The sequence below is a fragment of the Engystomops pustulosus genome, chromosome 6 (assembly GCF_040894005.1).
Source record: "Engystomops pustulosus chromosome 6, aEngPut4.maternal, whole genome shotgun sequence".
NCBI lineage: Eukaryota > Metazoa > Chordata > Amphibia > Anura > Leptodactylidae > Engystomops > Engystomops pustulosus.
In genome coordinates this window covers 136,907,984-137,052,162 of record NC_092416.1, presented here as the reverse complement: position 1 = coordinate 137,052,162, position 144,179 = coordinate 136,907,984, and the positions used below count along the sequence as shown (strand labels likewise).

Here is a 144,179-nt window from a genome sequence, read left to right as displayed (position 1 = left end):
AATCCACATGTGAAATGAAAAAAACTTAAATAGTTATCCAAAAGTATGCATTAATGTACATTGTAATGGAAGTCTGTATGAATAGCATATTCTGATATTAGAAGCGGACGGAAATACACAGGGGGCAGCATCATAAAATCACTTCCATAGATGTCTATGAGGAAGTATATCCGGCCACATGTTTCCAGCCTTATATACGTCTCCACAACGTCCATGTTAAAGGAGCCTTAGAGAGAGTTGCAAATTATATTTTCACATTAGGCCTCAGTCATCAAGTAATGATGCACAGAAAGTAGTCAAATTATTTCTCTCCTACATGGAAGTCCTCAAGAATAGGCATTTTTTTCTAGTCTCAGATGCCCCAGAGATGTCTTCTGTGGATTAATTTTTTTAACTTTAGGGTTTTTAGATTAGGAACCTGACAAAATTGGTTATTCTGAACACCCGTTGGGACCCCAGACCTGTCCTTGACTTTGCTTCTTCGCTGCCAGCCCTGACCTCCTGCTCCGTCCCTGACCTTGAATCTCTGCCACCTGCCTTGACCACTTGCCTGTCCCCGACTACGAGATTGCCTGCAGATTCTGTATCTCGACCTTGGCTACCACCGCAGACAAGTCGCGCCTGTGGAACGGCCTGGTGGCACCACGCCGCAGAAAGACCATCCTGCCTTGCGGCGGGATCTGGTGAAATCTTAGACTCCGGTCCCAGGTGTCGGCTTGTGTCATCGTCCAAGGTGGTCCAGGGGGTTCACTTCCTCAGAAGCCTGACAATTTCCACACACATACAGTATATACAAATCATTTACACACATAGTATAGACACATCAAATTTGCACACATACTGCATAGTACATACACTTTATATACATACATATAGTGTATATAAACATCATATACTTAGATATACAGCATATCGTCACCATATATACACATACATAAGGTATAAACACACCATATACACACATAGAGCATATACACACATACGTACAGTATATACAGCATATGCACACACATACAGCAAATACACATATACAAAGAGTATATACAACATATACACTCACATACAGCATACAGTACAGACTAAAAGTTTAGACACACCTTCTCATTCAAAGAGTTTTTTGTATTTTCATGACTATAAACATTGTAGATTCACACCAAGGGCATCAAAACTATGAATTAATACATGTGGAATTATAAATGTAACAAGTGTGAAACAACTGAAAATATGTCTTACATCCTAGGTTCTTCAAAGTAGCCACCTTTGCTTTGATTACTGCTTTGCACACTCCTGTGTGTCCTGTCAGGTTTAATAAGTGGGATTTCTTGCCTTAGGACCATAAGTTGTGCAGAAGTCAGATGGATACACAGCGTATAGTCCTACTGAATAGACTGTTAGAACTTGTATTATGGATAGAAAATAGCAGCTAAGTATAGATAAACGAGTGTCCATCGTTAATTTAAGAAATGAAGGTCAGTTAGTCAGAAAAATTGGGAAAACTTTGAAAGTGTCCCCAAGTGCAGTTTCAAAAACCATCAAGCACTACATAGAAACTGGCTCCCATGAGGACCCCCCAGGAAATTGCAGCTCAGATTAGAGACCAGGTCACTGCCACACAGAGGTCTAGCAGCATCTGTACAACAACTGATAAGAGGAGACTGTGTGCAGCAGCCTTCATGGTAAAATAGCTGCTAGGTAACCACTGCTAAGGACAGGCAACAAGCACAAGAAAACACAAGGAATGGACATTAGACCAGTGGAAATATGGTCTGAATCCAAATTTGAGATTTGGCCAGCACGGTCGCTCAGTGGTTAGCACTACATCCATGCAACACTGGGGTCCTGGGTTCAAGTCCCATCCAGTTCAACATCTGCAAAGAGTTTATATGTTTTCTCTGTGTTTGCATGGGCTTCCTGCGGGTCCTCCATTTTCCTCCCATAATCCAAAACATACTGGTAGGTTGATTAGATTGTAAGACCCAGGGGGACAGGCACTGATTTGGCAAGCTCTGTGCAGCTGTATGTAATCCATGAGTGCTATATAAAATGAATTATTATCTTTGGTTCCAACCACCGTGTCTTTGTGAGATGCAGAAAAGGTTGAACAAATGGACCCTACATGCCACTGTGAAGCATGGAGGAGGAGGTGTGTAGTGTGGGGGTGCTTTGCTGGTGACACTGCTGGGGATTTATTCAAAATTGACAGCTGACAGCCTGGTCAGCACAGCAGGGACAGAGGGACAGCAAGGTGGCCCAATGGTTCCGCTGTCCACCCAGGCCTGTCTTCTCCCACTACTACTTCTATTCCCCCAAAAAGAAACCACTAAATGCCGAAGAATCCATACAAATTCAAGCCATGTCACCAAGTGACTGCATGGAGCACCGCATCAACTTGCTGTGCTTCTACTGTGCTAAATACAATCATCTGATTGAGTCCTGTCTAACAAGACTAGCACCAGACAACTACAAGCTACAACAAAATAATTTTGTTATGGTTCTGGGTTCAGATTTAGTTAAACTGGATGCTCCATTTCTGGTAACTGGTGTCGACTCTTCTTCTTTAAAGGACATGTTCATCAGTGATGGTATTTGGGACCTAGCAAGAAGTTCCTGAGGAACATCGATTTCATTTATTATAACTCTATATCTCGCGAAAATATATGCACCCAAATGACCCACCCAAGCTCTTGTGGGAGCCTAGTATATTAATGTATGCACACCCCCGTAACACCAGCGGCCGTGGCTGGTTCCAAACACACACACCCCTGCTAGCTCTATGGGGGTGTGCATACATAAAAATACTAGGCTCTCTAAGGTGCTCGGGTGATATAGCCTGAGCACCCTAAGATAATTTGCATAACTTTTATAACTCTATATTTCCGCAGGATATAGAGTTATAATAAAAGAAGTCCTCAGAAACGTATTACTAGGACACATTTACCATCACTAAACTGATTGTAGATGACCTATAAAGAGGACCTGTCACCAGTTTTGGGACCCTAAACCAAATACAGGTCCATGTGGACCTGTGGTTTGGGGGTCCCAAAAAGGCCTTTATGAGCTCTTAAAGGCATATCGGACTCACATCTGAAGTTCTTGCCTACCCGCTCCTCCTCTTGTGATGCAGGATGAAGCCAGGACATGACCCCAACTTGATTGCGCATGCACTTTACCCAGGACACATGTGCAGTGAAACCGGGGTGTACAACTCTGGCTTCAATTCCGCACTGCACAGGCGCAAAGAGCTCTGGAGCAGGTAAGTATTAATGTTTTTTTTTTTACTGCCCCCACGTTGGAACTCATAAAGGGCGATTGGGGACATTAAACCACAGTCCATAAGGGCCTGTAGGTGGTTTAGTGTCCCCAATCCCACAGACAGGTTTCCTGTAAGGGACAGCAACGTTTGTTGCATCTTTCTCTATTCCAAAAGTTTGGAGATGTCCTGCTGTGCCTACAAGGATCCATGCTACAGGCTTTTTGTTGTTGTTTTTTTTCTTATTTTTTTTGGAATGATAAGTGTAAATCTGTGCTGCTTATGTACATTTCTGCGATTTACCAAGACTCTCTGCATATATTTGCACAATTTACCATTCAGGGCTCCTGGGAAGCTGGGTGACAAATCTAAAGGGCTGCAATGCTGTCCATAATTGCTATTCCTATTCAAAACTTCTAAATGTTTTTTCTATCCTGAAATGTTTTCCGCGTGATATTCTTCATTAACATTGCAGTAAAATGTCACTTGTTACACCACTGTGCGCTGCCTCCGCCCCCTGTCACCATGTGCCAAGGACAGTACGGAAACGTCTTCCTCAGCGCGAGGGATTATGGGTGTTGTAGTCTATCCGTACTATTAACCTTAGCCGGAAAGATCCCCTAGCACTACAAATCCCAAGATGCAGCGCGCAGGGTACCGGCGAATAACGTTCGAGTTTTACTGAAGGACAAAGGTTACGCATGCGTAGAAGGTTGCGTGTCTCATGTGGAGGTCAGAGCAGTGAAGAGGTGAGTGCTGAAGCCGGGGAGGCCGAGAGTATCGTGTACAAGAGAGAGGACGTGCAAGTGCGCAGGGAGCGGAGTGTGAGTGTGCAGTAAGATGGAGGGGTGTAGAAGGAATGGCGGGAAGCCTGGGAATGGGGCACATGATGTGGGGATGTCATGGTAGAGAGCAGTGTCTATGTATATATACTGGTATAGGACGTATATATATTAGTGTAGGGGCTGCATACTCTGCTATGTGTGCTCAGCACTAGTACACAGCCTATAATGCCTGCACTAATGCATAGCCGCATGTGTCTACCATGTCTGCCCATACTGGGAGAGAGAAGCTGTTACCAGCATAACATCACCTTCAGTCAGGGTGTGAAATATCTGATCATATGCAGACAGTCTCCTTGTGTCTCAGATCAGTCATGCATAGAGGCTGGAGTGGGGCCTGTGACCTCAGTGCTATGCTTCTGGTGCCATTTTAAAGGTGAGAATTTCCGCTCAACCTGCAGTTAGTCATGGGGTTTAGATCTCCACCCAAGGGTTTGTATGTCCAACTATCCCTGTATCTAATATTTTATGTTGCATAGAATTGCAGTTTTAAAGGCCCCCGGAGCTTACAAACAGTACCACCTTCTGTAATACGTACATATTTTTACAATATTTCTAGGCTGCAGTATGATTGAAAAATAATCTTTTATTCTGTTGTAAGATGCAGTCAGGTAACCCCGCCTCCTGAAGTCAGTTTGCCCCGCCCAACCCATGCATCTGGCATCATAGCGCTGCATCTTAGATTTCCAGATAGCCAGAGAATGACATCACCATTGGGTGGCAGGGTTGGGACACCAGAAGCATGGAGTGAGCAGAGCAGGTTGACTGCTGACATCTTACAAAATAATAAAAGACCATTTTTCATTCAGGCTGCAACCTACAAGTATGCTAAAAAGTCAACTTAGGGACGGGCATGTTACAGAAGAAGGTACTGTTTGTGGGGGAGAGGGGTATAGTCTGGTGACAGATTCCCTAGAAAGTTAAAATTATATTAATATATAACTAATATGGCACCGGAATAAGGTCCTTGTTTGTATAGAGCACCTTATGAAGGAGTATTGAAATTCAAAAAAATATTTCAAAAATACAGGTGAAAGATTTCCTTGAATGAAAACTTCCCATCAGGAATACACTTGGGTATTCCTGATGGTAGATCATTTCTACCTACTAAGCCCTTCATTGTCTTTACCTAAATGTTTATCCATACCTAACTAAAAATTTGATCTATCCTTTTATGTAGGTTAACTTGAGGCTACTGGTGTGCGGAGACGCCTGGCCGACTGCCGAGGGCTAAGATTACACAAAGTCACTGTAGCCACGGAAATCTTACCCCCGTGTGCGGCACGTCTATGCTCTTCGGCTAATCTGCTATGCCCACTCATGCGCAGTACCGCGGAAAGAGGAAGAAGTTACTGCGCATGTGTGAGCATGACAGGAAAAGGCGAAGAGTGTTGCAGCCCACACACGGAGGTAAGACTTCAGGGGCTACAGGACCTTAGCCCCCGGCACTTAGCCAGGCTACTCCACGCCGCAGTAGCCTCTGAATTTAATCTGGATAAAGTTTTTGGTAAGGAATGGATTAAAGTTAAATGCAATGTAAGGATCTACCATCAGGAATACCTCTGTGTATTCCGGACTAGAGGTTTCCTTTACATCTAAACCCCATTGGAAGATAGGGAATGGGATAGCTTGCTCTTGAGTAGTGGTCTGACCACTGGGCCACTATGGCTCATGAGAACAGAGGGTCCCACCTCCACGTATAAATTAAGCTTTGCATGTTCCGTCATACTTTATGGAACTGTCCCAGATAAAGTACAGAACTTGGTAACTTTGGTGAGGCCACTTTCAGTTGCGTTTTTAATGCATCAAGTGTTTTGTATTATTCCTGGAGCTCATTCCAGAATGCTTGTGTTTCGATTGAAGCACCTATGCATTCCAGCCAAGCCCATTCCCATCAAGTTTGAATTGCATCTAAAGGACATCTACCACCACTATGAAGGATTGTAACCATTTTGGCTTCTTATGTCCTTGTTTCTACAAAAAAAGTTTTTTAAAATGATGCAATTATTGGGTGTTAATGCTAATTTTTTTTCTTAAAAACAAGGGCATAAGAAGTTTATAGGACATCTACTGTCATTGTTGTTAGGGATGACCTTGCTTTTTATCAATCCTGGAATGGCTTGAAAATCAGGAAATAGACTTAAAAAAATTCAAATGAGCTGTAGGTGTTGCGGGCTACATCACCTGGGCTACGTCACCCAAGCACCTCTTGGCTCCACCACCAGCTAATATATGCAATCCCCCTCTGTGTTCATGGCAGCCTGACCCTACATGCCGATCGTGATATATATAAGCTGGCGGTGGAGCAGAGAGGCGCTCGAGTGATGTAGCCTGCAGCGCCTCCGGCTCGTTTAAATTTTTAGATTAAGTCTTTTATGGTTTTCCAGCCATCCCAGGACTTACAAAAGTAAGGTCATCCCCTAGCTAAACAACAAGCAATTAAGTTCTGGACATCTGTCAGTAAATCTGATGGTAATGTCCTTTGAAGAAGAGCAGATCCCACCATAGGGGGCACACACCACGATATCAGTGTGCATGGTCTACAATCCTTCATCCTGGTTGTGGATATCCTTTAAAAAACGCAACGTGTGAACGTGTCTTCAACTTTGAGCTTGGTTGACCTGTCGCTCCATTCATAGATTGGGGACCCTTGTTAACATCGTGTTATCTAATTTAATTGCGGCAGTAATTTTGCTTTGTAGATTTTCAGGTATGTAGCATGTGGGTGAGATTCACAACAATAAGTCGCTGCACATTATCCAGTTGCAATTAAGTAGTGACAAACCTGTGCTTGTTGATCTCAGCCAACAGACTGAATGCTGCATAGTAATTGTGTCTGATGTCTTTGTCACTGCAGGCCCATATTCAAGAAAATGGCAGCAAAGTTGTTTGAATCGATTGGAAAGCTTGGCCTGGGATTAGCCATTGCTGGGGGCGTTGTAAACTCTGCCTTATATAATGGTAAGTTCTTCTGGCAGCTATACGGGGATGCCAGGGCCTTTCGTTTTAAAGTTCGTGACCATAGCTTGAGGAACTATGGTCTATAGCAGTGATGGCGAACCTTTTATAGACCGAGTGCCCAAACTACAACCAAAATCCACTTATTTACCCTGATGTGCCAATGTGCCATTTTAAGCAGTAACTTATTGCTACCTGTTCTTCCACTTCTTTAATGTATCGGCCGCCTGAGGCCACCAATACAGTTGAAACAAGGTGTGCAAATTCAGACTTAATGTAGCTTCTCTTCAGGGTCTCTCTGTTTAGGAAGAACGGTGGGTCCAACATGAGGAACTCCAAAGATAATGCACTTCTTTCAACACCTTCTCACTTTTCAAGCAGTTCCAAACAGTCAATGAAGTGTTGCTGTAAAATAGTGCTGAGAGCAGCATCTCATAAGTTGCCTAGGACTGCCGGAAGATTTAATGGATTTGTTCCTGTTTCATGAACTCTGTCCTGGGCTGATAGGGTTGGTGCCTCTTTAAAGGGAGCCTTGTTACCTAAGTTTGAAGCAGTTAATACCTGCGGATTCATGAAATCCTAGATTCATATGAAAGAGATTTGCATGTAACATGAAAAACACACACACATTCCTGAATAGTTTTTATTTCACACCATCCCTCCATTATTTATACATACTCTGGTGACTGTGATAATCTTCTTATTTGCCATTCATGGCCTCCTTTCTTCTAAAATAAACTTATAAAGTTATGCTAACGGATTATTCATCAATCTTTTTCCAGTCAGTCATTTATTTTATGTGTTGGTAAATCAGTTTTCTTCCATAATGGTTTGAGGACACTTTAAAAGGTCCATGTCTTGACCCAGTTTTGAACCTGCACTATGCTATAACTCTTATTCATTCCTCTAGTGGACGCAGGTCATCATGCTGTCATCTTTGACCGATTTAGAGGCGTTCAAGATTTAGTAGTAGATGAAGGAACGCATTTCCTTATTCCATGGGTCCAGAAACCAATAATATTTGACTGCCGCTCACGTCCCCGTAATGTTCCAGTAATAACAGGAAGCAAAGGTGAGAATAAAACCTTAGTACCATATAATGCTAACAAGAATGTGATGTACAGGCAGAGGTTAATAATAAGAGTTATCCTTCCACAGATCTGCAGAACGTAAACATCACCCTGCGTATCCTTTTCCGGCCCATCTCAAGTCAGTTACCGCGTATATACACGAGCATCGGTGAGGACTATGATGAGAGAGTTTTACCATCCATTACTACTGAGATCTTGAAGTCAGTGGTGGTGAGTACATAGTCATGTATTGTATACTATGCCTGAAAGGGCAATGTACTACTACATGGTGGCCATTTAAAGTACATGGTTTGTTTGGGGGTTTTTTTTTTTTTGCAAAACCGCTTCTCTTAGCATTTGATGTGTCAGGGCGCTTTGGGACAATAGACCACCCACAGGTCCTTATGGATATTTGGTTTAGGATCCCAAATCACCCTATATCATCACCAGGGTCACAATTAAAAAAAATTAAAAACATGTTTGCTTACCTTGGTTCACAGCTCTTGGCACATGGCAGTCACTTCAGTAAGACGGTCAGAGCATGTGCCTAAGGTTGGTCACATTCACTGTAAAGCCAGGATGTAGTTCTGTGGCTTAATTAAAACAACATGTAGACGCCAGGAGCACCAGCGTTGGGTCTGATGTGGTTCATTGGGCTCTCCGTGTTTGGGTAATTCCCCCCTCACCGTGTAGCAGAAGCAAATGTCATTAATCGTCACACTCATGTGGTTTCACGGGGGTATAATAAATATGGTGAAGGAACTTTTATTGAATCGGGAAATCGCTAGCACTCTCCAGAGAATCAAAGAAAGTAATTTCAGCTTCTGTCTAATCCTCATCGGATAGATCACGGATATCATCTTTCCAATGCAGGATGGCCTTGTCAAAGGGCCAAAGTGCCAGGGGTTGTAAGCGGGCATGGGACTGGGTGAGAGCCTTATGGACATCCAAAGTAACACTTCCAGTGTAGTATATGCCACTGCCAGGCTGAAGGAGCCGAACTTGCCCCAAAACATGTGATGCAGTTCAATATAGTGGAAAGAAGCAATTACAGGTAGATTAAATTTCCCATTCAGAGCTTCTTAGAATCTGCAGAAATTGACCATGATATTTCACCCCTGTAATCCCCCACATGGTCCACCCAGGGAGAGAAATAAAATGGGAAAGCCAAGGATGTAACCATAAGGGGCTTTCTTGGTGAAGGAGGAGCAGTAGTAGTGTTCTGGTCCGAGGGTTATGGTTGAGGGGGATTTGTAGAGATGGTTAGAAAAGACTTAATAAGACCCCATCGAGGCACCATTAACTTTTTCTGCATCGCCTCCGCTGTTATTTTACAGTTTTCTCTAAATTCAATGCAGCTCAGGAGAAAAGCAATGCTTGTGGGTTGTTTTTTTTTTTTTTTTGCTGTGGAATTTTTGGTATGAAAGCTTTGTGGGATATCCATGAGCCTTTGAAGCACTATAATGTAATTGTACACCTTGGTGTCCTTCCAGGTTTAATTATCATACAAGTTTTTTTTTTTTTTTTTTAAATTATCATTGGAATAAAGTAGCCAATAAGTTCAATGTAACACTATTCTCAGAATGAATGGCGATGCTAACAAGGAAGAGCTATATTAAAAGCAATAGGTGTCTCGTACATCTCTTCGTTATTGCAAATATCATTTTGTTGTTTCTTAACCCTTGAATAACCACCCATAGGGGTTACTCCGTCGGCCTAGCCTAAGTTCTGCACGGGCTCCCTGTGCAGGGAAGAGCCGGGTCCCTGCACCAACAGTCCAGGTCGAAATGAGTACTGATCTGGCCTGTGTAATCCGTTAGATCTACGTGCCTTCAGGGGCAGGGGGCTTCTCTGTCGGACAGCCAGGGACCTAAGGTCCTTGGGTCTGTTCCAGGCAGAGCCTGCTCAGTCCAGCTGTACAGAGCAGGCTGACACTTCCAATGCACCGCAGTGCATGCTTATTGCTGTGCATGCTTATTGCTGTGCATGCTTATTGCTGTGCTTGCTTATTGCTGTGCTTGCTTATTGCTGTGCTTGCTTATTGCTGTGCTTGCTTATTGCTGTGCTTGCTTATTGCTGTGCTTGCTTATTGCTGTGCTTGCTTATTGCTGTGCTTGCTTATTGCTGTGCTTGCTTATTGCAGTACATTAGTATGAACTTGAATCGCCACTTTTTTTGCGTTTCGCAAAATTTAATAAAAAGGGATCTAAAGGTTGCACCGTCCAAAAAATGGTAGCAATGAAAATTTATTTTTTTGTTTTCTTTTTGGTACCAAAGGTTTTAAAGGATTTTTAAAAATGTAACACCTAATAAAACCTATATACATTTGTTATCCCTGTGAACATAGCGAACCAAAGAATATATTAGAGATGCTGTTTGGAGCGTACAGTGACAGGTCTAAAACGGGGCCCAAAAGAAAATGGCATAAATGTGGTTTCCTGTCAATATTACTGCATTATGAATTGTATTTCCACTTCCCAGTACACAGCATGGAATATAAAATACTGTCGCTATGAAGAACAATTTGTTACACAGAAAATAATCCCTCATACAGCTCTGTACACGGAAAAATAAAGATATTGTTTTTTAAAAGTGTGGAGTGATAAAGTAAAATGGAAAAGGCGGTAAGGGGTTAATATGCCCCCCTATACTACATGACAAAAAGATACAAATTCTCTGGGATCAGGGTTTGTGTTTCCAACACGTTAACTAAACAAAAAGGCAATGCAGTCTTACGGCACCATGCAATCACTGGTGGAGCCTTTGGATTGCGTTTCAAAGTACAACCATCATGGCACCTGAAAACTATCCCATCAAAATAGTGGTGCTCTTTCCCTTCCCTCCCTCACCTGCACGTTACATCCACATGTAGAGGGTGTCCTCTTACTCGGAAGAAACTGAATATATATATTTCTATCCTAGGTGAATTTTCTACTTTTATACAGTTTGGGTAAATTTTAAGGTTAAAGCTATGTATTAATGATGAGCATTAGTGAATTCCAAATCAAACCTTCATTTTGTTTGAAGTTCTGTAAAAAGGGTTAACAAGCTTCCTACCTGCTGTTTTGAATAGTTTGAGGGTGAAATTAATAATGGATTCTAAAATTTTCCTGAAAATTTGAGAATTTTTTTTTTTTTTAGATTTGTGATCTTTCTAGCGTCATAATACAACAAAAGGACACTTTATAAAATGACACAACGCTGAGTTACTATCAGTTTGAAAAAAAGAACATTTTGAATTTTGACAATAGCTAATTTTTTCAAAATGTTTACCAAATTCACCTTTTTTATTCATAAATAAATGCTGATGATATCAACCAAAATTTCCCACTAACTTGATGTACAGCATGTCACAAAAAAACAAAAAAAAAATCTCAAAGCCACCTGGGTAAATTACATCATTCTAAAGTTATTACTGGATTAAGTGACAGACGCACGTTTTGAAAAAATAAGCCTTGGTCATCAAGGCGCAAATGAGCTTGGTCACTAAGGGGGTTAAAAGACTTGACTAGGATCCGAATTTCTTTTGTGTGTCAAATTGCTAAAGAAAACAATTCTCTAAAATTTAGTTCTATGTAAAAATAAATGGTATCCCAATAGAACAATGCCATCACAACCTAAACTATTAATTTAGTAATAAACACGCCCTTTTACGGCTCCTTGGCCAGGAAGAAATGATTGGGTCATTAAGAGATTGTGCTCTAAAAGGTGCTTGCCCCCTAATCACTGGCTGTGGCACGGGGAAAGATGGGACATGTCCCATCTTTTTCCTGTGTACGGAGTGGTAATGTATTTTTCCGTGCAGCCATTGCGGTCTATGGGGGGCGTATTAACACACAAAATTGAAACAAACCAAAGTAGGGAGGAAAATATGGTGTGTGGTAATACGTTGGGACCTGTCCTTCTCCCTACATGGTGTGGTACCATATGGCTAGTTGGAGAAACTAATATATGACCTATTGTTCTTCCTCTTGAAAAAGTGGAAGGAAAGATCCAACACAATTAGAAACAAAAAAAACAGTAATAGTAAGAAATACTTTATTTAAATCAAAAAACAAATGACAAACACTGGTTAAAATGATTCTACCCCAAGGGGGACACAAGATGAGGTTGCACTCCAAACAACAAGATCATCGAGAAAATTAGATATAAGTTAGAGGCACCAATGGCCTTAATTAAGTATAAATGGGAAGTATAGGACAATAGTCAGTTTAGTGGAACCTAATGGTAAACAAAATGCATGAACATGCGTGATACATAAGTGCAGTATACCTTACCCATATTGAAGATGATCGTTGCCCGGAATGACAACGCCCCGACGCGCGTTTCGGCTGGCTTGCACATGCGTCCTTATCATAAGTATATATCGTAAATAGATTGTAGATTTGGGTCTGCATTACCCATACATCTTCTGCAGGCGAGAATGGCCCTCAAAAAAGACCTTTGACCCTTAAACATTGTATATATTGTATGCATTGTAATCTAGCGGAAATGTCTTTTGCTTTGTGTCTATGCCAGGCCCGCTTTGATGCAGGCGAGCTGATTACCCAGAGAGAGCTGGTATCGCGGCAGGTCAGTGAGGATCTGACGGAGAGAGCAGCCACATTTGGTCTCATCCTGGATGACGTGTCCCTGGTAAGTTCATGGAGAGGGCAGATTATGGAGTCAATGTTCCTAAACCTCAATTTGTTGACACTTTGTTCCCGTAACCAGGGAAATGGTGTTTAGCGTATTAGCACTTATTTAGAATGAGTTGCTAAACTAATGGGGAAGAGGAATATTTACTATCTCTTGTCTTTCACCTAAAATAGCAGATTTACTGCCTTCCTCATGGAGAGAACTTTTCTAGACAAGTGATGGGTATGTGACCTGAGAGACAAATTAGGGCCATTTGTAATCAAAAATTCAATGTCATAAAACCAGTGTCCTCTGGGGAAAGGTCAAGGGAAATTAGAACTATTTGGCAACGCTTAATAAACTTTAAAGGAACGGTGTCACCATATTTTACCCCATTTAAAATACTAGCTCCCTCAGGAAGAGTATGAAATGTCCTTTCTATAATTCTTTATGTTAAATCTTGCCTCTTTAACTCCTCCAAAGTCATGTGAAAACAAGCAGAGAAGAGTCATATTTTGCCAGAGATAAGTTAAGAATATTGAGGAATTTAAACAAAGTATGCTTGAAAGTGTTGAACTTTACATTATACAAACATTGGCTACTGTACCTAAACAAGGCAGTTTACAAACTGGATCTAAAAAGAGACAAATTCATTAGACTTAAAGTAAGATAAGAAAAAAAATCAGAGAATAGGAGTTAGTGCTGCCGGGTGCACTGATTTTGTAATCCAGAATGATCAGGATTTCAGCTTCTCAGTAGATTTGTGCTCAACAAGCAGACATAATGTCTCAATATCTAGGCACATAGCACTAAATTCCTAGAAATGTAGATATTCTGAGAGGACGCTGTATTCTCCTGTTCCTCCTGAGAGTTTTACTTCTCCTTTTAAGTGTGACAGATCAGTAAAGGTGAAGTTTTGGTGATTTGGATGTACTAAGGAGTCTTTGATAATTCCTTAGACATGTGGTTATTTATGAAGTTATGTCTCACAGCATGGATTTCTTGTAACCATCATGCCACAGTAAAATGCAAGTCACCGTGCCACCCTATTTACTTTCCCAATGTTTTGTTGGCCCACTTAAATGGGACTTGCCCAAAGTCGCTGTGTAACCCTAGCCTTCTAATGAGTGTTGTGACTTGAGGTAAATACTTTGTGTAAGGTATGTTCCCTCTCCTTGTAGACCCACCTTACGTTTGGGAAGGAGTTCACAGAAGCAGTTGAAGCCAAACAAGTGGCCCAGCAGGAAGCAGAGAGAGCCCGTTTTATTGTGGAGAAGGTAAGTATTTTTCAAGAGAATTTTGGGTAAAAACTTGTTTCCAGGTTTAGAAAAACATGATTTGTTCCAAATGCAGCACATTTGTACATAGTGGCTATTGGAGCTCATCCCAAAGTAAATGGGACTGAGTTGCAATATCGCCTCTGATTTGTATACAGGTGTAGTGCACCAATGTGTTTGAAATAATGAATATCCACTTTGAATGAGTTTCTGGTTCCATCACTCAGTCAAGGGAGCGAGAAACGTCCTATCCCTCGTATAACGACTCCCTTTACCAGGGAGCAAAGTCCTCCCCGGTCATATACTATAGGAGGAAGAGTGGGGACAGAAAACAATTTGCACTAAAATTGTATTTTTGTTGTTGCAAGCAACTAATATAAACTTTATTTGTTGTAGCAGATATTTAATCTATTTTTACTTGTTGCAACCCCTACAGTATTTGCATCTGTAATTCTGATATCTAAATGGTTTGAGGGAGTGGGGCAGACACTTGTAGTCAAAGGTAATAAGAAACGGTCAATGGCAATATTATAGGAAGTCTAGAACCCGGTAATGACCCAGGCTAAACAGTGACAGAAAGGTCAGTTCACATCTCCATTGGGTCATCAGTTATTTCCTTCAGTTACTTGGAGCCAAAACTAGCGACTATACAAAGAACACATATAATGGAAAGATGTTCACCTGTTTGGATATATCATTCAGTTACTCTAAGCCAAAACCAGTAGAGGTCCAACACACCAAAGACCTGATGGAGATGTGAACTGTGCCTTATTCTGCCATATAAAATATGATCGGACGGTTTCATTTTCCCTGAAATTACAGCAATAGAAATGTCTATGTCTTTTGCCACTGTAAGTAATGTAAAAGTTGCAACCAGACACGTTTAGTGTGAATTGTAAGATTGCAGTAACTTAATTTCTCTTTTCTTAACCTATAGGCAGAGCAACAGAAAAAGGCGGCCATCATATCTGCCGAAGGAGACTCTAAGGCAGCTGAGCTCATTGCAGTCTCCTTAGCCGAAGCTGGCGATGGTTTGATTGAGCTGCGCAAACTGGAAGCCGCTGAAGACATTGCCTACCAATTATCCCGATCCCGTAATGTAACATACCTGCCCCCAGGCCAGTCCACACTACTACAGCTCCCACAATAGGCTGAGGAAGAATCACCTCCATCCCAATTACCTGCATTTCAGTTTTCCCAGTAAGAACTTTACTCATTTCAGTACTAAAGTTCCAGTTGAGGAAGCAGGACTGTGCTAGAGTCAGCCCTATAGATCAGACAAGTGACCTTCTAGTCACATGAAGTGTTGTAATAATGTTTAGGGGAAGCACATACTGAGTCATCTGTAATGCATCTGCTATCAGGTCACCTGACTCTGATATGAAGTTGACTGAAGTATAGCCAACCTGTGCCTCTTCTAATGATAAACCACACTTCTGAGATGTTATCTGGCCATTAATTCCCTGCCATTCCTCGTGTATAGGGGAGTGTTCACCTTTGGCTTTGATTTTCAATGAATATGTCTTTTTGTTAATAATAATAAAAAAACAAAAAATTGCCCATTATTCATGTAGTGTGTGGTTTTTTTTTTGTTTTTTTTAATAGCACATGACCGTACATTGTGCATATAAACTTGCCATGAGTTGGCTGCAAATTGGTTTAATCAAGGCCCTCTGGTCTCCAGCATCAAGGCGCTCAGCACTTCTAACCCACCCGCCGCCTCCTCTCCTCCTGCTGTCTGTTCTAAGAAGCAGCTGCTGGAGGGGGCCTGGCCATGACCTGCCATGTGAACAGGCAGGTGCCCCGGTGATATTTCCTGAAGCATCCTGATTTCTGGCTATTCCGGTAGCCTTTAACAGAACACTGCCCATCCGCACAATGGGAAAAGGGGAAGCAGCCCGAACACAAGGCAAGAGCAAGAAGAGGAACTAACACGTTACTGCGAGGTTAGAAAATGATGCCTGCACCACACATAGTAGTGCCGCCAGTAATGCCCTCCACAAGTGACGGCCCTACAGTCAGTGCCAATGCTGCTGATCTGGAGCTGTCATGTCACAACAGGGACTCGTATCCTATAACAGCACAGGGGCAATCATCACAACAAGGGGCTACTTATAACAGTAACTTCTAGCCAGACACTCCTGTACAGGAGCGGGAACAGCCAGCACCTGAGCCCACATTACTGGATGTCCAGGCCGCAGTGGCTCTTTGTAACCTTATAACACTCACCATGTATGGAGAGGGCTCAGCCCTTGAGCCCCCTCCGAACACCTGCAGCCAAAGTGAGACGTGCAAACATGTCACACTTCGGTAAGGGGTTAAAGAACTGAGGGAACACCTAAATGATATCAGATTGGAAAATGGTGTATACAAAGAGGAAAGCCATGAAGAAAACGTTGTGAAGAAATGGTGCCCATAGATGGCTACATCGGCTCTGCTCGCCAGGGTTCTATAGAGTTCCTCTATACTCTTGTGTTAGCCTTGATGTATACTTCATTGTCCGTGTGAGTGCTGGATGCTTAAAGAGATATTCCAGGAATTTGCATAATTCATATACAAATGGGTCCTTAAAATCATCACTGGGAGCAGAGCATAAGACTGAGGAGTTACTGAGAACTAAAGGAATCACAAGCTCCTAGTTCTTGCTAGACATGTGCAAAATTTTGCTATGTGACACTTCTGGGGGAACAGAAACTAAGATGAATACAAAATTGAAAAATAGTGATTGAAACTATGTTGAAATGGACAACATCCAATTGAAATAGCATTACACTTATTACACCCAACTATAAGTCTAATGATTTCTGCAGGCTACAAATGTCTGCATACATTGTGTCCGGAAATTGTTTTCCAAAAAAGTTGGGTAGAGAACTGATGCTGTAAACGTTAGTAGAGTGGGAAGAGCTATTTTCTATGCCATTTTTGGTGCAGTAAGGGTGTGGCCGTGCCTGTAGTGCACCTGTTTCTTCCTTACTACACCGCCCAGAAATAGCCCATCTATACATTCATCTACTTCCCCTATAGAAAATAGTGTAGTGACACCAAGAAGTACGCTTGCATAACAATCAAAGCAGAATTTCCTCTAATAAGACATTTAGTTGGGAAACAGGAATGATATTTCTAGAAAACTGCAGATTCTGACTTCAAGGTACCGTATATACTCGAGTATAAGCCGACCCGAGTATAAGCCGAGACCCCTAATTTTACCACCAAAAACTAGGAAAACCTATTGACTCGAGTATAAGCCGAGGGTGGGAAATGGATTGGTCACAGACCCCCCCCCCCAGTATATAGCCAGCTTGCGCCCAGTAGTATACAGCCACCCCAGCTTGCCCCCAGTTGTATACAGCACAGCCCAGCCTGCCCCCAGTAGTATACAGCACAGCCCAGCCTGCCCCCAGTAGTATACAACCTGCCCCCAGTAGTATACAGCATTGCCCAGCCTGCCCCCAGTAGTATACAGCACTGCCCAGCCTGCCCCCAGTAGTATACAGCACTGCCCAGCCTGCCCCCAGTAGTATACAGCACTGCCCAGCCTGCCCCCAGTAGAATACCGCCCAGCCCAGCATTAATAAAAAAAAATAATAAACTTATATACTCACCCTCCGGTGGCCCCGATCTGCAGCGCTGCTCCCCCGATGTCCGCGCGGGTCCTCTTCTGGCTTCCGCGCCCGTCCTATGTACATTGAGCCCAGGAGACAGCAATGGTGGCGCCCAGCGCGATGTACAGAAGGCAGAAGAGGCGCCGGGAAGCCAGAAGAGGACATCGGGGGAGCAGCGCTGCAGATCAGGGCCACAGAAGGGTGAGTATATAAGTTTATTATTTTTTAAGTATTTTTTAACTCGTTGTGACTCATGTATAAGCCGATGGGACGTTTTCAGCACATTTTTTGTGCTGAAAAACTCGGCTTATACACGAGTATATACGGTAATTTGTTCACATATCAGTAAGGTACAGTTCACACCATAGGTGCTTTCAAAAAGTTTTAGTTTTTTTTACTTAAGGGGTTGGCCAATCTTTTACATAACTTGTCCATGTGCTTTTACTGTCTTAATAATCCCTGAATTCTCATTGATTCATTATCCCTGATGCTTCCTTTATCGCTGTGTGCAGACTCTCTGTGCACTCTGTTTGATGTTTACATGCCTGAACACTGATAAATAGGAGGGACCTGCAGCAGGAGACTATGATTCATTCTGTTGCTCCCCTTCCACCTCTGTGTATGTTAGTGAGACGAACGGAGAGAAAAAAAAAACACTGGAGGCTGCCATGACAGACAGACTGAATAAATGAGAAACATGAAGTTGTGTGGAGATGCAGAGTGCAGCATGTGGATAACAGGGAATGGCTGAAGCTCTCATAGGAGGCAAAGACACAGATACATATACATTTAGACACCTGTCCAATGGAACAGATTTATTGAAAAGTGGCCAACCCCTTTAAACTTGGACATTTTACATCCATTTGGTACCCTTAGCAAAAACCATAAGTCATCACATTACAGCAGAGTTAGTTCAACAGACCTAGTGTGCAAGTCCCCTCTCCTGCATGGTGCAGTGAGGCATGAGGGGAAAAAAAATCACTGATGTGGAAAAAAAAAAGCCATGGTGAACCTGTCCTTAGATGGGTGTGCAGTGTAGTCTGACATAAGAATATCTATATTTACATAAATTTTCTCAGCTTTTTGAGCATAATGTGTAACATCTGTGTTTTATGCAATTTTTGAAAAATTGTGCACAAATTTCCTGATGGCTGCATGATGTTCATTTAGGCTGACTCTCAGGATGTTTCCCTGATATATATCTTACCACATGGACATTTTCAACAGGTATATAAAGTTCTTAGAATTGCAAGAACAGAAACTACCAAATGGGTGCTCTGCTCTCATCATCAGTTGGGGTCCCACAGGATAGGGCAGTGATGGCAAACCTTTTAGACGCCGAGTGCCCAAACTACATCCCAAACCCACATATTTTTTTCGCAAAGTGCCGATGCAACAATATAAACAGTAACTTATTACTCCCTACTCTGTCACATGTTTAAATTGTATAGGCACCTGAGGACACCAATACACTAGAAAGAAGGAGAAAAAGCTTAGGTTATCATTGTAGCTTCTTTCTAGGGTCCTGGGCTGTCTGGGACTGCAAGAGGCCTTGAGTCCTGTCTGGCGGAGTCTGCGGTGGGGTCTGAGGGCCACCTCTGGCACGAGTGCCATAGGTTCGCCACCACTGGGATAGGGCATACTGTACCTGTAATACTCTTTGTAGTCTATGCTTTTAGACTTGAACTCAGACTTTATCTCATCTAGATGGACTGTAACAAGTCACTAGAACCTTGTGCCACTGAGTTGAAATTTACATGTGATTCAGTTTTTTTCACTTTTTTCTTTAACCAAAACATAGGTATGAGACACGGCATGTCTGTGGTTGTCATAACACTTTCAACACTTGGGGATCCCTGCGTTTATGGTGCCATTAGATAATAATCAGCCAAACCATTTGATTTTGACCTACTTTATGCTGAATAATAATGTTGACATAATAAAGACTGCACGCGTTTGAAGACAAAGGTGGTTCTGCTTAAAAAAAAAGTTAAAGTAGTGAATGTATATGGAGAGGTTGTGGATGAATAACTAAGCTAAATCAGTGTTCAGCCAGCAAGCATTAAAGTGTATACGCACCTTAAATCTGAAACCTTCATTTTTATGTATAAATTAGAGTTACAGAGAAAGAAAGGGGGCATCTGAGTTAGAATACATACACAAAACCATGTGCCCACCCGTGCCAGATTCCGGGCGAGCATGCAGCCAGGTGCAGAAGAGGGGAGAGGTGGGAGCATTCCTTACCCCTCCCCTCTGTATAGAAAGTCGAACGGCCGTGGATGCAGTGCAGCAAAAGATAGGACCTATCCCAACACTTGCGGTGCTGCCGCCCGGCCAGGTCATGGTGCAGTATGCTCACCACTCCGTGACTCTGTGTCGAAGACATCTATTGTGGCCCTGGTCTGGTGTCGCCAGGTCACGGCCACAATTACATTGTGTGCATGTAGCCTTATACCTAATGGTGATACAGCACTAAATTAGAATTACATGGTCTCATTTTCATGATACACATTTATAATCTTGGAGTATAATGACATAGCTTTTAGCTATCACTTGGAGAATAAGAAAGGCATGAAATTAACTTGGGAATTCCTGTTACCTGTTGTGTTGCTTTTTTTTTTACAACATGTTTTGGTTGCAATTCTGCATTTCTCATTTCCACTGTATCCATTATAACGGCAACACTGTAACATTCATAGTACCATACTGGAAATATTAGAAAACTGTAGAAGGGATGTAAAGTTTCTCCAATGAGAACTAGAACTGTGCTGTATATAAATGAATTAGTGCTGTATATATCGTAACCAAATTAGGTCTTCTGTATATAAATAAGGGGAGTAGCGTCTAAAAATTAACTGCCCCCAATTCAGCAGGACAATCACAGTTTATGGCTGCTGTCCCACCATCCTGGGCGGTTGGGAAAATGTCCCTCACTGTCCCTACCCTCGACACACAGAGTTGAGCGCTCTGTTTAACCTTTTAGCACTCCTTGATATACTATTACTGTATGGAGCGCTCCATACAATAATAGTTGGTCATGGACACTGTATTCATATATATCATCACCATGTCGCCTGACATGCTGACAGGGGGCTGGAATTTGGGTGACGGAGGCAGAAAAACCTTCCACCTACATCACCTGACCAATTGTTTCCCTCACATCCCCATAAAGTCAGAATAATAAACTTGCCTGGTATCTAGGGATCAATAGAGCGATTAGTGGGGTGTGGCCTAATGTCATGTGACCAGGGTGACATCATCACAGGTCCTTTAGCCTCTTAACATTAGCAAACTGTACCCCATGCACATATCTGACCACATAAAAAAATCACAGCATGCCTGCATGGACTTCTACTCCTCTCCATGCAGGCTTCTATGATTTCATGTGATATAATATGCTGTAATTTCATGAGATATATGCTTGGTGTACAATTTGCTAATGTTAGATGGCTAAAGGACATGCAATGATGTCCCCCTGGTCACATGACACCATGCTGCATGCAGAGGGGGATAAGCTGCTGGATTCAGCCACGCCCAACTCAACACGTTATAGACATCATTAATGTATGGGAATCTGAGGGGAACAATTTTTTACTGTGAAAAATGTGGTGACAGGTTCCCTTTAAGTATGGCCCATAAAACCTATATGGTATTAGAGACATATAATTTTCTGTCCTCAGATACGGAGACAGCGAGAATGATGGGCCGTCTTTTTCCTCGTCTTCTTGTGATGTGGAGGAACCCCTAGGAAGACACCCTTGGACTTGCCTAGGTCTTCTGCTGAAGTGCCATGGATGACCCCCAATAGTTTTGCCATTTAGGCCCCAGAGTTTTCGGGCTATCCTGGGATACATCTAGACATGGCAGGGCTAAGTCCAGTGGACCTTTTCCAATTTTTTTTTGACAATTGATTAGAATTGCCGAGAACCCTACTTCTTTCCTTGCACAACCCTACAGGTGGACCCCTGTTACTGCAGCAGAGAAATATTGGGGCATAGTACTGCTTATCCAGCTGGTAAAGAAGCCAACAATCAGGGACTATAGGAGCACAAATGGAAGCCTTCCATAATTTTTTACATTATGTGGATAACACACAGTCTAAACCCAAAGATGATCCCAGATATGATTATTTATTTAAGATAAGGCCCACCATTTTAGTGCCAGGTTTGTGCAGGCATGTACCCCTGAAACGCTCCTATCTATTGATGAGTACAAGGGGGACCTCAATTCCGTCAGTACCTACCATATCAGAGGGCAAGGTATGGTGTGAAGATGTATGAGAGTGCATCAGGGTACACATATAAATTCAGAGTGTATTAAGGGACGGATTCCAGTAAAGTGCCCCCTTCCTGGGAATTGCTGGAAAGATAGTGTGGGATTTGGTGCACCCACTACTGGACAACAGCTTCCTCCTCTACCTAGACATTTTTTATACCAGCACTACACTATTCAAGTGCCTCGTTTCTAGGAACTCTGCGACATGAGCCACTGTTCGCAGAAATCAGAGAGGTCCCCTGAAGTTTTGAGAAAAGGCACAAGAGCACTATGCAGCGACTTAGTATTGTGTTTTAAGTACAAGGAATAGAGAGAGGTTCTTGTATTAACAACAATACATGGGCACAGAAACCCCCAAACCTGACTGCATACTGGATTATAAGTACATGGGAGGGATTGATTTGTCGCACCAGGTGCTTAAGCCACATAACGCCATGTGGAAGTCGAGGGTGCGGTACAAGAAGCTGGCTGTGCACATCACTCGTATAGCACTATATAATGCTTACGTACTACATCGATGTGCAGGCCAGAGGGGAACTTTTATGGATACCGCGAGGTGGTAATAAAACGTTTGACTTTTGGAAACCAGGAAGGGGGGGCAACATCTTGGGTTGGGAAGGTTGAAATGTTCATTACAGCCCTAGATAAATTCTTTGGGGGGTGTAGTTTGCAAGATGGTGTCACTGTCAGGGGGTTCTATGGTATTGGTAGCTCAGGGGCTCTGCTAACACAACATGGCACCCAAAAAGCAATCTAGTGAAAACAGAGCTCCAAAAGCTACATTTGGGTCTTTCTCTTCTTAGCACAGTCTGTAGATTATTGGCACAAAATGGGTATTGCCGTACATGGGAGAACCCGCATGATGATTGGGCAAAATATATTTGGCACTAAAATGGCATTTTTCTATAAAATTGTGGCCAGCCTGTTGGGGGTTAAAATGCTCACTACGGCAATAGATTAATTCTTTGAGGGGTGCCTTTTCCAAAATGGTGTCACTTCTTGGGGGACATATTTTTAATTACATTTCGGCCAGCACCTCGGGGGTTAGAATGCCTACTGCAACCCTAGATAAATTCATTGAGGGGTGTAGTTTCCCAAATGATGTCATCTTTGGGGGTTTTCTATTGTACTGGTACTTTAGGTGCCCTGCAAGTACGTTGAGCACCTGAAAACATATGTAACCAAATCGGCCCAACGAAAACCCAATAGATTTTTAGCCTTAGCCTTAACATACAAACTTGCTGTGTCCTAAAGGGGTTAAGCAAAGAAAACTTAGCTCTCCATCATCCCCATAGTCCTGCTTCCTCCTCTTCCTGGGGCTCTGAGATGACATGGATGGGGTGGTAGCGGGGCCAACTGAGGGAAGGAGCTACCCCCACACATCTCTGTATAGAGACTTGTGGAGGTAGATCCTCCTCTTGGCTGGCCGTCACCTCACAGCCTCAGGGGGAGGAGAAAGCAGGACTGTGAGAGAACAATAAGAGAAGGATAAGTAAACATTTTTAATTTTTTTAATTTTAATATCTAGGAGGGGAGAGGCCAGGGACCACAATATGCAGAGGAGCGAGGCCACAGTATGATGGAGGCCACAATATGCAGGTGATGGAGTGGGAAGGCCACGATATATAATGGAGGAGGGAGGCTACAATACGAAGGTGGATAGAGGAAGGAGGCCCCCAAATTAGGAGGAGGTATGAATCCACAATATGAGGGAAGGTGGTGGAAGGAGGCCTCACTATGATGGAGGAGGGCACAATATGATGATGGAGGCCATAATGTGATGGAGGAAAGAGACCACAAAATGAGGGAGGTTAGGAGGCCATAATATGAAGAGGAGGGAGGCCACAATATGAGGGAAGGTGGAGGCCACAATGTGATTTAGGAAGGAGGCCACAATATGACGGAAGAAAGAGGAGGGAGACCTTAATGTGATGGAGGAGGGAGGCTACAATATGAAGAGGAGGTTGGCCACAATATGAGGGAGGGCAGGAGGGCACAATATGATGGAGGAGAGAGGCCACAATTTTAGGTAGGACAGGGGGCATAATATTATGGAAGCTGGAGGACAGGGGCTACAACATGAGGGAGGATGGAGGACAGGAGGCCACAATATGAAAAGGATGAAGGACAGAGGCCTCAATATGGGGGAGTATAGAGGACAGGAGGCGACAATATGAAGGAAATGGAGGCACTGGGCCACCATTGGAAGGGAAGGAAGAGAGGGGCGACAATATGAGGAGAGGGTAGAAGTACAGAAAATATTATATGTATAAGTGAAGGGGAGATAAATAAAAGTGGGGGAATAAATGTAAAGGAAGGGGGCACTATTATTCGGAGACATTAGACGTGCTTCTATTTTTAAGCCTTATTTTCCTGGGAAAAAGTCATAAAAGTCATCCTATATCTATCCCATTGTCTACTTTATGAAACAAATATCATTAAGTGTATTGTCATTGAGCCAAGTCTGCTATCCAACTGTGACCTGTCAGTGTTGTTAATGTTGTCAGTTAATGTTTTTTTTATTAGGGGATGGGTATTTTTTTGTAAGATTTACACGGCGGGGGGGGGGGGGGGGGCTGTCAAGAATCTCATGATAACCTTAAACAGTCAGTGGGTGTGGCCTACACTATTATTCTATAAGCCATCTGGGATTTACAACAAATATGTGGCTTAAAGGACATCCACCATCAGTATAGCTGACCTCCCTGACCCATACTGAGGGGCAGTAATCTTCTTTTAGTATGTCTAAGAAGTGCACTGTTTTAATGAAATAAGACTTTTAAAAATATGTAAATGTGCCGAGCACCACTTGGCTTCTCCATTTAGTAATTATTCATGACTCCCAACCCATCTGGCTTCGCCCACATAGCAGTCAGAGAGTCGGTGGGACATCACCGGCTCTCCCTATACCATTCTCGTGCTATGCAGGATCACAGCAGAGTGTATAGATGCAATACTAAGATCATGCACAGCACGAAAACTGCAAAGGACCTCTGTGTGGGTGGAGCCAGCCAGGTCGCGAACTATGAATAATTACTAATCAGAGGAGCCAATTTACATATTTTTAAAAGTATTATTTCTCTGGAATGTGCACTGCTTAGACATACTGAAAGAATATAACTGCACATCGGGGAGGTGAGTATAAACATCTACCATCAGCTTTTTTGATGGTTAGATGTCCTTTAAGCCACACCTTAGAGTAAAAAATTGCTATATTCAAAATGATGTGAATTCATTAATACTTCTGAATGTGAACATGCTCCCTGCCATATAATGTGCCAGGTCTCAGTTCAAAAAGCCCCCTTTCCTGCAGCCCCTCCTGATAGTGTTCCTTTTTCTGTTTTTTGTCTAAAAAGAACGGTCTACAGAAAAGGGGACAATATAATACCCCTATTTCTATAGCCCTACATACAGTATCTATAATGTCCTGGTCTTTGGCCTTTTAACTATGAGGAAACAACTCAACATACTGTATATACCCACTACTATGCACACTGTATGTACCTTCTACTATATATACTGTATATATACATACTACTATACATACTGCATATACCAACTACTATACATACTGGGGGTCATTTACTAAGGGCCCGATTTACGTTTTCCCTGTATTGCCCCAGGATTTTGGCGCACGCGATCGGATTTTGGAGCATCGGCGCTGGCATGCACGCAATGGAAATCGGGGGGCGTGGCCGAACAAAAACCCGTCGGATAAAGAAAAACCGCCACATTTTTTAAAAAAAATGTGTTGCGAAGCTTGCACTTACCTTCACTTGGAATAGGCCAGTGTACTTGAGTGCGTTCCGTTGCTCTTCAGCACAGCAGCGCCACCTGGTGGTCGTCGGAGGAACTACCTTAATGAATCCCGGCCGGACCCGAATCCACCGCAGAGAACGCGCCGCTGGATTGCGAATGGACCGGGTAAGTAAATCTGCCCCACTGTATTCACCTACTATTATGCATAATGTATATACCTACTACAATACATACTGTATATACCTCTTACTATGCATACTGTATATATCTACTCCTATACATACTGTATATATCTACTACTATACTTACTGCATATATACATACTACTATACATACTGTATATACCTACTACTATACATACTGGATATGCATACGACTATACATACTGTATATATACATACTACTATACATACTGTATATACCTACTACTATACATACTTTATTTACCTACTACTATGCATAATGTTTATACCTACTACAATACATACTGTATATACCTACTACAATACATACTGTATATACCTACTACTATACATACTGTATATACCTACTACTATGCATACTGTATATACCCATTACTATGCATACTGTATATATCTACTCCAATACATACTGTATATATGTACTACTATGCATACTGTATATATACAAACTACTACACATACTACTATACATACTGTATGTGTGCCTACTACTATACATACTGTATATACCTACTACTATGCATACTGTCTATACATACTACTATACAGGGGTGAACCAAGCTTTTCTGCTTCCCGAGGCGAGCCATGGAGAGACACCCTCCCCCCGTATATGTAATGTATCAGGAAGTGTCAGGACCAGATCCATCATATTGGTTTGGAGCAAAAATAAAGCAATGCAAAATGCATGCAGCGTGCAGCCATGTAGTATAAAATGCATACAGCGTACAGCCATGTTGTATAAAATGTATACAGAGTACCGCCATGTAGTATAAAATAGATACAGAGTACTGCCATGTAGTCTAAAATGCATACAGCATACAGCCATGTAGTTTAAAATGCATACAGCATACTGACATGTAGTATAAAATACATACAGCGTTCCGCCATGTAGTATAAAATGCATACAGAGTACTGCCGTGTGGTATAAAATAGATACAGAGTACTGCCATGTTGTCTAAAATGCATACAGCATACAGCCATGTAGTTTAAAATACATACAGCATACCACCATGTAGTATAAAATGCATACAGAGTACCGCCATGTAGTATAAAATGCATACAGAGTACCGCCATGTAGTATAAAATAGATACAGCCTATGGCCATGTAGTATAAAATGCATACAGCATACAGCCATGTAGTCTAAAATGCATACAGCATACCGCCATGTAGCATACAAATGCATGGTAAGCATACAAAAATGCGTGCGTTTTCAGTCCGTTTAAAAACAGTCCAAGAACGGCCCATGTGGCAGCACAATAAAAAGGGAACATTATACAGTTATGGGAGTATTGTCTTTGTATATGTCCTCCATGATTTATAAAGCACTACAGGATATGATGGCACTGTATAAATAATGATTATTATTATGATGTACAATTTCTATAGCCTACTATGCATAATGCACACCACAACGTTCTTCCTTCCTTTCACTGACTGAATGCTGTGATGAGTATCCTGCAACCCCTTCTAAACTGTTTTCCTATGCCAGTTTTTGAGTGGAGTTTGTTTGTGACTTTTTTTTTGCAATTGTGCAAGCATCTTGCAGCTTTTTAAAACATCGACATAAGACACAAAAAATTCTGTCATGGCTTAGGGAAAAACTAAGATAAATGCAGTAAAAAATTGCACAACTGCATTTTTTTTTTCAATTCCACCACATTTGGAATTTTTTTCAGCTCAGGCAAAGTTCACACTACCATCAGCATTTCTGTTCATTTACCTCCATTTCAGAAAGATAACGGATGGTAAATAAACAGTAACAAAACTAACAATAACGGATGACATTATCTATCTCACTTCTCTATCTACCTACCTATCTATCTCTCATTTCTACCTACCTATTGCTTGTTCAATTCTATCTGTCTACCTTTCATTAAAAACTGACACTATCCGTCCCTATTGACTTCAGTGTAAAAATAACTTTGGGCTACAATAAGAGGAGTATTGTGGGAACAGCCGGTGGAGGTTAGGACAAATATTTTTTATTGTCTTTCTATAAGTCCTCCATGATTTATAAAGCGCTACAGAATATGATGGCATTATATATCCATTATGGTCAGTTTGACATCATCCGTTATGTATCACTATTTTTTTTTTTTTAAGAAAAAAAGCAATGCAAGCTCCGTCATTTTTTTTCCGTGAAAAAACTAAAGAATGACGGATCACTGTACAACTCATGACAATGGATGACATAAAAATTTACATTGATTTCAATGGGATTTTAAGCGGATCTGTTCAGTTTCCGTTTTTTACTATTTAAAGCTGAAACTAAAAACTCAAATCCCAACGGTAGTGTGAACTGAGCCTTACAAGTACATGACTCAGAATATGAATGGTTGCAATGGGTTATACAATGTGCTTCCCAGATACATCCAGCTCTGTAATGGAAAAATGAAAAATATATGGAAAACAGAAGTTGAAGGGTTAAAGGCCAGAATAGGTTAATGTAAAAAAAGCCCTATAGTGATGGACTATCCATAGGATCATCTTCCTATCAGGTTCCAGTGAATCAGGAAAGTAATTTGAAGTTATTTGTAATAAAAACTTTGCATGGACTTTATTACACAATAGATGCAGTAATCAGTGATGTGTTTTATATTCTCCCATGACAGCTCCCATCATGCCCCGGGACCCGCAGGCTACAGAATACAGAAGCAAATCCCATCAAACTTCCCAGAAGTCACATGCACGGTCATGTGACGCCTGAAGCTTGTGACTGCTAAACAAACAACGGGAGCGTAAGCCAATGAGAGCAGAGAGGGGGCGGGCTCTCTCGTATAAGAACAGAACTGCTGGCTGAGGTGCAGGCTGTGCTCCTGCAGACAGGTGAGGAGCGGGGGCGGCGTCGTGTCTTGTACCCGCTATTGTCTTGTGCGGTCTCCTGGTTGTGTCCTGGCAGCCTCCATCTTCTCCGCAGCGCCCGGGCTTCCTATTGGCTTCCTATTTCTGTCAGTCACAGGTGCAGCAGCGCTGAGTTTGTCACCTGGCCCATCTCCGTGTGTTACATGTGATATAGCTCTATGCTATACGTGAGGCCTCCTGTGTGTATGGCGCTTATTACTGACTATAGGTTCCTCCGTGTTCCAGCCGGGCACAGCCCTGTATTGTCCTCAGTAGCAGGAACTTCCTGACAGGTGATTCATTGCGGAAACCGCAGACTCCATCCCTCCAGTGTCTGTGCCGGGTTGTCATTATTGTGGGATGAGCTGAAGTTTTTAGTAACTTCTTGGGAGCTGTAGCTTTACGCTTCTTGATATTATTATTATTATTATTATTATTATTAGTGGCATAATGAAAAGGTGTACATTTTGGATTTGCATAATTTGTTTGGATACAGCATTCATTGTATGGGATTGTTTTGAGATATATATATTATTATTATTATTATTTATACTGTTTACTTCCTTTTCATGCCCCCTTAGGGTGTTTGATTTCCCAGGAGATTTGATCAATGATGGTGTGATAAGGGAGCTGCCTTACAAGGTAGCTAAGAGGCAGTTGTTTCTTTAGCCCCTCATGTAATTTGTATAATACCTAGAAAGTGGAGCATAGATGGCTGTAAGTCACTAAATGCCTTAATGAGTCTTTTTACTCCCCACCCCAACATTGTTCATGGTAAATAACAGCAGGTATAAAACAGCAGACACCTGCCCTGTATGCAGAGTCTCTACCTAGTTGCACTCAATAGAGGTTTAATAGAAAAATATAGTTTTGACTTGGTGGGTTAAGGGGATTAATGCAGACCTGTCACCTCTCCCGATGTTTGTTTTTCTAATTCTTGTGATTTCACATGTAATACCCCTTCTGGTACATCTCTTCCTACTCTGTATAGTTTCTCATCGGTTATTCCTACCAGCAGCTGAGTAAACTAAATGGGAAGGTTCAGATAAAGCTATCAGTTTGACACTGCTAATAATGGGGTAGTGCTAGGAGCTGCTTACTAATATTTTTTTGGGGTGACAGATCCTCTTTGAGGAGCAGACTGGTACTTTTTGGTTCTTTTTGGCAGCTCCCCTAGAAATCAGTGATTGACAACATGAACAGGGCTGCATTAACTTTGATGGATCTTCTAGAATGGTTTATTCCTGAAGACCCAGTCTGTATAGAGCAGCTCAGGGGGACATGCATCATGTCAAGACCAGGTAATCCCAGTGGTCCGTGCCCCCATGATTATTTACCTATTCAAAGCTAAAAGACAAACTGAAACTAGACGACTACTGGATCTACACATTGACCATTCACCCTTATAGAGGTTAGAATTACTGTAGTAGCGTCTGTGGGCGAGGTTTTGCTTCTCGAAGGGAAGGTGCAATGTCATTCCCCTTTCCTGATATCTCACTTCCTTATTTAGACTCTCAGGCCAACTTGAGCGTTACTTGCAGCTTGGATCTTGGTGGGTTGTGTGGAGTTTGCTCTCTGCTGCCTCTTTAACATCCTGATTTCATAAGATAAAAAGTTATTAGCGCTTAGCATAAAAACCTGTCATGTGTCCAAGATGAAAGAACAGTCATAAGTAATACATTGATGGGCTCTTAAAGGCTCCTGATGTTTAGTGATTCATTAAATGTTGTGGAGGGTAAAGGGCAGGTGCTCTCGCCAAGTGGAGTGTGGCACAGATTATGGGTATTACAATTTAAGGCACCGTTAAGGTGGGGGTGGGGGGTGCATGTACTGTTGCAAGCTTGCGCCATACATGCGACTCCCATAGACAGAAATGGCCACATGGAGCAATACGATTGCTCTGTACACATGGAAAAGATGGGACATGTCTTATCTTTCCCTGTGTTATGGTGCTGTGTATCTCTATGGAGGGGGCAGAGGGTCACACGTTTGTATGCATGTAGCCTAAGACTGGTGTAGAAGTGGAAACGATGTCACAATCCTCTATTCTGAACGGCAGAATAGTCACATCTCCAGTTGTCCTAATAAAACCTTATGGACACATGTCGCCTTACTCTGGTATCGGATTCGAGCCCTTCAAGTAGGATCTTCCTGTAAGACTAGGAAACCTTCCATGCACATGTTGAGCTACTGAGACCTTTTGTTGAGATCTGTGGGTGGGGCAAAAGTCCCTTAAAGTGGTATTCCCACGAAGACAAGATTCTTTAAGGAAACCTACCATGAGGAATTTACCATCAGAAGTAGATCTGATGTAGTTTCCTCATGTCTTCTCTGCTCTAGTCTGTAATTTAATAATCCCAGATATTAACTTGTAAAACTTAATTTACATATTGCTATAATAAACTGCAGAGGCTATTGGGACGTGCACTAGCACTGGGAGTTGAGGCTACTCTATGCCCCAGTAGCCTCTGCAGTTATTGATTTCTGATGGTAGATTTCCTTGAATTATACTCAGGTTAACAAAATAACATGCTCTAATTCACTGTTAACAAAAAGACAGCATTTCAGATATTCCAGCCTGGTGTTTACTTTTTGGTTGCCCCAAGATCTGACCGTAAACATTCTGACTGAGTTGGGCATGGCAGATTCTTTGTGTGAATATCTTCTCCTGTCTGCTCGATGCATCCCAAGACCAGCTTGGACACTTCCTGCTGGCAAGCGGCATTGTGAGGAGACTAAATCTTCAAGCTACAGAGTTTGTAGTAGAGCTGACTGTCATTGTGTTGTATCCATCTTATGGGTCTCATAATTTCATCTTTTTCTGTCAGATGCAAAATAAGTGTGTATAAACCTGTACCCTGATAATCTAAGCTTATTGTCAACACGCAGCACTAGAGGGATCATAATGTGTCTGCTTGGAGTCCCTGCCTACACCCTGAAATTTTACTGACCATCACTGAGTGATGGGAGCTAAAACTGCAATAAAACCAAATAAAATTTGAGATCTTTCATAGGAAAGCCCCTTAAACACTGTGTGAACCTGGGTCTTAAAGTTTTTAAATTTGTTTCAAAATGCAATGCTGAGGGCAGGAGCTTGGCTGCCTTGAATTGCGTTTACATAAATGTAATGTTGGCGCTTTAACACTAGCAAGCGGGAAAAGTCACTCCCCTGAGACTTGTATAGGTCAGGTCCAATACCCCTGTGTTCGCCTTTAGATTTGGTTCCAATAGGTTTTTGCTGAATTGGACCCATATGACTAGAGGTGACTGCAGTGGGGGGCTGATTTATCGCAGAAAAATGACTGGGTACAACCCTGATATTGGGAAGAAACCCTTTTTTGTGTTTGGTCCTGGCATGAATTTGAGAAATGAGACTTTGGAGGGATGTGGGTGATTCAGGATGTGTTTACATGTACCCAATAGCATTGCATTTTAGTCATAAAAGGTTCTAAAAGGGCATTTACTGCTCAATACACAATCTTTCGATTGGTCCCTAAGTTTCTTTCAAGTTTCTCACCTGGCTCCCTTCCAGTGTTTAGTCCCATTTTAGGGGAGGGAGGCATTTCAAGACTTACCAATTGTCTGCTAAATCGTGTTCCTCTTCTCTAAACCACCCCCTTCCTCATCCTCTCGTGCTTCTGTGGTGAGCTCTTTCCTGAACATGTGCACTGAGAGAAGAATGGTTGCCCTGTCTTCATTTTCAGTCTCGTGAGTTGCTCAACCTGGTTTCTCTTTTTCTTTGTGTACCTCGAAACTGTTCCAAACAAGGCAATGCATGGGCACTGAGAATCGAAACTGGGCAATTTTAAATGCCTCAAAGTCTCAGTCTACATGTGCCCACACCCTAATGAGCACCCAGCAGAATAGTGATTGCATAAAGTGCAATTCTCCTACATTGCCCAAAACCAATCAATGTTTGTCATGAGGTTTACATGGGCCCATAAAATTTTTAAATGAAGCTTATCGCTTTAAATACAGAGGACCCGTCACATGATTTTGCCCCCTCCCCAACTAACAGTCTGCTGAAGGTGTTAAGTCCTCCCTAGATCACCTAAAATCATCTGCCAGTGGGGCATTGTACCTTAATTACAGCCACTTTTCCGATCTGCAAATTGGCTTTTCTGACTCATCTCTGGCACCCTAAGTGGGAAGAGTCAGAGATAAGTGAACCACGCCCCCTTATTCTGACTGACAACTCTATTCATATCCCTGCTCTACCCCCTTGTACTTGGGGACTGTCTGCTACAGCCATATAACACTCTGACACAATGTACATAATCTTTTTACATGGTGCCTTGTGTTACTCATGACATCACCGGTCCTTCAGACTTCTAAGAATAGCAAACTGTATACCGTGTGTGATTACATGAAATCTCAGCAGCCTCCATGGAGGATGAGGTGTAGAAGTCCATGGAGACTGCTGTGACTTCATGTGGTCATATACATGCATGGGGTACATTTTTGCTATTATTAAGAAGCTAAAGAACCTGAGATGATGTAACTCTGTTCATATGACATAAACTGTGACCAGTAAGGAGGCATGGTTTGATGCCACGGAATATAAAAAAATTATTTATGGGGATGTAAACAAAACAATTTTTGGCTAAAAGAAAGGTGTCAGTCAGTTAATAGGGCTGAATATTTAACATGGCTTCTGACAACATATTATAGAGCAAGAGGTGCTGAGCAGATTATAAATATTTTTAAGTAGAATATGTATTGTAGTCATTCTCTCCTTTCTATTCCTGACTCTAGCACTATATCTGCCAAAATACTTGGTAGGACAAATCACCAAATGGTGAATTTGACTCCTAAACACTAATATGTGAATTGTAATTTCTACTAAATCTGGTTATCTATTCCTGCTCCATAATATGCTGCCTGCTGGTGGAACTAAAATGACAGCCTGGCAGTACAAGCCCTTACATAATAACAATTATGTAAAAAATGCAGTTGGTTTAGTCAGAGCTGTATCTGATATGGAAGAGGCAGCGCTGGGTATATTCCAGTCCTGACTGCACATACTGGCCTGAAAATCACAGCCGATCTATGATGAGGGTATCATGAGATGACTGCTACTGATAGCGGTGGCTGCGGTTTTTACAGGGGAAATGAGAAGTCAAAGTGTTAGAAGTGAAAATAAGAGTAAGGAGATAAAGCGGATGATGTGAGGTATCAGATGTGGCCCTCGCTGTTGTGTGTTATCACTATCCCTTTATACAGTGAGGTCAGTCACAGCATTCAGAGCCATCCAGAAGCAGATGGGTGGAAGGCTATACCAGGTCTCCATCTAAAGGGAAACTTATCTGCCTGTTGGTGTCATTACTGACTACAGAAAATGGTTGTGTTAATAAGACCCTGTTATTCTGCAGAATGGTTCCTCCTTGGTCTCTCCTGCTGTTGGTGGCCTCTGCAGCCGCGGTCCTCTGCCCTGATGGGAGAACATGTGGTGACCACACACTGTGCTGCGAGCTGCCTGACGGGAAGGGCTATGGATGCTGCCCAGAGACTGAGGTAAAAGGATTTTGACTCTGATGTTCTCACTTACTGTAAAGTAAATTTTCCAGGTGCCATATACATTTACGCACCTGTTTTTCCGTGTCCATGTACAGTACTGTTATCAGTTAGGCGTCAAGATGCTCATCTGAATGCTTCAGTCTTGTCAATGAGCTGGGTATTGGGCCCCTACATGTATCATATTTACCAATTTGTAATAACTTTTTTATTTTTCTCGGTGCCCAGGTTGTGACTCGTTCCCTCCCAATGATCACATCTGAGGTTTCCTGCTCAGATGAGGGTTGTCCTGAGGAATATTCCTGTATCGGCACTCCGCAGGGAGGATCTGCATGCTGCCCATTTGCCCAGGTGAAAATAAACCTGTAGGAGTTAAAGGGAACCATGCAATTTCTGGTACTTTATATCTGACCGGAGCCTTATCATACCACTATCACATCTGAATGTCCTTGTGTTTCTTTGTATGACCAGGGGACATCCTGTCTAGATGGACATCACTGCTGTCCCTCAGGAAGCCATTGCTCTGAAGATGGCCATTATTGTGTCCCAGGTAAAATCTATAGAGGAGCATGCTCATGTTGTAACACATGTTCACCTTGAATTCTGGAAAGCTCCCAATATACACACTGAATTTATGCAAGATTATCATTTTGCCTTCTGCTTGGTCACTATAAGTTGCCATTCTGCTGGAAGCACTAGACAGAAGATGGCTCTTTCTTCATGCTGTAAGAAAAGGTATGGTGGCCTATGACATTGATGCCACTATATGCCATCCATCCCAAGGCTCAGTGATGTAGCCTTCCATATATAACTATTTGTCACAATCGAGACCCCTTAAAATAAGCGGCAACAAATCACTACCTTTACTCCTCCTCCCACTTTGGGGGTTCTCTGCAGCAGTCTGTTGTAAACTTGTCGTTGAAATGGGGGGCTAGGTCTGATGCCTACAGCTGTGCTGAGTCCTGCTTCACATGACCTTGTGCTGCCTTATGTTCTAAAACTAAAAAAAATAATTAAATTTAGGACTTTGGGAAAGACAGTTTTCCATGTATAAACCGCTGCCTGAACTGTCTAGACGGGACTAATCAATCTGAGCTGGGGCGATTTACTTCTGCCTGTCGGGGACAACAAAGTGATGACATATCCACAGTTTGTGCTGTGCAGGACAAGGCTGAAGCAGTGCATAATTGGGGTGAGAAGCACCAAGGCAGCTATAGGAGTCTCATTATCACTCTTTTCCAGCAAAACCACTTGGCTCAGGGATTAAACAAGATATGTTTCTGCATGTTCTGTGTAGCTACAGCCTTCTCAAGAAATAATTGGTTAATGCATAAAAACAAATGGTAGATTTCCTTTTTAAAGTTCTTTTGTAACTTTGGCCAGATTTGTGCCTTGTCAGTTGTTTGAGCTCCTTGGGCAGTTCCTTAGACCTTAAGATTCTCATGTGCTCTGACACTCACTATTGGGTCTTGTATAAATGGGTGTGGCTTTCCTAATAAAGTCTAATCTGTTAACACCTGGACTCAATAGGAGTAGAACCATCTAAAGGAGGATCAGAAGGAAATGCACAGCATGTGAGCTACATGTGTCATAGCAAAGGGTTTTAATACTTGTGACCATGTGATATTTTTTTTTCTTGTAGATATTTTTGCTAACTTAACACTTTCTATGGCTTTGAAACGCTCAGTATGAGCCAAAATGTCACTACTGCTTCCCATGAAATAAAGGATACCACAACCTTGTACACAATCTTTGGAGTGCTGCTTGTTTTTCCCATTTTTACCTATGGAGGTTTTTGGACTAATCCTACTCGGCTAGCACCCTTAACTTCTGCATTTGCGTGTAACCTTGCTTGTGCAAAACACTTCTATGCATTTTGCTCATTTTTAAATGTCCTGCAGCTTCAAACCTATCGGCCATCATCTGTCCTGATGGAACTTCTGAGTGTCCCAATGATGCAACCTGCTGTCAGATGTCCGACCAAACCTGGGGGTGCTGCCCCATCCCACAGGTAAGGGGATTTGGCACATGGGCTTGCATGTTTTTAGTTCCACACTATACTACTGTCACCAGTTTATGTAATGATTGTGACTGGGTTCAGGAGTGCAGAGCCTGTGTGGCTGTATACCAGTGTAGCCCTGGAATGAAATCTTCACTATGTAGTGTAAGGGTGCGTTCACACGTTGCAGTTAAAACTGCATTGCAATTAGTTTTCAGGTGGTTTTAGGTGAAGTTTTGTCATTTTCACAGGTGAAAGACATGAACTGAACGAGTGAACTTGATTTTGAAGGAGAAAGCTGTTCCACAAATTTCATTCACCTGTTGATTTGATGTCTTTCACTTGTTAAAATAAGTAATTCCACCTAAAACCAACCCAAAACTAATTGCGATGCAGTTTTAACTGCAACGTGTGAACGCACCCTAAAATAAGAAACTTGTACAGAAGACATGCATAAAAAATATTTTTGATGGTGAATTGCCTTAATACAAATTTCAAATGAGCAATCTAGGGCATGATGGTAATGGAAGAGCTCTTGGTCTGTGGGGTGAAGTTTTACCTGTCTCAAAAAAAATCTCACTGTCTAGTATTGATTCTAACCATATATCTATAGGCAACTTGCTGTACTGATCACCTGCATTGCTGCCCACATGCCTCAGTGTGCGACTTGGAGCATGGCAAATGTGTCTCTGAGAATGGGGAAGTTCCTCTGTCCAAGAAGGTTCCAGCCAGGGTGAAGCTGACCAGTGCCAGTGAGTGTGGGTTTTAATTTAGTTTTTTTTTTTTTTTTTTTCCCCATACTGCAAACCAGTCAAATTTAAAGGTGATGTTAACCAATACATTGACATTCTGGTGTGTGCCCCTTTCTCGCTGGATCTGCTCTTCTTTAAACTACTTGTGCCCTTGTTAAGAAAAATGGGCTTTAAAAATAGTGCAAGTGAGCCTGGGGGGCTCAATAACTCCTATGGAGCCCCTCAGGCTCATTTGTATTAATAAAAGGCTTTTAAATGTAACCTGGGCATAAGAAGCTAAAAGCAGATCCTGCCAGAGTGGGCACAGACCAGTGTCTGTGTTGGTTTACATTCCTTCTTCCTAGTGGTAGATGTCCATTAACGCATCCAGTCAGGCCAATGAGAAGTTTTAACATTCTGTTGGACTGTACTATCAATACACCAATTTCTGGCATAGTTTATTCCAAAAAGGCCCTGGTTCCTTGTCAGATGATGTTTGTATTAGTAAGTTAGGTGTAACTCCTTCTCTTATCATTGGGGTACTGTGTGTTTGGATCCCTGCTGTTCTGATATTGATGGGGTAACAGTATGGGAAATTATTAGTCCTAGAATATCACTTGCATATAGGGTGAGGTTTATCCACAAATCTGCCCAATAACATCCGTGCTGCAGCATTTCATTATAAACTTGCATTGTTAATAAAAGCTCTTCTGACTTTGCTACTTCTTGACTTGGTAGAAAATGTCCAGCGAGTAACTTGTGGGGATGGCTCCTTCTGTCCTGATGGGACAACCTGTTGTATGACTGAAGACAAACACTATGGATGTTGCCCTTTCTTGTCTGTAAGTGCCTTTGGGACTATAAAGATTAATACAGCTTCTAATAATGGTATACCTCAGTCATGGGTCACTGACTGTATTTCAGGCGGTGTGCTGTGAGGACTTTGTCCACTGCTGTCCTTCTGGGACCACCTGTGATGTTTCGCATAAGAAGTGTGTGAATGCAAACTTTGAGATTCCTATGTACAACAAGATCCCTGTTCTACATGAAGAAGGTAATATACAGACCTAATTGGTGTGACTTCAGCTTTCACTAGGCCAAGCAATAGATGGTGTAACCTTTTATACCGGTGGCCTAGGCTTTCTAACTTCTCAATGGTCTTGTCTCTGCAGCCACTGTTAAATGTGATGATGCCACCTCCTGCCCTGGCACTACCACCTGCTGCCGTCTGCCCTCAGGAGAGTGGGGATGCTGTCCATTTGAAAAGGTTGGTTATATAGCTGAGTGTTGGTTATGAAGGCACTGAGTTGGTTATGAAGTACTGAGTATTTGGCTGTCTTTCTAGGCGGTGTGTTGTGGTGATCACCTACACTGCTGTCCTGCAGGATACACATGTCTTAAAGATACTTGTAACAAAGAGGGAGACTCCATCCCCTGGGCAAAGAAGTTTTCAGCTATGAAGCTGGAGAGTAAGTTTATCCCAATTAAGTATTAAGGATGAAGTATGATTAGGATTAAGGTTGTTGGAGGCCCCCACATTCTGCTCACTATCCACTTTTACACCACTCCCCCGCCCAGTAACATCTATATACAGCACTAATAAAAAAAAAATAACATTGTACTCTCCCTCTGGCATTCCCCCACCAACTATCGGTCTCTTCCCAAAGCGCACTGACAGCAGCTGGGTAAAGAATGGGCAATTCAGATTGCGTGCACAAACAGCCCTGTTTCAGGAGCAAAATTATTAGAAGTGGATATCCATAAATGACTCATAGTAACTTGTAGGTTTTGGAAATTGAGGTACTTTCATGTGTTCTGCCCTTCTAGGTTCTGATGTCCAATGTGATCAGACAACCTCTTGCCCTGATAAGACAACATGCTGTCGACTTCCATCTGGGGAATGGGGTTGTTGCCCTTATGAGCAGGTATCCTGTCATGTTCTGTTTTATAACCTGCCCCAAACGCTTACTAACAAACTTCTCTGCTTCCTTCTCTGCTACCTTCTCTGTAGTTTACCAGTGTGTTTTCCCTGAATAGGCCACCTGTTGCCCCAGTGGGCTGACATGTGATGAACAGGCTACCTGTGTGTTAGGTCAGTTTTCAACCCCAAGGTACAGCAAGAATAATGCACGCGCCCCTGAGGTCAAGTGTGACAAGTCTCACAGCTGTGCCCAGGGTACTACATGCTGTCATACAGAGGGTGGAGGCTGGGCATGCTGCCCCCTGGAGGAGGTGAGCTACTATTCCAGACAGGTGTATTATTCCGTTTTTTACATTACAAACCTAGTCAATGCCTGCAGTCAGATCCCCCTGATTACCTGTTACCTATCCTGTGGATAACTTTAAATACCTTTTTGAATAGTCCACAAAGTGTAACTGGCAAGTGCATTCTTTCCCAGCAGTCCCATAGCTTTGAGAACAGTTCAGTGGAATAGGGAACTTAAGACCTATCATGATTTGGAGGGCTCTCAGCCATGATCACTGCTATGGATAATATCAATCACTTGATTTTTTTTTTTTTTATCACTTTTGAGGAATCCTCCTTTATGCCTGTTGGGGCAGGTTCTCTTTACTTGTCTTCCTTCTGACTCTAAAACTAACAATCCTCCTACAAACTGAAAATGCTAGTGCCAGCTGTTGTAAGTCCAGCAATCCTACAAGTCAATGTCCTGCCAATAAAACCATCCGATGGATGTGACTATGGTGAAAACAAGACATTCTAGGTATATTCCAATGTCTAAAAGGTCAAATATTTGGCTCTTGGGATTTGTGCCTTCAACAGGTGATTCTAGAGCCACAATAAATGCTACTTTCTTAGACTCTTTAAGCCTTCATTGTTCTCCACCTGAGGAGAAATGGCAGCACCATTTAACCTCTGGGGTAATGAGAATGAAGCCCCTCAGTAATCTCTGCATGGAAGTGAAGCTGGTGGGCTGCGTTCTGTCTAGGTCATTGCCCTGCCATTGTTGAACTTGTCTTTTATCTCTGTAAGGCTGTGTGCTGTACCGACCACCTCCACTGTTGTCCTTCTGGCTACACCTGTGATGTGGCTTCAGGCACTTGCAATAAACCATCTGGCGACTTGGAAAAGGCTACTCCCATCCAACCATTGGGCTATGTGTGGTGTGATGGCACTTATGCTTGCAGTGACGGTCAGACTTGCTGTGTAGGCATTGGTGGAATGTGGACTTGCTGTCCTTATTCTCAGGTGAGTATCTTGTGTGTGAGGGGGATTGGTCAGTTTTGTCTGTTCACAGAACTTGCTTGGATTGTGTTCAGAAATGTTTCAAGCATATAACAAGTTGCTCCTCCCAAAAGCAGATTTTTAGACCTAAATGCTTGCATTCTGAGGTCTGTGTGTGTGGGGTTGCTGAGAGGTCTGTGTGTGTGGGGTTGCTGAGAGGTCTGTGTGTGTGGGGTTGCTGAGAGGTCTGTGTGTGTGTGGGGTTGCTGAGAGGTCTGTGTGTGTGTGGGGTTGCTGAGAGGTCTGTGTGTGTGTGGGGTTGCTGAGAGGTCTGTGTGTGTGTGGGGTTGCTGAGAGGTCTGTGTGTGTGTGGGGTTGCTGAGAGGTCTGTGTGTGTGTGTGGGGTTGCTGAGAGGTCTGTGTGTGTGTGGGGTTGCTGAGAGGTCTGTGTGTGTGTGGGGTTGCTGAGAGGTCTGTGTGTGTGGGGTTGCTGAGAGGTCTGTGTCTGTGTGTGTGTGGGGTTGCTGAGAGGTCTGTGTCTGTGTGTGTGTGGGGTTGCTGAGAGGTCTGTGTCTGTGTGTGTGTGTGGGGTTGCTGAGAGGTCTGTGTCTGTGTGTGTGTGTGGGGTTGCTGAGAGGTCTGTGTCTGTGTCTGTGTGTGGGGTTGCTGAGAGGTCTGTGTCTGTGTCTGTGTGTGGGGTTGCTGAGAGGTCTGTGTCTGTGTCTGTGTGTGGGGTTGCTGAGAGGTCTGTGTCTGTGTCTGTGTGTGGGGTTGCTGAGAGGTCTGTGTCTGTGTGTGGGGTTGCTGAGAGGTCTGTGTCTGTGTGTGGGGTTGCTGAGAGGTCTGTGTCTGTGTGTGGGGTTGCTGAGAGGTCTGTGTCTGTGTGTGGGGTTGCTGAGAGGTCTGTGTCTGTGTGTGGGGTTGCTGAGAGGTCTGTGTCTGTGTGTGGGGTTGCTGAGAGGTCTGTGTCTGTGTGTGGGGTTGCTGAGAGGTCTGTGTCTGTGTGTGGGGTTGCTGAGAGGTCTGTGTCTGTGTGTGGGGTTGCTGAGAGGTCTGTGTCTGTGTGTGGGGTTGCTGAGAGGTCTGTGTCTGTGTGTGGGGTTGCTGAGAGGTCTGTGTCTGTGTGTGGGGTTGCTGAGAGGTCTGTGTCTGTGTGTGGGGTTGCTGAGAGGTCTGTGTCTGTGTGTGGGGTTGCTGAGAGGTCTGTGTCTGTGTGTGGGGTTGCTGAGAGGTCTGTGTCTGTGTGTGGGGTTGCTGAGAGGTCTGTGTCTGTGTGTGGGGTTGCTGAGAGGTCTGTGTCTGTGTGTGGGTGTGTCTGGTTGCTGAGAGGTCTGTTCAGAAGAGCTACTCTTCAAATGGTTGAAATACAATTCAAGCACCTTAAAGGGGTATTCCGGGAATATGAACGTCTGACACAAAAACCCATGATATAGATAAATGAATACAACAATACTCAATGTCATTAGTCATAAGACGGAGCTTAAATAGTTTAATTTTATGATTTACAAAATTTATGGCCTCTAAAGTAGGTGGAGTTATTACTAAGATGGCTGCCACTGGAAACTACAAGTTCCATGATCCTTTTAGTTCTCAGTAACTCCTCCTACCACTTGTGCTCTGCTCCTGGTGATGATGTAACACTTTCTTGCTCTGTTACCATAGTAATAATGTTTAACTGCCATCAACAAAACACCAGCCATAATGGATGCAGTTCACCCAACTGACTACAGCTAAACGTAGTGGTGATCACATGACCTGCCCGGGCAGGAGCAGGACATGTGATGTGGACATGTGACCAGCGGCCCTCTTCTCTCCTGCATATGCTCTGCAATGGACCACGTGGAGGAAATTAACGGGCCAGTAGCATTTTGTCACCAGCATTTTCTGCCAACGGGAGCAAAATTTTAAATAACTAATTACATATTAGCTTATATTTTGAGTACCCATTTGTATATGAAATATGCTTATTCCTGGAATACCCCTTTTAAGAAAATTTAGGTTGTTCCAAAACACTCAAAGATTCTGAGCAGCTAGTCATACTGTGGACACTTATCATGTGCCTTTCCTCCGCAGGGTGTCTGCTGTCCTGATAGAGTGCACTGCTGTCCTTATGGCCACGTGTGTCTTTTCAGTGGAGCACAGTGTAGTCGTAGTGGAAGTCCACGCTGGGATCTGGGATGGAAAGAGAAGCCTCTTCTGTGATGTATTACTTCTCTGTATCGATGAACCAACCTGAAAACTGTCTAATCACAATCAACTACAGAGAACACTGGAATAAAATTTTATATGTAAATTCTAGGACTTGGGTCATGTGTTTTACTGATGTAGAAATCCTGTTAAGAGGTTTCTTCCCTATATATAATGAACTATGTGTTCAAGCACTGGCATGGTTTTTTGACAAACCAGTTACTGCCATTGTATACAGGAGCTGGATTGCCTGCAGCGTAGGATCTGAATAGGAGCCAAAGTTTTGATTCATTGCACAACACTGTGGGGGCAACTTTCAGACTTGTGTCATTGTCATCCTAGTCCTGGTGTTGTTCAAACAAACCCCCCCTCCCCCCACCATACAAAAGAAAAGCAAGACTCCTAAAACTGGCATCCAGGGTTGCCCACACTTTGGAGTAAACACTTTTCTAAAAAAACATTACCTCTAGTGGAACAAAAAAGCAGAGTATTCCAAAATGGTGACATCTGGTATACAAACCAATGATTTATCTATGGGGGTGGAAGATCATGTTATCACTAAGATGGCTGAAGCAGCTGGTCACATGGCTGGGCTGCCCAATTAATCTCTAGAGCTGGAGATCTCTGCAAGTTCCATAGAGATGAACTGGGTGGCCCACACATGCGCAACAAGCTGCTTAGGCCATCTTGGTTATGAGACAGATGTATATTAGTACCCCTGCACTAGTGATCTGTAGGGGTCCCATCATGTAGACTCCACCAATCAGGTTGGGGGGTCTAACCTCTGGATAGACCCCCCAACTTGCTTCACAGGAAACCTTTTTAAAGGAAATCGACAATTGGGAATCCTTTCTGAGGTAGATTCTACCTCACTGCAACATCCCCAAACAATTTTAAACTCCTTGTATGAAGCTTTGAATCAACTTACTTTTAATATGCAAATTATAGGCAGTGGTTACTCGGGGCATGGAGTAGCCTCTGAACTCAGGTGAGCCAAGGCTACTACATGCCCCCAGTAGTGTCTGAAGATCAGCTTGCCTGCTCTGAATATGGCTGCACTACTCTGCACAACATAGCTGCTGGGGCATCTCCCTTTATAATTCATGGTTTGTATGATTTCTCAACTTGGTAATGAGATCAGAGAAGTGAAATCAGATCTGAGTTATGAGCAGATGACCAGACTGGTCTAGCCCATTTCTGACAGGCCTGAAAAGGCTTTAATGGACCTGTCTGTGAAATGAACGCGCTTCACAAACTGATTAAAAAAGTATCCCTAGCCCTCTTCCAACTGGGTTTTTCACAGGACCATATCTATATCGAACATATCCTAAATCTTGGTCACACTGTGGCATGCAGAGGTCCAATCGATGGACCGATCATCTGGTATATTCATGGAGTTATTCCCCTTCTGCTACTCCCCGGACCACCACTCCCACACCAAATGCTGGTGGTGACTGCCTGGCTCACTGCCACCTCAGATGACCGCAGACATCCCATCACGAATATGCCAGACCGCTGAAGTCAATAGATCGGACCACTATGTGGCGTGCCACATTGTAGCAGAGCTTTGGGGTATGTCCTGATAGGCTTTTCACTGTATAATTGGAAAAGGGGTTAAGGATCTGTTTTATGTGCAGCTCTTTCAGTTTAATTTGCTGATGTGTCCTATAATGACCAGGTATTTTAGTGAATTTTCATTCTGACTGATCTAGGGGTAATAACTTTGTTTTTCATCTTTAGCGTTGGTTACAAAAAAATATAGAATATTTTAATTTTTTTTGTCCAACTTTTAGATTATCTTGAAATGACCATGAAATTCCTTTGTTTTGATCTAAAATAAGAATGGCCCTAGTGCATTCAACCACTGTGGTGATGCATGCATTTTGTGAACTTAATTGGGAAAATCTTCTGAGCTGTTATGTGTTTGAAAGTGCATGCGTTCAACACCACGTGTGAATGCACCCAAAGTCAAACAGGGTGACAGTGGGGAGTTGGTTTTTTATAGGAGCGAGGACAGAGCTGAATTATCCTTCTCCACGCCCCGCAATTCATCCTTTTCAGGAGACCCTGGAGGGAATAAACGATGATCCAAATTTCTTCTTTCAACTATTGTTTTAGGATGCTGAGATGTTTCAAAAATGTGGTGAGGGAGCAAAAATGCAGCTAGTGGCTGGTTCCCATAGAGCACTATTAACTGGCACCCTCATTTTAGCTAAAAATTGTTATTGTCATCGCAGGTTGTCCATTAAGCCTCCTTACAATTGCAAACTACACCATGCACATATATGATCACATGAAATAGTGGCAGCCTGCATGGTGAGGAGTAGAGGTCCAAGCAGGGATGCTGTCATTCAGTGTTCAGATATGCCTGGGGTACAGTTTGCTAATGTGGTAGATGTCCTTTTAAAGGACATCTGCCACCAGGATGAAGGATTATAAGCAAAGCGCACTGACATGCTTGTGTGCGCCCTCTTCTTTTAGCTTCTAAGGGCCTTTCTTTTTATGAAAACCTTTTTGAAACATTTTTTAATAAACAATAGCAGATCCTGCCAAATGGGCTCACATCTGGATATGTGTGCTTGATTTACAATCCTTCATGTTGGTGGTATGCTTGGCCTTAAAAGACATCTAAATGTGAAAAACGGGTCATTCAGGCAAACTGTAATAATGGGTAAACTATGATTTTAGCTTTCAGCCCTCTGTTCATTGCAAAGATCTATTGGCTGTGCTGTAAGATCATGAATCAAAATTCTGGTCTCCAGGACACCGCTGTTTAAATGCTCATTGTGCAACGTGACTATGTTCAAAGAAACAGCAGTGCACTATATAGGGAGCAAAAATAGTCCTCACAATGCAACAAATACTTTGCTGCCCCCAAAAGGCACAGGATGGCATGGATACATGTTTTTGGAGTGCAAAAAAATTCCATTGGTTTACACCCCATATTTGCAAAAAGTTTTACTGCCCTCACCACCTTTTAGAGAGGGCAATAGCCTCCACTGGATTTATGATCTTTCATGGCACAACTAAAATGATGGAATCTGCTTTTTCCAGGGGAATAAAAGTATGAGTGGGCTGTCTCATATAATGGGGAAACATATCAAGACCATAAGCTCTTTTCTGCCTGAAACACATTGGGGCTCATTAACTAAGGGTCATGCTGCTCACTTTTATTGGACTGTGCACCTTTTTTTGGGGATTACACAGGTATTAAGTGTCTGGGTTCAGATTTAGGCGCAATCTATTTTTTTTTTTTTGTGCAGCTGCACTGGCTTCCATGCAACACAATTTGGGGGGAAACCCTCTGACTGATTCTGAGTGCGGGCTTTGGGCTGCAAGCCCAAGCACTTACATGCACCACAAAAGATGATGAAATCTGTCAGACCTGAGCAGGCAAGCGACAAATGCAGGATATCGGGCACAGTGCATTATCGGCGGACAATGCACTTTCGGTGAACTCCAGCGGGAATGTAAGTAAATCTGCAGTAGTCACTATATGATGGATGTTGCTTTTCACATCACTCTCAGGTAAGAACCTGTGGAAAATGTGCTTAGAACTTCTCTACATACCAAAATCGGGAACGGAGACCTGCTCCTGGTTTTGAATTTACAATGAACAATGATGCAGAACAGTTACCAAACCACCGATGAGTGAATATGAATTGAACTTAAATCATCCCTAAAAAGATCCTTGTATCGGTAAAGGATTGTAGACATGGAATGTTAGTTTTAGGAAAAATCCATGTTCTTGCTGTAAACCATGCCATACTACCCCCGCAATATGCTGCCTATGGGTAACGCCTGAATAAAATCTATACTTGCATGGAGCCCCACAGGATCATTTGCATACAGTCCTTCATCCTGGTGGTAGATGCCTATTAAATGTCCAGACCAGTAAATCCAACTAACTCAGAGAACAGATCAGGCCAAAATCTCAGGCCTGAGGCTGGGTCACATGCCATGCACACAAAAAAAGCAACATGACCTAGCTTCAAGTGGGATCCACTACTTTCAAATACTGATCAGATTACTACTGTCTGTATCCAGCTCCTACCCTTAATGTATATTTTACATATTTTAACACACTCTTTCCTTAGTAGTTCTGTGAAGTGACTATGATGCAGAGTATCGGAGTCCTAGTGCACTGCTTAATCTGGTTAAGTATAGCAATAATATAGTCCGCGAATAAGACTAAGGCCGTTTAAAGGGGACTTTACTGTTGAAAATGCTAGAAATGCTGTTTATTGCAAAATAGTAGCTGCCACTAGAGCGAGATTGCAAAATAATTTTGTAGTCATTGTAAAAATAAATATACAATATCTCCCTCTAGTGGCAGCAACAAATCACATTAGTAGACTATGGAAAGGGACACACATGAAAGTTGGATTGGCTGCAGTTATTCCTACTGTGGAAAAACTTGCGGAGGGGGAGTTTAACCTTGTTCAAGAGGCCGTATCTGTCCTACAGCATGTGGATGGGAATTTTATAAATCTAATCCACAGTAAAGCGCTGGAGGTTACTCGCTAGAGACTATATACTCTGTCCCTGGCCTACATTAAGAAATGAAATGAGCTTAGTGCGGGTAATGTCTTAGGATGTAGTGTCCTCTACTCGCTACTGAAAAGAGCCGCTTATTATAATTTAACGTGCACTGTCATCTTTTCTTTCATGTTTTATTAGTAATGTTTGTAGGAAACGGCAGTAATAGTTCAACATGACAAATACACTTTTTTCTTGTGCTGTTCTCCTTGGAAACTTTTCTTGCAATACAAATAGCTTCCCCACGAAGGAACATAACCACATGTGCCGGAATGCATCATGAAACAAGTCTGAATACCCTTAGAAATGGCTGGTGTCAAAGACCATAATGCATTGCAAAAAGGGAGGAACATGGTATTCCCTAGATTATATTAATACTATGTTGACCAGAATGCATTACACGTTATTGGCTAATATTGAGATGTAGTTGGGAAGGGTTACAATGAGTACAATGCATTGGCAGACATGTTATAGGGCTGAAAATTACAAGGATCTTAATGGCAGGTCGCTGTGGCCTCCATGATAAGGGGTGGATGAAGCCACAATGCTGTGAAAAGTGGAGCCATTTCAGTAGAAAAGAAATATCGGATTGGCATGGCTCCCTACATGAGAACTTGAAGGACCAGAATGCATTGCAAGCTATGATGTTTCACACACCTTACACAAACAAAACACTAGGACCACAATGTTCAAGCAACTGGGAGATGTTATGTTTCTACTAGGCTTTCGCATACGGAGATGCTGAGACCATAACCGCAGCAGTGATGATAATGACTGAGCCAACATCAATTCTGAGCCGACCGAACCTGCAACCTGTTGTCCTTGTATCACTATGTTAACAGGAATGGAGAGAAGAATCAAGGGTACATATCCAATCCGAAAAAAATAAAAATCTTGTCCCGTCCAACATGAGGGGACAGGTCCCACTGAGAGTCTCACTGTGCAGTGTCATAGACTCTCAGTTCACAGCGGGACCGATGTTCTGATGTTATGGTGTGCTGTGTAAATGTTCGGTCCGTGTGTACTGTATATGTGTGTGCGTGGTGATGTGTAAATGTGTGTATATGTGGTGCCTGTAGGTATTTATATCACGGTGCCTCTGGCCTTACACACAGGAATCTCTCCAATGCTGGGGCTGTGCCTCGAAGATGGGGGAGAGTTGGGGGCAGGGTGTTGTCACTCTCCAAGCCCCAGGCTTCGGATTCAAGGGTTATCCCTGCGTTTTCTCCCCGAAGTCCTTTGAGGGGTATATCCTATACACAGAATGAGAATTGAGAAATCCCTCATTATTTTACATTAAACACCATCAGTGGTCTCTCCTCTCTCTTTTGCCAGGGGCTCTTCTTATCTTGGTCATCCCCACCTTCAGATTGGTCATTAAGGTCCTCATCCGGGCTGGTCATAGAATCCCTTCTCAGTTCACTGGTGCTGCTACGGGAACTGTCGCCTCTGCTGCGCCCTCTCCTGTTCATTACCGGGCAAGTCTCAGAGGCCTCATCGAGAAGTGGTGTGAGTGAGCTGTCTTCTGGGGAGCAGCCACCAGCAGTCCGACTCTCACTTAGGCTTTGTTCACCTTCTTCAGCAAAGACCAATTTGGAATAGGTCAAGCTAGAAGGCTGATGTTGTGACCTCCCACCTCTCCCTTCCTCTGGTCCAGGTTTCACTTTAATCTCATTGACATCCACACCCGAATCCAAACTGGCATCATTGCTACGTGTCTTGTCTCCAGCTTGGAGGTCAATATAAGAATGACGTACCTGTGCATTAGAACGTCCATCTAGTGACACAAACCAGGCTCTTGGGTGAGGTTTGACTCCAAGTTCTAATAGTTTCTTCTCAGTCAGTGCTTGAAGCTCTCCGTTCAGTTGTGCCATTGTGGACTCATTGAAAACTACAGGAATAGTAACAGAACCACTCATTTGTGAAGAGTGATTACCCCAGTTTTTTCCATCTTGGTCTTGTGAGGAGCCGGTAGATGCACCTTGTTGGTAGTTATGACCTTGTTGAAGTAATTGTTGGCGTTGGACATGATCTTGAGGAGCAAAGTGATGAGCATGTGAAACTTGGCTAGATCCCGACTCACTTTCTGTCTGCTCTTCTCCTTGTCCGCTAGGATTTTCTTCTGAGGACAGTCTTACATAATGAGCAGGAATGACCAGAGTGGGCATAGCATGCCTGTAACCACCTTCTTTCATATGGTCAATGGATCCACAAAATATTAGCTGTCCCGGTTGCGTCAAAGATGTAGGGCGTGATAATGGATCTGCTGACTGTGTCATCAAATAGTCTGGTGGCTTTGAGTCCCCAATCACATGCTTGAAAGGTGGTGGCAGTGGAGGAGGGGATGGAGGAGGATCTCTGGCTCCACCCCTTCCCCGTCTCCTCTGCCCCTTACCCCCTGTACCATAGCCTCTTTTCATATCATCAGAATCCAGAAGGTCCCCAGAGCGAGCAGATTTTAATGGGTATTCATCTCGTGAACCTGGCCTTAATGGAAGGGTATCTGTGGAATGTTGAATAGAAGAACGTCCACCAGACTTACAAAAGTCCTCTCGAGAAGAATAGGCAGAGCGTAGAACTGGAGTTCGGAGGTCACTGTCAGCTGTAGAGCTGGAGTCCAAATGGCTAGTACTGATAAGGTTAAGGTGGGAGGTCGAGGTTGACTGGTCACGTTTGGGCTCATTAAGGCCAGAAAGTTGCAGCTTATGGTGCTGTTGTCTTGGCTTCAGGCATCGTCTCCTGACAAAGAGAAAAAGACTGTAAGACATTTGTACTAGAAATTAAGTCTACAAGACAGAAGTGGTCTGAAGTGAATTGTTTATTACGATTAGTGTTACAAGTCTCAGGAATATGAGGATCGGTAAATATTTAAGTGAAAGAAAAGGTTTTACCTGCAGTAGTATATTAACAGGCAAAGTAGGATGAGGACCAGGAGTGTAAGGGCGCCCAGAATGGAGAGCAGGAAGATAGTATGGTACCCAGCAATGTCCACGCCGCTCATGAGAGATAGCAAACCTGAGAGAAAAGACCACAACGTAAGAGACCTGGAAGACAAAGGCCTAAGAGGTGGAGTCCAAAAATTCAATACATGAAGAAAAATACAAGCAAAACAAAGCAAAACTATTAAGGAGATTGCGAGAAAGAGAAGGATTTACCACGACTAGTAGATGGAATGGCTGCTGCCCAGTAACCCAGTTTTGGGTAAGAAAACGACCAATACAATTGTTGTCCATCTTTTCTCACTACACCCATACCGGCGCGTTGCCATAGCCCTTAAAGACATAGAAGAAAAAGAACAGAAGTGGCCAAACCAGTCAGGACAATAACACCGGTGTTATGGGGTAGGTTTTTATCTGACCTACCAGTCTTTGGCTCAAATTTCCAAGCAGGAATACTGCTGGAAGGGGTGAGACCACTGTCTGAGGGGATGGGAAGATACAGCTGAGCAGGTCCAGTTAGATGAACTTCCGAGCCATTCCCCGAAAAGAGATGGACGCTCACTGCGGCAACTGGAAGAAGCTCCACCCACGTGGAGTTACCTGTCATAAGGACAAGAGAGAAAAGAAGTAGTGACTACAACACGGATCACTGTGTGCATTCCCATGCTGAACAATGGACTTGTGTCTCATCAGCATGGGAGGTCCAACAATATAGACTGCCCCGGCCACAATATGGCCAAGAATAGAACCTAGAACTGAATTTGTCCACGGTATCCATTGAATCAACAATGACTATGAGGGCTTTATCATACCCCGGTGTACAGAGCACCAGTGTATGATAAATTTTCCCCTATGTCTGTGTGAAATACAATAATGTAATCTGGGAAGAACAAAAGCTCAACTCTGTTGATTAAAGGCAACCTTGAGGGAGCGGTCACACATGGCACTAGCATTGTGTTTACAAACCGCAACGCTAGCGCCCGGGGGTGTGCATTGGTCCGATCGCATATGCATTTCCATATAATCGATAACCAGCACCCACTGTCTTGCGATAAAGCAATACAAGACACCGGGTGCTGATTAATGATCGCATGTGTTGCCAAGGCAAGTTCCCGGGCGCTAGCGTTGTATTTACAAAGCTCCACGTGTGGCCACACCCTGAGAACAAAGGATTGAAGTAATTTATTGTTATGTATTCTATCACTGAATTATGTCAATATAATATCAATTTGACCGAATATCTGCTGTCTAATGTCTCATAAGACTCCATGCAGACTGTAAGATTCCAGCATCTGGTCTTCGGATAAGATTATTCTGCAATTATTACTGTTAAACTGCAAAGTGCAGCAAATATGAAGACGCTATAAATAATTAATAGCGTGAACATTAAACCATCTCCCTGGGCTCACAGCAGGCTCCTCATGAGCAGCACTGTAAATGATATTCCCAGGCAATGCTTCAGAGGAGAAGACTATAGATAGAAACAAAATGGGACATGGACACGATCATGGCAGGACAAGGCCATGGTCACATGTTCTGCTAGCGTCGGGGTAATAAGACGACGCTAGCGCACAAGGGGCGGGCCTCGGCCCGATCGCATATGTGTTTCCTGGGAACACGATGCTATCAGAACATGTGACCACGGCCCAAGGGTTAAATATAACATCTTGTTAACACATGCATTTTGTAAACATAATGTTGACAGCAAATCTCCTCTTCTCAGCTTCTCTGATGTGTTTACAGAATGCAAGAATGCAGCCTCAGAATACACACATAGGTGTCCGGTGGGCGGTCCTAATCAGTGATTAAAGCTATTTCAGTATGCATACTCATAGAGGTCATTTACATGGTATGACCATCTAAAAATTATGTGCCCCCTCCCTTCTGCATGATCAGTAGGACTTCACCCTAATTTCTAACATTGTGACAAAGGGACTTAAAATCTCAGATGAATTTGGCAAAACTTTCAAAAGTTCTCCAAATGTTTCTATACATAATGGGCACAAAACCTAAGATTTCAGCAATATAACAGTACGGAGTTGCCCCCCTCCTTTCATTCCTACCCCCATTGCTGGAATCAGGATCGGCTCCAATAAATGCTGGGAATCCTCTCATTTGGTGCAGGTTGTTAGCGGTGGTGAGTGAAGAGGACAGTTGGTTATAAGTGGAGGATCGCGGTAGACGGGCAGACTTTCTCTGGAACTGAACCAAGGGCTGACTGCGGACGCCTTTCAAGACAGACAAGAAAACAGCTGCATCAATCACAACAATATATTTCTATGATATCACCCATGACAGGTGCCAAGCCTCCTATATGTTCATCAATGTCTCCATCTTGGTTTAGGATTCACATCAACTAAAAAGTTTGGTATGTTATGCTATGAGCCATCTATTTGTGCATATGTTATACCTTATGTCCCTTACAGAGTATTACGCAAAATGCCCAAAATCTCAGTATCTACTAATTTAACAATGTGAATGAGATCTTGCACAATGGAACAGAAGTTCCTTAAGATCTGCTCCAGTGTCTGGTCCCGGCACTCCAGACAGTTACATAAACAATGGAGTCATTAGGAACACAGCAGCTGTCAATCCACTTAGCCTGAGCTGTCTGTAGCATCACCCAGATCAATGGAGAACATGCAGCACCTCCTTATTATAGTGTCAGTAAGTGAAGGGTGTACCGGGTCACATTCCTGTACATCATTGTACCGGGCAACATATATATACCAGGTAAAAAGGATTAGCAGGTCCTGTTCAGTGGATAGCAGGCAAACAATTGCCATTTTTACAGTTTTGGTGTTTTTTTTCATTATTATTTTTAGAAGCTTTTTGCAAATAGAATAAGATAAAAAAAAGTACAATAATATGCAATGTGGCCAGTCGGCTCGTTCATGATGCAGTGAGACACCACACAGCGAACTTCCCTAATAGGGCTAATGAGCTAGATAGCTAGGTTGTGTGACTAGTTCACTGCTTCTGCACCTAGTGTGGTTGCACACGTGGAGTTTTGAACACTTTTTTTAAGCGGTCCGTTAAAAAATGCACCCGGTTTTTGTCCAATAATTGGGGAAACAGTCAAAACCGGATGCATTTTTTAAACGGACTGCTTAAAAACGGGTTCAAAACGCCACGTGCACCACCACCCTTAAACTGCGTTCAAACGTTCAGGTTTTCAGACGCAGTTATTGAAGCCAAAAGCAGATGTGGATCATAATGGGTGAGAGAAGCTGCTCCTCTTCTTTTTTGTGCTCCACTCCTGGTTTGGACATCAAAAACTGCATCTGGGTGCCCCCTGAGGGTGCTGTCACATGGTGCATTCTTGCACAGTTCTTGTTTTATTCTTGGTGCATTTTTAAACGCACTGATAACACATTCGTTTTTGCATGTTTATCATGCTTTTGGCTGGTTTAAACATCTGTGAAATTGTTAATACAGCTGCTTACACTTCCTGAAATTAAATAAAACAGATTCAGACCAGCCAAACACATACAAAATGTGCTTAATATGCACCAAGAACGGACCAAGAACTGTCCAAGAATGTACCATCTGACACCACAGTGTTATACATATACATGTTATATATTACTTGCATTGTAGCTCAGTGATTGGAAATCAGTATGGCACCTGACTGCTGAGGACACTGACATGGTCTTACTTTCTGACCCTAGTCAACAGCCTTTCACTCAGCCAAACCAGTTTCCTACACTGTACTGAGGAGACCCAACCAGGTTGAAACAGTCCTGTCTACAGTTGGGAGTCTGTTCCTTCTGGAATAGATATACTGGATCATGCTTGGTGTTAAGAGGGCTGCCTTTCAAGGTAGCAAAAGGAGGCAATGTTTTCTGGAAAAACCTTGGAAAACATATTTGCATACTTCAGAGGACACTGACAGAGAGGCATCATACAAGTCTAAAAAGTTATTTCTTGCAAATTCTGAAAGAATGAAAAATCTGCCCCTTAGCCTATACATCCTCAGGAGGTTTAGCAACATGTAATAAATACTTTTATACAATTATTACCAATATGCAAGTAGTAGTACCTGGTGATCCCAGCAGTATCTGCACAACATCTTCATATAGGATCAGTGTGGCTGGGCGCTCGGGAACCAGGTACAGGCTCACAGAGGCATACACTACAAAAAACACACATCTGTGAGAAGAAGCAAAGACAGACTTGGAAGCTTTTATTTGGCTCTGGTGCTGTCACTCGGTGGTTCTTGGTCAGTTCTTTGTGCATTTTTAAACGCACTTAAAATGCATGCGTTTTTGCGTCTTTACCATGCGTTTGGCTGGTTTGAATCTGTTTTTCTTACTTTGTCAGAAATTTAAGCAGCTGTGAAAATGTTAATACCGGATTCAAAACCAGCCAAAAGAACTGTCCAAGAACACACCGTGTGACAGCACACTAACTTTGACCAGATTAGCTAACAGGTAACTGGCCTAAGAAAAACAATAAAAATGTAAAACGCTGACATTTTCAGTGCATTTAAAAACGCACCAAGTAACATTAACAACGCATGCGTTTTCAGTGCGTTTAGAAACGCAATAAGAACTGTCCAAGAATGCATCATGTGAAACTCTTCCACATTGGCGTTGATTTTCACATCAGTGGTTCAGTGATTGGCACGGATGCCTCACAAAGCTATTGATTTCATTGGGTGTTTTCACATAGCCTTGTATTTCGACAAATGTGGTTTGACACATCCAAAACCTTCAGTTTTTTCCGGACACTGAAAACTGATACATCATGGAGACAGAAAAACGGAGACACAACAGAGACAAAACGCAACGGATTCGCAACTGAAGCTAGCACCGATCGCGGAATGTTAGCGGCTGGGGTTTGCTTCATTGTGAAGCAACCGCCCGCTAAGTATGAAGAGGGCACAGCCCGTGAGCCCGCTTCATACTTCCCCATACACAACAAGACATAAGGGTATTTCTTTTTGCGCTATGGGGTTAAGCAGCTGTGAAAATGTTAATCCGGGATTCAAAGCAGCCAAATGTACGGTGAACATACAAAAACACATTGGGGGTCATTTACTAAGGGCCCGATTCGCGTTTTCCCGACGTGTTACCCGAATATTTCCGATTTGCGCCGCTTGTACATGAATTGCCCCGGGTTTTTGGCGCACGCGTTCGGATTGTGGCGCATCGGGGCCGGCATGCGCGCGACAGAAATCGGGGGGGCGTGGCCGAACGAAAACCCGACGTATTCGGAAAAACCGCCGCATTTAAAAACCGAAAATGTGTCGCTTGGGGAGCGCTCACCTTCACCTTCTATGGGATGGTGCATTCCGGGGCGTTAAGATTATTTTCGGCGCTGCAGCGCCACCTGGTGGACGGCGGAGGAACTACCATCTTAAATCCCAGCCGGACCCGAATCCTGTGCAGAGAACGCGCCGCTGGATCGCGAATGGGCCGGGTAAGTAAATGTGCCCCATTGCGTTTAAAAATGGACCAAGAACTGAGCAAGAACTCACTGTTTGACAGCATCCTTAGGATTTGTAAACGCAGCCCTAGGATTCGGGGCGGGCCTCAGCCCAATCCCGTATGTGTTTCTATGGAAACGCATATAATCGGTGTCAAAAACAGTGTAAATTGTAGTGTGCCTGGGCAGTGTGCCTGGGTAGTGTGCAGGATGCGCTGGATTCAGGAATTGTGGTGCGCGTTCTTCATGAATCTTGCGCCCTCTGCGCTGCTCAAGTGTGCACCATTTTTTTTTATGCTGCAGAATTGTGGCGTAAACACAATTGTGGCGCACGGTCAAACTAAGCACTACCATTTGGTGCACATTTTTCTGTCGGGCACAGTGCAGCCGCAACACAAAACTGGTGCAGACACATTATAAATACATGTGCAAGCAGTTTGCATGTTCTTTCTAGTGCAAAATCAGACAGAAAACTTGTACAAACACTTTAATAAATGCTGGCCTTAGGCCGGCGACACACGTGGCGTTTTTAAGCAGTCCATGAAAAAAAGCATGCATTTTTTTAAAACGTATCCATTTTTGACCCATTTTAATTAAGATAATTGGTAAAACGCATGCGTTTTTTAACGGACTGCTTAAAAACGGCCCAAAAATGGGTTCAAAACACCACGTGTGCCGCCGCCCTTAGGGTGATGCCACACCTTCTGTTTTGGGTTTGTTTTAAAGCATGTGTTTTCAGTCTGTTTTTAAAACGCATCAGTTTTTGACTGTTTACCATGCGTTGGGCTGATTTGAACCTGTTTATCTATTAAGAATGGCACCTCAATTCTACCTCAGCAGGTGGTGTTACTCCATAATACTACTGTTGGATAGTTATCGTCCAATGACAAGGTAAGTGACCAAGCTCTTCAGTATGCAATAGCGATTGGCTAGTATATTTCCATTGATTGTAAGGATCAATGTACGGAAAAGGTAACACAAAGAAAAGAAGGTTGTATGAAAAAAAGGCAGGAGATGGATGAAAAGAAAATGTGACAGAAATGTTATTTTTTTCCTTTTTGTGACCTTGGATAAGAGACAGGAAACAAAATACATCCTGTCAGACTGGGGAAGGAAGAGAAAGCTGCAAACATTACTAACATATACGAGGTAGTAACAATATACAACATAAAGAATGCCCTTTATGTTTTCAAATTGAACAAATATAGAAAAAAGGGAACTTCCTAGGTAGAGGAGAACCAGGCTACTCTTTACTGGGTTGTGAGTCACAATATACCTCAACGTCTCAGTGAAATAATACACAAGCCCATTTTGCCTCCGATGCATTTGGCAGACCTACATGAACATATAAGAAAGCCAAATAGCAAAGAACAGAGCATTGTGGTCACTCCCAAGCACAGCTGTGACTCGGCTTGCCAAGAATTTCCCTAAATCTCTGACCAGTGTGGACAGGTGGCAAAATAATGCATATGCCCTCAGTCCACCCAGGGTCCTGGAGAAAGTGTCTGAAAAAGGTTCACAGAGGTCAGTTCAGAGGACTTATGTTAGGTCTTCGGTTTTATGAGGAAGTTTAGAATCTAAAAGGCCACCAAGAGAAATAAGGGCACATTTACTAAGCTCCGTGCGCCACTTTTTGCACATTCTTTCTAGTGTAAACTGCTTGCACAGGTATTTAAGAAGGATCTGCGCCACATAAGTGTCACACGCGACCCTTTTGTTTCGCGGCTGCACTATTCTTCAGGTGACACAAATTTCGGCACTGAAGGGGGCGTTCCTGTGCTCAGTCGGATCTTGCTCCAGATTTAACACGCAAAGTGAAACATAAAGGTTAAAGGTGCACCAAAAAGTTGGTGCACTCTGTTGGGGCAGTTTAGAGGGCGCCATATTCATGCTGAATGTAGGCTAGAAATCCTGAATCTGGCGTCTCTGCACTAGGAACACAGGAAAACTGCACATAGTACAGCATTGGCATCCTGTGAACATCAATACAGGATAAAGAATGGTTGGGTGGGAAGTTTACCAATCTAATGGAGAACCTCTTTCCTATCAATATTTGTGGCTCCCCAGATCTCTGGGGCTGTGCACTATTACATGGATTGTGTTAAGGGTAAATCATGTTATCCCGGCTTTACTTGCGAGAGGAGGTGCCAGCATGGGGCTTTACTTGCGAGAGGAGGTGCCAGCATGGGATTTTGAGATGTGAGTTCGATGTGCCCTAGATGTGACTCACATCTAGGTGAGTATAAAAGTTTAATTTGATCTTTTTCCTCCACCCACAGCCCTTGTAAAGGTTGATTTGGGACCCTAAATCACAGGTTGATAAGGACCTGTAGTTGGTTTAGGGTCCCAAATTGACCTGACAGGTCTTCTTTAAAGTAGCAGCTACTAGTGCGTATCTTCATCCAGATACAATGCACCAAAAACTGGTTGGTTTGCATCAATTGTTGACGCCAATTAATAAACTAATGAAAATAAAGATTAGATCCACTACAAAATTGATGGCATGTCAACTTATGCCCAAAAGTGTATACTTTAGATGTGCAGAATATAATTGATTATAATGCTACTGTATTACACAACAATATGCATTATCTGCAGTATTTATAATGAAATGAAATTCATAAACTCCAACCTAACATATATAATGCTAGAACCAAGTAGGTGTTAGGTCGGTGTAGCAGCTTCCATAGGACACAATGATATATCACATAAGCACCTGACAATGACCCGACACACAGATATACACATATTTATGGTATGTCTCACAATCCTTACGTGGCAGTCTATCCACTCGCCAGGGCACAGAGTTGGTTACGTAGCCCTTCTTGCTAGCAGTAACGAGAACCCAGGTCCCCAGTCTGTAGCTGATTCCCAGAATGGCCACACCATCCTGATCGGTGACTCCAGAAGCCAGACCGCTCTGATTCCCAAATATCTCTACCACAGCCGAGGCCAGGGGTGACAGGTCTCCATTCTCGTATACCTGGACTTTAATGTTGACTTCTGCCAAAGACACAGAAATGATTTGGTCAGAAACACCAAGGTAAACATAATAAAACACATTAAGAAACATGGCATAAGGCAGAAACTGGCATCCGATGATATTTGGGTATTTGTCTATCACATTCTTCATAAAATAGAACTAGACCAATGGCAGGCCTTGGGTGTTCTGTGGCTGACATAGGGTAGTAGAAATATATAATATGATGAGGGAGAAAAAAATTGTCAGCCGGTGCCTGCGGCCCTCCCCGCCCACATAGTGTGGAGGTGGAATCGGAAGAAATTGCGATTATATCAGTGCTTTTACCTTAAAAAGTGTCATAGAAACACTGATAAATCTCTCACAGCCCAGATTTCACTTATGGACCCTTATGGACCACATTCTACTTTCATGTTTCTGTTTTTTATTTCCTTCACTCAAAAAGCCCTAACTTTTTTGTTTTTTTCTGTGTACAGCACCGTATGAAGGCTTGTTACTTACAGGACAGATTTACTTCCAAGTGGACCATTTAATATAATGTGCAATCTATTGGGAAACTCAAAAATAATTCCAAATGAGGTGGAATTGATTTAAAAAAACTCAGTTGCAACACTTTCTTGCTGGTTTTAGCTTTTACTGTGAGTTTCAAATGTCATCTCCCATCTACTGTTTGGGTAAGTGCAATCACTAAAATCTAAAATTTATTTAGTAATGTCTAAATACCTTAATAAAAATAAAGGAAAAGTTTGCAAAAAAACAAGAAGGTATCTGCATATTTTAACTCCTCTATCGTTTAACTTATCTAAATCATATCTTAATCACAAAGGAATAATTTTTTATCACATTTTTTTTAATTTTCTAAGGATATCTAACATGTTTATGATTTATATATGCACAAGAACAGAGAGATTCAAATAATTTTTTCTTTAAAAAAAAAGAAGCATTTTCATTATTATTACAAGGATATGAGCAAGGATGACATTTGTTTCTTTATGTAGACCAGTGGATAAAGGAGGGCTTGGTATTCCATGGGTTTTTGGGCACAGTTAAGGTTCCTGGTAAGCAGACCGAATTATAGTGCCTTTTTGGGGTTAATTAGGTTAAAGAGGACCTGTCACCCAGAAATTCGGCACTAGGAGCTGCTTACTAAAGTAAGGTATTTAACCCCTTAACTACTTGGTCATTTTAGTGTGTCTGTTTTTAGCTCTGCCCTTCAAAAATCCATGACTTTTTTTAAAAGATTTTTTTCATGTACAGAGCTGTATCTTCATACAGCTGTACCCTCATTTCTTGTCTGTGTAAGAAATTGCACTTTCCAATGAGGGTATGTAATATATTGGTTTACTGGGAAGCAGAAAAAAAAATCCAAATGTGGTGAAATTGGCCCATTTTCCTGGGGGTTCAGATTTACACCTTTCACTTTTGTTTCCAAATGACAACTCCCCTTTTTTCCTTGGGTTGGTTAGACAAAGGGACAACAAATTTATAAAAGTATTGATATGTTTTAATAGATTTTTAAAAATAACCATTGGTGCAAAAAAAATGTCTAAATGTTCTGGCGCCAATAAGTTTACTGTACGACCTTTTGATCACTTTTTGTTAAAATGTTTATGAGTTACAAACTAGCGAAAAAGTGGCGGACATTTGGGCACTATTTTCCATCTTTGTTAATAACCATTTTTATATATTGATAAGGTTGGATTTGCACAGCCGTTGCATGGCGTACCGAAGCACGGCAGGCACACGGCAGCGTGGGGAGAGGAGGAGGAGGTGAGCGCTGTCACCCCAGCCCCTCTCCATAGGGATGTATGGCGCCGTATGCGGTGAAAAGGACATGTCCTATCTTTTTCCCTGGTACGGAGTGGTACGATGCGGCCGTGCCGGGGAGACGTATATCGGCTGTATATAAGCAGGGCCGGATTATAGGCGGGGCTCCCGGGGCTCGAGCCCCGGGGCCCCCACCATGTTGCCCCCCCTTGGGGCCCCCACCAGATCGCACCCGCTGCGCGCCCGCGTCCCCCCTCCTCCCTCCTGAGATGCCCGCTGCATGGAGGAGCTGCCCGCCCCCATTGGCACGAGTGACAGTAACTCCGCCTCAAAGCCCGCCATCCCCCCTCACAGGTGACACCGCCTCCCAGCCCGCCCCGGCACAGGTGACACTGCGCTCGCCTCTCCGCCCGAGCTCCCAGCACAGGTGACCGCCTCCCGGCCCGCCCATCCCCCTGCATGCAGCATGGCCGAGCTACCAACCCCCGCCCAAACAAGCAATCCCGCTCAACACCCACCTCCCCCCCACCCCTTGCTAGAACAAGCACCCGCCGCGCACCCCCCTCCGCGCCCCCCCCCCTCCGCTCCCGGCTAGAAAAAGCACCTGCCGCCCCCCTTTCCCTCCCCCTCCCCGGCCGAACAAGCGACCCCCCCCCCTCCGCCCCGCGCTCGAACAAGCACCCCCCCGGACCGACCCCCTCCCCGGCCGAACAAGCAACCGAAAGACCCACTCCCCGCACGAACAAGCACCCGTCTGAAGCCACGGCCGGTCACCCTAAAAGGTAAGTATATACATATCAATGTATCTGTGTGTATATATGGATATACAGTGTATATGTGTATATACAGTGTATATGTGTATATACTGGGTATATGTGCATATGTTTATATACTGGTTATATGTGTATATACTGCGTATATCTGTATATACTGTGTATATATGTATATACTGTGTATATATGCATCTACTGTGTATATATGTTTATACTGTTTATTTATGTGTATATACTGTGTACATGGGTATATATGCATTTACTGTGTATATATGTATATACTGTGTATATATGTATGTACAGCGTATATATGCATCTACTGTGTATAGGCGTATATACTGTATTTATACACGCATATATTTATATAAGCATATATGTGTGTACATTTAAATATATATATATATATTGGGTATATGGTATGTATGTATATGCTGTATATACTGAATGTGTGTGTATTTGCTGTATATACTGAATGTGTGTGTATTTGCTGTATGTGTGTATATACTTTATGAGTTTATATATACTCTGTGTATTAGTATATAAATGTATATGAGTGTATAAATGTGTGTGTATAAATGTATAGTTGTGTGTATATATGGGTGCAAGTATACGAGTGTAGAACTTTATTTGTGTGTATCTAAGTATATAAAGGTGTGTATATATCAGTGTGTAATTGTATAAACAAGTCAGTATAAGAACATGTATGGGGGGCGTATATCTGGCCGCAAATTTGCTACCTGATATACTTTCCTCATCGGCGTCTATAGTGCTTCGGTACGGTGAGCACAACGAGTACTCACTGTTTCGTGCTGTGGCCGCAAAAGAAATAGAGCATGCTCTATGTATGGCCGTAAGAACGACCATGCAGCTCTATTCTCTATGGAGAGGGGAGAGGTGAGCCGCGATCACCTCTCCTCCTCTCCAGCGCGCCAGATGTGTGTATGTAGCTGTGTTACTAGGGATGAGGCGGCTGTATGTAGTTGTGTTACTGGGGGGAAGCGAGCCTGTATGTAGCTGTGTTACTGGGGGGAAGCGAGGCTGTATGTAGCTGTGTTACTGGGGGCGAGGTAGCTGTATGTAGCTGTGTTACTGGGGGTGAGGCGGCTGTATGTAGCTGTGTTACTGGGGACGAGGCGGCTGTATGTACCTGTGTTACTGGGGACGAGGCGGCTGTATGTAGTTGTGTTACTGGGGGGAAGCGAGGCTGTATGTAGCTGTGTTACTGGGGGGAAGCGAGGCTGTATGTAGCTGTGTTACTGGGGGCGAGGTAGCTGTATGTAGCTGTGTTACTGGGGGTGAGGCGGCTGTATGTAGCTGTGTTACTGGGGGTGAGGCGGCTGTATGTACCTGTGTTACTGGGGACGAGGCGGCTGTATGTAGTTGTGTTACTGGGGACGAGGCGGCTTTATGTAGCTGTGTTACTGGGGGCGAGGCGGCTGTATGTTGATGTGTTACTGGGGGTGAGGCGGCTGTATGTAGCTGTGTTACTGGGGGTGAGGCGGCTGTATGTAGCTGTGTTACTGGGGGTGAGGCGGCTGTATGTAGCTGTGTTACTGGGGATGAGGCGGCTGTATGTAGCTGTGTTACTGGGGGTGAGGCGGCTGTATGTAGCTGTGTTACTGGGGGTGAGGCGGCTGTATGTAGCTGTGTTACTGAGGACGAGGCGGCTGTATGTAGCTGTGTTACTGGGGGTGAGGCGGCTGTATGTACCTGTGTTACTGGGGGTGAGGCGGCTGTATGTACCTGTGTTACTGGGGACGAGGCGGCTGTATGTAGCTGTGTTACTGGGGGTGAGGCGGCTGTATGTAGCTGTGTTACTGGGGACGAGGCGGCTGTATGTAGCTGTGTTACTGGGGGCGAGGCGGCTGTATGTTGATGTGTTACTGGGGGTGAGGCGGCTGTATGTAGCTGTGTTACTGGGGGCGAGGTAGCTGTATGTAGCGGTGTTACTGGGGATGAGGCGGCTGTGTGTAGCTGTGTTACTGCGGATGAGGCAGCTGTATGTAGCTGTGTTACTGGGGGCGAGGCGGCTTTATGTAGCTGTGTTACTGGGGGTGAGGCGGCTGTATGTAGCTGTGTTACTGGGGGCGAGACGGCTGTATGTAGCTGTGTTACTAGGGATGAGGCGGCTGTATGTAGCGGTGTTATTGGGGATGAGGTGGCTGTATGTAGCTGTGTTACTGGGGGCGAGGCGGCTGTATGTAGCTGTGTTACTGGGGGGGAGGCGGCTGTATGTAGCTGTGTTACTGGGAGTGAGGCGGCTGTATGTAGCTGTGTTACTGGGGGTGAGGCGGCTGTATGTAGCTGTGTTACTGGGGATGAGGCGGCTGTCTGAAGCTGTGTTACTGGGGATGAGGCGGCTGTATGTAGCTGTGTTAGTGGGGGTGAGACGGCTGTATGTAGCTGTGTTACTGGGGATGAGGCGGCTGTATGTAGCTGTGTTACTAGGGATGAGGCGGCTGTCTGTAGCTGTGTTACTGGGGGCAAGGCGGCTGTATGTAGCTGTGTTACTGGGGGCGAGGCGGCTGTATGTAGCCGTGTTACTGGGGGCGAGACGGCTGTATGTAGCTGTGTTACTGGGGGCGAGACGGCTGTATGTAGCTGTGTTACTGGGGGTGAGACGGCTGTATGTAGCTGTGTTACTGGGGGCAAGACGGCTGTATGTAGCTGTGTTACTGGGGGCGAGACGGCTGTATGTAGCTGTGTTACTGGGGGAGAGACGGCTGTATGTAGCTGTGTTACTGCTAGCATATTGGAAAGGAAGCAGGAAGACGTTTGTACGCTACACTCAGTGGGGGCCTCCACCAGATTTTGCGCCCAGGGGCCCCCACCAACCTTAATCCGGCCCTGTATATAAGTCAGCCATATATACGTCCCCCATGCGGCAGTGTGAATGCAGCCTAAACTAGGTCTTTTGGGACACGGCAATCAGTTATGTCTATGATTTTTATTGTTAATTTCATTTGTTAAAGGGAACCTACCACCCCGATTCTACCTATAAAGGTAGAAGGGGTGGTAGGTGGATGAATGGGACGTGAGGATAGCCCTTTTTGGGCTAATCCTCACGTCCCGGCTATCTTTTAGAAAAGTTTATTGCGGGCATATGCAAATTTATTTATGCGGCTACTGGGGCGTGGAGTAGCCGGACATGAGGCTACTAGTCACGGCTACTCCACGCCCCAGTAGCCACATTACTCCACCTACCATTTAATCTTCGGCGTGCAGCTCCTCGTAGCTGCGCGCCCTCGTCCGAGTCCCCCGGCATCTGCGGCCTACTGCGCATGCGCAGTAGCTCCGGCCCCGGAGCCGCGGCTGCGCAGCCAAAGGCCTGGGTTCTGCGCATGCGCCGCATAAATAAATTTGCATATGCCCGCAATAAACTTTATAAAAAGATAGCCGGGACGTGAGGATTAGCCCAAAAAGGGCTATCCTCACGTCCCATTCATCCACCTACCACCCCTTCTACCTTTATAGGTAGAATCGGGGTGGTAGGTGCCCTTTAAGCATTTCTAGGGAAAGGGGGTGAACTATTTTTTTTTTTTTTTTTTTTACTTTAATCCTTGGTGGTCTAATCGATCCTGCCTTATACTATATAGCGTTTTTTAACATGAACTGTTAACAGATCTGCAGATATGAGTCCAGCTTTGGCAGTGCCATGTAAAGGGTTAACACCCACAATGGGAGTTTGCTGCATATTCCAGCAAACACCCACCCTGTACAGAGACAGAGTTTCCCGTGAGCCTTATCCATACACCCGACGCTGCGTAATAGTTAGGCAAATGCTGGCCAGGGGTGATATTAACAGGAAACTCTTTTGTATGTATCAATATGCAGGGGTCATAAGTTTCACTATTATGTTACAGACTTCTTGGGAAATGACTCATACATTACTTTAAGAAAGAAGGTCTGCACAGATCATAAAGGCCTGCATTTAGAACAAGAATCAAAGGTTTTTATTTGTCATTGCATGGGACATAACAGAAAAACCCCATATTTTAAACAGTTTTATGAAGAGTACAGATAAATATAAACACAATGGAAATAAGACAAAACTACTTATATTTTATAATAGAATAGAATAGTTAAAGGAACTTATATTATGTAAAAATGGGGTGAAAAAAGTCATATTTGCCTAACTTTGGAGGAGATTTTTGTTATACATAAATGGATGATATTTCACATAAAGGAGGGGATTCAAGAAAGGACATTTCATACCCTACCTGAGGGGGCTGGTAGTTTATTCTTTTTACATTTAAATTATTAGCCACATAATACAGTATCAGTCAGAGTGATGCCAAAATAAAACTGTTTTCCCAAGACAAAATTCTATATGGGTGCTCATTATGAATGAGAATGCCTAAAGAATTACTTTGTTGCCATAAAAAAGCTACAAAAAGCAAGCATTTATTATTAATATTATTATTAATACTTGTATTATTGCAAGAAATAAACTATATTCCTGTTATTACTCCATAACCCCTCTCCCTACATCTCCTCCTATTACTCCATAACCCCTCTCCCTACATCTCCTCCTATTACTCCATAACCCCTCTCCCTACATCTCCTCCTATTACTCCATATAACCTCTCCCTATATCTCCTCCTATTACTCCATATAACCTCTCCCTATATCTCCTCCTATTACTCCATATAACCTCTCCCTATATCTCCTCCCATTACTCCATATAACCTCTCCCTATATCTCCTCCTATTACTCCATATAACATCTCCCTATATCTCCTCCTATTACTCCATATAACATCTCCCTATATCTCCTCCTATTACTCCATATAACATCTCCCTATATCTCCTCCTATTACTCCATATAACATCTCCCTATATCTCCTCCTATTACTCCATATAACATCTCCCTATATCTCCTCCTATTACTCCATATAACCTCTCCCTATATCTCCTCCTATTACACCATATAACATCTCCCTATATCTCCTCCTATTACTCCATATAACATCTCCCTATATCTCCTCCTATTACTGCATATAACCTCTCCCTATATCTCCTCCTATTACTCCATATAACATCTCCTATATCTCCTCCTATTACTGCATATAACATCTCCCTATATCTCCTCCTATTACTCCATATAACCTCTCCCTATATCTCCCCCTATTACTCCATATAACATCTCCCTCTATCTCCTCCTATTACTCCATATAACCTCTCCCTATATCTCCTCCTATTACACCATATAACATCTCCCTATATCTCCTCCTATTACTCCATATAACATCTCCCTATATCTCCTTCTATTACTCCATATAACCTCTCCCTATATCTCCTCCTATTACTCCATATAACCTCTCCCTATATCTCCTCCTATTACTCCATATAACATCTCCCTATATCTCCTCCTATTACTCCATATAACATCTCCCTATATCTCCTCCTATTACTCTATATAACATCTCCCTATATCTCCTCCTATTACTCCATATAACATCTCCCTATATCTCCTCCTATTACTCCATATAACCTCTCCCTATATCTCCTCCTATTACTCCATATAACCTCTCCCTATATCTCCTCCTATTACTCCATATAACATCTCCCTATATCTCCTCCTATTACTCCATATAACCTCTCCCTATATCTCCTCCTATTACTCCATATAACCTCTCCCTATATCTCTTCCTATTACTCCATATAACCTCTCCCTATATCTCCTCCTATTACTCCATATAACCTCTCCCTATATCTCCTCCTATTACTCCATATAACATCTCCCTATATCTCCTCCTATTACTCCATATAACATCTCCCTATATCTCCTCCTGTTACTCCATATAATATCTCCCTATATCTCCTCCTACTACACCATATAACCTCTGCCTATATCTCCTCCTATTACTCCATATAACCTCTCCCTATATCTCCTCCTATTACTCCATATAACATCTCCCTATATCTCCTCCTATTACTCCATATAACCTCTCCCTATATCTCCTCCTATTACTCCATATAACCTCTCCCTATATCTCCTCCTATTACTCCATATAACATCTCCCTATATCTCCTCCTATTACACCATATAACCTCTCCCTATATCTCCTCCTATTACTCCATATAACATCTCCCTATATCTCCTCCTATTACTCCATATAACATCTCCCTATATCTCCTCCTGTTACTCCATATAACATCTCCCTATATCTCCTCCTATTACTCCATATAACATCTCCCTATATCTCCTCCTATTACTCCATATAACATCTCCCTATATCTCCTCCTATTACTCCCTATAACATCTCCCTATATCTCCTACTATTACTCCATATAACCTCTCCCTATATGTCCTCCGATTACTCTATATAACCTCTCCCTATATCTCCTCCTATTACTCCATATAACATCTCCTTATATCTCCTCCTATTACTCCATATAACATCTCCCTATATCTCCTCCTATTACTCCATATAACATCTCCTATATCTCCTCCTATTACTGCATATAACATCTCCCTATATCTCCTCCTATTACTCCCTATAACATCTCTCTATATCCCCTCCTATTACTCCATATAACATCTCCCTATATCTCCTCCTATTACTCCATATAACCTCTCCCTATATCTCCTCCTATTACTCCATATAACCTCTCCCTATATCTCCTCCTATTACTCCCTATAACATCTCCCTATATCTCCTCCTATTACTCTATATAACCTCTCCCTATATCTCCTCCTATTACTCCATATAACATCTCCTTATATCTCCTCCTATTACTCCATATAACATCTCCCTATATCTCCTCCTATTACCCCATATAACATCTCCCTATATCTCCTCCTATTACTCCATATAACATCTCCTATATCTCCTCCTATTACTGCATATAACATCTCCCTATATCTCCTCCTATTACTCCATATAACATCTCCCTATATCTCTTCCTATTACTCCCTATAACATCTCCCTATATCTCCTCCTATTACTGCATATAACCTCTCCCTATATCTCCTCCTATTACTCCATATAACATCTCCTATATCTCCTCCTATTACTGCATATAACATCTCCCTATATCTCCTCCTATTACTCCATATAACCTCTCCCTATATCTCCCCCTATTACTCCATATAACATCTCCCTCTATCTCCTCCTATTACTCCATATAACCTCTCCCTATATCTCCTCCTATTACACCATATAACATCTCCCTATATCTCCTCCTATTACTCCATATAACATCTCCCTATATCTCCTTCTATTACTCCATATAACCTCTCCCTATATCTCCTCCTATTACTCCATATAACCTCTCCCTATATCTCCTCCTATTACTCCATATAACATCTCCCTATATCTCCTCCTATTACTCCATATAACCTCTCCCTATATCTCCTCCTATTACTCCATATAACCTCTCCCTATATCTCCTCCTATTACACCATATAACATCTCCCTATATCTCCTCCTATTACTCCATATAACATCTCCCTATATCTCCTCCTATTACTGCATATAACCTCTCCCTATATCTCCTCCTATTACTCCATATAACATCTCCTATATCTCCTCCTATTACTGCATATAACATCTCCCTATATCTCCTCCTATTACTCCATATAACCTCTCCCTATATCTCCCCCTATTACTCCATATAACATCTCCCTCTATCTCCTCCTATTACTCCATATAACCTCTCCCTATATCTCCTCCTATTACACCATATAACATCTCCCTATATCTCCTCCTATTACTCCATATAACATCTCCCTATATCTCCTTCTATTACTCCATATAACCTCTCCCTATATCTCCTCCTATTACTCCATATAACATCTCCCTATATCTCCTCCTATTACTCCATATAACATCTCTCTATATATCCTCCTATTACTCCATATAACCTCTCCCTATATCTCCTCCTATTACTCCATATAACCTCTCCCTATATCTCCTCCTATTACTCCATATAACATCTCCCTATATCTCCTCCTATTACTCCATATAACCTCTCCCTATATCTCCTCCTATTACTCCATATAACATCCCCCTATATCTCCTCCTATTACTCCATATAACCTCTCCCTATATCTCTTCCTATTACTCCATATAACATCCCTCTATATCTCCTTCTATTACTCCATATAACCTCTCCCTATATCTCCTCCTATTACTCCATATAACATCTCCCTATATCTCCTCCTATTACTCCATATAACATCTCTCTATATATCCTCCTATTACTCCATATAACCTATCCCTATATCTCCTCCTATTACTCCATATAACATCTCCCTATATCTCCTCCTATTACTCTATATAACCTCTCCCTATATCTCCTCCTATTACTCTATATAACCTCTCCCTGTATCTCCTCCTATTACTCCATAAAACATCCCCTTATATCTCCTCCTATTACTCCATATAACATCTCCCTATATCTCCTCCTATTACTCCATATAACCTCTCCCTATATCTCCTCCTATTACTCTGTATAGGGATGATTAGTAGTAGGCAGATGTCCTGATCTCCGCTCCTGTTTGTTGGCTAAGTGAAGTGTGACAAGGTGACAGGTCTTGGGACAGTCTCCCAGTATTCAATGGTTGTGAATGGGATGGCAGACAGTTCCCGTTGTCCTGGTAATGACCTCATTCACATCCGCTAGGCTTACAAATGATAAAGAAATAAGGAGGGGGAGACTGGATAGAAGAAGAGACACAACATAACAGAACCCCGATAGTTCCAAACCAAATGAGCAGAGCTTTGACCCTAATACAGGGAGCAGGAAAAGATCTATGAAATGTATTGATCAGAATATTGAAATAACGTTTTACTTTAATGTGGTATTGAGTTACAATAATACAATCAAAATCCATCATTCTAAACCAGGGACATTTACTAATAGATCCAGACACTGTGACTGGGGAAATATTCTTATCTTGTGGACTCCTTCCAAATTATGCTAATGAGCCTGAAGGGCTCCTGTAGGTGTTACCGGAGACCCTTAGTGTTGTAGCATCACAGGCTGTTACACTGTCTCCCCCTAACCTTAACCCCTAACAGACATGTGACGTAATAGTAAGTCACATGTCAGCTACAGGTGTATGGAGGGCTCACTCTCTCCATACAAGGTGGGCATTTGCTACCCATTGCAGCAAACACCCATTGGTAACACCCAAAGTTGGTGCTGGCACCGATCTTGAGTGCTAACCATGTAAATGTTTCCGGCAAAGCACATTGTAATAAATGATGTGGTAAATCATTACACTGCAGTACATGGTAGGATCAGACAACCAAGGGTTAAAATACCGTAGGTGAGGGGGGGGCGGGGGTCCTGAAAATGAGTAAAAAATAAAGTTTAAAAAAATTACATTAAAAAACCTAAAAATTCAAATCACTGCCCTTTCTCTAGAACTGATCTAAAAATAGTTAAAATCATAAACATGTTAGGTATCGCCTCGTCCCAAAATGTCTGATCTATCAAAATATAATAAAAGTTATTATTGGCATTTAGCCTCGTAATGGAAGATGATGTATGGGTCAGGAGGCCACTGTATAATGGGGAGAAGAGCAAGTTTTATCTGCAGGCATCTGCTTGCTCTACTCCCACTTATATGGTGCCCTCCAGAACCGAAAAAATGTCATGCTGACGTAACCCATACATCATCTTCCCACCAAGAAGACAAGCTTATAAGTCACATACATTTAATGTATTGCACACTTTATGTAACTGAGGAAGAGCCAGGTCCGGGTTCGAAGCGCATTTTACCAATCGAACCAATAAAAAACCTTAATCGGAATAAAACATATTATTTCGAGTGATTGGCGCCGTAAATATCCTGGAAACCACCATCCAGTCATCTAACAATCTATCAGTTCAAATATAGTTACCAATTATCCATAATATCTAAAATTAGGCAGTTTTGGGTGAAGTCTGCATAAACCACAGAACTTTTCAGTGCAGAGTTCATACAGAAATTCCCAATATCCTGAGATAATTCAACAAAAATTTGAGAAAACCTTGTGCAGTTTCTATAAATGAAGATAGAAGTGTCTCCTATGCACAAATGAAGGCAGAAGTGGATTATAACATGGGCAGTTTGGGCAGAAAATCAGGAAACTGGGGGTCCATTGCAACTTTAACCACCCACTAAGTGTGATACTGCCCTGCAGAGTTATTTTTAAAAGATGACTTCCAGTGCAGAAATCCTCAAAGACGTTTGCCGGCTCTGGACACACATGTATACAAGAGCCCTTCTAGTAACTTTCATGGTCCTCCAAAGGTCCTTACACTGCAGAACTGTAAGCCGGCAGAGAATTCTGTTATTGTTTTATAGGAAGTAAATTTTAAACAATTAAAACACTTTTTCGACTTGTGTAGGGCACATAATTTCCACACTGCAAAGGGCCCAGTGCCGTCCCTGCTGAATACATAAAAGAAGCAAAAGGTATTGTAGTCATTTCCTAGCATCGTGTAAATACAGCCAATACTATATAAAAAAGAAACATTCCAAAGGGGAAAAGGACAGAAAGAAATTAGGAAGTGAGATGGCAGGAGATAAATATGATGAGTAATTAACTTGCGGTCTGGGACCCAGCCAGAAACTTTGGACACAATATATACTTTGTGTGTTAAAAGAGGAAATCTTACAGAAATAAAACAAAAGAGCCCAGGCGCCGCATCCACACAAAACATGGCTGTTTGTCAATTTAAGTAGATCCCTAGCTACCGACTAACACAAAGCAGTGGCCCCGGGGGACTTCCAGCAAGGCACAGATAGCAAATACATGTCACAGCCTAGCAGTCATCCTACCTGCCATCATACAATGTGTCGGGAAGCCACACATAGCCACATACAGCAGGACACCAGTTCCCTAGCCAGGGACAGATTTACCGATACTGCCCTCTGCTCATAAAAATCCGTTAGTGTTAGGGAGGCCCAACATACTGGTAGACAAGGCATCTGCTGGGTGGCCCCATAGTGGTTGGTCCTATCCTTTCCTTTCCGAGGCTTCAGGATTATGGAAATCAACTGAGGGCAAACAAATACCAGAGCCCTATATCCTGTGTACTAAAAAAAACCCACAAAGGCAAATTTACATATGCATTTAGGAAGTGTGCAAGTGTTTAAATAGCACATGTCCCCACATCTTTCTATGTTGCTTTTGCCCTGTATGTGGGCCGACAGCATGGGCCGCAAGTGGAGCAAGTCCTATTCCTCTGCTCGTGTTTCCTTTTTCTATAGGCATGGGCACGTGGACGTGGCTCACCTGCCAATGACACGTTAGAAAACAATGGACCATGGAGCACACATACACGTGCAGGTAGGATAGCTTGCGTCTTATCCCAAAAAATCTGCAATTCACCCATAAGTCATTTTAGTCTCGTGGGGATCAACCACTTGCCCTTAACACTTCAACCCTTGCAGTGTCCTGACACATTTCATCCCCTTGTGGGATACTTCATGTGCCACAATTGGTGCTCTAATTCCACTTTATCACTCTGACCATAACACATCCATATATGGATTTTCTAAGTGTTTTAAGTTGAAAGTAGTTTAGTATCTGGCAGAAAGAAAAACTTTGGCCCATATGAGAGGAAAGGAAGGTGGCACCATGAATGGATCATGTCACAGTCATAAACAAAGTACATGGTGGACTGTTGGGTCAGTAAGGATAATTGGGAGATATAGTAATTATCTAGTTACATGACCCTTTCCAACACCAGGGTATACTTGGCATAAGGATACTGTGTGATCAGAACATGTATAGGATTCCTCAGAGATGAGATAAGGGCCACAGGGCTACAGACAGGCTCACTATCTTAAACTTATAGCCTCTTACTTATTCTCACATTGGTTGGGCCCTAAACGTGAAGCACAAATAAAGTGCTGAGTGCAGGCTGGACCTTTGTTTCTCTCTTCACTGCATTACATGCCCTAGTTGGCCTTTCCTTCCATGCGTCATCATCTACAAGGCAACCGGTGATTCTCTACTGACCATCACATCTTCTAAAGGTGTAAATTAAATCTAGAGGCACTCCTGTCCCTGGTGTCATCATTTAGATATTTACTTAAGGGTTTCCCCATTTCCTTACAGACATCAGTCAAACTAAAGAGACCCAATCCCATACACATAAGATGAAATATGCAAATCTGAGGTGTAGAATAGCCTTTTCAATCTCCAACCCCTGATGCAGCTATCATAGGAGGAAAAGGATTGGGAAAGTTGGAGTTGCCTGATTCTCTGGTTCTTGGGAGCCCCTGCACTTCAATGAGATTGGCACCAACAGTTAGCAAAGACACCTCTGCACTACTGATAGTGAAGTCTGCTTCTGTCTTTAGCATGAAATAACTGATTGCGGGTTACTAGGTGTGATCAACTACTAATAACCTTTCCTATGGATAGAAATTAAAGGGAGTGTACACAAGTGAATGTGGCAGTACAAAGGGCACTTCATAAGTTTTCCAGATGTACCTGTCTTCTTTCCCTGTGTTCTGTCATGAGAAAATTCAGTTTTTACAATAATGCAAATGATATCTTTAGTGCATTAGGGGTAGGACCAAAACATCTGGTGCACTAAGATAAGTACTGAATTTCATTGACAGTTGACAGATTTCTGTAATACTCTAAACTTATCTTTAGAAAGCATAGAAAAGCCCAGATTTGTTAAAGCCCCTGTCGGACTTTTTTAGTGCAAGCTGGTTGCACAGGTATTTAAGAAGTGTCTGCGCCACATGTGTCGTGGCTGCAATATTCCCGATGTGACACAAATTACTGCACATAAAGGGGCATTCCTGCGCACAGTTGGACCGTGCGCCACATTTATCGTGCAGTGTACGACAGAAGTGTGTCGTTCGCCCCATGTTAAAGGTGCACCAAAAAGTAGTGAACTACTCTGTCAGTGCAAAGAGCGCCAGATTCAGGAAGGACGCGCGCCACATTTCATGAATCTGACGCACGCCCTGCACGCTACACAGGCAAAGTGCAGTTTCCATTGTTTTTGATAAATGTGAGCCAAAATGTCACACAGTTTTTACAAGTTTTGGCAAATAAACCACATTTATATTGCATGATATTTTTTACAACCAATAAAACACCATTAGCATCTGAAAAGAAGTGACCTATGTTTGGAATTTGGATCTGATAGTTGGATGAAAGATCTTAACATTCCTTGAAAGAACATTCTAAGAAAGATCAATCTTCTGTCTCATTGTATCATTTTTCAATTTATTGTCATTTTGAACAACTATAATAAACAATATGGACATACAACTATCACCTACCTCAATCTTATTGTTAAGATTATGGTCTGTGTGTTGGATGGATGTTCCTGCCTTAAACCAAATACACCTAAATAGAGCAAAGCATGTAAATAAATCTGATGGGCCAAAATCACCCATGAACAATGGCCCGAATTGTGTTTACAAGGGTGTCAAATGTAGTCATACACAAAATATAGTTTTATTCTAAAAGTCTAATAGTATTCAAGTCCATACATTGTTGCCATTGGCCATACATTTTCAATGACGACAGTGAGAGATAATCAATCTTTTTCAGGAAAATGTATTCAAGGAAGGTTTGTCTTGGATGAAAGATTTTTCATCAAACCATCGGATGACAAATTCCAAACATAGCCTATTTTTCTCTGGATGATGATATTTGCCATTGTTTGCCTTAAACAATACATTGTTTTATTGCATCTGATAAATGGCCATAATTGTTGAAATCATTCAATTTTGTTTTCTGAAACTTTCATTTGATGTGTATGGCCACGTTATTGGAGTTCCTTTTAGATAAAAAAAATTACAACAAGAACATTGGCTATTTAGGGATAGAACAGAATGGCTGCCATCTTCCAAAACCAGCACTGTAAGTGTCCACTGAGCGGGACACGACCTATGAATAGATGTCTTTCTTATTCTGGAAAACCCCTTTGACTTAAAAACTATGGGACTTATATGTCACTACAGTCATCATTATCCTGAGACACTCAAGGTGTAGCCCACTTTCATTGATAAACTTTCAAAGGTATAAGTGGGCATCAACCCAAAGAATAGTAAATATAGAGAGGTTTGTTCTATACTTGGCGACTGGGATTACTAGGCACACCCTATTCCAATAGATAAGACATTCCACCAAAAAAACTATATAATGGTATTCCTACATCTTGAAATTTCATGAGCGGGGAGGCCTGCTTTACAGTAACCATATATTATCCTCACATTGTACTCCATGCATCTGCATGCATACTATTACAATAGACTTGTAAAAGATTATACACGAGGCATAGCAACCCATGAGTTCACTGCGTTCATTAATGCTGGATGGCACCGGATTGATAAAAGCTGCACCCTGATTGGTTGCTATGATGCCTAGCAGATTTGTACCAATGCACCATGGCACCCTATACTTAAAAGGGGAGGTCTCCATTTACAATGTGTATTCTTTTGTTTCATTCTTGTGCAGATACAAATATGTGGATTATTGTTATAATGTGGTAAATAAGTAAAATGGTGACCACCCAAAATTTCATCCGGCACAGATGCCCCTTGAAAGAGAGATATAAGAAGAAGTCATCTGCCAGGAAGACAGCTGGGAGCTGAGACAGCTGATATTAGGAGTTACTACAAATAGAGAGGGACAGAGACTGCTAATATACACTTTTCCCTGGAGAATCACATTCACCAACATTCCCTAAACATGTGAGTGTGCCAGGAAGGGGGGGGGGGATCTTACCGCCTTCTCCTCCTTTAATACAAAAGCCCCTACAGGATAGGGCATCATGTGATACTAAGGCAATGAACCCCCTAGCTCCTATTAGAATGACTTACCTCATCACCATCTCACTAAGCTGTGAGTCACCAGGCTAAATAGACCAGAGATTGGTGAAGCGTTGCCCTTTATATGCCCACCTTCCCATTATATAAACTCAGCGACGTCCTGTTTATCACAATGTAACACATTTCTCTCTATAAGATGGATACAATGTAACATCAATCATTAAAATACAATCCGTCTTGATCACTGGGTGGATTAGCAATTTCTACACCCAAAATCCATCCCCACCCATTACATCACACATTACAATTACCCTGGAGACTGTATCCCCCTCCCCTAACTGTGTTACTCCAGTATTCCAGCTACCCACAGCTCCGCCAGCCTCATCCACATGACATATCCAGCAGTGAATGCACCCCAAAAAAAATGAATGAAGTCTACCTGAAATCAGAAGCCGCAGAATAAGGTCACCATAATTTATCAGTTTGAGCCAATCAGACATGAGAAGTCCTTTCTCCTATCAGAGATCAGAACCACCCTCTCCTATGCATTCACCCCAGTGTTGGTAACAATAGAGCCTGCACCCCAGCACCCCCACATCCAGCAGGCATCACCCATACAGACATGCCAGGAACACAAAATGCATTGAGTGGATTCATAGCAGAGCTCCATGCACATCCTGTGACCCTGCTACCACCCATCTCATTGTCTTCCCATCCTGCAGACTTACCCTGAGGCATAGGGGGCTCCACCAGGGATTTTGCATGGCAGCCTATGCAGCACATCAACATAAGGCCCAGCCAAGGATTCCTGAGGCCCCCAGAAGGCATCCCTAAATCCAGTGCTCGCCCCATGCCTCCCACTCATCACCCCTCCATTCTTCCTTCTCCTCTACATACAGACAGCTTCTGCTCCTGCTTCTCCTCCTCCCCTCCTCTGTCTCCCCTGTGCCACACCTCCCCCCTTCTCTTTCCACTGAAAACCAGCGCCATCTGCTGGCCACATGTGGCGTTACAGGGATAAGCTCATTGAGGTGACAATATTGCTTTACTGGCAAAACCTCATAGATACAAGGGGTTTTCTCACCGCCAATGATGACTGTGCCCCCTCCCTTGCCATACTGGCTCTTGTCCTATTATCTGCCAAACCTTAAGCACTACCTGGACAGACAGCATGCAATCCATACCTGGATGGTTCAATACCCAAACCCTGAAATGAGCAATAAAGCAGCATTGTATATCACCTTAATTTTGTATATCACCTTAATTTCACCTATAGATTTTTACATGAGGGCAGAACCTTGACAAAGCAATAAGAAAAGAATTTGCCTTATTATTTCAGTTAACCCTTTGATGTTGCCTAAGGAATTCCACTTATTACAACTTTTTTATTGTTTAATAATAATTCTTTATTAAAGCACGTTAATAGCTGACATAAGGCCTTGCTTTATGTGAAGGTTTGCAATCGAAAATTTCTTTTATATGAAAAATTGCTGGTGGTGTCCTACAGTAATGATGTAGTTCAATAGATGAATCATTTTGTCACCAAAAGCATGTTAAATGGCTACACCCCATATTTCCTCTGAGCCTCATGCCCGTTTTCCGCTGGTGGACATTGGCTCATCGGAATCTGCTTTTGCCAGCGATGTTTATAGTAACAATAGAATGTGGGGCACATTTAGGAAGGTCCTTGCGCCAGTTTTCTGTTGGACTTTGGACTTTCATGCTTGCACATGTGTCACACGCCACCATTTTGTGCCACCACTGCTCTATTCTTCACACTACACAAATAGGTGTTCCGGTGCACGTGCGCCACATTTAACACGTAAAGTCAGACACAAGTGTGTCACACGCCCAATGTTAAAGGAGCACCAAAAAAAGTTGGGGCACTCTGTCAGGCAGTGCAGGGAGTGCCAGATTCATGAAGAAGAGGTGCATAGTACAGACTGCACTGTTTTTAGTAACTGTGCCACCCTGTCTGTGCACAATAGAAGTCTATGCAATCAGCTCAAGGCAAAAAAAATTGTGTGAACATTCCCGTTTATATGAGGCCTTAATTGGAGCTGTACTTCCTGGTGCATGTGTTGTCTATTCTGCATGCGCAAAAAAAGCATCCGTTTTCAGTCCTTTTTGTTTCGGTATCGTTCTTCATTTTTACCATGTTCATATGGCATCCATTGATCTGTTTTTTTCACGTCCTCCATAAAAATTGAGGGTTTGCAAAAATTTGACAAACCCCCTGTCATTTGAGAAAATGGATTGCACATAAATGTCATAATTTTTTTGTTTGTTGAAGTTCATGGTCCGAAAACATAACAATTGGGCATGCTCCAATTCATAAAAGGACATGTGAGAAGACACTTAAACAATAAAAGGGTCAGTATGTTATCTATGCAAATCACACATTACATGCTGAACCAAAAAGTTTTAATGGGCCCTTAAACTTCCCTTTCATAGAGGATGCCAGTCATGTTGAAAGTGCTGCTTACTGGTTCTAGGCATCCGAGAAGGAAGAAAATTGGGTGTACCAGAGGCTCATTTGCATGAACCTAAATACTTTTTTTTCTAACACAAAAGTGCCCTGCACAATGTTGTTTTTTTCTTGTGGGGAGGCTTCCTGAGGCGCTCCGTGCTCGGGTGATGCCGGAGCACCCCAGACTAATTTGTATAACTTTCATCAGTCTATATTTCAGCGAATATAGAGTTATAATAAAACAAGTCCTCGGGAGCTGTCAGGATCAGCGGTAGTGGATCCTCTGTACCACTGCGGGCGATGACGTAAGCCGATACCTGGGAGCTGAGTCTAAGCGGCACCCGGTTTTCACCAGAGCTCGCCGCATCAGACAAGTTTTCTCTAAGGCTATAAGGCACAAATATCCGTCAGGGGACATAGGAGGGGGCTGGGAGTTTATCAGAAAAGGTGGCCGGACAGCAGCAATTACCGGCAAGCTGACCCTTAAAATTTCACAGAGCCGGCAAGCGCACCCTAGGAGGTGCGCTCGCCAAGCCGCAGGAGTTGCCCCTGGAACCCGGTGAGGTGAGTGGGCAGCGGGTGCAGGGAGCCACACGCGCCTGCTGATGGTAGATGTCCTTTAAGCCAGGTTCACACCACATATTATGTAAATGCTGAGCAAATATGGCATATATGCAAATAACAAATATGCTCAGCATATACGTAGACTGAGTTTTGCCTCATTATGTACAGTAGTGAAACATCCCCCACCATGGCCTAGCCTTTCTTGGGTGGTTGTATACAGCCGGGCCCAGAATTCTGTATATATTCAGTACTGTATATACCCTCAGCCTCCGCTAAGCGTACTCTCAGGGAGGAACCCAACAATTGCACATGGACATACACATCTGTGTGTTCTCCTTGTGTGGAGGCAAAAAGAATTCATACCACACATGAGCAAAACACGGATGTACAAGAATCCATTTTTTACAGCCAGCAAAACGGATCTGTTGTGGGAGACCAGTCTAATACTTGGTAGATGTATGCATACTTTTCCATCTTGTCACTCTGCCTTTTTCCTAAAAGACGTAGATGCCCTTTGTACAACGTGCCATAATCCCCGCAGAATGAAGCTCATAGGCTTCACACATTGAATATCTAATCCATTTTAAAATTGAACTTTTGTGCATTGTTCTACCAAGCAAACCAAACAAAGAGACACAAATCTATCCTGTTAGAAGTTGTGATAAAAGGCTTCAAATTTTGTTTGTAAAGATTACAAAAATTCTCTCTCTTTGATATTTGATATCAAAATAATGGACAACTTCTTGGCCTACTAAATGTCTGATATCCAGGACAATTATCTAAAACCAGGATCATTGCTAGGGTCACAAAGATCCAGAGCCTGAGCACTAATGCATTTGTAACACTGTCAAAATCCATATAGTTCCAGAACCAAGCTAACTATTCAAAGACAGTACAAGAACTAAGCTTAATATATAGATAAAGTACCAGAAATAAGTTTACAACATAGATATAATACCAGAACTAAGCTTAATACATAAACACAGTACTGTACTAGACCAAGTTTACTACATAGACAGCATACCAGAATCAATCAGTGCCTGAACTACACAGATTTGGTACTAAAACCAAGTTTTCTGCCTACAGTTCCAAGACCAAGCTGACTACATATATGCAGTACCAGAGCCAAGCTTACTAGACAAATACAGTACCATAACTAAGATTAATTCACATATAAAATATCCAAGTACAACATTTTTTTGAAAAAATTCACATATACTGAAATTGCTCATCAGTTTCGAAATATTCTAGAAAAAAAATCACAAAATATTAGGGAACTCCTAAAATATACCCTTCTATGATAACCGTTAAAATGTACCTGCACAAAGCACAAAAACTATAGTGATATAGTGACCTGTTACAAACAGGTAAAAATACACCAGGCAAAGTATTAGAATCCGGTTATAACAAAAAGTTGTATATACCGTATATGGATTCAGTCAAATACCCTGACAATACTGATGGGTATACAGTATGTACACAAAGTGGGAATGAGCCACCCAACACAGAGAGTGGCTAGTCGCATCAATAGTAGAAACCTATAATGAAAACTTATTGGGGCTCATTTACTAAGGGTCTGAATCGCGCATTTTTGTCGGGTTTCCCGAATATTTTCGATCTGCGCCGAATTGCCCAGGGATTTTGGCGCACGCGATCGGATTGTGGTGCATCGGCGCCGGCTTTCACGTGACAGAAATCGGGAGCGTGGCTGTCGGAAAACCCGAAGGATTCGGAAAAAACGCAGAATTTTTTTTAGAAAATTGTGTCGCAAGAATACATACACTGCACTAAATGCAGTTCCACAATTATATACAGGCAGTCCCCTGCTTAAGAACACCCGACTTACAGACGACCCCTAGTTACGGACCTCTGGATGTTGCTAATTTGCTGTACTTTAGCCTTAGGCTACAATAAATGGCTATAACAGTTATTAAAGGTGTCTGCAGTTAAGATTTATTGTTAATCCTTATGACAATCCAACATTTTAAAAATCTAATTGTCTACAATTCTGTCTGGGGTTACAATTATAAAGTATACAGTTCCAACTTAAAAACAATCCTACAGAACCTATCTTGTACGTAACCCGGGGACTGCCTGTATAGTAGTATATTTCACTAAGCCAGAAAACAATGCTAGCAAAAAAAACCAAAACAAAACCAGGCAATTTAATAAATAAGAAACGTATTAGATCATAAGAGAGAACTTACAGTGGAGCAAGATGGCTGTGTAGGTACAAGCTAAATGTAATCAGCTGTATTCATGGTGTGATCCATGATCAAGAACAATATAGTACAAGCAAATCACTTTAAATCTGTAACCAGGTTTACCCCATTAACCCCTAAGCCCACCATAACGATAAAGTGCGCATGCTGCAGCACGGCACTGCCAAGTTGGTTCTGACATTCCAAAATGTTATGGTAGTGGCTGTCCCACAATATGTCATCCCCAGCCATGGGTGAGCCATTCCTGCCCAACACCAACACGATGTGGAGAAAATAACATGTGCACTGTGCAATGCCATTAGTTGCAAGCTGCACATCACAACTGATATGTGGACTGGTAAGCATGGGCAGGGATGTTACAGAGGGTACGGAAAGTATTCAGGCTTTCACTCTTTCACTGCAGCCAATTGTTTTTTTTCTCATTAACGTACACCCCATGCATCCCATCGTGACAGAAAAAAACAGAAATGTAAATGTAGTAAAGCTGAAATATCACATGGTCATAAGTTTTCAGACCCGTTGATGCAAAAAGTTTTTTGGGGATCCTCTGCCTCTTCCTTGCAGATCCTCTCCAGTTCCTTCAGGTTGGATGAAGAACGTTGGTGGAAGCCATTTTCATGTCTCTCCAGAGATGCTCAAATGGATCCCACAGGACTTGGCTGTGCCGGTGTCTGAGTGAGTGGCTAAAGGGCTGGCTACCTCCTCCATTTTCACCACCATATCTACCTCCAACTCCACGGATGCATCGGACCCATCTCTTGTGTTCCCAGTACTACTTCAATGAAGCCAGAGCTGTACACCCCAGGGTGAAGTACACATGTGCAGGCCTGGAAGGCACTGGAACGAGGTAAGTATAAATGTATTTTAATTTCAGGCACATGAGAACTTGCTTAAGCACAATTTGGGACACTAAAACACTGGTCCATAAGGAACTGTGGGTGGTCTAGTATCCCACATCACCCTGACAGGTCCTCTTTTAGTATTTGCCTGTTTTCTTTGATGGATTATATTCAGTGTAGGATGGCCACTATTTAAGGGCCAAAACTGTTTTACTATTGACAGAGACACATACAAGCTGTGCCAATGATTTACTGAAAAGTTCTAGCCCTTAACTCATTGCTCTAGCTCAAGGTTTGTTGCAGGCCCTGGAAAACATCAGGTCCCGGTATCTTAAAACATTTGGATACTGTAACCAAGACATTTATGCTTGTCCTATCATATTAACACCTCATGGGACCTTCATAGTGGAGTCTCCACCACAAAAGAGGAATTAGTATAATGCTTCTCCCTCTCTTTATTGGGGATGCAGCTTGATTGTTTGGCCGTGTAGAAACCAGAAGCGATCCATATGATAAACATACTGAAGAACTTAACGAATATTATTGGTGAATAAAATTCCAGAACAGAAAATGGCATGCAAACATTTATATGCAATAAACAAAATATAAACAAAAAATAAACAAAACCAAGTGTACATTCTTTAGCAACAGATTTGCGCTTAGTTGCTATGCTGAAGGAACGCTCTATGTGGCAGATATGGAGCTCTACAAGGAATTGTAGTAGACAAATTTAATTGCACAACCAAGGGCAGAGAAGACGCGGTTTGTGATATAAACGGATACCAGTATAAAGTATTTTAGTAAAATAAATCCTATAAACAGCACGTGGGCAGAAATTTAAAAAAGAGGGAATCTGGTTGCCTTTGCATTAAAACCACAGAAAGAAATTCTCACATTTCCTTGTAGATCCCCAAATCAGAACCTCTAAATATGTTCAGACCCTCAACCATTAAATTAATTTCTCATTTGCTTGTCCAGCTGATAGAAACATGTAGTCTGAGGGTGCTGTCAGATGTAACGCTTTGCTCAGTAGAAACTGAATCAGAGCGCACAGGGGTGTGCCATGGGCTGGTCACGTATGCGTTTTCAATCGGCAACTGGAACCCCTTGTCTTGCATTGTCTAAATGCATAGGTGATCGGGCCGATGACCGCCCTGTGCACTTTGATTCTGTTTCTGAACGTGCGCTAACCTGTGGCCGCACAGCATTAGAACTGCATTACTTCAAAGCCAAAAAGTAGCCTTGAGGGGTAGAAGTTATCTGACCCTGCCCTCTGAGATAAGCTATAGCAAGCGGACCCCCGCTCTCCCCCTAAGCGCCAAGCCTGCACAGCAGCTTTTTATGCCTTAGAAATATGCAAACTGTGCCTGAAGAAGGTCAGTGATTGACCGAAACGTCACAGAAATGTAATTGTTTGTAAATAAACAAAAAACTCAACTAACAATCAGTGTGACTGGATTCCATACTTTTATATATGAATGGGATTGGGACCCTATCCAGAGCACCTGAACAAGCGACTTTAGGTGTGCGGTACAACTCCTATACGAAAAGCTATAGAAAGGTGTCCCCCTCCACCCCATCCAATAGTAATACATATTAGTTTTCTTATAAAGGGAGTTGTCTATGCAGGGCACCTCAGGTGTGAAGAAATGCAAAGCCAGGCAGGCACAGCACAGACTGTCCCACACATTTGCTCAGCCTCTAGGCTCAGTCTCGGCTCTATTTTGATCAGCAGATTCTGCTTTTGTAGATGTCTGTGGCCCTGATGCTGCCCTCACTTCCTGCAGGTGGTCTCGCCCTGAGGCGAAAGGCTCATCCCACCTCATGGCAGGTGCACACCTGCCCTCTTTACCCACATACAAGAATCATTCATCCTTTAAAAATGTCATAGGCCATCAGCTGTTCTGCTCCACACATCATGTCCATTAACCTTCATGCATTTAAAATAATGTACATCTAAAAGCAATATTCATTTTCTGGAAATCACTTGTAGCATTTCATACAGAACAAACATTAAGTGTGAAGGTGATCTTTCCTTTAGCTGTTGTAATTGACAAGCCTGACTGATATATGTGGGGGCTCAGTGTGGTCAGTTGTGGTGTGAGGGGTATATATAATATATGTGGGGGCACAGTGTGGTCAGTTGTGTGAGGGGTAAATATTATATATGTGGGGTACAGTTTGGTTAGTTGTGTTAGGGGTAAATATGATATATGTGGAGGTACAGTGTGGTCAGTTGTGGTGTGAGGGTCAGGTGTGAGGAGTATATTGGATGATGCCGACTATTTCTATTTTATAAACCCGCAGAGAGTCATGGCTGGAAGAAGTCACCTGGAAGATCAGACAGAAGGGCAGAGACAACATCAGGGACGTCACATTAAAGTTATTGGATTACACTCCGGCCTTTGTGCAGAACTGGTATCCACTACTAAATAGTTACTATATGGTGGTGAATACTGGTGTGTAGATTATCATTTAGTGGCTGATTCAGGGCATCTGCTCCCCAGTAGCTGAGTCAAGGGGCAAAGGGGTTACCAGAGACCCTCAGGGCGCCTGCTCCCCAATGGTCAAAGAACAAAATGCAGTATTATTCAGTCATTATGTAGTGGTAATAATCATTTTGTGCTATAATTTCAGCCTTGTGAAGTTATTAGTGATATTGTCCTGTTTTTGTATAATAACAATATGGAGGTAAAGATCATCAGTAAATCGAGTTTATAGTTGGTAAATTATTGGTAATCCTGTAGGTCACAGTTTCCAGGGATCATTTGCAAATTGTAGCGCTATTGTTTGGAATATTGGTCTTATGGTAGTTTTATTTGGTAACAGTATTGTGGTATCGTTATTCAGTAATAGTATGGCGGTAATATTTTTTAGTTTGTCATGGACTAAAATTGGAAATGGTTTAGTAAAGGTAAGAATTTACTAAAGATACCATTGTTTCTATTATCTCTAGAGCTTTGAAACTGTAACTATGTGATATCTTTTTACATATATTGGTTTGGAAGGGGGCCCCATGTCAGCTGCTGGGCTGGGGGGGGGGCCTCATCCTAAATGAGGTGCTCTATACCGCTGGGACTCTTAATCTGGCCCTGCCAGTAGCAGCTAATGCAGAAACACCAGCAACAAGAAGACAGGTATAAAAGAATCAGGCTACATAGCTATATAGAGAACCGACTTGTAAGGGTAAAGGATGTTGGTTCAAATCCTGACATTTATCACGCTTAAATTTGATGGTAGATTTCCTTTAAGCTGGAAGCAGAGGAAAAGAAAGAGCAGCAGTGGTGGAAACATGGTTGCCACTGCATTACAAGCCGCTTACTGCCACTACACATTTCTATGTATTTGTATAGAAGAGTTGTCTACAGAAGCTTTAAAGTGCATGAAATGCAAATAAAATTTAAAAATTGTATATCGCATGATGAAAAGTGAACAATCCAGTACTTGGTAAATAAGAAGATACAGTGATTAAGACTGTTCCCTAAAGACAAAACTGAAAGACTGAAATGTGGAAACTCTCACTGGAAATAAAGAAGATGACATGGACTCATATCAACTGCAATTGTCAGGCTGCCAGCAAGTCAAACATCATACACTGGAGCATTAAAAACATGCATATTTCATGGAGATTCCCCTAAGTACCAGAAATGGCAAATCAACCAAGTAAACCCCAACTTCTTATTAACCCAATACAAGTCTTTCCCAGTTTAGAATTAGACGTTTACACTGATAGGTGGAGATTTATCATGATGCACTGGTAAATGATGTAAGCGCTGCCCCTCTGCCGTGCCCGACACATCAGGCTGTCCTGACGTATAATTCTATACCAGGCCCTGCCAGGTTGCAGGCTATAGTGAGCGCACAGATGTGGGGCAAAAACGCCTTTTGTGCCAACTCCATCACCAGACACATCCCACCCTAGCACCCCTGGCATAAAGGGGACAAAAAACGCAACTCCTGGCAATGCGCAAGGAATTGCAATGATTTCAGCGCAGTAAACTGGCACTGGCCTAATAATCTACTTCTTTTTTTTTTATTTAAGGGGTGTTCTCTATGGATTAGGCTTCTTTGCACCTTGAAGGTATCAACGTTTTTTCCCTTAATTTATATTTATTTTTTCAAAGAAATCCAAATTCCTGTTGACAAACTGCAAATGCAGTCCTGATTTATTGTTGGGGTTTGGCTTGACTCCACAATTTCTAGGCATGTTGATCGTATGTCGAGCTACAGAACTCCATTAGGTGTCGCTTGAATAGTTCTGGAGCAATTCTAGGCAGACTATAAATCATTAAATTTTGAAGTGATCTGCTACAATTTTCAGCATTACTGTCCAGCAAACGACAGCCCTTAAAAATATGTAACATAGTTAACCACATAGTAACCCCAGCTCCAACACACACAAGAAACCATCCAGCTTATATGCTGTCTTTTGTATCCTCCTGGCTGTGGAGGATTTTTAAGGGTGCAGTCGCACAGTGCACTAGTGGTGTGTTTTTGGTGCATGTTAAAACACATTAAAAACGCACATGGTTTTGTATGTTTACCATGCATTTGGCTGGTTCAAATCAGTTTTTCTTATTTCTGGAAGTGTAAGCAGCTTTGAACTTGTTAACACAGCTGCTTATGCTTCCAGAAATAAAGAAAAATGGATACAAAGATGCCAAACGCATGGTAAACATGTAAAATCACATGTGTTTTTAATGTGTTTAAAATAGCACCATATGACACACCCTAAACATTGATAATTCTATGTTGTTGCTTAGAAGGACATTCCCATATTCCTCTTCAAATTGACTAGAAAGGAAGCAGTGGCAGGGTCTGAGAATGAGAGGGTTGTATTGTAGATGGCAAGTCCTATGCGGAGCAGAATTCTGATAATTGAGCTTTCATTTTAATGACTGGCACAGTCTCGTAATTCAGCTTCAATGATCATGCAAGAGATCCTAGGTGAGGTCAGAAAAAACAGAAGGTCGTCCATAAAAGCAGTTACCTTTTTTTGCATTCCACCCAGGGCTGTATTACAGGGTGGGCACCAGTGGGCCAGAGGAGGCAGCCTCCACCTTCCTGCCTTCCCCTACTGCATTGATGGCGAACCTTTTAGGGGCTAAGTGCCCAAACTATAACCAAAACCCTTTTTATTTATCGCAAAGTGCCAGCATGGCAATTAAGCAATGACTTCTTTCTCCCTTCTCTGTCATAGCTTTCAATCATATCAGTATCCTGAGAACACCAATACAGTAGATCGAAGGAGCACAAATTCAGGTCCCCCTGCATAGGAATAATTTTCAGGTCTGGAGCCAGAGCTGCACACATCTTCTCATTCCTCCTGTAGTCTGAGCGCTAGTAGTCTCAGCGCTGAGATAGCACTGAGCGCTGCAAGTCCTGGGCTGTATGGGAATCCATGAAGATACCATGCGTCTTCTTTGGTGATGGCCTGGGTGCCCACAGAGAGGGCTCTGAGTGCCACCTCTGGCACCCGTGCCATAGGTTCGCCACCACTGCCCTACTGCTTCCATGTAATCAGCAGTATCAGTGTGTGTATTATCCCTGTACTGTGACATCACTGTGTGTGTTAAATATGTACTGTGACATCACTGGGGGTATCATGGGTTTAACTACATGAGTAGCAGCCATAGCAGCCACTATAAGGTCCACAGAGTCAGGTGGCCCTGGTATCTGGGGTATTTGTTGTGTAGTGGGTGTATATATGCTGTATGTCTGTGTATAGCATTGTATATATGTGTATATTTGCTGTATGTGTGTGTATTTGTGATATGTATATGCTGCATGGGACTTTATTGTACTTATTGCTTTATTGTGTGTGTGTATGCTGTATGTATCTGTAACTGTAACATGTATATGCTGTATATGTTTATGCTGTATGCGTGTATATAGTGTGTATATGCTGTATGTATATGAGTGTATAAATGTGTGTGATTGTAATAGGGCACCTCCCAAAAATAAGACCTAGTACAATTTTGGCCTAGTACAATAAGGCCTCCCCTGAAAATAAGACCTAACGGCAGACATTGCAGCAGTTCTCCTATCCCCATGCCATACATTAGTATTAGTAGATCTTCTAGATGCTGCAAGGATTGTGACATGGGTGAAGAATTCATGGGATAAAATCACCAACTGTTGCGCTGCAAATGCAATGCAGGCAGTTACCTGGACAAGAAAGGGTCATTTAAGGAAAGCCAATGATTCCGATAGAAACAAGAATTTCAGCATGACATTTGGAGAGTTTTAAGAATGTTAGAGAAGTTAATATGTTGTTTAACAATAAATGTGAATTCTTGTGTGTATTACATATGTACTGTGATTTTAATAATCATATTATCCGTGTACTGTGACATCACTGTGTGTATTATCCGTGTACTGTGCCATCACTGTGTGTATTACACCTGTACTGTGACATCACTGTGTGTATTATCCGTTTACGGTGACATCACTGTGTGTATTATCTCTGTACTGTGACATCACTGCGTGTATTATCCCTGTACTGTGACATCACTGTGTGTATTATCCCTGTACTGTGACATCACTGTGTGTATTATCTCTGTACTGTGACATCACTGTGTGTATTATCTCTGTACTCTAGAGCAACTGACATGAGTATTAGAAAGTTTCGCAGCAGCTAAAGTGAGTAATATGAGGTTCTGCAGCAGCTGAGGGCTGGGACGAGGGGGGTAGGCAGGGTAGGGGTTTGTCTAGGGTGCTACCCTCGCCTCCAATCCTAGAGACACCATCCGGACCCTCAACGGCTAATTGCTGGACACCGGCACTGATGTTACCATTGCTTGCGTCCTTGGGTGGATGTGTGGGGACTGCATATATACTGGGGGTGCATGTGTTGGGTCTATATGTATACTGGGGGGGCATGTGTGGGGACTGCGTATATACTGAGGGGGCATGTATGGGGGCTGCATATATACTGGGGGTGCATGTGTGGGGACTGCGTATATACTGGGGGTGCATGTGTTGGGTCTATAAATATACTGGGGGGCATTTGTGGGGACTGCGTATAATACTGGGGGGCATCTGTGGGGACTGTATATATATACTGGGGGGCATGTGTGGGGAATGCATATATACTGGGGGTGCATGTGTGGGGACTGCATGGGTGGGACTGCATATATACTTGGGGGGGGGCATGTGTGGGGACTGCATATATACTGGGGGGCATCTGTGGGGACTGCATATATATACTGGGGGGCATGTGTGGGGAATGCATATATACTGGGGAGGCATGTGTGGGGACTGTGTATATATTGCAGGTGCATGTGTGGGGACTACCTATATACTTGGGATATGTGCTGGGACTACCTGTATACAAGGGTCAGGTGCTATCTAAATCAATTAGGATTTGCTGGTGTTAAATATGAATGACTGTGGGGAAACTATATCATTATATATAATATTATATATTCTGGGGTCACAGTGTATAAACTCAAGTATAAGTCAAGGTTTTCAGCACAAAAAATCTGCTGAAAAACCTAAAACTCGAGTCTATAAAAAAAATTAACACTGTACTCACCTCAGCTGGTCCCCTTCTTGCTTCAGGTGCTCCGGCTCCTCTTCGGGTCTCCTCTGTGCGATGTCGGCAGCGCAAAAACAATTACTTTGATAAGCTGACATCATTGTGTGTGCCAGCAGCTCGCAGGGGCCTGAAGACGGAGCCACAGCACCCAAAGAAAGAAGAGGACCTGCGGGGGGTGTCGGAAAGGTGAGTACATTGTTAATTATTTTGTGAAGGCTTAGCATACTCTGGGCAGGGGCTGGTAGGCTAAACACTGGGGGGATGGGCTGGCTATATACATACATATATATATATATATATTTACATACATATACCATATATACTCGAGTATAAGCCTAGTTTTTCAGCACAAAAAATGTGCTGAAAACCCAATCTCGGCTTATACTCGAGTAAAAAAATATATATCAAAACTCACCTTTCTGGCTTCCCCTGCTGCTGGCTATATACTGGGGGGCAGGTGCTGGCTATATACTATGGGCAGGGTCCGGCAGGATATATACTGGGGAGGCTGTGACCAATGCATTTTCCAACCTCGGCTTATAATCGAGTCAATAGGTTTTCCCAGGTTTTTGTGGTAAAATTAGGGGCCTCGGCTTATACTTGGGTCGGCTTATACTTGTATAATGTATTTGTATATATGGCTTAAGGCAATTAAATATAAAATGTAACTTGGATTGCTCTTTTATCTCGATCCACAAATCCCCAGATCCGTGTCTCGGTTTAATACATGCTACCGGGTTGGTTCCTCACACTATGTAATTGGAACAGGCTTATATTAAAGGAGAACTGGTGGCAGCTTTTTTGGTTTGATTTATTGGTGTTTCCAATTGTGTTTGCTTCATTTATTGCAGGTATATATTTATATAGGTGCTATATATATTACATGTGTGTATATATATATATATATATATATATATATATATATATATATATATACTGTATATACTCGTGTATAAGCCGAGTTTTTCAGCACAAAAAATGTGCTGAAAAACGTCCCCTCGGCTTATACACGAGTCATTGTCATTGCGGCTCCTCTTCTGGCTTTCCGGCTCCTCTTCTGGCTTCCGCGCCGTCTTCTCTCTTCTTTAACATCGTGCTGGGTGCCGCCATTGTTCTTCTCCCGTGCGGCGCCTAGTATGCAGTAGTCAGCAGCGGCGCGTCATACTAGGCGCCGCACAGGAGAGAACAGTGGCGGCGCCCAGCACAACGTTAAAGAAGACAGAAGACGGCGCGGAAGCCAGAAGAGGAGCCGGGAAGCCAGAAGAGGAGCCGCGATGACATCGGGGGAGCAGCGCTGCGCATCGGGGCCACCGGAGGGTGGGTAAATACTTTTTTTTTTTTTAATTCTGGGATGACTGTATACTACTGGGGGGCAGGCTGTATATTATAGGGGGCAGGCTGGCTATATACTTGGCTGGGTCTGTGACCAATGCATTTCCCACCCTCGGCTTATACTCGAGTCAATAGGTTTTCCCAGTTTTTGGTGGTAAAATTAGGGGTCTCGGCTTTTATTCGGGTCGGCTTATACTCGAGTATATACGGTATATATTCCTTACTGTAGAAGATCCCATAGCAGTTGGCCTTGTATATTTAAATTTTATGATTTTTCATTTTTCACCAGGATCCCTGATTTGCTACAATTTTTCATGGGGTGGGGATGCAATTTTTCTATCATGCCTAGGGCAACAAAATGCCTCGTCCCAGCCCTGGCTGAGATGTGTAGTATTAGGTTCTTCAGCAGATACAGCGTGTATTATGAGGTTCTGCAGCAGTTCAGGTGTGTATTATGGGATTCTGTAACAACAGCAACAGAGATGTGTATTATAAGGTTTTATGAGGTATTATGCTGTGGTGTGTATTTGGAAGTAATTTTCCTGAAAATGTCAGAGGCAAAAGAGTGCCAGTATCTGGACAATAACCTGATGAAGCCATCTTAACTGGTGAAACATGTAAGTGTCCTATGTAGTATGTAATGCCTATGGAACCTTGACCTGCAGGCTTAGCGCCTGATCCTGAACTAGAAATGGATAATATGCATAAATAGATGCAGGACAGTGACTAGTCGTGAATAATTATGTAAGATTAAAGAGGACCTGTCAGGTCATTAAAACACTTTAGCTGCTCATAAGAAAGTAAGCAGCATTGTTAAATCTCCTGCTTTATCAGAACATACTGATAAGCTAGGAAATATTTCAGTATGTAGTGGTCCGATCTGGGGGAGGGCTAGGGAGCTACCCACTTTCGTAAGAGAAGCTAAAGTGTTTTAATGACCTGACAGATCCTCTTTAATATCTAGATAAGAGTTTTCAGTTCAACTCTATCGCGACTATTAGGGATATCTTTAAAGAGTAACCGTCATTTCAGATAATTTTTTTATATTGGGGGGGGGGGGGAGTGTGAACATTTTGCCGAGTGATGTCATTGGCTCTCGGAGGCAGGTGGAGGAGGCCAGGAAAAGAGGAGGCGTGCATAATTCTAATTCGGCGGATCTCCAAATGTAAGCTATGACATGGAGGTAGTGCTTAAAATTCATTTGAATGTCAGCTCAAGTTGATTTTTTGACAAATGCAACAGTTTTTGTGCCTAACCATGATATGTTCCAGGATCAGCAGCACAGAGTCCACCAGAAAGTGCCTTTAGATTTCCTTTAAAGGGGTGTTCCAATTTTAGCAAATTAATGTTATTGTTTGTATTATAAAAAGTTATAACATTTTCCAATATACTTTCTGTATCAATTCCTCACAGTTTTCTAGATCTCTGCTTGCCGTCAATGTATAGAAATCATTTGTTTATTTTCAGTGTACAGAAATCTGACCATGGTCACACAGGTGCACCGCTCGTTATATCACTCAGTGCTGATTAACTTCTGTGCTACTAATGAGTTGTGCACCTGTGTGACCATGGTCAGATTTCTGTCCACTGGCAGTAAACATAGAAGCTTGCTATAGAAGGACAGCAAGCAGAGATCTAGAAAACCATGAGCAATTGATACGGAAAGTATATTGGAAAATTGTATAACTTTTTATCATAAAAGCATTAACATTCATTTTCTGAAATGGGAAAACACTTTTCATGTTCTTATGTCCTGAGAAAAGTTTCTTAAAGTGATAATGTCAAGAATTGAAAATACAAAGAATTATCACAGATACAAAAAAATATTTTATTTTAATGGGTAAAACACTATAAAACACATTGCATCATTATATAAAAGTAACAGAGGAGCATTTTGTCATCTATTTTGGAATACTGAAACGGGAGAGACATTTAACGCTGAAGAGATAAGTCATCCATTATTGCCCGTTGGTTAAACTGTCCTCATCATCATTTGGCGGACGGTTCCTTCTAAAGAATCCAAGCTACAAAAATAAGAGACATAAATTACATTTAGGAAAGAGAACAAATAGTCCTATTTTTAGAATGGTTGTCATGGAAACCTTGCGCAGCAGGTAATGGCCGCCATGTTCCTTACTCACCTTCCACATGACAAATATAAAGAGTGCCAGGATTAGCAGCCCTCCAAGTGCTCCGAGGATTATCCACCACAGAGGAATCTCTTTCTGCCCATCAGGAGTTATCCACTGGACCAGTAGGTCGGCCTGTGAGGAGGAGACATATAGCATAGGATTATATGTACTTGGTGACTCCTCCATTTCTAGGCTTAGCTTTGTATAGCTTCATACAAGTAGTAGAAATCAGAAAGACACTGGGGCACATTTACTAAGGGTCCACACACCGCATTTCCGCCGGGTTTCCCGACTATTTCCGATTAGCGCTGCATTTAAAAGGGGTCTTTGGCGCACACGATTGGATTTTGGCGCCAACTTTCACGGGACACATATCAGGGGGGTGTGGACGTCGGACAACCCGATTGATTCATCCTTGTCAGACAACGCAGCACTTCGGGGATCGCGACGGGACTGGGTAAGTAAATCTGCCCCTCTGTGGCTAAAGTTAGATTAAAATCCCCTGAGTAGGATAGGAAGATGTAGTTTTCTGCATCTTTTCGGCCTTTATACAACGTATACTGGTCAGACAGAGGCACCAAGGATGGTTCCGTCTGCCAGTATATGTCTATCTATACGCTTAGCATATACTTCAAAATCTTTCCTGGAATTATACAGAGAATATCATAGAAACGGGATATAAATGTAGGCTTACTACTACCAAATTTGATATGATCTGAAACTAATAGGATTTTTGCAATCCCTGCCCAAAATGTGACTTTCTAGGGGTGGTTAGGGTTTCCCTGTTACGCAGATTTTAACACCCTGAAGGAGTTGACAAATGACTCAATATTGTACGTTAAAAAAATCTTTAACATATGCCTGCTGGGCTGTAGCCGGGCAGGCATATGTCCAGCGCCATGGAGAGGAAGAGTGGATACCCCTTCCCTCTACATAGCAATGCACAGCGCCATAACACGGGAAAAGGTAGGACATGTCCTATCTTTTCCCCGTTTACAGAGTGGTACCGTGCCAGTTGTGTGTAGCACCGTATCACTCCGTGCGCCCATTGCGAGATGTATGTAAGATTGCGGCCCCCTACGGTCGTGAGAATGTAGCCTAAGAAGTTACGATTAGGTAAAATCCTCATGCACATGACCATGTGCCGCAAATGGGTGAAAGTTTCTTGTTTCAAGATGGGGAAATCTCCATAGAGCTGAGCGGGTGCAACGCAAAAAAAAAACAATACGGCCTAGAATAGGATCTGCTCTATACTTTGATATTTTCCGTCCGCTGTGGTCACTGTGCAGTGGGACCTGGTGGGCTCACCACACCATAACCGTGTCAATAGAACTCAAAGGGGCCCGTGAGCTAGATGTGATTTTTCCGGCAATGTTAGATTCACAAATAAGATTGTGTACCTGCAGCCTTATGGCAAGGTTTTACTATCTACTGCTATTCTGTTAAATACAATCTTATACTCAATGTAATAAGCTGGGGCCACCCCAGGTTAACCACTATTTTGGGCTTATGGTGTACTGCTCTGGCTTTATTGAATTACTGCGCTGGTGGAAGGAGCACCAAAGATGAGTCCGAAGCACCACTACGCGGACTCTAACCCCCTTTTTAAGAGTATTGAATCTGATTGTAAGGATGGTAAAAACATCTTCAGTCATGAGAAGAAAGTACACCCTTAGGACCAGGCTTTTAAAAAAAATACATAAATCCAAAGAATTTAAAGAGGGAACATTTGTCCTAATGGCAATATTGGGGTGGCCCCGTATCAGGAATGTATGGTCCCACAGATTTATACAAACCACAAGTCAAAACAACTACCGATGTTTTGTTGGATATCAAGGCTGAAGGCTGGATCTTGTAAGGGACTCCAGTCACCTCGAAGTAACCATTGGAACGCAAAGTGAATTGCTGCTGTGGTCTCTGTATAATAGGAAAGGATAACAGGACAGGAATTAATGTTTTAGAGGTCAGGGTTGTATTACTACCCGTTTTCCCCAAAAATAAGACAGTCCCTCAAAATAAGACCTAGCGGCAGTCATTGCTACAGCTGCTTTCATGCCATACATCAGTATTAGTAGGGAATTTAGATACTGCAGAGTGTGACATGGGTGATGGGGATAAATGAAGTCACAAAAAATTCACCATCTTTTAAGGAAGTTGTTGACATGATGGTCTTTAAGAAAAAAAATGTTTCTTTTTGTTCAGAATGTTAAATGTTGCTTTTTGTTCAGATTGTTAAATGTACATTAGATTATTGTGCATGGAAATAGAGTCACAAGACTTTCTTGATGGGATCCAGATGGTTACGCTGGACTACAGTATATAAATAAATGAGGATCTTTTGTTCAACAATAAATGTGAAATCTTGTTCATGAAAAAATAAGACATCCCTGAAATTAAGACCAAAAGTTATTATAAAACTACCGTATATTCTCGTGTATAAGCCGAGTTTTTCAGCACAAAAAATGTGCTGAAAAACGTCCCCTCGGCTTATACATGAGTCTATTACCCCCAAAAAATTAGCCACTTAAAAAAATTAAATTAAATACTCACCCTCCGATGTCAGCGCGGCTCCCCGATGTAGGCGCGACTTACCAATGTCCCCGATGTCAGCGCGTCCCGTCTTCTTTCTTCTCCGCAGCTCCTCTTCTCTCTTCTTTCTTCTATCATCGACGCGGCCATGTTTTCTTCATGGCCGCGCATACTATGACGTCAGCAGCGGCCGCGTCATAGTATGCGCCTGCTAGAAGAAAACATGGGCGTGGGAAGAGTGAAGAGGAGCCGCGGAGAAGAAAGAAGACGGGACGCGCTGACATCGGGGACATCGGTAAGTCGCGCCGACATCGGAGGGTGAGTATTTAAGTTTATTTTTTTAAGGGCCGTGGGGGCAGGCTGTATACTACTAGGGGCAGGCTGTATACGACTGGGGGCAGTGCTGTATACTACTGGGGGCAGTGCTGTATACTACTGGGGGCAGTGCTGTATACTACTAGGGGCAGGCTGTATACTACTAGGGACAGGCTGTATACTACTGGGAGCTGTGCTGTATACTACTGGGGGCTGTGCTGTATACTACTGGGGGCTGTGCTGTATACTACTAGGGACAGGCTGTATACTACTAGGGACAGGCTGTATACTACTAGGGACAGGCTGTATACTACTAGGGACAGGCTGTTTACTACTAGGGACAGGCTGTATACTACTGGGGGCAGTGCTGTATACTACTGGGGGCAGTGCTGTATACTACTAGGGACAGGCTGTATACTACTAGGGACAGGCTGTATACTACTAGGGACAGGCTGTTTACTACTGGGGGCAGGCTGTTTACTACTGGGGGCAGGCTGTATACTACTGGGGGCAGTGCTGTATACTACTAGGGGCAGGCTGTATACTACTAGGGGCAGGCTGTATACTACTAGGGGCAGGCTGTATACTACTAGGGGCAGGCTGTATACTACTAGGGGCAGGCTGTATACTACTAGGGGCAGGCTGTATACTACTAGGGGCAGGCTGTATACTACATGGGGGCTGCTGTATACTACAGGGGGGCTGCTGTATACTACAGGGGGGCTGCTGTATACTACAGGGGGGCTGCTGTATACTACTGGGGGCTGCTGTATACTTCTAGGGGCTGCTGTATACTACTAGGGGCTTGCTGTATACTACTAGGGGCTGCTGTATACTACAGGGGGGCTGCTGTATACTACAGGGGGGCTGCTGTATACTACAGGGGGGCTGCTGTATACTACAGGGGGGCTGCTGTATACTACTAGGGGCTTGCTGTATACTACATGGGGCTGCTGTATACTACTAGGGGCTTGCTGTATACTACATAGGGGGCTGCTGTATACTACTAGGGGCTTGCTGTATTCTTCTGGGGGCTGGCAGGCTGCATACTACTGGGGGCTGGCAGGCTGTATACTACTGGGGGGGGTTTGACCAATGCATTTCCCACCCTCGGCTTATACTCGAGTCATTAGTTTTTCCCAGTTTTTGGTGGTAAAATTAGGGGTCTCGGCTTATACTCGGGCCGGCTTATACTCGAGTATATACGGTATGTGTTATTTTTGGGGTTTCACAGAATATAAACAATAGAAAGAGTCTGTACTTTATCTGTGAGATCAATGTTTATAGGAAGAGGTTAAAGTTCTGCAATATGGGAGCTTTAAAAGGACACTGCCACCAGCCCCCTCAGGTAGGGTATGACATATCGTTTGTAGTATTCTCTCTTTTATGTTAAACTCGCTCATTCACCTACAAATAAAAATCAGAGCCAACTTTGAGAATCTGAAAGGGAACATGATTTGGATTACATCTTACCTAGAGCCATGCTTTTGGTATAAATTAAATGATAAGAATCACATCTTTCAAATCAATAAATCTGTAGTTGTGACTCTGTGAGCTAAAGAACTAGAGATACAGGTAGTTAAAGTTGCAGATAAAAATCCAATTCCTGCCTTTGTTTTTAGCTGCCCATTTCTTTGGTTGTGTAGCTCACGGAAACCATGACTCATGCAGTTTGAAAAATGAGCGTCTTAGCTTTACAATGACTCCAGAACATAGTTCTAGCTGCTACAGTCCAATATATGGGCGTCTGAAGTACTGATCCTCTTACAGACACTAAAAGTGACTCATCACTAGCAATACATGACTCTTCTCTGCTCATTTGCATGTAACTTTGGTGGAGATTTTTTTTAATAAGAGATGATAGAAAAGATATGCCCTACCTAAATTTATACTCTACCGAAGGGGGGGGGGGGGGTAGTTTAGTTTTTTTAAATATGGAATCCCATTAAGACATTATAGATGCTGGAAATGTGAGATGTGTCATTGATTCAGATATTTATTCTGATATTTTGGACAGCTGACTGTGTCCACTCTAAGAAAACAAAAATATTAAATACCTTTACAGAATCAACACAGAAAAAGCCAAACAGCTACATTTTCCTACCTTGAGGAAGCTGGAGACCCACAGGACAGAGTCAAGTTTTAGAGTTGCTCTGTGACCTTTTTCCATATTCTGAATGACACAATTTATTTCCCAACAGGATGAATTATTACAATTCTGAAAAAAAATAAAAATAAAGATGTCTCCAAATTGTTTACTTGTGCAACACCCCTGTTGCGAAATCCAAATCCTCCTCTATAACAAAGGCTTAATCTATGAGAGCGATCAACTCACTGAGGGCCTCCAGTGTGGAATCATGGTAATGCAGCTGTAACTCTGACTGTGGAGAACTGTTAACCAATAGAATGCTCTGTCTCATTGTAATAGGAAAAGCAAGCTGGTTTGAAAAGGGAGCTGCCACCTCACAAGGGAGTGTTATAAAACCTCTTGTGGGTGGAAAGTTCCAGGTCTTAGTTCAAGGTTTCGCCCAGGAAACAGAGGTGTCTGTGACATGCTGGCCTGACACCTTGACCTGTCAGGAGACCAGGTCCAAAGCAGAACTCCCCTATCCAGGACTCTGCTCCAGCTCTGCTGCTGAAGCAGCCTATTCTCCTATTCCAGTCTGAAGCTGACATCTTCCTGAGGACCTAACATCCAACCAGCCAGCGCTACCCAGATAAAGTTTGCTGCTGTTGAGGCCATTGCAGAGTTGCCAATAAAGAACTGTAAGTTATGCTTCATCAACGTTCCTCTGAGTGATCCTTAACCCCTTCCCGAGCCCTCTCCATAGCCGGTAAGTCTTTGCTGCATATTGCAGCAAAGGCTTACCGGTAACACCCGCGATCGGTGCTAGCACCGATCGCGGGTGCTTTCACCGCGATCGCCCCCGGCAATGCTGCCGGAGGCTTCAAAAAGATGGCGCCGCATGGGCGCCGCCATCTTGGCGCGGATCTCCGCTCCCCGATGACGTCACGGGGAGCGGCGATCCGTTGCCATGACAGCATCGGGCCTCACGAAGGCCCGAAGCTGCCTCGTTTTAACCTATTCATTACAATGTGCTATCAGCACATTGTAATGAATGAGGAGTAAAATCCCCATATACTGCCATATTGCAGTATGGCAGTATATGGTAGGATCGATCAGACAACCTAGGGTTAAAGTACCCTAGGGAGTCTAAAAATAGTTAAAGTAAAAGTAAAAAAAAGTTTAAAAAAAAAAAATTATATTAAAAAAACCTAAAAATTCAAATCACCCCCCTTTCCCTAGAACTGATATTAATATTAATAAACAGTAAAAATCAAACACATTAGGTATCACCGCGTCCGAAAATGTCCGATCTATCAAAATATTATAACGGTTTTTCACTGCGTTTAACCCCGTAACGGAAAATAGCGTCCAAAGTCAAAAATGACATTTTTTTGCCATTTTGGAAAATATAAAAAAATTAATAAAAAGTGATCAAAAGGTAGCACAGTCCTAACAATGATAGCAATGAAAACGCCATCAAAAGTCGCAAAAAATGACACCACCCACAGCTTCGTACACCAAAGTATGAAAAAGTTATTAGCGCCAGAAGATGGCAAAATCAAAAAAAAAATTTTTGTACAGGAGGTTTTAATTTTTTTAAATGTATGAAAACATTATAAAACCTGTACAAATGTGGTATCCCTGTGATCGTAGCAACCCAAAGAATAAAGTAGACATGTCATTTGGGACGCAGAGTGAAAGCTGTGAAATCCAAGCCCACAAGAAAACGTCGCAAATGTGTTTTTTCACCATTTTCACTGCATTTGGAATTTTTTTCCCGCTTCCCAGTACGCGCCATGGAATATTAAATACCGTCACTACGAAGTGCAATTTGTTACGCAGAAAATAAGCCATAACAGAGCTCTTTATGTGGAAAAATAAAAAAGTTATAGATTTTTGAAGGTGGGGTGTGAAAAATGGAAGTGAAAAAACTAAAAAAGGCCAAGTCGTTAAGGGGTTAAAGCAAGCTGTATACCAACAAGGGCGCCCATCCTCCATCACCAGTGATCCCTATCCACACATCAGTGTTTCCCCAAGGAAAAATCTCCTTTTTCAGCCTCTCCTTCCATTTTCTTGCACACACCACCTGCTGGAGAGCTGCCATGCCGTGGACGAGGCATCTGTTCCAACCCCGTAATCATCGCCCTGCGCTAGGCTGCGCTAGTCAGCCACTCCGATATCCAGAGACCTGGCTTCCTCCAGCCCCAAAAAAGGCAAGGCTCCGGTGGGGGATGTTGCATTTGTAGTTTTATATATGTATAACCCTAGGGGAACCTCTGCCTATCAGTTAATGATCAATTCACACTATGGTTATGCCATTAAATTGGTTGTAAATTCGCTTCTCCCAACCCACCTCACATAGTCCAAATAGCCTTCTGCATCCAATATCATAGTAAACTTCTGCCATCACTCCTAAAAGCTGCAACATCAGCTCTTACTATATATTGTATTACATCACAACAACTAGAGTGTTGCTGCTGTGGTAACCTACTGTGTAGTAAGAAATGAAGTGGTGGGTGTCTGCAGGCACATATGGATGGAAAGTTTATCAAAGAGCTTGCAGAAGGAAGGGAAGCAATGGCTAGAGCCACATGATAAAGCTTGATAGGGTCTGACGACATAGCATTAGGTTTTGTGACTGCAGTAGTAATGTGGACGGATCTCAGAGACATACACATCATTTTGACTACCGCTATAGGGAAGATGAGAAGTAGGTTTTAGATACTTTGGTACACCTGATGAAGGAGATGTTGCGATGTAATTCACCTACAGCACATGAACACATCTCCTGTGTGGCAGACCTCATCTGCTTCAACAAACCCCATGCAGTTCACCCAAAATTTCTACATCCAAAAATCTGTACTTGCCAGCAGAATGGGAACTTTACGATGGGGACTATCTTCTGTGTGGGTTTGGTTTTCATTTTCTGCCATGACAAGTCTCTGTCCATCTCTTGCAACCTCTCTCCTATTCATCCTATGACTATCTGCCTTGCTGGCAGGGGGTGCAGTTGGCAGCATGAGCTAAACACAGAGAAAGAAGGTCCAGTTTACAATCAGATACACAACACTTACTAAGAGTATTTTTGAAGGAAATGGACAAGATGGTAAAATAACATCGGCAATGGATACAGATGAGAGATGAACCATCACACTACTGTAAGCAAAGAAAATAAAATCTACGAGCTGAGACTCAGCCAGAAGGAATTATTATTGTCTTAGAAAGAAATTTGAAAACATATACAGTACTGCCAAGTCATAAGATGGAGGGTTTATTGACCTGTAGAGAGTTTATGGATGGTAAGGGAGAACACTTCATATTGTCATCTATCATCAGACTGAATGGGTAGAGAAAGATTTCCCCATCATAGTACTCAGGGCTCTGAATAACTAACTGGACGTGGACAGTCCCTGGGCCACCGTTGTGGAGCTATCAAAGAAAACAAATCAACATTAGTACCACAGACAAGATATTATTAGTTCATATGAGCATAGATGGACATTCTCTCATTTAAAATAGATATCCAGAGACACTCAGGACTGTTGATGGAGGACAATGAGTGCTATGTGATACTATGCTTTCCCTGGAGCAGCTCCTGCAGGACAGTGACCACAGACATGCATTTAGTTAATATATGGTCATGAGATGTTTCAGATTATTATAATTTACGAACAACTTTTAGGCCTTAAAACAAGTAAGGGAAGTGGTTACAAGCCTCATAACAGCATCACAAAGTGCCCATTGTCTTGTGCGTCACATAAAGCAACATCTCATTGTATATAATAACACTATCAGAACACCTACAAACTTGAGGAGTATCTCATTGTATACACAGAATATGGGACATGTGTGTATCTAGAATTTGGTTCTAAACAACAGGAAAAGATTTACCTCGTAGATCTGGGTCACGATTTCTCCTCTATCAGTGGGTTTATTTGAATCCTCTTTTAGTTCCCAGTTGGGTAATGGCAGAATGACCTCTGCGGGGTGAATGCTCCTATGTCACAAAAGAGTCAATGAATGTATACGGGATCCCTCTAACTCATAATGGATTTAGGTCATACCCAGAAGCTTGATATTATCAGTGAGTATACCCAACATATTTACCCTCTGAGGTCAAGTGACATTCTCACTATGATGTCCAAGTGTACCCAAACTACTGGGCTGCTTGAATTGTGACTGTTTCGGCTAAAATTGAAAAAAAAAATACATGCTTAAATGCCAAAGTTTGACATAATGAACTTATTTAACTGTTTTTTTACATTCAAGTAAATTTAGTTTATAGTTAATAAATGGGTCCCATTATTCATTGGAGGATACCTGAGCCTCACCTCTTTATCTGCATAGGGAAAGAGATGCTGTTTCCGCTCTCCTCCAAGTTACTGATGGTCAATTGTAGTGCAGCAGGTATCTACAGGACACAGGGAGAAATAGCAGAAAAGACTGTCTTCATAGATATCAAAATCTCAGATTGATATCATTTAATCCTGGCATGAACATTTAAAGGTGTCTATTAAAGGAAATTAACCAGTCAGAAAAAATTTAAAAAACACTGAACATACTCACCCACTTTCCTCTTTATTTTGATCCTGGCGCTTGTCTGCGCTAATCTCGACACGCCAGGGTTCCCCAGAATAGAGACTTATAAATAGCAGTCCGGAGCGCTGGGATGAGATGTCCGGTGCTCCGCGCTGCTAATTATGCATGCCCCTGCGTGACATCATCTCTCTCCAACATGGGAGAGGGAGGCATCTATCATGCTGGAGGCATCTTGTCCCCACATTTTAGGCTACTTTTTAGGTGATCCCAGTTCGTCAAGATTAGCAAAGTATCAAAACGAAGAGAAGCGGAGATGAGTATTTTCAGTGTACTTTTTCTGAATGTTTGATTCCCTTTAAATGACTGCAAGAGTAAATTGTGTGAGAGGTCGATAGTTTAATAGAACTTACCACCGCCCTTTGCTTCATGGGATTCCCCAGCTCACAGATAACTAGTTCAGTGTCATTTGCTTTTCTGGGAGCACAGATTATTTTCTCCTAGAAAAAGCAAACAAACAATTATAATTAACAAATATGATAATTAAAGCATAACTGTAAAGTTATTGACAAAAAAATAGTTTTAGCACAGCTGGAGGGCGCCTAACGGTACCTGTATCCTGCTGCTGCTGTGATATAGGGCTAATAGATATATGAGGCTATCTATAAAACACTCTCAGGTTGCGGTCACACATACCGCTAGCGCTGCGTTTAGAAATGGTACGAAAGAACCAGTTTTCTGTCGGACTTTGCACATTCTTTTCAGCACAAACTACTTGCACAGGTATTTAAGAAGTGTCTGCGCCATATTTATGTCACACACAACCGTTTTGTGGTGTACCTGCACTAGCCACCATGCAACACAAAATTTCTGCACTGCAAAGACTGACAGAAATGTGTGTCATGCCCCATGTTAAAAAAAAAGTGGTGCACTCTATCTGAGCAGTGTAGGGGATGCCAGAAGAAGGTCCATCAGAAATGCTGAATCTGGCACCCTATGCACATTACACAGGCAAACTACACATACACTGTTCTTAGTAAATGTGCCCCATTGTGTTTACAAAACAAATGTGTTGACAAATGTTAACATATATGTATAATGTTAACAAACATGCTTTAACCAGCTTAAACGTGTATGTTAACATTAAGTTAACACATGTGTTTTGTAAATGCAATGTTAACAACTATGCTATCGTCAAATTTCCCCTTTCGCAGCTGTTCTGATGCGTTACTGCCACGTGTGAATGCACCCTGAAACCTTTCCAGAAGAGTTTCTCTGAGAGAATATCCTCCCTTAAAGACTTTTTTTTTTTTATTCAATGACTTATTTTTTTCGCCATCATACTGTATGGAAGCTACCCCCTATCTGCAGGCCACTACTCTGCTGTGCAAAGCAATCTGCTCAAAGAGTTTCCCCTGTATATATATTCCTCTGCTGTGAGTGTAGGATCTGATCCAATCATTAGAACTGATGGGGAGCCTGGGCTCTTGCTTTATTTGTGTATCAAACTTTCATACATACACCTTTCTACTATATTTGAACTTTAAAACACAAACAGCACTGCTACATCCCACTCCTGGTATGTAATTGGCTGACCTGAAGCATGTGATTAGTCACATGCTTATGACATCATCGCTGGTCCTGGAGCTGCCAGGACTGATAGTCTCCTGCTACTGATCCTGAGAATACATGTGCTAGTAACCCCTCCCAACAACACCCAGCATCCCTCCTCTGCTCTGTCTAGCTATGAATTCCCATGGCAAACAACCCACGCAAAGACCGCCAGAGAGATAAGGTACTATTAGCGTCTACACTACTAATTGACAAATGGCTGCAGATAGCTAATGAGCATAAATTAGAGAATTGCTTATTTTGGCTTGGTGCAGAGCTAGGCAAAAGTTTTTATACTTTACAATTGTACTTTAAAATAGGGCAACATTGCAATTTAATCTTTAACCCCTTAACGCTCTGCGCCGTAGCTCTACGGCGCAGAGGTAGAGGAAATGTATGAAGAGGGCTCACGGGCTGAGTCCTCTTCATACAATGATGGGGGTTGTATAAATTTGGTATCACCGTGATCATACCGAACCAAAGAATAAAGCTGTGGTGTTATTTGGAGCGCACAGTCAAAGTCGTAAAAACTGAGCCCACAATGGAATTCCAATGAAACGTAGGATTTACACAGGCGACTCCATTTTTGTGGTCGGTGGTAATTTAGAGGCAGGATCCTTTAAAGAAAATCTACCATCAAAATCCATCAAGCCATAAGCCAGGGACACTTACTCAGAGATCCATGCACAGTGACTCTGCTACTCTTTTTATATTTGTTATCCATGGCCTCCTTCTTTCTAAAATCCCCTTTTAAAATGATGCTAATGAGTCTATGGGGATACCCTAGCCTCTGTGATCTGGCTTTACAGACTGTTACACTGTTTCAACCTCCCCACTGCTTGCTCAGCAACTGTGCAGTGATCAGGAAGTGCTCAGTGAAGATCTGTGTAACCATATATTTGTGTGTGTACAAACACATTTACATTCCAGCATTTTAGCTGTACTTTGTGCACTGGCGTGTGAGATCTCTGCACTGAATACAACCCTTCAACTCTGCTTTGAGTATGAGCAGTATTGGGCATTTTCTTAGATATTACAGAAGATGAGTGGAGCTGGGGAGCAGTGTGAATGCAGAGTGAAAAAGAACACAGCAGTGTGAGGAGACTCCCCCAGTGCTCCAAGTCCAGCTACAATCTAGAAATATAAATGCATTTTCACAGTCCTGCTGCTACTAATACACACATAAAGGTATGGTTACAAAGATCTCCAGGGCCAATAACTAACACTTTCTGGAGTGCTGTATGGTCAATAATGCTGGTAGACTCAGTTTAATGGTTTGCAGAAGATGCCTTCTATCCCATGACTACATTATTAGAACTCTTGACCATATTAACACACCTTCATTTCACTTAAAACTTGCATGTAGTGGGCCCCAGGTGGCAGCCAGATGTGGAGTTCTGCTTCATAGGCCCCTTCTCCAATGTTTTCCGCATGGAAATTAATTTGTGCAAGATTATCAACCCCAATAACAAGAGGTTCTTTACTCCTTGGAGAAGAGAGAGAAAAAAAAAACTTTTGTCTGATAATGCACTTTAGCAATCGGCATTATGGTGAATGCACCAACATGGTGTTGCAGAACTTCAGCTCTAGAAAACACATCATTACCTCAAAGACTTTTTTGGTCAAGTTTTAAACTAAATCAACGAAACCCTTGTAGTGATTCAACAATCCAAGCAAACCACAATCCTTTCTGACCTAAAGTACCCAGAATTCTCCAGGACTACAGCACTTAGGATTGTCACAATCACATAACCCAATTGGGCTCCATCATAGGTATTGGAACGGTAATTATTGGAACTGACCAGTTAGCAGTCAGATGAAGATTTGGTATACAGATATTGTCTTCACCGCAGTCTAAGAGGATATGAATCTGAAACACAGAAAGGTAAGTAGGTAGAGTAAGTATAAAGGTAAGTTATAAGTACTTGTATTATCATAAAATAAAAGCATTGTGTTTCTGCCATGGCAAGAATAAGCTCAGGAGGCAATGGTCTACATCCCACCCAGCCGGACGTGAAAGATGGAAGGAATGTGCAGGCTGTATTATATGGCTCTCTGCTGTTATACATCACTTATAAGTCACTGACTAAATATCCATGTCTTACCTGTTCTTGGAGAAAGGTGTTTCCATATATCACTGGAGGTAAGACATTTGTAGGTTGCACGGCCAAACTGAAGTTGACACTAACAACTATGGGGCTAAGTTTGTCCTTAAACTCTGATTCATCCTATAAGAATGAGGGATAGGGATGTTACATAAAATGTAACCATAAATAAATATTGACCTACGACCCGCTGCCCGATACATACCTTCAGGTAGGCTTTGACATTGCTGCAGACGGGGACACTCTTATCATTTACTGTAATAGACATGGCTTTACTAGATGTGGAAGAGTCAATGAATAGAGTTCTACGTAGAAATCTGCTCTTCTGGCTGTCCAACTGGATGTCAGCTGAGAGATCTGGAAATGTTGAAGAAAACAATAGAAATGGACAGATGAGAAACTACATGTAGAGATGTACAGAATGCCAGTTGTATAATCTTAGCCAATACTATACAGCCAGTTGATTTGGCGTACAATATGAATGGCCAGCTGAGACTAGCCTCCCATTCCCACTCCATGGAGTATATAAAGGGTCCTCGCAACCAGTAAGCAGACTAGAAACACAAGAAAACTATTGGTCAAATGCTCATTGGCCAACAGCTATCTAGGCCGACCTTCCCATACACTTGCACACTCGGCCGAGCAATGTGTGTGTCCTGGATGGGAAGAGAACAAAGGATCATGAAATTGAATTCTAATGGCTTGATCTTTCTCATCTACCCTGACAGCTACTAGCATGGTCAGGAGGCCGACATATACCATAGAGTGGCCCATTCCCAGCAAAACTAGAGGCTTTCGTGAAATACATGTACGGCTATAGTCCAATCTCCAAACGGTTTTACCTATACTTCCATAAAAGCATTACACACAGTTGTAAGACAATTGTATTGCCATACAGCAACTTACTTAATGTCTTGGGTAAGCTTTTCCCTGAGGTTTGCACACAAATTATCACATCAAAGCTAGAAGAAAAGGGAAAACACATCAGTCTTACAAATAGCTGACTAGTATATGATACTATCACAGAGGTAAGAACATAGATGCCTGAAGACTATAATACACTCACTCACATGACCGCAGATGATTGGGTAACTGATTGCGGGGTTATTTGGTCATACTATAGTTTGTCCCAAATGGAGCTAGCTCTTCTTGATTGAACCATAAATGGAGCTAGCTCTTCTTGATTGAACCATAAATGGAGCTAGCTCTTCTTGAATGAACCATAAATGGTGCTAGCTCTTCTTGAATGAACCATAAATGGAGCTAGCTCTTCCTGAATGAACCATAAATGGAGCTAGCTCTTCTTGATTGAACCATAAATGGAGCTAGCTCTTCTTGAATGAACCATAAATGGAGCTAGCTCTTCTTGATTGAACCATAAATGGAGCTAGCTCTTCTTGAATGAACCATAAATGGAGCTAGCTCTTCTTGAATGAACCATAAATGGAGCTAGCTCTTCTTGATTGAACCATAAATGGAGCTAGCTCTTCTTGAATGAACCATAAATGGAGCTAGCTCTTCTTGAATGAACCATAAATGGAGCTAGCTCTTCTTGATTGAACCATAAATGGAGCTAGCTCTTCTTGATTGAATCATAAATGGAGCTAGCTCTTCTTGATTGAATCATAAATGGAGCTAGCTCTTCTTGATTGAACCATAAATGGAGCTAGCTCTTCTTGATTGAACCATAAATGGAGCTAGCTCTTCTTGATTGAATCATAAATGGAGCTAGCTCTTAGGTGGAGTGCCAGTGATTAAACACATAACAAGGGTGACCCTACTGAGTACCCTCTGCTTAGAGGGCTTTATCTCATTTAGTAATCCTTTTCTATAGGACACCTGCCCATATTTGGTAAAATCCCAAAAGATTCCATAATCACTCCAAAAGTCAACTGTACAAAGCCCACTGGTTTCTGTTTGCTTACCAGCTGACGTCTTTGGAACCAAGTGAACAAGCCTTTACACCTGGGTTCAGGGTGTCTGGCGAAAAGGTGACTGAAGTATGTAGGGTGACAACAGGTTGGGCTCTGTAAAGGAGGATGTAAGATCATGACAAAGTTAAACATGTTGAAATAATAGATAATAAATACACAGATATTCACTAACAATGACTCTATAATATCTCTTACGGATAAATCAGACATAGTCTCAATTTCCACTAAACTAGCAACATACAGCCAGTATGGAATTCCAAACAGACCATTCTAACAATGCTGGGCCCAGTGCAGATGTGATAAAGGTGGTCCCCCCATCCTCCCAAGAGAAAGCCAGGATGCAATGTGGTAGAACTGTGATGTACTCATTTACATAGTGTAAGAGAACTAGAATTGTGTGGTGCCCATACATGCAGAACAAGAGTAGCATTGCACATATATATAGAACAGGAATAGTAGTATTGTTCAGTGCCCATTAAGGCAGAATGTGCTGCTCCCTTATATACAAAATAGTAGCAGTAGTACGGTGCCTTTATATACAGGTAATAGGAGTAGTAATGTACAGTGTCCTAACATGCAGGATAAGAATAGTAGTACTGTGATGTGTCCTTATATTCAGGATAGTTGTACGGTGCTTTGCCCATATAGACAGGATATGAGCAGTAGTACTGTGCTGTGCCTTTATATAAAGGATAAGAACAGTTGTACTGTGCTGTGCCATTACTTGCAGGATAAGTTTAGTATTATTGTGATTTCTCATCTTCATGAATTAGTATTAGTATAGGAATAACAAGTATACATACACAGACAGAGTGTTATATGAGTACGTTCTCTTACCTGTATACATACACCGTGTCTGCTCCAAATGCTCCAACAATCAGATCTATAAGGCACAAATGAGGATACCTAAGACTACAGACAAGAGGTGAGGGAGTCTATAAGATTGAGATTTTGTTATTACCTGGATACCCATTACCATCAATATCTTTTCCCCCTCGAAGTGTAAATCCAAATTTGGAAGGTGTCGATAGGGGGTTGTCTAGGATCTGTGATGGTGTTGTTGACAACCCAGACTTTTCTCCTTTATAAATATACACACAACCTCCTCCATATTTTCCTCCAAATGGAGAACCAATGGCCACATCTAGGATAGAACAAACAATATTGGTGTATTGCTGTCCAAAAAGGAATAATGTAATTTAAAAGTAGAACTTTAAAAAATAACAAAACTTTTTTGCCAAGTTGCAGAAGTCAATACAGCATGTCACTTTTTCCTTACCATTGTATCCATCCAGATCCAGGTCTCCCAAAGGAGTGATTGATGCACCAAAATGCCCATAAATGTAGTTCCCACTAAGGATCTGATAATCTCTGCCAAAAATTTTTGTTGGTTTCTGCATATACACATAAACTTGTCCAACCTCTTGTAACTTTCCACCAATTCGACGTTCTAAAAACACAGGTGCTCCAACCAGGAGATCATCATATCTGCAAGTAGATGGAGAACAAGAATGGAATATTATCTGGACCTCTGAAGTCCTGGGATCCTTAACAGAATTATGTTTCAGAGGGTAAATACATATTTACCCATAGAAGCAAATTTCATATGTATTAGGATAATTGTAGAGCACAGAACATTTATTACTGGGCATAGATATTGATGACTTGTAATTGGTATTGCAGGCAGAGCCGGCTCCAGCACTGAGCACACCTGGGCAAGTGCCGGGGGCCCAGAGCTGCTGGGGGGACCACATATGGCTGTACATAAGGAATCCATAGGTGTGAGGGGGCTGTATCTAATGAATCCATAGGGTGTGAGGGGAGCTTTATATAAAATACCTATGAAGGAGGTTATTGGGATGATAAACTAGGGAATATTTTAGGGAACATGAGACTGTCTTAGTTTCTGAATTATTAATGCCGCAACGCGAGTTCACTGCAAAGGGGTCCACAGAGGGTCTGTCGCCCAAGGGCCTAATGAAACCTGGATCCTGCCCTTATTTCAGGCAAACCCCATATAAATGAACAGGACTAAGCTCCCTGCTGGCCTTGAAACTGAAGCATGTGACCTCACTGGCCCCAAAGGATCCCTGAATCTTTAAGCAGTGGATGGAAAGTGATGCCAGGTGTTGAACTCCCATCAATCTAATATTGAGGACCTTTCCAGAGACTAACCTATAAACACTTAGATTTTGGCCTGAAGTGCTATCAGTCCTTCAGGTGAAACACTAGATGGCACTAGATCTATTCTAAACAAGTGTTGCACTACCTGTGGCCAAACACTAGAGGGCTCAATATGCTTTATTGACAGACTATGGCAATGTACTCACCCATCCTTGTCAATATCTGTGACAGCTACTGCATAACCAAAATGTGAAGCAACCTGGAAGAAATAGAATGCAAACGCAATCATCATACAAGCAAAAAACACCTCCCGGGTATTTCACATCTGCTATATAAGAAGAAACCCTACGATTGCTTACTGTGTTTGGAATAGGATGTTCCTGATAATATGGGTACTTGACATTTCACGGTACAGGGACCATTTGAAGTGTTGAAGAATTGAGGTGAAATGGACTAAAAGCCCCACACTTTTCAGAAATGTGTTCTTATGGTTTGGCTTAAGACTAGAGATGAGCGAACATGCTCGTCCGAGCTTGATGCTCGGTCGAGCATTAGGGTACTCGAAACTGCTCGTTACTCGGACGAATACTTCGCCCGCTCGAGAAAATGGCAGCTCCCGCCGTTTTGCTTTTTGGCGGCCAGAAACAGAGCCAATCACAAGCCAGGAGACTCTGCACTCCACCCAGCATGACGTGGTACCCTTACACGTCGATAGCAGTGGTTGGCTGGCCAGATCAGGTGACCCTGGGATAGACTAGCCGCTGGCCGCGCTGCTCGGATCATTCTGTCTCTGGATGCCGCTAGGGAGAGAGCTGCTGCTGCTCAGGGAAAGCGTTAGGGTGTTCTATTAGCTTACTGTTAGGCAGGAGTGATTCTCAAAGAACCCAACAGCCCTTCTTAGGGCTACAATAACGTTATAATTTTTTTATTTTAATTTGCATCTTTTACCATTTTGTGAGGAATTAGCAGGGGGACTTGCTACCGTTGTGTTTAGCTCTTAGTGGCACACATATCCATAGCAAAGACCGAAGTGGGAAAATTCAGTAGGGGTTGGATTTCTATTAGGCAATAACTCAGTGTCATCTCATCTGGCATAGTAGTGTGCTTCCTTTGATACTTGGCTAGAAAATAGCCATAGGAGAATACAAACAGCTTCTTGAAGCCTACAGTAGCGTTCTATATATTTGATTTCTGGTTGATCTGCTGGTGGCTGTAGTTTCTGCAGTGCATGTACTTGCCAATTCTGAGCAATTTGTAGTGAGACTTGCGACCGCTGTGTTCTGCGCTTAGTGGCGCACATATCCATAGCAAAGGCCGAAGTGGCAAAATTCAGTAGGGGTTGGATTTCTATTAGGCAATAACTCAGTGTCATCTCATCTGGCATAGTAGTGTGCTTCCTTTGATACTTGGCTAGAAAATAGCCATAGGAGAATACAAACAGCTTCTTGAAGCCTACAGTAGCGTTCTATATATTTGATTTCTGGTTGATCTGCTGGTGGCTGTAGTTTCTGCAGTGCATGTACTTGCCAATTCTGAGCAATTTGTAGTGAGACTTGCGACCGCTGTGTTCTGCGCTTAGTGGCGCACATATCCATAGCAAAGGCCGAAGTGGCAAAATTCAGTAGGGGTTGGATTTCTATTAGGCAATAACTCAGTGTCATCTCATCTGGCATAGTAGTGTGCTTCCTTTGATACTTGGCTAGAAAATAGCCATAGGAGAATACAAACAGCTTCTTGAAGCCTACAGTAGCGTTCTATATATTTGATTTCTGGTTGATCTGCTGGTGGCTGTAGTTTCTGCAGTGCATGTACTTGCCAATTCTGAGCAATTTGTAGTGAGACTTGCGACCGCTGTGTTCTGCGCTTAGTGGCGCACATATCCATAGCAAAGGCCGAAGTGGCAAAATTCAGTAGGGGTTGGATTTCTATTAGGCAATAACTCAGTGTCATCTCATCTGGCATAGTAGTGTGCTTCCTTTGATACTTGGCTAGAAAATAGCCATAGGAGAATACAAACAGCTTCTTGAAGCCTACAGTAGCGTTCTATATATTTGATTTCTGGTTGATCTGCTGGTGGCTGTAGTTTCTGCAGTGCATGTACTTGCCAATTCTGAGCAATTTGTAGTGAGACTTGCGACCGCTGTGTTCTGCGCTTAGTGGCGCACATATCCATAGCAAAGGCCGAAGTGGCAAAATTCAGTAGGGGTTGGATTTCTATTAGGCAATAACTCAGTGTCATCTCATCTGGCATAGTAGTGTGCTTCCTTTGATACTTGGCTAGAAAATAGCCATAGGAGAATACAAACAGCTTCTTGAAGCCTACAGTAGCGTTCTATATATTTGATTTCTGGTTGATCTGCTGGTGGCTGTAGTTTCTGCAGTGCATGTACTTGCCAATTCTGAGCAATTTGTAGTGAGACTTGCGACCGCTGTGTTCTGCGCTTAGTGGCGCACATATCCATAGCAAAGGCCGAAGTGGCAAAATTCAGTAGGGGTTGGATTTCTATTAGGCAATAACTCAGTGTCATCTCATCTGGCATAGTAGTGTGCTTCCTTTGATACTTGGCTAGAAAATAGCCATAGGAGAATACAAACAGCTTCTTGAAGCCTACAGTAGCGTTCTATATATTTGATTTCTGGTTGATCTGCTGGTGGCTGTAGTTTCTGCAGTGCATGTACTTGCCAATTCTGAGCAATTTGTAGTGAGACTTGCGACCGCTGTGTTCTGCGCTTAGTGGCGCACATATCCATAGCAAAGGCCGAAGTGGCAAAATTCAGTAGGGGTTGGATTTCTATTAGGCAATAACTCAGTGTCATCTCATCTGGCATAGTAGTGTGCTTCCTTTGATACTTGGCTAGAAAATAGCCATAGGAGAATACAAACAGCTTCTTGAAGCCTACAGTAGCGTTCTATATATTTGATTTCTGGTTGATCTGCTGGTGGCTGTAGTTTCTGCAGTGCATGTACTTGCCAATTCTGAGCAATTTGTAGTGAGACTTGCGACCGCTGTGTTCTGCGCTTAGTGGCGCACATATCCATAGCAAAGGCCGAAGTGGCAAAATTCAGTAGGGGTTGGATTTCTATTAGGCAATAACTCAGTGTCATCTCATCTGGCATAGTAGTGTGCTTCCTTTGATACTTGGCTAGAAAATAGCCATAGCAATAGGATAGGATTGTTTGGTTTTAAAAACTCAAAAAAAAACAAAAAACACAAAAAAACACCAAAAAAAACAAAAAGAAGTAAAAAAAAAAAAAAAGTTATAACTCTCATTTTAAAAATGTTTAACCCGAGGGCTAGGGGTAGAGGACGAGGGCGGGGACGTGGGCGTCCAACTACTGCAGGGGTCAGAGGCCGTGGTCCTGGGCGGGGTGAGACACCACCTGCTGATGAGGGAGCAGGGGAACGCCGCAGAGCTACACTCCCTAGGTTCATGTCTGAAGTCACTGGGACTCGTGGTAGAGCACTGTTGAGGCCAGAACAGTGCGAACAGGTGATGTCGTGGATTGCTGACAATGCTTCGAGCAATTTGTCCACCACCAGTCAGTCTTCCACGCAGTCCACCCATGTCACCGAAATCCCCACTCCTCCAGCTCCTGCACCTCAGCCTCCTCCCCCCCAGTCTGCCCCCTCCCAGGAAAATTTGGCATTTGAACCGGCATACTCTGAGGAACTGTTTTCTGGACCCTTCCCACAGTCACAAACCACTTGTCCGGTTGCTGCTGAGCAATTTTCCGATGCCCAGGTTTTCCACCAGTCACAGTCTGTGGGTGATGATGACCTTCTTGACGTAGTGGAAGTGTGTAAAGAGGTGTCCGACGATGAGGAGACACGGTTGTCAGACAGTGGGGAAGTTGTTGTCAGGGCAGGAAGTCCGAGGGGGGAGCAGACTGAGGGATCGGAGGATGATGAGGTGACAGACCCAAGCTGGGTTGAGAGGCCGGGTGAACACAGTGCTTCTGAGACGGAGGAGAGTCCTCGACCTGAACAGGTTGGAAGAGGCAGTGGTGGGGCCAGACGGAGAGGCAGGGCCAGAGCTGGTGCATCAGCGCCACTGTCAACTAGTGAAGCTCCCGTGGTGAGGGCTCTTGCGGCGAGGGCTAGATCTTCAGAAGTGTGGAGGTTCTTTAAGGAAACACCGGATGACCGACGGACTGTGGTGTGCAACATTTGCCAAACCAGGCTCAGCAGGGGTTCCACCACTACTAGCTTAACTACCACCAGTATGCGCAGGCATATGAATGCTAAGCACCCCACTCAGTGGCAACAAGCCCGTTCACCTCCGGCCGTGCACACCACTGCTCCTTCCCCTGTGTCAGCTGCTAGTCAGCCCCCTGCCCAGGACCCTGGCACAAAAACCCCATCGTCGCCTCCACGATCCTCCACAGCATCCACCAGCGTTCAGCTCTCCATACCCCAGACGCTGGAGCGGAAACGCAAATATAGTGCAACCCACCCGCACGCCCAAGCCCTTAATGTGCACATCTCCAGATTGCTTAGCCTGGAGATGCTGCCCTATAGGCTAGTAGAGACCGAGGCCTTTCGCAACCTCATGGCGGCGGCCGCCCCTCGGTATTCGGTCCCCAGCCGCCACTACTTTTCCCGATGTGCCGTCCCAGCCCTGCACCAGCACGTGTCAGACAACATCATCCGTGCCCTGACCAACGCCGTTTCTGACAAGGTCCACCTGACCACGGACACGTGGACGAGTGCTGCCGGGCAGGGCCACTATGTATCGCTGACGGCACATTGGGTTAACTTGGTGGAGGCTGGGACCGAGTCTGACCCTGGGGCTGCTCATATACTGCCGACGCCGAGGATTGCGGGGCCTACCTCGGTCCAGGTGTTTCAGGCCTACTATGCCTCCTCCTCCTCCCACCCCTCCTCCACCTCCTCCTCCGAACTACCATCCGTGGGCACGGCGCCATCAGTCGGTAGCTCTAGGCACAGCAGCAGTGCCGTCGCTAAGCGACAGCAGGCGGTGCTCAAACTGCTGAGCCTAGGCGACAAAAGGCACACCGCCCAAGAGCTATTACAGGGCATCACGGCGCAGACTGATCTGTGGCTGGCACCACTGAACCTCAAGCCGGGAATGGTTGTGTGTGACAACGGCCGTAACCTGGTGGCGGCTCTGCAACTCGGCAGACTGACACATGTGCCATGCCTGGCCCATGTGTTAAATCTGATAGTGCAGCGTTTCCTCAAGACATACCCCAATCTGTCTGATTTGCTCACGAAGGTGCGCCGCATCTGTGCGCATTTCAGGAAGTCCAGCCCAGATGCTGCCACTCTCAGGGCAGCGCAGCGCCGCCTCCAACTGCCCGCTCACCGACTGTTGTGCGACGTGCCCACGAGGTGGAATTCAACACTGACCATGTTATCCAGAGTTTACCAGCAGCGCAGAGCGATTGTAGACTGCCAGATGTCAACTTCCACCAGAACTGGTAGTCAGGTCAGTCAGCTTCCTCAAGTCTACAATGAGGAGTGGACGTGGATGTCTGATATCTGTCAGGTGCTGAGTAACTTTGAGGAGTCAACACAGATGGTCAGTGGCGATGCCGCCATCATCAGCCTCACCATCCCGCTGCTTGGCCTGTTGAAAAACTCTCTGGTCAGCATGAAGTCGGAAGCTTTGCGCTCGTCACAAGAGACGGGGGAAGAATATTCCCTTGTTGATAGCCAAAGCACCCTGAGGTCTGTTTCTCAGCGCATATCGGAGGAGGTGGAGGTGGAGGAGGATGAGGAGGAAGAGGAGGAGAATGTTGGCGAGACACAAGAGGGGACCATTGTTGAGTCCTTCACTGTTCAGCGTGTATGGGCAGAAGAAGAGGAGTTGGAGGAGTTGGAGGAGGAGGAAATGGACAGTCAGGCCAGTGAGGGGAGTGAATTCTTACGCGTTGGTACTCTGGCGCATATGGCAGATTTCATGCTAGGCTGCCTATCCCGTGACCCTCGCGTTCAAAGAATTTATTCCAGCACCGATTACTGGGTGTTCACTCTCCTGGACCCACGGTACAAGCAAAATCTTCCCACTCTCATCCCTGGAGAGGAAAGGAGTGTGAGAATGCATGAATACCAGCAGGCCCTGGTGCACAAGCTGAAACAGTATTTCCCTTCTGACAGCGCTAGCGGCAGAGTGCGTAGTTCTGCGGGACAAGTAGCGAGGGAGAGTAGGCGAGCAGGCAGCTTGTCCAGCACTGGCAAGGGTACGCTTTACAAGGCTTTTGCCAGCTTTATGTCACCCCAGCAAGACACTGTCACCTGTCCCCAGTCTCGGCAGAGTAGGGCTGATCTTTACAGAAAGATGGTGAGGGAGTACGTAGCTGACCATACCATCGTCCTAAATGATCACACAGCTCCCTACAACTACTGGGTTTCAAAGCTGGACATGTGGCACGAACTGGCGCTGTACGCCTTGGAGGTTCTTGCCTGCCCTGCCGCTAGCGTCTTGTCCGAGCGGGTTTTCAGTGCAGCTGGTGGCATCATCACCGATAAGCGTACACGCCTGTCGACTGACAGCGCTGACAGGCTGACGCTTATTAAAATGAATAAAGGCTGGATTTCTCAGAATTTCCAATCTCCACCAGGTGAAGGAAGCTCAACCTGAATAATTGATCCACTCCTCCTCCTCCTCCTCATTTTCCTCCTTCTCCTCCTCTTTGTACAGTAAAGCAGAGGAAACTGGCTATTTTTTGACAGGGCCCACTGGCTCTTGCTATAGTACTTCATGCATTTAATTTTTCTGGAGGGCCACCTACCCGGTCCTCTGTTTGAAACAATTTTTGTGAGTGCCACATACAGGCACTCAATCTATTCCATTTTTCTGGAGGGCCACCTACCCGGTCCTCTGTTTTAAAAAATTTTTGGGACTGCCACATACAGGCACTCAATCTATTCCATTTTACTGCAGGGCCACCTACCTGCTCCTCTGGTTTGAACAATTTTTGGGACTGCCACATACAGGCACTCAATCTATTCCATTTTACTGGAGGGCCACCTACCTGCTCCTCTGGTTTGAAACATTTTTGGGACTGCCACATACAGGCACTCAATCTATTCCATTTTACTGCAGGGCCACCTACCTGCTCCTCTGGTTTGAACAATTTTTGGGACTGCCACATACAGGCACTCAATCTATTCCATTTTACTGCAGGGCCACCTACCTGCTCCTCTGGTTTGAAACATTTTTGGGACTGCCACATACAGGCACTCAATCTATTCCATTTTACTGCAGGGCCACCTACCTGCTCCTCTGGTTTGAACAATTTTTGGGACTGCCACATACAGGCACTCAATCTATTCCATTTTACTGCAGGGCCACCTACCTGCTCCTCTGGTTTGAACAATTTTTGGGACTGCCACATACAGGCACTCAATCTATTCCATTTTACTGGAGGGCCACCTACCTGCTCCTCTGGTTTGAAACATTTTTGGGACTGCCACATACAGGCACTCAATCTATTCCATTTTACTGCAGGGCCACCTACCTGCTCCTCTGGTTTGAACAATTTTTGGGACTGCCACATACAGGCACTCAATCTATTCCATTTTACTGCAGGGCCACCTACCTGCTCCTCTGGTTTGAACAATTTTTGGGACTGCCACATACAGGCACTCAATCTATTCCATTTTACTGGAGGGCCACCTACCTGCTCCTCTGGTTTGAAACATTTTTGGGACTGCCACATACAGGCACTCAATCTATCCCATTTTACTGGAGGGCCACCTACCTGCTCCTCTGGTTTGAAAAATGTTTGGGACTGCCACATACAGGCACTATCCAAATTAAATTGTCTCCATAGCAGCCTCCACACGTTGTCTCCATTGCTACCTCCAAAAGTCGTCCATATAGCTGCCTCCATACATCGTCCCTTTATCAAACGAGGTGTGTCAGGCAGAAATTTGGGTTGTTTTCATGGATTCCACATCAAAGTTGTTAACTTTGTCGCCACCCTGCTGTGTTATCCACAAAATATACTGGCAAACTTTTACCATTTAGGGATATTATTTCAGCGCTTCTTGCGCATCTGTTTACATTCCCCTCACCCGGCATATCCTAAACTTATAAGAACGCTACTACACTTGATCTTATACAAAAGGTTCTTAGAAGTGCTGTTTGGGGAGTAGCCTAGAGACAGGGGCTTGGATTGGCGAAAGCTCGCCTGGCAGCGGAACGCCAGCTCCATGCGCATCATGCGCTTCTTGCGCATCTGTTTACATTCCCCTCACCCGCCATATCCCAAACTTATGAGAACGCTACTACACTTAACTTGGTGCAGGCTGGGACCGAGTCTGACCCTGGGGCTGGTCATATACTGCCGACGCAGAGAATTGCGGGGCCTACCTCGGTCCAGGTCTCAAAGGCCTACTATACCTCCTCCCACCCCTCCTCCACCTCCTCCTCCTCCGAATTACCATCCGTGGGCATGGCGCCATCAGTCGGTAGCTCTAGGCACAGCAGCAGTGCCGTCGCTAAGCGACAGCAGGCGGTGCTGAAACTGCTGAGCCTAGGCGATAAAAGGCACACCGCCCAAGAGCTATTACAGGGCATTCCACATCAAAGTTGTTAACTTTGTTGCCACCCTGCTGTGTAATCCCCAAAATATACTTGCAAACTTTTACCATTTAGGGATATTATTTCAGCGCTTCTTGCGCATCTGTTTACATTCCCCTCACCCGGCATATCCTAAACTTATAAGAACGCTACTACACTTGATCTTATACAAAAGGTTCTTAGAAGTGCTGTTTGGGGAGTAGCCTAGAGACAGGGGCTTGGATTGGCGAAAGCTCGCCTGGCAGCGGAACGCCAGCTCCATGCGCATCATGCGCTTCTTGCACATCTGTTTACATTCCCCTCACCCGCCATATCCCAAACTTATAAGAACGCTACTACACTTAACTTGGTGCAGGCTGGGACCGAGTCTGACCCTGGGGCTGGTCATATACTGCCGACGCAGAGAATTGCGGGGCCTACCTCGGTCCAGGTCTCAAAGGCCTACTATACCTCCTCCCACCCCTCCTCCACCTCCTCCTCCTCCGAATTACCATCCGTGGGCATGGCGCCATCAGTCGGTAGCTCTAGGCACAGCAGCAGTGCCGTCGCTAAGCGACAGCAGGCGGTGCTGAAACTGCTGAGCCTAGGCGATAAAAGGCACACCGCCCAAGAGCTATTACAGGGCATTCCACATCAAAGTTGTTAACTTTGTCGCCACCCTGCTGTGTAATCCCCAAAATATACTTGCAAACTTTTACCATTTAGGGATATTATTTCAGCGCTTCTTGCGCATCTGTTTACATTCCCCTCACCCGGCATATCCTAAACTTATAAGAACGCTACTACACTTGATCTTATACAAAAGGTTCTTAGAAGTGCTGTTTGGGGAGTAGCCTATAGACAGGGGCTTGGATTGGCGAAAGCTCGCCTGGCAGCGGAGCGCCAGCTCCATGCCAAGATCCAACTAACATAGTTTTAACTGCAGCACCTTTAATCTACTACTAGTTCACTGCCTCCATACATGGTCCCCTTATCAAACGAGCTGTGTCAGGCAGAATTTTGGGTTGTTTTCATGGCTTCCATGTTAACTTTGTCGCCACCCTGCTGTGTAATCCACAAAATATACTGGCAAACTTTTATCATGTACCGATATTATTTGAGCGCTTCTTGCTCACCTCCTTTGGTTCCTCTCTGCCACCCATTGGTTTGAAGCCTGAGTCCATTTAGGGTATGTCGCCATGACACTCTCTAGCCTGCTGCCGCTGCCTCTGCATGCCGTCCCCTATAGTGTCAGGGTCAATTATTGGATGTTTTAGATGCTATCTAGCTTCATTCTGTCACTCTGTCATGGCCATGCTGTTGCCCATAATTTTGGCATAATGGTGCGATTATGCAGCCTCAGAGGCATCCATGCATGCTGCCCCTGCTGTTTCCTGTCCATTTCCGTGGTGTTTCCATCCTTTTCTGAGGTTCCCAGGTGTTTGGCCAAGCTTCCCTGTGCAGAGCCTTGGTCCCCTTGAAAAATGCTCGAGTCTCCCATTGACTTCAATGGGGTTCGTTATTCGAGACGAGCACTCGAGCATCGGGAAAAGTTCGTCTCGAATAACGAGTACCCGAGCATTTTAGTGTTCGCTCCTCTCTACTTAAGACCTAATTTACTATGTCAGGCCTGGAAGTCTTCTCTAAGGCCCTGGCTACCCTGACAAGCGATCAGCATCCCACAACCTCAGGAAGGTTGGAGGGAGGTTGGAGGGAGCCCCCTTCCTATTGAGTGACTTCTCAGGGGTTGTCTGGTGGTTGAAAAACATGACTGCTTTCTTCCAAACTCAACACCACACCTGCACCACAGCACCACAGCACCACAGCACCACATCACAGAATTAGCTTCTGAGGCTGCGTCATTTTTTACCAACTAATCTCCATTGTTCATTGTTATGTGCCTCACTTCCACTTAGGTGGAAGGTGGACATGGCTTAAAGGACTCAATTTATGAAGTCCCGAAATCTTGCTTGTAACATCTTATATTTTAGTGAACCATTAAAAGGTATCACAATCTCAAGAAGGTGACTTTATTTGACCTATCAAAAGCAACAGGAATTTCTAATTTCTAAGGGACTACATGGCTGTATTTGTGGGAAATTATCCTCACACAGGTAATTTCTCTTTAATAACATGCAATTGAATAAATGTATGTATATGACAGATGAATTAAATGTCAATGTCTACATGGGAATATCCCTTTAAGTGTAGCTCAGTGCTCAATTTTGGAACAAAGTACTAGCATTATGCAGGTCAACCTGCCATAAACTTAGACAAAAGTTTCAAAAGTTGTATCCTATTTATCGGCCAGGACATCTTCTAGTCCAGTGATGGCGAACCTATGGCACTGGTGCCAGAGGTGGCACTCAGAGCCCTTTCTGTGGGCACCCAGGCCATCACCAGAGATGACTCCAGGTATCTTCCTGCAGTCCCAGACAGCCCAGGACTTGCTGTGCACAGAGCTATTTTAAAGTGACAGCTCTACCTGGGACTCTTTTCTGCTTTATTGGTGTCCTCAGGTGCTGATATGAATGAAATCTGTGACAGAGCAGGGAGTATAAATCACAAATAAAATTTTTGTGTTGGCACTTTGCGATAAATAAGCGGGTCTTAGTTGTAGTTTGGGCACTCGGTCTCTAAAAGGTTCGCCATCACTGTTCTAGTCTAATCTAAGTTTGCTCTGTTATAGAGTCAAGTCAGGTGTTGGACCAGCAGACCGGGAGTCCTTAAGTCATATTTCTGTAAGATGCAAGGACTTCCATTCACTGACCAGCACACTAGGGAGCATATTCATGTGCAGGGGATTAGACAGGATTGCTAAATAAGCTGAACCCTATTGTTCTTTAGTGACTTATACACCCCAAAATAAATAGAATCATCTGTACTCACAGGGATAGATGAAGCCATTATAACAGACACATACCTGATTCCCTTTGATGACACGAAGTAGATTATTATTATTATATAACTGAACCTGTAATAACAAGAGTATTAGAAAGGCCTCATGGTGGAAAGGGGTTTGGTGAGCACATGCAGCTCAGAATAGTAACATTTCCACAAATGGAAAGAAAAATATTTTAACAATAATTTACATATTCACATAAATATTTCAGGACGGGGCATCCAGACTCCATATCTCTCCTACAATGGTGGATATGGTTGTATATACGGATTGGACCAGATTAAATTCTACTGAGTAATGCTTCTGTCTAGGGCCTCTTGCACACAACGCTATTTGGGGGCCATGAGCTGGGGAGACGCATACCCTTTAACCATTTTAGAATGTATCAATAAGAAACAATGTAAAGAATGTACTTTACTTACTGCTCCAACATCAAGATAGTTTGGAATCCCAATAACCACATCTACAATGTATCAAAAAAATTGTCAAAATATGCAAATACATGTCATGCAGAAATAAGTTTTTCAAAGTGTCACATTGGTATTGAGTAAATTCCCTTTCAAAGTCACTATTGAACTGGAGAGAAAATCGACCACAATGTGAATTAGGTCAGACTGGAAGCTGTTTTCCATGTGTTGGTCTCTGGGAAGATCTGGTACAGGACTCTAATTGCTGGAGTGGAGACAGAAGTGTTATCACAGCTCCAGACCAAAGCTTCCAGATTCTAATGGGTCTAACAATGCACCAGGTGTACAATCCCTTAACCCCTTAATGAACGCCCTATCGGGATTCTACGTCGGTAATTAAGGGTACTTCTTCTGGCGCGACGCCTTTCTACGGCGCCGCGTCAGAAGAAGATTTCGGGACATCGGGTCAGTATAGTGCCGGTGTCGGGCTGTGATATCACAGCCCAGACCCGCCACTAACACCCGGGATCGGAAAAACTCAGATCCCGGGTGTTTAACCCCTTACACGCCGCGGTCAAGCATGACCGCGGCGTGTAAGTGTGTCCCCCGTGGATCGGACCCCCCCGGTGTGCTTACCGGGGGATCCGATCCCTCCTGCTGCTGCCCCGGGTCCCGACGAGTGACCTGAGGCTGTCGGCTCCTCTTCTCGCCGGGTCCTGCCTTCCTGGCAGGACCCGGCTGTAAGTAACTGAGCATGCGCGGCATGCTCAGTTACTTACACTATACACTGCAATACTTGCAGTGTAGAGGCTTGAATAAGCGATCGGATGATCGCTTCTTCAAGCCAAAAGGTGGAAAATATGTGAAAGTAAAAAAAAAAAGATTAAATCATTTTATAATAATAATTAAATAAATAAAATAAAGTCCCATAATCTCCCCAGTTACACATATAATGCAAATACAGTATATAAAACACAAAAACACACGAAAAATGTACATATTTGGTATCACCGCATCCGTATTAATCTGTACAATAAATCTAAATAAATATTGAACCCGCTCGGTGAACGGTGAAAAAAAAAACTACGAAAAACTTCCCGTAATATACAATTTTTCATCAAACACCAACACAAAAAATGTTCTAAAAAGTGATTAAAAAAAGCTACGTTCCCTAATATGATACGACTGAAAAGAACAACTCTTTTCGCAAAAAATAAGCCCTCAACCAGGTCTGACAACAGAAAAATACAGAAGTTATGGCCCTAAAAAGTTGTCAATAGTAAAAACAATGCAATATTCTCCAATGTTGGTTTTGCTCAGAAAAATTGAGCAAAGATAAGAAAAACTATATAAATGAGGCATCACCGCAATCGTAGTGAACCAGAGAATAAAGATAAAATATTATTTTTACATTACGGTGAGCGGGAGAAAAAAAAATGCTAAAAATCCAAAATAAAAATTGATGATTTTATTTGTGTCCCCCTTGAAATAGTTAATAAAATCTCATGAATAAGCTATGGACCCCCTAAATGAATTATCTATACATTGTATCTCATTCCGTAAAAAATAAGCCCTCATATGTTTGCATTACCAAAAAAAATAAAAATGTATAGGTAGTACAATGTGACAATACAAATCTGCAGTGAATGGCGCCTCCATTCATTCTATACTTGGCCGTGCGCCTGTACAGAAGTTTACCGCCACATATGGGGTATCAGTACACTCGGGAGGAATTGGGCATCAAACGTTGCAGTGCGTTTCATCATTTAATTTATTCTGAAACTGTCAGTTTGGCCTAAATGAATGTATTTTCCCAAAAAATTCCATAGTTTCTAAATTGCAGGTCCATATTGTTTTAACCCATGTGAAACACTTAAAGGGTTAATGGACTTAATAGAAGTTGTTTTACATACGTTGAGGGGTGAAGTTTCTATAGTTGGGGTTTCTATAGTTGAAGTTTCTATAGTTGGGGTTTTACTATTATTTAGGCCTTACAAAGTCACTTGGAAGCTGAGTTTTCCCTCAAAATGTGAGTTTTGGCAATTTTCATGAAAATTAGAAAAATGGCACCTAAAGTTCTGCACCTCATAACATCCTAGAAAAATGACCGGAAGCATAAAATATCATCTCAACATAAAGCAGACATTCCGTAAATGTAATTTATCAAGCTTTTTGGGTAGTTTTACTTCCTGTCTGGAAAGCAGAACATTTCAAACTTGGAAAATGAAGACTTTTTACAAACTTTTGCCAAATTTTCACTTTTTTTCAGAACGAATCGCAAAACTTATCACTTAAATTTTATAACTAACATGAAGTACAATGTATCACGAGAAAACATTCTCAAAATCACCAGGATATGTTAAAGCGTTCCGAAGTTATAACCAATTATCGAGAGACATGTCAGATTTGAAAAATCGAGTCTGGTCATTGAGCTGAAAACTAGTGTCAGTGATAAGGGGTTAAAGAAGGGTGTGGAGCAGTCAGAAGTGACTCTCTACCTGGAGACACAGAAGCTGGACTGTGTGAGAGCCGCACGTGAGTGACACCGGGTTACTGAACGTATGTTTCATGCTGGCAGGGAGAAGCCCTCCAGTGGCTAGTGAGGGCTGCCAAGTGTATAGTTAGAGTCGGACAGGCAAGGGTTTTGTTTGATGCTTTGTTTGTCCTGAAACCATAGAATGAAATGATGCAGAAAGGCCACATCTAGAGATGAGCGAGCATACTTGTCCGAGCTTGATGCTCGTTCGAGTATTAAGGTACTCGAAACGGCTCGTTGCTCGGATGAGTATTTCCCCTGCTCGAGATCGAGCATTTAATTAAAAAAAAACACTGTGAAGAACAGTGAAGAATAGAATAAAAACAGTGAACACAGGATCATTTAAGTGAAAAACACAGTGAAAAACACAGTAAAGAATAGATTACAGATGTTCGGCACATCTGCTTACTTGTCGGAAGATACGCGCGGTACGGCGCAAACAAAATAGTATGTGAAGAACAATATATATATGTGTGAAGAACACATTGAAGAACACAGGGAGTAGCACAGAGACATCGGGGAACAGGACAGAGACACCGGGGAGCAGCACGGAGAAACCGGGGAGCAGCACAGAGACACGGGGGAGCAGCACAGAGACACCAGGGAGCAGCAGCACGGAGACACCGGGGAGCAGCAGCACGGAGACACCGGGGAGCAGCAGCACGGAGACACCGGGGAGCAGCAGCACGGAGAGACACCGGGGCGGCAGCGCGGAGAGACATCGGGGCGGCAGCGCGGAGTGACATCGGGGCGCCAGCACGGAGAGACAACGGGGGCGGCAGCACGGAGAGACATCGGGGGCGGCAGCACGGAGAGACATCGGGGGCGGCAGCACGCAGCACGGAGAGACATCGGGGCGGCAGCACGGAGAGACATCGGGGAGCAGCGCAGAGAGATCGGGGACACTACAGTGGAAGAAGAGGAGCGGATCCCCGACAAGTAAGCAGATGTGCCGAACATCTGCAATCTATTCTTCACTGTGTTTTTCACTTAAATGATCCTGTGTTCACTGTTTTTATTCTATTCTTCACTGTTCTTCACATCTGCTAACTTGTCGGGAGATAATATATGCGCGGAACAGTGAAGAATAGATTGTAGATGTTTACATACATCTGCTAACTTATCAGAAGACATTCTTTTTCAATTAAATAACACATTTTATTCCCGAACCATGGTCCCTTTGAAAAATGCTCGAGTCTCCCATTGACTTCAATGGGGCTCGTTATTCGAGACGAGCACTCGAGCATCAGGAAAAGTTCGTCTCGAATAACGAGCACTCGAGCATTTTAGTGCTCGCTCATCTCTAGTCACATCCTTTATTCTGCATCCTTATATCCTTTTATAACACATATAAGATAAATGTCTGGATCTATGAGTATGTGTCCCTGGTTTATTGTATATTTGTTAGTAGATTTCCATTACAGTATGGAGTAGTAGCCTTTACTCCATTTTACCAGATGTGGTGTCACTTCAGTTCATAAGATGTGTATGGTATTCTAGTGCTAATTTATCTAATACCAGTACTCAGGTATAATACGAGTTTTTTTCAGGGAAATAGATGGACCATTATTTCATATACCCTACAACCTCTAAATAGTATACATGCACATATCATAGCAGCGCTCAGTAGAAAAATGGTTATGTTACAAGATATAAATTGATCCAAAATGTGAGCTCAGTACAGACCTGGATTGCTGTCATCTGAGAATTTACCATAAGCTACTGAGAAACCTGCAAGCAGATAAGACAATGATGTGTTACTCAATTATCCGATTTTGAATTTAAAAAGTTGAAAACTGTCCGGAGGCAAGGAACAGGTGGGGAAGTCAGGCCTCACTGGATTTACAAAATAAACACAATCCCACTACAATTGGGGTCAAGTGTATTGAGGCTGAAGCTCAGGGTTTTCCCAACATAACCCTATTTCAATTTATAATCGTTTAAAAGTTGAACCATTTTGCAAATACAAGTAATTAAAAAAAATATCAGTGTTTTAAAGATTTTATTCAAATTTTCTTGGCGAGAGCCTTAGGCCTCTTTCACACTGATGTTGTGTGAAAAATGTGTAAAAACCTTAAGTTTATTGTTGCATATTAAAAAAGACAGACATAGTAACAAAAAAAAATGTGCACATGGAAAACAGCTGACGCATTTTGGACCCCTCAAAACAGGCATTATTCATACCTGGCAAGGACACCTGAATAAGAAAACATGAACCCTGAGTGTGTAGAGTGCATATGTTTGTGTAAAAGCAGCCATACAGAAGTATTTCCCAAGTTTCTTAAATGTACTCAGGTTAACAAAATAACACATTCTCTAATTCACTGTTATTAACCAAAATACAGAATTTCACATATATCATTCAAACCTGTCTCTATCAGTCCTGGTGTACACAATTTCAGTTTCCCCTGGTTTCTGAACCTGTATCTTCTGACTTCAGCAGCCAGCTGGGTCAGCAGCCATCTTGCTTTTCTGTCCGAAGTTGTGTAGGCAATTCAGGGAAAATCAGCGCAAATCGGTAATATTCGGGTAACCCAACGGAAAAACGCGATTCGGCCCCTTAGTAAATAACCCCCAATGTGTCTGCTGAGAGAGTCCCCGCCCACACTCTGGAATTAGGAGTAAAATTGAAAAGTAAAGGGTTAAAAATTATCTTTATTGTGAACACATCACTAGGGGATTGAAATTTGAGAATTTACTTTCATGGGAAAACCCTTTTACGTTGCCGTTGGCAATGGAAATGCTCAGAAATGCATGAACTTTGTGGTGTGGCACTTGTCATAAGTCCACCTATGGTTTCCATATTGTGGCTGGCACAGTGCTTGCATGGAAAGATACAAATATGTATATGGTATGTTTATGTGAAAACTGCCCCGCACATGCCACTCATTCATTAACCCTGTATGAAGGTGGCTTATAGGCTAAAACCTATCCGAAAGGCCCACGAGTCTGCTGTATTATACAGAGACCAGGGCCGGCTCCAGGTTTTAGTAAGCCCCTGGGTGACAGAGCCCTAGTGGGCCCCTTTATGGGCCACCCTCCAGTAGTCACAGTGCCCCCCCTCCTCCTGTATACACAGTGCCCCCCCTCCTCCTGTATACACAGTGCCCCCCTCCCTGGCCCCTGTCATGTGACCATGACATCATCAAAGGTCCTTCAGCCTCCGGGGAATGCAGTGAGTGCAAATGCTCTCATCGCGATCTGTGTCCGGAGAGGACACAGATCGCGATGAGAGAGGAAAGGAATCTCCCGGGCAGCGGGGCAGATGTCCTGCTGACCCGGGGAGATCCGTGGGTCCGGATGGGCCCCTCCAGTACCCCGGGGCCCCGGCACTTGCCCGGGTTAGCCGGGTGCTGGCGCCGGGCCTGACAGAGACAACTGCCATTATCAGCCGCAATGGGTGCTGGCAATGATTGTGGGTACAGGCGGTCCCCTACTTAAGGACACCCGACTTACAGACAACCCATAGTTACAGACAGACCCCTCTGACCTCTGGTGAAGCTCTCTGGATGCTTTACTACAGTCCCAGATTGCAATAATCAGCTGTAAGGTGTCTGTAATGAAGCTTTATTGATAATCCATGGTCCCATTAGAGCAAAAAATGTTTAAACTCCAATTGTCACTGGGGCCAATTTTTTTTTTTGTCTGGATCTCCAATTATAAAAGTTTCGACTTGCATACAAATTCAACTTAAGAACAAACCTCCGGACCCTATCTTGTACGTAACCCGGGGACTGCCTGTATTTTTATAAATATTTAAAGCATTTTAAAGTTATTAAAGCATAACTAAAACTACACTGCTCCAGAAAGTGAAGGATACACTAAAGGAGACATCCTCAATCTCAACGTATAAAATATTGAAGTTGTAGGTCTGGATTTGGAATGTCACTCAAAATCAAAGTGGAAAATCAAATTCTAGGATGATCCAATTTTACTGGAAATTTCTCAAGACAAGGAAATGAGGTTCAGTATTGTGTGTGGCCTCCACGTGCCTGTATGACCTCCCTACATTGCCTTGGCATGCTGCTGATGAGGTTGTGGATGGTTTTCCGAGGGATCTCCTCCCAGACCAGCCATCTCCTGGACAGCCGACAGTGCAACGTGATGTTGGTGGATGGAAAGAGACATGATATCCTGGATGTGCTAGATTAGATTCAGGTCTTGGGCGACCAGGTAGGCCAGTCCATACCATCAATGCCTTGATCATGCATGAACTGTTGACACACTACAACCACATGAGAATTGTCATCCATCAGAAGGAACCCAGGACCCATTGCATATGATCTCCTTATGGGTCTAAGGATGTCATCCCAGTAACTAATGTTTGGGTACCTCTGGCTAGCACATGGAGGGCTGCGCTGTACTCCAAAGTAATGCCTACCCACATCATTACTGACCCACTGCCAAACCGGTCATGCTGCAGGATGTTGAAAGCATCAGAACGTTCTGCACTCTGTCTACAGACTCACATTTTTCACATGTGTTCAGAGTGAACCTGATCTCATCTGTGAAGAGCAAAGGGCGGCCAATGTTGAATGTGTCAATTTTGTCCTTCTCTTGCAAATGCCAATCGCATTGCATGTTGTTGAGCTGAAAGCACAACATCAACTTCTGGATATAGGGCCCTCAAACAACCCCCATGAAGGGCTCTGGCACTGCTCCCCCTGTTCCTCCTTGAACTAATGAGACGGTAGCTGTCCTGCTTTTGGGTTGTTGCCCTCCTTCGCCACCTGTTGTTCTGGCTGGTCTCCTGGTATCTGCTCCATGCTCTGGACACTGCATTGACAGAGACAGCTAACTTTGTGCCACACAGCTCACATGGATGTGACATCCTGGATTAGTTGCACTACCTGAGCAACTTCTGTGGGTTGTATACACTGCTTCATGCTATCTTGTGGGGCAAGAACAATGACAAAATGCAAAAGTGACTAAACGACTAAAAAAGTATGAAAGCAGGGAAATGGTCTGTGGTCACCACCTACAGAACCAGTCCTTTTATAAGGGTTGTCTTTCAAAACATTGTCTATTCAGTTTACACAACAGCAGGAGAAACCGATTCATAATCAGCATTGACACTTAACTGGACAGGTTGATTTCACAGAAGTGTGATTGACTTTGAGTTACATTATGTTGTTCAATTCATTTTTTTGAGCAGTGTATACAAATTTGGAATCTCTGTGATTGGACAGACCCTTGAAATAAACATGCCATTTGAGCTGCACAATGAAAGCTCTACAAACAAAACCTGCAAAAAATGCTGCATCTTTTCACTTTATGTGGATTTTTTTGAGCTTTCCAGGACATTGTACAATTAAATGGTTCATCCCACATAAAACGACGAAAAAAATTAGCTTTTTCTGTAGTGAGAAAAAAACAGTAATGGGAAAATAGCAAAGGGCATGGTTTTTAAGCGGTTTAAAAATATATTTGACCACATCACACATATAGAAATTGACATACTGTAGGCTGTTGCACAGATTAAAGGGCACTCTGAATTTTCTTTCTAGCCCCCATGGTTGTTGAGATCTCTCTTTGCTCATCTAAAGACTGTGTTCATACAATGCATTTACACATAATTTTAACAAAATGTAAACACAGTGTGTGAATGCAGCTAGAGAGATCGCACTGGGTCGTGCAACACTGACAAGAGCAGAGATTGCACTGCAGACAGTGTGATGTCTTTGACTACTTTCACAAATTACAATTACATTGCATCAACATTACAATTACTTGTATTTAACACAGTGTAAACTGGTAACAGAATGTAAACTCAATGAGTGAATACAACTTCTAGAGGAGTATAGAGGCATCACACAGTGGCTTCTCTGACACTGCCAGACACTGAGAAGATTAGCGCAACATATGTCCCCCTCCTCCACTCCAGCACATCCTCTCTGAAAGTGTAGAGGATTATAATGGTCAGATACCAGGACTGATATCTTAGTAACTGTGGGGGACAGGAAGAAAGTTGCCCCTACAGAATGTAAATCTCTACACGCATGAGATGGTGAAAGTTCCTCTTGTCTGAGATGGTCTGTTCCAGTCCCATGCAAACTAAAATAATGTTCTGCACTATTTAATTTATGTACAACTGATGTGGGTAACAAAGTAACATATAAAGATTGATAAGTACCTTCATATGCATCAGCTGAAACTGTAAACTCAGGTGATGTGTACAGGTTACGGAAACTTTTCAGCGTGCCCATGGGAGCATTCTGAATTGAAGATAGGGGCACAGTCATGAAGAGTCCTGCACAGGTCAAAAAGAAAAATCAAAAGTGAAAATGATAGAATTTAAACAATCAGATTGCCCTGCTCATACCACATTACTGATGGGGCCAATCACTGGCAGTGTTTATGTGCTTGTGCCAAGGTCTATGATTGGCTGCAGCAGTACCCGGCATAAACAGTACCGTGATATCAAGAGAAGAACAAGTGGTCGGCACTGGAAATGGCAGAAAGAGAAGGGTTTTTTTTTTATTATATTTCCGCTCACAAGTTAGAAATTAAAGTTGACCACTACATTAAATGGACCTTGATACCAGCTAAATTGTTTTCCCACTTTTACTTACCCATAGATGATAATGCTGTGTTATGTACGATGTGTATACCAAGAAAATCAGAGCAGGTCATAGAAGCCAACTTACCATCAAAAAAGAAGCCGGCTGGTGCCCCTGCTAACAGTGCGCCATTCTGAAGAAAAAATACAGGATCCTTATGGTGAATAGTGCAAAACAGCAGCTTCACATCTACCTTTATAGCTATATAGTCCTTAGCGGCTTGTAGTGTAGATTGCTGATTCAAAGACAAGTATAACTGATGTAATCCACAATCACAATAAATTACCTTGCTTATTTCTGCGCTGAATCCAAGCTCACAGTCACGCTTATCATTCTCTGTGTAATGATAGGTAGGACAAGGTATGTATCAGTACACACGTACTATGTATCCTTCATAAAAAGTACTATACACTGGCACTTGCTAATACTATAGTGGTTTTCTTTGCAGCAGTCACTAGATTTACATCAAAAGCAAGCCACCCGCCATCATAACATCTACGTCTAGTAGAGAAAATAGAAACAATTCCAGACTATTGCTGTCTATGGTTGTGAGGCTGCTCTAAAGCATATCACTAAATGCTGTTAACAGATCTCAGGCAAGATGCCAGCCCCATAAACATGGACAGAAAATTTAATACAATATTCTACAATCAGAAAATAATAACACATAAGTAAAAACGTGATTTGCTTCCCTCTACAGTTGTAATATGTCAAAAAAGGATTATGGCAATACATTCCCTTTAACTCCCAAACGACATGTCATTTAACTGTACTGCACATGTCAAATAAGTGTGTATGGAACTAACTCAGCCTGTGAGCCTGCTCCAAACACAGTTACCCAACATGTAAGGCCCCTTTCACACTTTCGTTTTTCACGCGCGTTTTCTGCGCGTGCTTTTGACGTGCAGAACTTGCATTGCACTCTGACCCATTGTAACCAATGGGTCTTTTCAGACTTGCATTTTTTTCACGCACACACGCGCATTTTTTTTTAACGCACGTTTAAATCTCGACATGCTCTACTTTTGCAAGTCACGCGCGTGAAAAACGCGCTGTACAAGTCTATGGAGACGCATCAAAAACGCATTGCAGTCTGAGACACTTGCAAGTGCAATGCAAGTGCAATGCGTTTTTCACACATCAATTGCCATAGAAAATATAGAGCTCAGTCCTGAGTCCATTTCACGCGCATTTTCTGCGCATGAAAAACGCATTGAAATTGCATCAAAAACGCACGTGAAAAACTGAGACACTGAACAAACTCTGACTGAAAACTGATTGCACTCTGATGCAAAATGTGCGTTTTTCACTGACCAAACCCTGATCGCACCCTGATCAGACTCTGACGTGATCTGCAACGCAAGTGTGGAAGGGGCCTAAGTCCCCTACTACCTACCCTTCCTGTGTACATATATAAATTTAGTATCCACATAATCACAATGACCCAAAGCATATACTAAAAACCTTAAAAACAAAGCCCACAAGAAAATGGCACATAAGCGTTTTTAGTTCACTGCATTTGAATTTTTTCCCAACTTCCCAGTACACTGCATGGAACATGTAGGTGGGAGAAATGAAAAACTCACACGTACAACTCAAGTACAAACTATGTATGTAATCAATAAATGTACTGAAAATCTATAAATTAAATGCAAGATTACTAGTTTTTATCAACTAAGTATTACATTATTTACTAAGCAGAATGATAAGGAACTGCCCTGATATCATGTGACGCAGATAAATATAGATTATAAGCAGTATATCAGTCCTACTATAATGCCTGAGAGCGTAGGTATACTCCACGCTGGCCACACGACATGGAGCAAATTCATAGCTGTTCTTCAGATCTGTAGTCAGGTAACAGGCCCCCGTTGGAGTTTTCCCAGACTGATTAAATCTGTCTGTATTACTCTGGAAGGTAAAGTGCTGCAAGGGCGCACAAGCCTGGAAGGAGATATTGAGAGGCAGGTCATACAAAGTAAATATGGATTAGACTACGAATTAATTAATTAATTAATAAGTGGGGTCTCCCAACTATTAATAAGGAGGGGGCATGACCATGTTCAGACTGTGGAAACAGACTTGCATGACTTGTATGTTGGTCTGATCCCACAGACTGAGCACATTACATAGGGAAAGGGTCCTTGCATCATTCAGAAATATGATGCAAGGGCTCCTTGTCCACTGATGGAACTGCAGTGTTGGGATTGTAAGCATTTCGAGGGAATATTCTAAAAAGTCCATTCATTATACTGGGACAGCAACTAACTTACAGCGATTATGTCCCATGTGGCCTAAAGAAGTCTCATAAATAAGAAAGGACTATAGGACCATTCTTGACAAGTGGCAGCTCCTGCATGAGTTGCCTGGATTACCTCTATCACACTACATCATGCGCTTTCCCACACAATCCAGAATCAGCCATTGAGAGCCCCCAGGACATAACTTTACATGCAGCAACATAATATATACAGCATCATATGTGATCTTACCAGAATATGGTCCCTCCAGGTTCTTACTGTTGCTCCCAGCCACTGGTTAGACTTAAACACCTGCACTATCTGATTCCTTGTGTCATATATGTCACCTATAGAATAGATACAGCCAGGTGAAGTGAAGAAACAAACAAATCGCTAACCTTGGGGCTTATAGCACAGGATAACCTTCCATGTGTGAGTCATGTGATGAAACTAATTCTAAGTGGTTCAAAGTGAAGGTTTTCAACAATTGTGGTTGAATCAGATGTAACTATATTTTAAAATTAAGGTACTTTCGTCTGTGTATGCCACTAAAGAATTTTCTATACAATCATTTAATAACTGCATTAGTAAATAAGTTGTGTATCTGGCTCAATAAAGTGTATGTAACCTACACTATGTAGGCAGAACTATTTGTTCATTTCTTTCAGAGGAGACGCATCAAGTGAGTCACTGCTATCGAGTTAACCCTCTCTCAAGGGGATGAGGTTGGGTCTGAATTCTTCATACAAGAAGTCCTGGGGGTTTTAACAATAGGACAGATTTCATGTGCAGATTTACTGTGTAGATCAACAACTGTGATAAACAACAACTCCTTTAGTAGTGCGGAACACATTCTTACATTTCCCTGTAATTTACATACATTCATTTATTTACGTGTTGGAATAAAGGAAAACCTTTTCTTAATCTAATTTTTTTTTGTTTTGATGTCGCATATATCCCCTATGGAATAGATACAAAATTACTAGCCTCGCTGACGAGGATATGAAGAGCCTTAGACTTCATGTATATGGCTGCTTACAGCACAGGATACACTCTCTGGGGGAGATTTATAATTTGCCGGCATCCAAAACTAGTTCTACGCAAAAACTATGCAAGTGTTCAAGGTGCACGTTCGCGTGGTCTAGCTAGTGCGCAGCCATTGGGCAGGAACGCTCCGTACTTGCCCACTCCAAAGCCGGCTATGCCCCAGACAAAAACGTCTATGCATGCAGGATTAATTAAAACATGGACTGGAACAGACTCCATTATAGTCAATTGTATCTATTTGGCTCTATTAGTTACCATTATTTTCATTATTCCAGTAAGTTATTTTTGTTGTTATATTTCTATAAAAAAGCAGAACAACGGAAAAAAGTGTGAACACAGCCGTATCCTCCTTTAGAGCACTGTGGCTTTTTAGTGTCTCTGTGCCTCTATTTGGGTTCCTGTACATTGTATATGTACCAAGACAAAGGGACGTGTTATATGTACTGATACTATACACAATATAAGTGACAATAAGGTATCTTTATTAGTATTTACATAAACCAATTATATGTGTATGTCATACCCCTGAGGAAGCCACCAGGCTCGGTGGCGGAACGCGTGGGAAGCCAGCCCCCATCTACCCTATACTCGGTGATATTTTTTCATTGCCTTTGCCTTACATATGCATGATGTATTTACTATGCGTAATACTTATATTATTATATTATAGTTTTATTCTCACTTGTTAGGCATTGGTCACTTTGATTAGACATTAGGGTAGTTTGGACAGCAACCAAATTGCTTATTTTTTGCACATCATCGTACGGTTGCTTATAGCAACAAGTGCTTATCTTTTTGCACATTATACACTCACCGGCCACTTTATTAAGTAGACCTGTCCAACTGCTCGTTAACACTTAATTTCTAATCAGCCAATCACATGGCAGCAACTCAGTGCATTTAGGCATGTAGACATGGTCAAGACAATCTCCTGCAGTTCAAACCGAGCATCAGTATGGGGAAGAAAGGTGATTTGAGTGCCTTTGAACGTGGCATGGTTGTTGGTGCCAGAAGGGCTGGTCTGAGTATTTCAGAAACTGCTGATCTACTGGGATTTTCACGCACAACCATCTCTAGGGTTTACAGAGAATGGTCTGAAAAAGAAAAAACATCCAGTGAGCGGCAGTTCTGTGGGCGGAAATGCCTTGTTGATGCCAGAGGTCAGAGGAGAATGGGCAGACTGGTTCGAGCTGATAGAAAGGCAACAGTGACTCAAATCGCCACCTGTTACAACTAAGGTAGGCAGAAGAGCATCTCTGAACGCACAGAACGTCGAACTTTGAGGCAGATGGGCTACAGCAGCAGAAGACCACACCGGGTGCCACTCCTTTCAGCTAAGAACAGGAAACTGAGGCTACAATTTGCACAAGCTCATCGAAATTGGACAGTAGAAGATTAGAAAAACGTTGCCTGGTCTGATGAGTCTCGATTTCTGCTGCGACATTCGGATGGTAGGGTCAGAATTTGGGGTCAACAACATGAAAGCATGGATCCATCCTGCCTTGTATCAACGGTTCAGGCTGGTGGTGGTGGTGTCATGGTGTGGGGAATATTTTCTTGGCACTCTTTGGGCCCCTTGGTACCAATTGAGCATCGTTGCAATGCCACAGCCTACCTGAGTATTGTTGCTGACCATGTCCATCCCTTTATGACCACAATGTACCCAACATGGCTACTTTCAGCAGGATAATGCGCCATGTCATAAAGCTGGAATCATCTCAGACTGGTTTCTTGAACATGAAAATGAGTTCACTGTACTCAAATGGCCTCCACAGTCACCAGATCTCAATCCAATAGAGCATCTTTGGGATGTGGTGGAACGGGAGATTCGCATTATGGATGTGCAGCCGACAAATCTGCGGCAACTGTGTGATGCCATCATGTCAATATGGACCAAAATCTCTGAGGAATGCTTCCAGCACCTTGTTGAATCTATGCCACGAAGAATTGAGGCAGTTCTGAAGGCAAAAGGGGGTCCAACCCGTTACTAGCATGGTGTACCTAATAAAGTGGCCAGTGAGTGTATGTCTTTGCTGCTATATTGAGACCCAGCACTGGATAGTGCTTTTAATTGTTTTTAACTGGTTTGGCATACACATATAATTGGTTTATGTAAATACTAATAAAGATACCTTATTGTCACTTATATTGTGTATATTATCAGTACCTATAACACGTCCATTTGTCTTGGTACATATGCTATGCTTTTTTGACGTGTGGTACCTTATCTGGCTTCTATCTATTTTGTAAAGATTCCTGTACATTGTGCCATGAGCATGTGGCCTACTGCAAACTTTAGGCTTGCCATTCTTCCGCAGCTAAGAGCTACCTGTAACTTTCCAACCCTAACTAAATGAAATATATAGTGTGCGCGGAAAAAAAAATTTGCCTCACAGTAACATAATACTGTTAATGTTATGGCAGAGGGAAAGTTGATAAAAGTTCCCCTAAGAAGGACATCTTCCCTACTTTTATCCTGGTCTCCCTCATTGGATAGATGCCAATATTTCACCAGCCCCATAGTATTACTGCACCTGTTGGGTCAAATAGTATAGAAGAGCATTCATTGTTCCCTGCCTGCCATGGACACAGGAATACTCCTCCACCACTGATGACACCAGGCTGGGATGTGTTGGCTTTTGGAGCACCCACGACAATGCTTAACCTGAGGGAAGAAGATAGTGTTAATTTACTACAATGATATCATAGTGTTAATGCCACATATTCTTAATAATAAGAGATGTAGAATACGACTGACTAAAGCAGTGAAGGCAAACCTTTTAGGGACCGAGTGCCCAAACTGCAACCCCAAAGCCCCCTCATTTATCGCGAGGTGCCAACTAAAAATAAAGCAGTAACTTATTGCTCCTTGTTCTTCAACAACGTTCAATCATACTGGCCTCCTGAGGACACCAACACAGTAGAAAAAAGCTTTAGCTTTATTCCAGGGTCCCTCTGTACACAGAAAATCATGGGACCAGCCGGAGGTCCTCCAAAGATAATTTGGCCCTGTCTACACATTCCCCTCTTCTTACAGTCCCATGTACATATCACTTTAAAATATCACTGAAGGCATCATCTTTTAAGTTGTTTGGAACTGCAGGAAAATTCTTTCTTTCCAGTCCTGTCTGGAGTGCTTGGGCGATGACCCGGGTGCCCACAGAAAGAGCTTGTAGTGCCGCCTCTGGCACCCGTGCCATAGGTTCGCCACCACTGGACTAAAGATTTGAATCAGACAGGGCCCTGGCCAAGAAAAGCAATGAATAAATCTGACCTGTCTCTTGGATTATATCACCCCAGGCTATAAACCCAAAAACTATGTATATAAATAAAGAGGAAAATGAACTGAAATTCACCCCAATAATAGATGAGCATAAAACATCTTGCCTCAGATTAAAACAATCAGTACAGGACTGAAACATGAGAAGATGTAGGTAAAATTACTTTATCACAAAATTTGAAGACGATTTCATACAATATACAGTTATCACCATTTATCTACACAACAAATGGTAAGTGTATGATTACCGGGGGTCCAATTGTCAAGGAAACCTCCAATATCTAGGATGGGGGACCAGAGTTCCTGTTCCTCCTTACCACATGGCTTCTCGGCTGTCTCCATTATACCAATGGACCCTGCTCATACCTGCTCAATAACCTCACCATCATGGCTCCTAGTTATCATACATGTATCAGCTATCCAGTGCATAGACAATAAATGTAGATTGCTGAAAAAAAAAACCTGTTTAGGGATACATTTTGACATCTCAATGCTGGTCCCCATATTGGTCTGCTACTTGTGCAGAACAGTGCAGAAGATATAGATGTGATCATAATGAGGATCCATTGATTCACATGGGAAGAAACAGTGAACATTATTAGTAACAGTCCAGATTAGTTTTTAATCTGTGTAGAGCAGCAAATCCTCATGTGTAGTTACAGCTCTGCATCCCACTGCCAGGAGAAAGGGGTGAATATCCCCCCACAGAAAATGTTCCAGCAAGATAAAAAATAGTGAATAAGTAACAGGTTTTAAGCACAGTTTTGGAATTGTAGTAATCAAATCAAAGAAACATTTTAAGTAAAGAAACATTTCTTGAGAGTCTGTATACAGTATAATCTTACAACCAAAAGTGAAAGCAAAGTAAAGAAGCAGAAATCTTTCTGGTTTTAAAAACAAGTATTTTCCAACTTCACCGATCCCTTTATACTAGGATTGCGTGGTTGAAAGATAATCCAGATACAGGGACCATTATCTAGGAAGCGTCACAGGTTACACTCAAAAGTCTCGGCTGGATTCCAGCAATAGTCTATTTCAGTTACTTACCCCTTGTCTCCAGGCTCATAGACATCAAGGGAAAAACCAAAGTAGCTGCCTTTGGGTCCAGAGAAGGTTTTGGGATTCTGGGTCTCCAGGTTCAATGCATGACTGTTCAGGAAGAACATAGGCAGCAGGTGGAACAACATGGCGTCACCACATCAGCAACATCTGGGCAAAAAATATGAAAAATTGTTTTTCATCTCTTCTATTGTTCCATGTATTCTTAACTTCCATTCCCAGGCCACTACCAGAGTCCTATCATCCATTCTCAGCTCGATACCTACCTCCAGAAGACTCTGCCCATCAATCCTCATGTCTATATGTGTCTCATGTCTTATCTTTAATGCTGCACCACAACTTCCTCAGGAAGGTTACACCCCCCCCCCCCCATGTCCGAAATGTGTGTGGTAATTATTAAGTACTTACAGGCCAAGGCATGAAGAGAGGGGACTCTATAAGAGAGAGCCTGTCATGTATGTACAGACATATAGGGGCACATTTACTAAGGTCCTTGCGCCATTTTCTGTTAGACTTTACACTAAGTCTCTGCACCACAATTGTGTCGCACACAACCGTTTTGTGGTGCGGCTGAACTAGGCATCACAAATTAGGGGGCAATCCAGTACTCATTCGGACCGTGCGTCAGATTTATCATGCAAAGTCCAACAGAAATGAGTCGAACGCCCCATGATAAAGGTGCACTTTGCTGGAGCGGTGCAGGGGGCACCAGACTCATGAAGAACGGGCGCCACAAATCCTGAATCTGGCGCCCCCTGCACACTACACAGGCAAACTACATTTAGTAAATGTTCCCCATACTGTATGAAAATTTATATATACATTCACGGTGAGAGCACTTGGGGGAGACAAGGGGGAGCCCTTTAATAGAGGTAATTATAAAGATATCTGCTTAAGAAACTTATTACATGCAGAAAATCTACAGTGTAGTATTTATGAAAATCCCATATAATAACATTGCAGAAAATGGCTTTACATTGGGAATTTACGATCCACATCATTACATTTAACTGCTGCAGATCCCTGTGTGGAATTCAACCTTCGCAAGAATAGTACCTGCTCCAAAAGGCTATTTTCTCTTTTTATAGGAGAAATTTCTCCATTAAATTTTCTAATAAATTGATATGTTTTTACATATAATTCTTTAAATAACTTGATATGTCTTTACATATAAATTTGTATGGTGGGGTGCATTCTATGGCCTCCTGTGTGAGATGGGAGTAAACTATGAAGCTTCCTATTGAATAACAGCAAGCAGAGATCTAGAAAACCATGAGGAACTTATACAGAATGTTTTTTTAGAAAAATGTATCTAATTATAATAATCTAATTATACAAACAATGACATTTATCTGCTGAAACTGGACACCTCCTTTAAGGCTTTGGATCAGAATATGGCCAGTATAAAACCACCTGGATTCTCAATATTCTTGTGCTTGATTGGTTTGAATAATATTTTCCCATTTGTGGCTTTTCATCATCTGAGGTACAGATTTTTGGTGTTCTTTTTTCACTATGGAATATACTGGACTTAGTGTGTTTTATTCTCTCATTTCTTCTGTTAATTAGAGCAGGAAAGATCTGTCTTTATCACTTGGGGTCAGTGCTGAATGCTGAGAGGCCATAGATTATTTAGGTTATTAATAGTTTTGTGTGCTCAGTACCACAAGACAGTGACAGAAACAGAAAATGTGACAAACCATTGGAATTCAGTTGTTACAAGGTAAGGTTTAGTATTGATAGAACTAGTAATCATTCATAAAGCAGCTTAGATATATATAAAATAGAATTCTATAGAATTTTCTTTGGCGATTTGGAAAGAAAATATAATAATAATAATCCTTTATTTATATAGTGCACACAGATTACGCAGCGCTGCACACAGCATGTCAAATTGGTCCCTGTCCCCATGGGGCTCACAATCTAATCAACCTACCAGTATGTTTTGGGGTGTGAGAGGAAACTGGAGGACCCGGAGGAAACCCATGCAAACACGGAGAGAACATACAAACTCTTTGCAGATGTTGACCTGGGTGGGATTCGATATCCTTGCAATAGTAAATCTTCCCTCTAAGACACTAAATCAGTGGTGCGAATCTATAGCACGGGTGCCAGAGGTGGCACTCGGAGCCCTTTCTGCGGGCACTAAGGCCATCGTCCAAGGACAGAGTTCACCAAACACAATCTTCCTGCAGTCTCAGGCAGCTTAAGAGATGCTGTTCTCAGTGCTATTTTAAAGCGACACTTCATTGGCTGTTTGGAACTGCGGGAAAAGTAAGAAGGTGTGGACAGGGCTGCATTCTCTTTGGAGGTCTTCCTGCTGGACCCACCGTTCTTTCTGTACAGAGAGACCCTGGAGAGAAGCTACAATGATAGTTTGAATTTGCCTTCCTCATGTCAACTGTATTGGTGGCCTCAGGGGGGCGATACAATTGAAAGATGTGGAAGAACAGGTAGCAATAAGTTACTGTATAAAATTCCATGTTGGCACTTCACGGTAACTAAGTGGATTTTGGTTTTAGTTTGGGCACTCGGTCTGTAAAAGGTTCAACATCACTGCACTAAAGGTGCAGCCAAAAGTATTACAGCCAAAAGATAGGTATTGTCTCTCCTGGGTCAAAGCATAGGTCATGGAAAGAGACCTATTTAGTACTAGCTGTAGCTCCCGGTATTGGGCGGGATAGTGAATAACTGCTTCTAGCTATAACAAAATAAAATAGGTTAACAAAAAATATTTTATATCTATCTATCTCTCTCTCTCCGACTGTCTCTGTGATTGTCTCAGACTATTGGTGACTCTGGTTTTCTCTGACTGTCTCAGCCTCTAAAAGTGGTTTTCTCTTTCAGTCTCTGACTGTCTTTGTCGCTGTCACTTTGTCTGTGGGGAGATTTATCAAAAGTGTCTGAGAGCAGAACTGTTCAAGTTGTACATGGCAACCAATCAGAACTCAAGTTTGATTTTCCCACAACTGTTTATAAAATTACAACTGATCTCTGATTTGTTTCCATTCGGATCTGGAACAGTTTTACCTCAGACATTTCTGATAAATCTCCTCCTATTTCTGTATCCCTCTCCATATTCCCTCACACATAAGCGGTCTTATACTAATTGCCTATAGTAACCAATCAAAGCTCATATTAATGACCTGTGGCAAAACAGCAACCAATCACTGCTCAGCTTCCAATGGCCAATGCAGCAGCTGACAGTGGCTTCTGTATGTTGTGGTTGATAAGTGTATTTGGAAAGCGTGGGCTGAAAATTTAGGCTCAGATCCTGGTCTATGACATTCCCTGAGTCACAGAGAGCAGCTGTGCAAAATTTGGTGATTGGAAAATGGATGTGGTCAATGGAAAACCATTGCGTTTACAAAGGTCATGCCCCCGTAGTCGGACAAGTCAGAAAAGTCTAAAAGCATTGAAAAATGCGGTGCAAGCGGTCCAAAGATTACACTGTACTCTGCGGCAGTGTTAGATAGCGTTACCGGAGGTTTCCGGTAATGATATCCTAACACTGCAGCGTTTGTTCAAGCACTAGGAGCTGCTTACTTTAGTAAGCAGCACCTAGTGCCGAAATTTTGGGTGACAGGTTCTCTTTAAAGGGAACCTCTTAATTCAGCCATCTAGACTGGACATATGTTATACTGCAGGTGCTCACTGACTGACCCCTCCCACTGGACTCCTAGGCATTAAAAACATATTGTAAAAGAAATTTTAAGTCGTAGAGAATATTCGGCCAAAACATGATAGATTAATCAGCAACTTAGACAATTGAAAGTGTAATTAGTAACCTAGGAATGATGGGAGGGGATTCCTCATACTGAGGACTTGGCCGGAGCTTCTTAGTTTTTTTTCCTTCCTCCTACAGAAGTTATAAAATGGTTGCAAATTCCTTCTACTTATGTAGTTTTCAGCTTTTCTTTAGTCTGACACAAATACTAAAGGCTTGGTATAAAAGCAGTAACACACAAAAGAAAACTCCATCAAGTTTTGGGAAATGTTACTTGATATTGGTGCATAATGTTCCATGATGATACAGCAATGTGGAGAGCAGCTTGTGTGTTAGATAACAGCTCCAAAGTTCCTGTGTGTTCCTATCATGGAGGCTCCATCTCGCCATCACTAAAAGGTCCTCCTCCCCGATCAGTTTTTTTTTTTAACATTACCAAAAAAGGCAAGAGAACATTTTCAATTTTTTTTTGAGACTTTAACGGGAGAAAGATCAACCAGCAGATACCCCAGAGACAAGCAGCTAAATATCCAGGGACGTAGATATTGTCCAATAAACAGGGCATATTTAGGGTGGTTTCACATTGGTGAAAATATACTGAAGTTTTAGCAATTCTGTGAAAGCATCACACCTGGTTTTTCAGCCTCATCAGTGAGAAAAAAAAAAAAAAAAAGACATTTCATCCGACTTTTTACGGACCCATTCTGTCTATTCTAATTTTTTTCCATAGACAACAGATCAGTAAAACAAAAAAGAAAAAAACAAACAAGCCAATGGGAAAACAGCCATTGAAAACTTCGCTTTGTGAGGCATCCGAGGAAAACACTGAACCACAGATGTGAAAAACAATGCAAATGTGAAAGAGCCCTTAAGACTGTAGTATTACAGTCACAAATCTTTTCCTAGCCATCAGCCTCTATTAGCTGGACCATAGATATCTGCAGTGAACATAAGGTCAATAAAATATGTCTGTTCTGATAAGCCCTAAACTCCAATGGCAAGTTGCATCAATTGCCCTATTAATAGTCCAAGAATACCCCATGTAACCCATTACCGCAGATACTCTTTTCCATTTTTTGCTTCACTACATGTACAGATTTGCATGAGGGCTTGTTTTTTACGTAACAAATTGTACTTCTTAGTGATGGTATTTAACCCCATAGCGCAAAAAGACGTACCCTTACGTCTTGTTGGGTAGGGGGGAGTATAAAGCTGGTTCACGGGCTGAGCCCTCTTCATACTCACCGGGTGTTTCCTTCACAATGAAGCAAATGTCCCCCGCTAGCACCGATCGCGGGTGTTAACCCTTTGATCGCCGGCAGCATTAGCATCTTGGCTCCGATCATCGCTCCCCGTGACGTCATCGGGGAGCAGCGATCCGTTGCCATGACTGCCTCGGGTCAAACAAAGATCCGAGGATATCATGTTTTAGGCTATAACAATGTGTGATTTGCACATTGTAATAGATGATGTTACATGTTACCCTAGAAGTCATAAATATACATAAACAGTAAAAATCATAAACACCTTAGGTACTGCCACGTCCGAAAATGCCCGATCTATAAAAATATAATAACGTTTTTTCACTGTGTTTAACCTCATAATGGAAAACAGCGCCCAAAGTCGCAAATAACACTTTTTTGCCATTTTGAAAAATATTTAAAAAATTCTATAAAAAGTGATCAAAAGGTTGCACAGTCCTAAAAATAGAAGCATTAAAAATGAGACGACCCAGAGCTCTGTACATCAAAGTATGAAAACGTTATTAGCCCAGGAAGACCGCAAAATAAAGAAATTTTTTTGTGTACAGGTTTTAATTTTTGTACATATATGAAAACATCTCAGTGATCGTACGGACCCAAAGAATGAAGTAAACCTGTCATTTGGGGCGCACAGTGAAAGATGTAAAATCAGAGCTCTCAAGAAATGGCGCAAACGCATTTTTTCACCATTTTTACTGTATTTAGAATTTTTTTTCCTGCTTCCCTATATACGGCGTAGAATATTAAAATACCGTCAGTATGAAGTGCAATTTGTTATGCAGAAAACAAGCCGTCAGCTCTTTAATAGGAAAAATAAAAA

The 144,179-nt window shown here is 42.8% G+C and overlaps 4 protein-coding genes across 11 annotated transcripts; 2 read left to right on the top strand and 2 right to left on the bottom strand.

Annotated features, from left to right (window-relative positions):
* Positions 1 to 3,853: 3,853 nt before the first annotated feature.
* Positions 3,854 to 15,579, top strand: PHB1 (prohibitin 1). Of its 3 annotated transcripts, none has more exons than XM_072111252.1 (7): positions 3,854 to 3,999; positions 6,950 to 7,053; positions 7,961 to 8,122; positions 8,209 to 8,351; positions 12,639 to 12,755; positions 13,919 to 14,014; positions 14,952 to 15,579. In XM_072111252.1, the coding sequence occupies exons 2-7, from the start codon at positions 6,966 to 6,968 to the stop codon at positions 15,162 to 15,164; spliced, it is 819 nt and encodes a 272-aa protein (XP_071967353.1). In that variant the 5' UTR covers positions 3,854 to 3,999; positions 6,950 to 6,965; the 3' UTR covers positions 15,165 to 15,579. The 3 variants fall into 3 exon arrangements, with proteins under 3 accessions (XP_071967353.1, XP_071967354.1, XP_071967355.1); XM_072111253.1 differs by having other exon boundaries at positions 3,924 to 4,074; XM_072111254.1 differs by lacking the exon at positions 3,854 to 3,999 and adding an exon at positions 4,059 to 4,080.
* A 12,947-nt stretch (positions 15,580 to 28,526) lies between these two features.
* GRN (granulin precursor) lies at positions 28,527 to 42,421 on the top strand. Of its 3 annotated transcripts, none has more exons than XM_072111249.1 (14): positions 28,527 to 28,680; positions 34,068 to 34,209; positions 34,438 to 34,560; positions 34,681 to 34,759; positions 36,111 to 36,220; positions 36,822 to 36,960; positions 37,678 to 37,781; positions 37,864 to 37,993; positions 38,112 to 38,206; positions 38,285 to 38,408; positions 38,767 to 38,864; positions 38,977 to 39,171; positions 39,932 to 40,147; positions 42,197 to 42,421. In XM_072111249.1, exons 2-14 carry the CDS (start codon positions 34,069 to 34,071, stop codon positions 42,323 to 42,325), a joined length of 1,683 nt encoding a protein of 560 aa, XP_071967350.1. In that variant the 5' UTR covers positions 28,527 to 28,680; position 34,068; the 3' UTR covers positions 42,326 to 42,421. The 3 variants fall into 3 exon arrangements, with proteins under 3 accessions (XP_071967350.1, XP_071967349.1, XP_071967351.1); XM_072111248.1 differs by lacking the exon at positions 28,527 to 28,680 and adding an exon at positions 32,360 to 32,403; XM_072111250.1 differs by lacking the exons at positions 28,527 to 28,680; positions 38,977 to 39,171 and adding an exon at positions 32,360 to 32,403.
* Positions 42,422 to 46,967: 4,546 nt separating this feature from the next.
* FAM171A2 (family with sequence similarity 171 member A2) lies at positions 46,968 to 76,420 on the bottom strand. Of its 3 annotated transcripts, XM_072111247.1 has the most exons (9): positions 76,215 to 76,420; positions 57,985 to 58,221; positions 53,831 to 53,923; positions 51,852 to 52,016; positions 50,212 to 50,388; positions 50,005 to 50,121; positions 49,741 to 49,864; positions 48,213 to 49,588; positions 46,968 to 48,102 (listed from the first exon to the last, which is right to left on the bottom strand). In XM_072111247.1, exons 1-9 carry the CDS (start codon positions 76,336 to 76,338, stop codon positions 48,053 to 48,055), a joined length of 2,463 nt encoding a protein of 820 aa, XP_071967348.1. In that variant the 5' UTR covers positions 76,339 to 76,420; the 3' UTR covers positions 46,968 to 48,052. The 3 variants fall into 3 exon arrangements, with proteins under 3 accessions (XP_071967348.1, XP_071967346.1, XP_071967347.1); XM_072111245.1 differs by having other exon boundaries at positions 46,968 to 49,588; XM_072111246.1 differs by having other exon boundaries at positions 46,968 to 49,588; positions 57,994 to 58,221.
* Positions 76,421 to 92,257: 15,837 nt separating this feature from the next.
* On the bottom strand, positions 92,258 to 138,619 carry ITGA2B (integrin subunit alpha 2b). 2 transcript variants are annotated; one of them, XM_072111244.1, is made up of 31 exons: positions 138,601 to 138,619; positions 138,359 to 138,520; positions 136,566 to 136,696; positions 133,237 to 133,331; positions 132,517 to 132,688; positions 131,031 to 131,080; positions 130,832 to 130,877; positions 130,318 to 130,434; positions 125,871 to 125,915; positions 121,664 to 121,704; positions 121,263 to 121,313; positions 110,014 to 110,066; positions 108,963 to 109,171; positions 108,645 to 108,827; positions 108,521 to 108,566; positions 107,675 to 107,776; positions 106,656 to 106,711; positions 105,955 to 106,106; positions 105,750 to 105,872; positions 105,447 to 105,514; positions 104,983 to 105,130; positions 102,447 to 102,533; positions 101,829 to 101,908; positions 101,605 to 101,685; positions 101,389 to 101,494; positions 100,777 to 100,926; positions 100,365 to 100,520; positions 97,534 to 97,647; positions 94,401 to 94,502; positions 92,595 to 92,717; positions 92,258 to 92,477 (listed from the first exon to the last, which is right to left on the bottom strand). In XM_072111244.1, exons 2-31 carry the CDS (start codon positions 138,496 to 138,498, stop codon positions 92,412 to 92,414), a joined length of 3,093 nt encoding a protein of 1,030 aa, XP_071967345.1. In that variant the 5' UTR covers positions 138,499 to 138,520; positions 138,601 to 138,619; the 3' UTR covers positions 92,258 to 92,411. The 2 variants fall into 2 exon arrangements, with proteins under 2 accessions (XP_071967345.1, XP_071967344.1); XM_072111243.1 differs by lacking the exon at positions 138,601 to 138,619 and having other exon boundaries at positions 138,359 to 138,589.
* Positions 138,620 to 144,179: the final 5,560 nt, after the last annotated feature.

Excerpts from the sequence above, each read along its gene's own strand:
- ITGA2B (XM_072111244.1), bottom strand. The coding sequence starts at position 138,498 with ATGTTGTTCCACCTGCTGCCTATGTTCTTCCTGAACAGTCATGCATTG. Across the intron at positions 102,534-104,982 it reads AAGTTTTAAGTGAAATGAAG|GAGAAAATAATCTGTGCTCC; the intron begins GTGTGTTAATAT and ends TGCTTTTTCTAG. Across the intron at positions 101,909-102,446 it reads CCATGAAGCAAAGGGCGGTG|ATACCTGCTGCACTACAATT; the intron begins GTAAGTTCTATT and ends TGTGTCCTGTAG.
- FAM171A2 (XM_072111245.1), bottom strand. The coding sequence starts at position 76,338 with ATGGGGCGAGCACTGGATTTAGGGATGCCTTCTGGGGGCCTCAGGAAT. Across the intron at positions 58,222-76,214 it reads GGAGCCCCCTATGCCTCAGG|AAGTCAACATTAAAGTCCAG; the intron begins GTAAGTCTGCAG and ends TGTCTTTGGCAG. Across the intron at positions 52,017-53,830 it reads GATACTGCTGGGATCACCAG|GCGTCCGCAGTCAGCCCTTG; the intron begins GTACTACTACTT and ends CTGTCTTGAAAG.
- PHB1 (XM_072111252.1), top strand. The coding sequence starts at position 6,966 with ATGGCAGCAAAGTTGTTTGAATCGATTGGAAAGCTTGGCCTGGGATTA. Across the intron at positions 7,054-7,960 it reads AAACTCTGCCTTATATAATG|TGGACGCAGGTCATCATGCT; the intron begins GTAAGTTCTTCT and ends TCATTCCTCTAG. Across the intron at positions 12,756-13,918 it reads TCCTGGATGACGTGTCCCTG|ACCCACCTTACGTTTGGGAA; the intron begins GTAAGTTCATGG and ends CTCTCCTTGTAG.
- GRN (XM_072111248.1), top strand. The coding sequence starts at position 32,375 with ATGGTTGCCCTGTCTTCATTTTCAGTCTC. Across the intron at positions 36,961-37,677 it reads GGTGAAGCTGACCAGTGCCA|AAAATGTCCAGCGAGTAACT; the intron begins GTGAGTGTGGGT and ends TTGACTTGGTAG. Across the intron at positions 38,409-38,766 it reads TTCAGCTATGAAGCTGGAGA|GTTCTGATGTCCAATGTGAT; the intron begins GTAAGTTTATCC and ends CTGCCCTTCTAG.